Consider the following 121,896-nt stretch of genomic DNA (forward strand, 5'->3'; position numbering starts at 1 on the left):
CATGAAGATCACCCGTCACACAAATCAGATCTGTCACCCATCAGACGAACACCCTATATGGAAACAGCACATGATGTTCTGATTCAACTTGTACTTGGATGGCTGGATTGGCATGATTATTGAACTGGGTGATCATGGTCATGCCACCTTAAACATGGCCCAGATTTCCTAATTCCTACATGTGCGTTACAATGGCATTTCAACGAGTTTCCATGTTATGATCACATGAAACTTGTTTTGGTGATCAGTCATCATGTCAATTAATTATTATAGAGGTGTCATGGTCAATTTTCTGTAATCCAGTGGATGGTTCGAAGGTGGATAAGATATCTTGGGTTAGAGGAAGCCACGAGGCTTATGATTTGGAATAATAGTGATCCCAGTTTCAGCCTCAGGTTCTTCTCTTATCACATTTTCTTCAGTCGATGATCTTATGTCTGCTGATGCGTGGCTGATTTGCAGCCACCTCTTGATGTAGAGCGGGTTGCGGACAGTTTCATGGCCAAGATGGATCAGAAAAGGCCCGGTCGATGACAGAAGTGATCCGGACCATCGGACCTTAGATCGGGCATATCTCGCAATCCGGAATGAGTTATCTGACGTAAAATATATGATTTTGGGGTAGAACGAGCTACTTTAGCCAACCAACCCTGCTATGCTGGGTTGTGCAGCCCAGAATTGCGAAAAACCCCTTGATCGACGGTCGTTTCCCTGTTTTAATTTCGTTTTTACTATAAATAGTAAGTTTTAGTTTGATTATAACTCTTCATCCGTCGGGCTTTAGGAGTTGCGCCCAACATGAAAAGAGCTTAGAATAAGTAGGAGAACGGTTTGGTAAAGCCAAATAGGACACTTACTATTTTTGGCCGAAAACCTTGCGCACTAGTAGACATCACGACCGTCTATAAATAGTAAGTTTACTATTTATAGTAAGTCGCGGATTCTAGGAGTTTGAGTTGTAGTTTGATTATGATTTCTTTCCCATTGCTTGATACCCTTATTTAAAGGGTTGTGAACTTGTTTTTAATTATTCATTAATCAATTTCGAATTTATTAGAATTTATTTCTATTTTCTGCTTTCTTTCCTCGTGGATTCGAGAAGTCTCTGTGAGGAGTCCAGAGAAGTTCCGTGGATTCGGAATAGTTATCCTCTTGAGGAAGATGGTGCTCGACCTCACGTCCTCCTCTGTGTCACCTCTTCAAATGACAGGGAAACAGTGCGAAAGGTTTTACAAGAGCTAACCTTGTTGAGTAGCTGACAATACTAAAGGTGCTTTACTCATATTTTCTATTGTGCAAACTATATGATTTGTAATTTATCTGTGTTAAGTATTTTGTTTTTCTTACACGGGCTATCATTAACAACCTCAAAAATAAACTTTCTACTGACGTGCCCCTCACTTTTATGCAAATAACAATCATCATCTGATTTGAGCTTGCCATCAATTGCAGAGTATGATGCTTGATATGTATGCATTCAAAGCGTGTACATGAGGCATGCATTAACTCGAAATAAACTGATTAAATAAGTGTAGTTTTTGGTTCACGGTGCATGTAAAATGCGACCTTACAATTTGGACTATTTGATTTGAAGTGATTGCATGCCGCATGCAATGTCCAAGTATTTTCAACTAAGTTTTTGGTTCATGATGCATCCACATTCCGAGCCTCATATGTTGCCACATGCAGCCAAACACTATGTGAGAAGGTTGTTGACCATGCCTTCTTTGAAACCTTCCATTTTTATGAATTATGTCTTGAGATGATGGCACATAGTTTGGGTATTTAAGTAAACAATCATTGATGCACTCTTATGATGGAAGTTTAACTGCATTTTGTTTACTTTCAGGCAATAGGAAGAGATGGACAGGATAGAAATTCTTCTAGTGACCAGTCATGCATTCTCTTTTAGACTCTTTTTCCTGCCCTTCGGCATTATGTTGCTAGAAAATCTCTTGGTTTTTTTTTATATTGATTATAAGTTTAGTTTTCCTCTGGCATTTGGAAACCTCTAAGCATCTGAAAGGGCATTTTTTTTCCTAGCACATGTAGTTATAATCTTCATTTTATTGTCACCAACAGATAACGTTCTGGTTTTGCCCTTCATTACAATGGTCCCTTGCATTTGGGTGTGGTCGGCTGAATCACGAAATACTCCAAAGGTTCTTTCTATCTACCAAGGTGTCATCTAGTTGATTATTTTACCAGGTATGGATGTTTTAATGAGTGGGGAATATCATGGTGCAGTGCTTAGAGGGCTTCAAGCATCTATTTACTTTCCTGCTTAGGTGTTGTGATTTTACATTTAAAAAAAAAAAAAAAAACTGAAATTCAAAATCGGAATTGATTTTGATTTCACTATCTATGCCTTGAAATCCATTTTATTTTTGATTTGAGATTTCAATCGATTCCTCTCTCTCTCAGCTGGAAGAAGGAGAGCTGCTAGCTTGGCTAGAAACATCAGATTCTTATCTACTTAGGCATCAGTTGATATGAATTGCCTGGCTTTGCTGCCTAAATTCTTCTCCTTAAATTAATCCCTGTGAGTTATGTTGAGTGAGCTTTGCCCTGAATTAGGCAACTTGCATCAGTTTCCCTACATATAGGCAAATGGATTAAAAATTGGTTTTGACATACGGTATCACTCACCACCAAAACTCATGACAGTTGATATAGGGCCAATATAGAGTGAGCTCTGTTCAGTCCAAATCAGATAGTTAGGTTTTTTAATAACTGTTTTCTTAGAGATATGGTTCATCCTGCAAAAAGATGGTTCTGATGGTTGTATTTAAGTGCCTCATTTGAGATGGATGAATGTCAAACTCCTCTTCCATGTCATTAAGAGGGAGTTTAGGACCACTCGATTGGTGCTAGTTAGAGTTATGTCACTAGTGTGAAAACTAGTGCAGGGATTCAACCATTTCTTTGGCTCATTTAATAGACTTAGCAGTGTGTTTGCAGAGACATCTGAAATAATATACAGTTTTATAGAGAAAGAGAATTGTAGAGTGGTCTACACTACATGGTAATATGCATAGCTTAGAATATTTTGAATGGTTGCAGAGTTTTGTAGTAAATTTTGTTCCTTAGGCCTATTATGCCAAAGTAGAGCATTCAAATGGTTTTTTTTTTTTTACCTATGCATCGCTTTGTTCATTTCATAGGAATCAACACCTTTACATTCGGGCACCCCTTCATAAAATAGGGAGCCTATCATAGGAAAAAAAAAAACTGCACAAGGAAACCATAAGGGATCGCAACATCTTAATCGAACCCAAGCCAACCCAATCAAGAAAGACTGAACCTCTAACCTGTTGTGGAAGCTCAAATTGGTTATCAAACCAGGAATAAGACTGGGAAACGCTTCCTTGCTGGGCCATTAAATCTGCTGGTGCGTTCCCTTCCTTCAGGACATGTATAAAACTAGTTCGACCTCTCATCTTCAGCTGGTTTATCCTGAATATCCACGCCTTCCATTTCCAACCTGGCTTAGCCACCCCATTGAGCATATCTACAACTTGCCTTGAATCCGATTCAATAATGATTTTAGATAGGCCCCGTTGTAAACCAAGGGATAGGCCATCATGCACCGCTCGTAGCTCTGCAACGGTGTTAGAACCTACCCCATAACTAGCAAAAATGAATTCACCCTTCTCTCCTCTACAAATTTCACCCCCACCTGATCTTCCCGGATTTCCTCTGGCCTAACCATCTACATTTATTTTAAACCATCCAAACGGGGGCCTCTCCCATTTAACCACCAAGGCTCAACCGCCGGTTCTATTGTTAAGAGGCGAAACACTGTCAAGTAACAATAAGAGATCAATTCTATTTTCATAATCACCACCTCCACCATTAGCCCTAATATATTGGAACTGATAGTAGGGATGCAGCATGGCATTCATTTTTGAATTTTATAGATGCTTTGTGGAGAGATTTTTTTTTAAAATCTTTGTTTGATCCGTTAATAATGCATGCTTTGCTTTGTGAAATATAGGCAATGCTTAGCCAGCGATCATATGCATACTTTTCAGTTTGCTCAAGTGCAGCCTAGGGGTTCAACTTTCTTAACCCTTGGACTATTGGGACAGATCATGGATGGGTCATTCCTTGTTTTGGCTCTACTAATTTTCATTTGATGCGCTCTTTAAAGAAAGCAGCACGTCAATGGTAGAATTGAATGTAACATAAGTATGTGCACACTAAAGATTTGAGGCAGGGTGAATTATCAATCAGGTCCAACTATCTCTTTTCTGTATATTAGGTGGCAGATTCAAAATACATCAACGCTAATGCTCATCAGGTAACTGGTGTAAATCATTCCTTAACGGAATTGGTGGACATTTATTGGATGGTTAAATGAAGCTGTCCATGAGGCGGGTCCCACCATGTAGATGCCTTGGCCTGAGAATAGGCCGGTCCAATCATCAGGCCAGCTATACTTTCTTTTAGCAATCAGTTGGTTCTTTAAGCCATTTATCTTGTGGTGCGTTATACCTTATGCTTCATGTCTTACTTCAATATATTCCCAGGTTGTGATTTGGAAACAGTTGACGCCACATACTATTAGGTTGGATTATATATTCCTACTTGCTGAAAATTAGTTTTCTAGGCTGTTTTGGTTGATAATCTTGTTCTCGACTTTGCATCGAATTAAACCACATGCTCCATCATTTGTGCAGGCCCCCATCAATTTCTTTGAGTTCCATTCCTGCGAATGTACTCCATAGGCAGATACTTCATTCAGAATTAAACCACATGCGCCATCATTTTTGTTTTGGTTTTCGAGGGGAAACTGCTTCAAGTGTGACCACTTTGGCTAGCTATGTTCTTCTTGCTGTAACTCATTAATGTTTTATGCTTTTTCGATACCTCGCTAAAGAAATTTCTAATATAACATTGATGATAATTTGTGCTTTATTTTCTTTGCAGTCAGCGTAAGTGAAATTGAAGCATTGTATGAGCTTTTTAAGAAGATCAGCAATATTGTATGTTATTCAAAAAATAAGCAGACCTGCTACTCTGTCATTGCAGGAAGAGTTCTAATTGGCCCTGTGCCGTCTAATGTTGCATTCTAGTATTGGGATTTCCCATGTTGCTCTATTTGTCGAAACCCCATCTTTTTTCCCTTGTCACTCCTACGTGAAATAATAAAATGCTATGCTTTAGTTTATTTATATAATGGCTTTGGTGAAATAACAACTGTTCAAGGTCTCCATTAAATATGAACCATTGGTTGTAACTGTCTCATGGCTCATTCCATGATGAGGCCCACCAAATCAATGGCTTTGGTGACCAGAAGGTGTGCGCTTTAGGTATGATTGTGTGATGTGTGGATAGTCTCTTTAGGTATTTCACACCCTTTTTTTGATACAAGTTGAAGGCTTCTCTTCTTTTTAGTATATCTGCGTGTAAGTCTGTCATGTTGATAGTTCATTGATTGCTTGGAATTTCTTATTGCTAGACACTGATTGGCAGTAACTGGAAGAAAGTTTACACATGCTGGAATTTACATTTGAAAGTTGGGAATTGTGATCAGATTGCTAGATTTTTTATTTTTATTTTTGTAAGAACATATGCAAATGTTTATTTGACAATAAGGAGGTTGTCGGAAGGAGGAATATCAAGGTATTCCCAACCCATTGAAATACTTCAAGAAATAAATGTCCAGCCAGGCATTGAAATACCATTTCTAATGGGCTTTTGAATGTCACTCTAATGGAAGATACATTGCTTGGTAAAACTGAATATCAGGTGAAAAAGCTTGGGTTATCAAATTACGCCATGGCTTGGTAAAGCAAAGGGCGGATAGCTGGAGCTCCTCATGTAATATTAATATAAGTTAACCAAATATCTTTTGAGATAAAACTGTTGGGTATGTCTGTCAGATTTTGTGTTATAATAAAAGAGCATAAATGATGGGAGATGCATTTTCTGCATTAGATTTCCAGTTGCTGCAGACCACTTGTGAGAAAAAAGGCTGCATCATGTCTTCTGCGGTTGTATAGGAAGAATCCTGATGTTGTCAATGTAGATGGTAGGTAAGTAGGGATTCTGTATTCTACCTCTAATGGGGCCCTGTTGATTATTTATATATGCTCATCTGACTTTCTGTTTTAGCTACATTTCTTTTTAGGTCAAATCACATGACACAGCTTCTAGATGAGCCAATCTAGGGGTTTTGACACAGTTTCAAATAACCATGAAGCATATTGGAGTAGTCTTCCAAAATGTGTTGAAATTTTAGAGAGGCTTACTAGGAACCAGGATGTTCCACAAGAATACACCTACTGCAGGATCCCATCACCATGGCTTCAGGTTTGAATTCCTTTTGGAAGGCATTTTTTTTAAAAAAATTAAAAAAAATTCTTCCTAATTGTTTACTCAGAAACATGTAAGCATGTAGTAAAAAACCATGATTGGTTTTTTTCACATATTGAGAAGCATGCCATCTTTTCATCCCAGTAAAGATATTCCTCTATTAGAGTTTTGCAGGTTCTAGTTCATGGTTAGACAAATCGAAGGGACAATTGACGTCAAATCAGATCTGTGTGCCTATAAGGTATCAGTAGGGATGTCCTTAAGTTTTTTGTGGACAAGTAATGGTTGAATATGCCAACTCGAATTCTTATAATGCAGTCCTTAATTTCTTTCAGACAGTCCTTAATGGGCAACCAGAGAAGATACTTTCAGATATTTGCTAACAGTCTTCCTTTATCCCATCCAAGCTTTTCCTCTTATTTATTTATTTTTGTCTTCTATTGATGTCAGTTGTAGAATCAGAGTCCACCTCAAGGCTTGGGTGTCTGAATTTCAACTTCCAGTCTCAAATGTCGGACATCTCGGACACTTGAGACTTCAGGTTTTCTGATCTTGATTTCCTCTTTCTACTCTGTCCCTAATTCCTATTTAGGAATTGATATGTACACCCATCTTGGCAATGTGATTTCTTTAGTTTGCGGTTTCTTCTGCTCATGTAAGAGATCAATATGATTCAGAGACCTGAAAATCAGATAGAAGAGGACATTCCCCATAAATGTGCTAATGTGGTACACCTTCAAGATCCAGGTCATTCAACAAGTGGGACGCACTGTTGACATGCCCAAGCCAACAAATCAGGCCCGTTCACTCATCAGGTGGGTCACATTTGAAATTTGGATAGACCGATCGCCATCTCTTTTCTAATCTCTTCTTCTTTGCATATTGGTTGTTTCAGCCTCTATTGTTTGGAAATGCGTTGTTTTAATTATTTTGATAATTGGGGGCTTTTTGTTTTACTATTTGCGTAATGTATGATTTATCAGTGAAGAAGAAGCAAAGAAGAAGATCTATAATGTTTCTTATGATAGATATTTTGGTTTTGGATGTGAGATTGATGAGGAGACCTCAAATAAGCTAGAAGGATGGTATCAAGTGGTTTTAGATTTATGATGAAATTGTTGTCTGGTAAATATTTTCGCTGATTGTACATTAAAAAAATATTTTCCTGATTTTATCCTTCTCTTTACAGGTCTTCTTGGCGTCCTTCTTTTGCTGAGAACAAGGACTATGGAGGTAAGCATTTCAGCATCATGAGAAGATTCAAAAGTTTTCCTACTATCTTACTTTCTCAAAGCAACTTATGACATGAAAGTTCCATCTATGGCATTACATGTCATTGTTATGAGAGTTGCTAATATCTCCATCAATGCAGGTTGAGGTTGCTCTGAGAGATCTTATACTCTCAGATTATGCCAAGAAGAATAATGTAAACACCTCGGCACTGACACAGTCTGAAATTCGTGATATAATACTGGGGGCTGAGATAAATCCACCTTCACAACAGGGCCAACAGATTGCCGAGATTGAGAAGCAGGTGATGTGTTTAATAAAAGTCTATCAAGCTGAGAAGATTCTTTGCTAGTTTCACTTCGCTAATAATCTTTAGCAAATCTTCATGTGCAGGCGAAAGAAGTAAGCCAACATATAATAGTCACAACAAGGACAACAATTGTGCGATGAACTCATTGTCATCACAACAAGCCCCTATGAGCAAGCAGCATTTGGTTCTAAAACTGATTGGCATGTGAGAGCAATCTCAGCGACGAATCTATATCTTAGAGTCAATCATATTTGTGTGAACACCAAGGACATTAAGGTAAATAATTATGGCTATTTTCCATTGTATGCACTTTTTAACTTTCAAGGTTCAGGAAACTGAACTTATGTGAGTAATTCCTGATTACAGGAGACAAACTACACATACATCATGTTCAAGAACATTTTGAAGAAGTTTATTTGCATAACAGATCTTTGGACTCAAATTGCAGGATATTTGTATGGCATAAGCCCCCCAGATAACCCTCAAGTGAAGGAAATCCGATGTATTAGTTATCAATTAACATTAATATTTTTTAGCCAACTCATCAAATTGAAGATGTGTATTGTAAAAAATATTATATTTTTTTAATTGTCTAGTAAGATAAATTTTGTTTAATATTCAGTTTTATTTGTATGGCATCATTTTTATGTTTCAAATATTAAAAAAAATACAGGTTTCGATTGAATTATATACAATAAAAAAATTACTGGCATGCTAGGCCTTGTGAAAACTATCCAAAAAATTTTACCGGCGCTTGTGTAGAAATTTTACGGCCCTTTTTATGAGAAAAGGTGTTCAGAAGCCACTTAGCCGGCGCTCAGTAACTTTTACCAGCGCTTATTCGCGTTGAAAAAATACATTTAGCGGCGCTTAACTCACCTAGCACGCCAATCTTTTTCCGACATACCCATTTGCGGCGCTTGGTTAGCGCCGCTATTACTACTGCCGGCGCTTTAGATCTACCGGCGCCTTAGAACGCTGGTAAAAGCCCTAATTGTTATAGTTACAATTACTTAATCTAAAGGCCGGCTGAGATTTTATCCAAATCTATGCCCTTGGTTCAAAGCTAGGCTGGCCCATTGGCACCCCTAGTCTGATGGGTGGCCCTTTTTTCGAAAATCATACCTTGGGTATTTCGAGCCATTGCTTTTCCTCGCTTCCCTAGAAAGAGAGAAAAGTGTTGGCTCGGATCACCTGTTGTGATTTTTGATGGTGGGACCCATTCCAAACACCTGTGCCACGTAGTGCAAGTATAGAGAGCTAAAATATAGGATGTATAGCTTCGGTGTGGTGGATTCCTGACTGTGGGGCCCACAGTGATGTATTTTACTTACATCCGTGGTGTCCATCCATTTTGAGAGCTCATTTTAAAGCATGATATTAAAATTGAAGTAGATCCAAATCTCAGGTGGACTACACCACATGAAACAGTGATGATTACCATTTAAAAACTTCTTGTGGGCCATGAAAGATTTATATCAGGCCAATATTTGTGTGGTCCCTTCATCCAGATCTTTGTGACCCTATCAACAGGTTGGATGGAAAATAAATATCTCAGTGGCCTCCAGGAAGTTTTAATGGTGGGCATTCAATCACCACTACTTCATGTGGTATGGTCCAGTTGAGATTTGGATAAGTTTCATTTTTTGGATCTTGCACTAAAAACATATTTCAAAACGGATGGATATATGGTGTGAATTTATGTCACATACATCACGGTGGGCCCCATGGTTAGAGATCTATCCAAAACCTAAGCAGATTGAAATCTCCCGTGGACCATAGCATACCATTCGCAAAAGTTATAAATTATAATTAAAAACTTCTGGTCGGCTACAAAAGTTTCGATCAGTTTGATATTTGTATTTACATTCATCCTTATCTGGTTGATCTTACCGAGGAGTCGAATGAAAAATAAACATTAATGATCTTCGTACAACCGGCCCATGTAATTTGTAATGGTGAGCGTTTAATCACCACTGTTTCATGTGATGTGGTCCACATGAGTATTGGATCTAATTAATTTTTGAAATCACCACCTCAAATGAGCTTTAGAAACAGATGGACGGCGTGGATGTAAAAATCATCAAGGTTGACCATACGGTAAGGGTATGGTGACATCTAATCCGTTTCCCCACGTATTCCTCGCTGACTTCATCCGTGAGGTGTTAACGGGGTAACGCCTGATCCAGTCCCCAACGTATTCTTCTGCAGATGACATCATCAATGATGTCATTCCATCCGTTTTATGAATAATCTAACATGCATTAATTTATAAAAGTGGTACCATGTGATGGATGGAAGCAGACTAGGTGGTGTTGATGTGGTGGGCCTGACGTGAAGTACATGTTTTTTATCCACTCCGTCCATCCTATTTTCCATTTCATTTTAGGTCATAAACCCAAAAAATGAAGCAAATCCATAGATCAAGTGGACCACACTATAATAAATAATGGGATAATGACATCGATTGTCGAAACCTATCCGGGCCTCACTGTAATGATTATTATCATCCAACCTGTTAATAATATTACTCAGATCTGAATGAAGGGAAACCACAAATATCAAATTGATCCAAAATTTCTACAAACCCTAAAAAGTTTTTTTAATGATGGACATTTAATCACTACTGGTGTGGTCTATTTGATGTACAGATTTACTTCATTTATTGGTTAGTACCCTAAAATAAGTGGAAAAATGAATGGACGGCATGGATATAAAACATATACATCATGTTGTCCTTTAATATCCAGCACATCAGCAAACCACCATTAGGATTGGTATTCGGCTATTCGCAAGACCACCTTATCCACATCCACGATGGAAGGGGAACGGATTGGCTACTCCCCCTGCCACCAGCCAATGGCTGGTGGTAGGTGCTTTGTGGCCCCCTCTATGATATATGTGTTTCACCCATGCTGTCCACTTATTTTAATACATCATTTTATGGTATGGAACCAAAATTTAGATATATACCAATCTCGATTGGGCCATATTACAGGAAACAGTCTTGAATGAATGTCTACCATTAAAAACTTTTTGGGGGTCATAAAAGTTTTGGAGCAAGCTGATCTTTGTTTTTTTACCTTCATTTTGGTCTGTATGACCTAATCAACATATTAGATGTCAAACAACCAGTGCATTGGGCCTAAGAAGTATTTTAATGATAGATATCCAATCACTATTGTTTTCCAGTGGTGTGGTCCACCTGAGATTTATATTCCTCTCATTTTTGGTACCAAGTACTAAGATGATCTGCAAAAATGGATGAACGGAATAGATGAAACACATACATCATGGTGGAGCCCACAGAGCACCCACCAACAGCCAATGGCTGGTAGTCGGTCATCCATGCCGTCCATATGATTTTAAAGATCATTTTATTATATGAGACCAAAAATTAGGTATATCCCAATCTCAAGTGGAGCACATTACAGGAAATAGTGTTGAATGAGCGTCGACCATTAAAAACCTTTTTGGGGCCATAAAAGTTTTGGATCAAGATGATCTTTGTTTTTTCCCTTCATCTGGTCCTTTATGACCTAATCAACAGATTGGATGTCAAATAAACAGTATAGTGGGCTTTAGGAGGATTTTAATGGTGGATATCCAATCACTATTATTTTCCTTTGGTATATTGTACCTGAGATTTATATCCATCTCAATTTTGGCATAATGCCCTAAAATGATATTTAAAAGTGGGTGAACGGAATGGATGGAACAAATACACCATGGTGGGCCCACAGAGCACCGACCACCAGCCCAGTAGCCCAACTGTTTCCACGGATTAAGTGTTACCTTGGTGCGACCGACTAAGGTGTTATCTTTGATGTGGCCGCATATTATATGTTCCCATACATATGCTTGTCAGATAAAGGTCTGCTCAGCTTATGAAAATTGATGGTCCCACTTTAACTGCTCCTATTGTGCCACGTCACACATTCTACTTTACCAAATAATGCCTCTGGCATTGGAAATGCTCAGAAAATGCTTAGGAAAGGGGTTATTATGGTATTTTTTTGAAAGTGGTAAAGTGGAGAATTGTGAGTCGCACGGGAGTTTTGTATGATATCCAACCCATTATCTTTTATAAGAACAAAAAAATTTGGAGAAATTTTCGACTGAATATCCCACCTTTTACTCACCGTCTTTTCCCACGCTCTCGAACTTTACTTTCCTCAACTAGACCATTCTGTACGGACACTCTATTTTCCGACCCTCGCATTCAGTATGTTTGAGCTTCCATTCTGTACATATATAGCTACGGATTATAACCGTAGCTATTTGTACCGTGGCCATTGCTGTCTAGGGCCTCTGCACAGTGTATTCTGCAAACCTACGCTACCAATAGCTACCTATAGTTCTACAGACTGGACCATCTACAAATAGTGTCTGTATAGAATGGTTTTGTTTGAGAGCAAATGACAGTGGGTAAAAGGTAGGGCTTACAGTCGGAATTTTCTCAAATTTTTGGTTGATTTAAAGATAAGGTGAGTGGAAATCGGATTGTGTACTGAGTTACTCGTTACGCTTTTATTGTACTCGGTAAACTCATTTGAGCCTACTGTGAATGTGTGTGGGTTATCCACACCGTCCATTAGTTTTCCAACTCCTTTTTGTGGTTGAGCCAAAAATTGAAGCATGCCCAAAGCTCAAGTGGACCACACCACAGGAAACAGTGGGAATAATGACTTCCATCATTGAAACCTTACTAGGGCCCACAGTGATGTTTATTTGTCATCCAACCTGTTTATAAGATCAGATGGACATGGATGAAGGGAAAACACAAATAATAGATTGATCCAAAACTTCTGTGGCCCCTAAGAAATTTTCAACAGTAGAATTTCAATTCACACTGTTTCCGGTGGTGAGGTCTACTTGAGATTTGGATATACTTCGTTTTTTGTCTAAAGCCCTCAAATTATCTGTTACAATGTATGGATGGAGTCAATAAAATATGTAAATCAGGGTGGACCCCACAGAGTTTACTCAGTACGCAATCCACGTCTAGGTGGCCCGCACCATGAGAATAATAAAAAACATCAAAATTTACATGCAAGCCCATCTAGTGATCTTATTAGAAAGATTTTTGGTTCATATAATTATCATTGTTGGATGGTTTCGAAGCTTTACATGTGGGCCCTAAAAATTTCTTACTTTATTTATTTTTAAATAAAAATAACATATGAGGGTAGTTTAGTAACTTCACTATGATCAGTTGAGTTCCACTGTAATGTTTATATGCCATCCAACTGTTCATAACACATCAAACGTTCATAAGATCATTCTGAGTTGGACAAATGGAAAGTACACAAATTTTAGTCCGATTCAAAGGTTTTGTGGCTTTATGATTGTTTTAATGGTGGGCGTGCAATCTCCACTGCATTCTATCGTCTGACCCACTTGTGCTCTGTATCTACCTCGTTTTTCAGTCCATGCCTTAAGAGCTCGCAAACATATGAACATTCCGGATTTGGCATGAAATGTCTTAGGCCTAGTAAATGTTTCAACAGTGGGCACTTTATCCCAATAATTCCTCTGTGTGTGGCCTACTTGAGCTTTAAATTTGTCTATTTTTGAGCTATGTCCTAAATTGATTAGGCAAAATAAATGGATACCACGGATTTCTTAGAAATCAACGGTGGCCCAACAAATGTTTCAATGGTGGGTGCTGGATCACTGTCACTTTTTTGGGCTCATCCCCTAAAATAGGAAGCAAAACAATAAATAAGGTCGATTTCTTACTGACATCATCGTGGGCCCCACATAGCTTTCAAACTCAGGACATTTTCTCCGTATCTCTATCTACAGCCTTCATCACCAACCTCCATTTGGCAAATAGGGGTAGGACTATCATTTGGCAAATGTAAAATCATACAAAAAAGTAAATTAGTGATATTTATCATCAACCACGGGTAAGATTGTCTTTTCCATAGTTACGGGCCACTTCCTTTATGGAATAAGTAGGGTGGTTTTAGATAATAATTTAAAATAGCTGCAAGTCCGTGTATGGAATAAGTAGGCTGGTTTTAGATAATAATTTAAAATAAGAGGTTTTTGGTCCATTGCTCAAACAAGCGGGCGGCCATATGGGAAATCCCCCTTTTTAGCCAATGATTCAATTAGAGCTGTACATGAGCAGCAAAAGCTCGGTAACTCACTCGACTTAGCTCGAAAAAGCTTGACTCAACTCGGAACTCACTCGAGTCAAGCCAAGTTCGAGCTGATTTTTGGAGCTCAAAATGAGATCGAGCTTGACCCAGGTCGACTCGGACTCGACTCGTGTATAGGGTATATATATCATTCCCAAACAAAAAAACCCTACCCCTTTTGAAAAGTACCCGCCCATGCGTCCAACCCCTTCCCAAACAAAAAAACCCTACCCCTTTTGAAAAGTACTCCACCCATGCGCCCAACCCCTCTCTCCCAGTCCTCCATCTCTTCCGGCGACCGGCGAGTCGTCCGTCCCCCCCCCCCCCCCCCCCCCCCCTTACTTTCTCCCACATCCAGTCATCCTCACCTACACTCTCTCTCTCTCTACTCTTTCCCTCACCCTCAACCTTTTACCCATACCGCACGGCCTCCCTGTCGGCTATTACCCGCACCGCACGATCACCCCTGTCTGTTGTCGCCCGCCCATGCGGCCCTGCCAGTCCGGTGTTCGGTCGCCTCTGCCAGCTACCACTGCTCAGTCTGGTTACCAGTTGCCGCCAGTCCAGTAAGTGTTCTATTCAATTTCAAACTGAAATCAAAAATCCAAGGGCTGAAATCAGAAATCCGGCATTCTATTCAATTTCAAACTGAAAACTCCAACTCAAAAACTCTGTTCGAACTTGGCTCGAAATATGCTCGAACTCGGACGAGCCGAGCACGAGCTACTATTCCGAGCTCGAAGGCTGAGCCAAGCCGAGCATGAGCTCAGAGTCGAGCACGAGCTGGGCAAAGCTCAGCTCGACTCGACTCGTGTACACCTCTAGATTCAATAGATTTCGTATCAAAATTCAACAAATTTAGTTCAAAATATTTAATGGATTTAGTAAAATTCCATAACATTTTTACAAATTTAGTTCAAGATTTTATCAACCCCTCCTAAAATATTAGGTGTTAATATTGCTCTAAAAAAATCTTTTTAATATTGAAAAGGTCACAAGATTAAATAAATAAATAAACATTTCAGTTGCAAAAGGTTGCCAATAAATAAAATCTTTGATGCAAATATTTTGATATTCCAAGTGGACCCCACAATTCTCTTCTTTGACACTTTACAAAGAAAATTTTGAGATATTTTGATAATTTCAAACCTGGGCTGAGTAATTTTGGACCATGGGAGCATTATTTAGTAAAATATGAATTAGCTAATATTAATATATAAAAATCTTTTTTGAAAAGTGTATATATATATATATATAAACTACCTATTTAATATAGAACGTACATTTTGGTGAATTTAAAAAGAAAATTTATAGAAATTTACCTGCTGTGATGCCTTCTTTTTAGATTTCTTATCCCCAAATGTGTCAACAGTGCCTGCAAAGGGTCAACGGCTTGGGTGGGCGATGTTTATGTGAAATCCACTCGACCATTAGGTGCATCATCCCTTATTGGGACCATGGCCCAAAATCCAGTTCCATCTGTGATTCAGGTGGACTACATTATTAGAAATAGTGTACTACACTGGGAACCTCACCAAAACTATTCCCCTCAGTGTTATCCACATGGATCATGGATGAGCCTATTTTTAGGCTCATGTCTAAATTTTAGTGTGTCATCTAATGGTTGGAGTGGATTTCATATAATCATCACAATGGGCTCAATAAAAATAAAAGCCAAGTTTCTCTTCTAATATTTCCCTTTGGCGTAGCCCACCTGAATTATAGGCCAGCTTGATTTTTTAACCATGTGTCTATCGTAGGATTACACATCTAATGGACGGAGTGGATCTCACGTAAATATCATGATGCGCCCATTAAAAAATCAAGTGTGGGCATCCCATGATTTTTTAAATATATCAACAGCATTTATTGTTTGAGTCCATGTAATGTGTATGTTAAATACACTCTAACCATTAGGCATGTGATGTCACGTTAGGTCCCTTGTCAAAAAATCAAGCCAATCAAGGGGGCCACACCAAACGAATAGTTGGGAAAAAGAGGTTCAAGAAAGAGACATCCACCCTTAATTTTTATATGACCCACCATGATGATTATATAAAAATCACTCCAATTGTTGGATGCCACACCAAAATTTAACCATGGTCCCAAAAATCAAGCCCATCCATGATTCATGTGTGCCATATCAAGGGGAATTATTTAGAGTGTGAGCATTGCTTTGTATCTTGCTTCCAATCGTGTGGTCCATTTGAATTATGGATCCAACTGAGTTTTGAGTGATGCACCTGATGATCAGGGTGGATTCCACATAAGAATTTTGATGGGGCTCACCTGAGCCGCCAAATCCTTTCCTCGCATCGACCTACCTCCTTAACAAATCCAACATTAGAGTTGGGTACAGGACGACTTGACTCGGTAGACTCGACTTGTCCAACTCGTTCCGACCCGCCTTGTTCAAACCCAACTCGACCCAAACCAAGAGGGTGAGTTGGTTCGAATCGAGTAGACTTCATCCAATCCAAACTTAAACTGAGTTGAGTTCAAGTCACTCAGTAATTCAACTCGGCTCGATGCATAACATTAGCATAGTATAAATATAATATATTGTGTATATATATATATATATATATATATATATATATATATATATCATATACAGATTTATATATATAATATTCAAATTTGATGTTTCATATCTAAATTGTCGTGTAGCTGACGAGGAGACTACAATTTTAGTAGGTGCACTTAAGTTCTGAGCCGTGATTTCAACATTTGGATACTTGCCACACCCAATTCGACTTGGTGGTGACTCGGCCTAATTCGGTACTTGTGACCGGGTCGAACTCAATTTGGTTTAGTCCAAGCTAGACCCAGACTCGGATCGGGTGAGACATGCGGGACTCGGTACCGAGTCGGGTCGAGTCCGGGTCAGGTAGATTTCACAACCGGGTTGAGTCAGGTCAGCCCTAAATTAGTCCAACTCGACTCGATGGCCAGCTCTATCCAACAATAATAAGTGAAACTGCAGTTCGTCGTATGGATCATGCAAGTCACCCCGAGGTAGGTCCAATCAGGACAATGCATGGCCAGTGGCCTCCCTCTCACTAACCATTCAAAAAGAATGGAATTGTATCTAAACTGTTGAGGTCAAAATCTAGACTACCCTCCACTCAATGCGGTAAACCTTCGACGGACCCTGGTCCTGCACAAAAGGGTGAGTAAAGGAGACCCTGGCTAAGCTGAGGGATCCTCCGATGCCTAAGTCAGCTAGGGAATCTGGGTCTAAGTAGAGTGTAGAGAGAGGGTGTGAGATATTGCATATTTGTTTCCTCCCCGCAAGATACTATTTATACCCCCTCGCCTGAGATGGGCATGTCCGCATAACTCGGCACATCTTGGGGCATTCACCACTTCCCGCGGGAGATTCAACTACCCAACCGTTGTGTAGTCGTGCTAACGTGGGGGGTTGAGTAACCGTTGCTAATAGTGTGGTAATGGAACATGTCGAGGTCCTACAAGTAGATTCCAATCCGAGTCTCAAACCAACTGCCTCGGCCTCAGATTACTCCGAGCCAACAGCCCCGGTCCCACCTCGTCCACCCAAGGCCTCGGAGTGAAAGCACAACTGATGCCGAGGTAGGAGTCTTTTCCCTCGGCCATTCTCAAGACTCTGGACTTAGTTATGCATCTCGAGTTGACTCTCAATAGCATTGGACCTCGGAATTGAGAAGGCTCGGATCTTCCCATCTCAACCAAAGGTAAAATATTTACACCCAACCACATATCTTGTGGAGAGATGGCTCTACCATGTCCTGGTTATTCCCACTCCACCGTATCATCTCCAACGGCATCTATATACCAGATAAAGGAAATGATCACATACAATTGCTTTGCTTCCTGCCGCCAGTGTGTCACTTGTTTATGACATCTGAGCCGTGCAAATGGTGGTAAACATAATAAAGATCTCCAAAGATGGAAATCAGCACGGTCCATTAGTCATTCGGCCTACACCTAATTAGTAGATTATCCAAAGTTTTTTTAATCCGGTTGATCTTCTTCGTATGGCCCACCATTACCACAGCTCAGATAGGATCTGATGACATGTTCCAATGATCCAAACCATCTGTATCATTGACTAGAATGCTAATTTACCTCTTCTTCTTTGAACATGAGCTGTCTCCATGACTGTTTTTTTTGTGGGCCAGATTAGAAGTCCATGCCATTTGACTAGATTAATGCAACCACCGTTTGTTGCGTGATCAGATGAATGGTCGGATAACCAATACCATTAAACAGATATCGATACCAGATACTTATTTTTTAATTAGCACATGCCAATCACATGCACTAACAGGCTAACCCAGCTGGTGCTTGCAATAATCCAAAGCAAAGGAGAACAAGGACGCGGATTGCGTCCTACCCCCGCCCGGGCAGGGCTCTGTGGGGCCCACCTTGATGTAAGTGTTTTATCCACACCGTTCATAGTTTTTCTAAGATTATTTTAAGAAAGAAAAAAAAAAAAAAGGCAGGTACAGGGCTTACGTGGACCACAACGTGGGGATTGAACGTCCACCATTAAAAACTTCTTGGGAGCTGGAGAAGTTTCGGATGAAGCTGATATTTAGTTTTTTCAATTCATCCACGTCTACATGACCTTATGAATAGGTTGGATAGTTTAAAAAACATCACTGTCGCCCTCAGAAAGGTTTCAACGGTTGGTGTAATTATCTATGCAGCTTCCTTTGGTGTAGTCCAGTGGAGCTGTGGTCCTACTTCATTTTTATAATCATATCTTAAAATGATATGAGAAATGCAACGAACAGCACGGATAAAATACTTACATCACAGTGGACCCACCGAGCCCTGCCGGACGGATTACGGTCCGGGCGGGGGTAGGACGCAATCCGCGTCCGGAGAATAACTTACAATTGACGGTTTACAATTATGGGAGCGGATTGCATACTGAATACTGTAGTGATGTGGCAAAACGCCATTGGTTAAATATGAATGGTATATTTCCTTGGTATAAATGCTACTCTGTTATATCCATTAACGGATCTTTCTCGGTTTCCACCCTGCACCACGAAATTGGATTGTCATACTAAGAAAATTTAGTTGGCCCATCGTAAATTTATTTTATTTATCCCCACCTTTCATCTGTTTTTCCATTTAATTTTAGGCGTTGAGCTCAAAATTGAAGCTTATATAAATCTCAAGTGGACGAATACAGCAGGAAACGGTTGAAACCTTTCCAAGCAGCGATGTTTATTCTTTATCCAAACTGTTCAAAGAGTAAAAAAATATAGATGAATGTAATAAACCAAATATAATCTTGGATCAAAACTTCTGCAGCCCTCAGGAATTTTTCAACCGTATAAATCCAATTTACACTTATTCCTTTGGTGTGGTCGATTTTAGCCTTTTATATGCTTAGATTTTGTGTGGGCGATTTTACCCTTTTATATGCTTAGGTTTTGAGTTAAGGCCCTAAAATTATCTTATAAAATGGGTGGACAAATCGGATAAAATACATAAATCACAGTGGACCCCACGTAGTTTACTCAGTATGCAATCCAATCCGCTTCCCTTCACATACCGATGAACTCCACGTAGGTTGTTTTTACGCAGAATTCCTACGAACTCAGATGGGCCCACTGTGATGTTTTTGAGAAATCCTCACCTTCTATCCGTGTTTTGAGTTCATTTCAGGACATGATGCCAAAACTGAACCATATCCAAAGCTTAAGTAGGCCGTACCGAAGGAAAATGTGGTTAGGGAAATTCCTACCGTTAAAATCTACCTGAGTTCGACAGTGATTTTTACAAGCCATCCATACCGTTAATAACTTCATTCCTACTAGGATGAACTGAAATCACAAATATTAGTATGACTCAAAACTTTTGTGGCCCACGAATATTTAAACTGTGGATGTTCAATTATCACATTTTTGGCCGACTTGGGCTCTCGAAACGGTTCATTTTTGGCTTCATGTCCTGAATTGGACTCAAAAAACGAATGGACGGGTAGGATTTCGCAGGAAATCCGACTTTGGTAGGAAATCCGTGCTCTTTTTTTTCTTAAGATAAACAATTACTGTGCGGCCGAGTGCGTTCACGGCCTAAACGGATCCCGTCCGAAGAGCACTTATTGGAAGGAAACAGCCTATCCACCAATGCCATTTTGCCACGTCACTTCAGTAGCCTTTTGGCTACTTAACTGTTCAGTATCCAATCCGCTCCCACCCGGATCCACCAAGGTAGTTGGGATCCTTGACTGTGGGGCCACCTTGAAAATCCACGCCGTCTAAACGTTTTGAAAGCTCATTTTAGTACATCAACCCAAAAATGAAGCATATTTAAATCTTAGTTGGACCACACCACAGGAAATTGTAGTGATTAAATGGCCACAATTAAAACAGCTTGGGGTTACATAAATGTTTATTTGTCATCCAACCTTTTAATAAGGTCACAAAGACCTGGATAAAGGTTCCAAGCAAATATCAACTTCATCTATAACTTTTGAGGCCCACAAGAAGTTTTTAATCATAAGTCACCACTGTTTCCTGTGGTGTGGTGTGGTCCACCTAAGATTTAAATTTACTTCAATTTTTTGGGATGATGCTCTAAAATGATCTTTCAAAATGGTTGGACGGCGTGGACATAACGTACACGCATCAAGGGGGCCGCACGCCCGAAAAAGGGTCTGTGCCAGAGTATATTGGATCAGATCCGGAAGTGGATTGGATACTAAACACTTCAGCCAGAAGGCTACTAAGTGATGTGGCAAAACACCATTGGTTAGATATCAATGGTATGTTCCCTTGGTATAAATGCTACTCCGTTAGATCCGTTAATGGATCTTTCTCGGTTTCCGCCTTGCACCCACTTGGCCACGAAATTGAATTGTCATACTAAGAAAATTCAATTGGGCCCATTGTGAATTTATGTGATTTATCCACACCTTCCATCTGTTTTTCCATCTAATTTTAAGCATTGAGCCCAAAATCAAAGCTTATAAAAATCTCAAGTGGACGATACCGCAGGAAACAGTGGAAATAATGATTTCCACCATTGAAACCTTTCCAAGCCCCACAGTGATGTTTATTTTTCATCCAAACTGTTCGAAGGATCAAAAAACATGGATGAAGGTAAAAAAAAACAAATACAATATTGAACCAAAACTTAAGTAGAAAATGATTCCCAAAATGTGGCAAATCGAAAACTTAAGTAGATCACACAACCGGAAGCACTGAGGATTGAATGTCCACCATTGAAACCTTCATAGGGCCACAGAATTTATGTATCAAGTTAATATTTTTATTTTCAGTTTATCTCGATAACGTGACTTACGCCCATAGGTAACCGAACCTACATAGAAATAGATGGTCTCATTGAGCCCACTGTGATGTATATATTTTATCCATTGTTATCCATTCATTTTGAAATATCATTTTAAAGAATGAGCTAAAAAATAAGTCATATCAAAAGCTCATATGGACCACAACATAAAAAGTAGTGAAATTGAAAACCTACCATTGAAAACCTTTAGGGGACCATGAATTTTTTGAATGTAACTCATTTTTTAGCCAATGAAGTTAAATTAAATTCTAAATTCAATGGATGGATTAGATTCGACACATAAATCATGACAATACCCTTATAATATGATAACTTCAACCCTTATAATCATGAACTCCACATGTCACATGACAACCACGACCCATGTACATGATAATCACAAACCATATATATAACAAGAAAACTATGACTCATAACAACCACGACCCATATAACATGATAATCGGGACCCATGACAATCACAACCCATATAACATGATGACAACGACCCATATAACATAACGACCATGACCCATATAACATAACAACCACAACCCATAGCCATATAACATGGTAAGGGTTATGGTTGTAATGTAGTAGTGGTCGTGGTTGTTAGGTTGATGTAATTAATAACTTGGTTATTTTTAAATAATAGGAATCGAGGCCCACAATAGGGTGATTCGTTCCATCCACCTTGTCGGCCAGCTCGCTATGAGCCAAAAAAGTCCTAACTTCTAACTTGGGCAGTGTCCAATTCTAACAAACATCACAGTGAGTATAGAAAGTTTCAATAGTGAGTGTCATTGCCACCATTATTTTATATTATGTGGCCCACACAAGCTCTGAATCAGGCTGATATTTGGGGCCTAGCCTTAAAATGACACGGAAAAAAGAATGGCGATGTGGATTATACACATACATCAATATGGGCCCCATGAGTTGGGCCTTGCCCACTCCTAAAAATGCTTCCGTTCATATCACTTTCTCAGCATTAAATACGACGTAACTTCTTATTCACTCAAAAACCGTATAATTATTGAACAGGGATAAGGGCATTTTAGTTCGAAATTTTTTTCAAATGTTGTCCAAAGGCGACCCTCGGAATATTTGGAAGGTGGAACCTCTTTAAAGAATTTGACAATACAACTACGGTCAGAATCCCTAAAAATCCTCATATCAACTTCCACTGCTTCTGCATTTCAAGTCATATCACTAGCTCAAGACAGATACGGACATTGAAAATCAATGGAGAAAGAAAAATAAATTATTAGTTTTGAATTGTTTCTTTGAATACGAATTTCTGTTTTTTTAACTGTTGGTTTGCAGGCCATTGATGGAAAGTTTAGAATCTTACGTTTTGGAGATTTTCTGAGAAGCTACTTTCATCAATGTGTTTTCTTTTTCTAGTCTAATTAACTGTTTGGACCACTGAATATGGCTCCAAATCCAAGGCCATAATCTAATACTATCCTAAAGCTATTCGTAAAATGTACCGTAGCAAACCACAATAGAAAGAGATAGGTATTATTTCGGCCAATTTTGATTTGATTGGTAACAGTCCACCAATTGGACGGATATCTTGTTTGGTGCCATGAGCCGTTGACCAGTCTAGCAACTGAGGGCATCTCTACGTGGGGTTCCTCATAGTACATGGCCACGATCTTTCACTTGCTTTCGTTCATGGCTTTATGATCTGAGTCCCATATGACTCATCTGAGTCTACTTGGATTCTGTAGGTACCCCATCCGGTTCAAAACCTGATGGTGGTAGTGCATGCTCACCCAGGGGCGGCTCAAAAGGGTAGGCGGGTGAGGCAATTGCCTAAGGTCCCCTAATTATGAAAGCCCTATATTATAGCAAAATTAAAATTTCTTAATTATAAAGGTCCTATATTATAGCAAAATTAAAATTAAGAAGACGTAAAAAAAAACCTAAATTTTTTGAAATAAAACTTATTAAAAGGCCTACAAAAGGAACATCTAAAAATTAGTTTACAAATTAGAAATTAAAAATAAAAAACAAATCCTACAAACTAGCACTATCAATGATAATAGTTTAGCTCTATCCTCTCTTTTCAAAATAATAGCATCATTCCCAATAAATTCATCTCCTAAAACCTAAAACCACAACTACCTACTTTTTTGCTAATTAAGTTCTCAAAAAATTAAATTCTAACATCATTTTTTTAAATTAAATTCTAAGCTCATTTTTCTTAAAAAAGCCTTGTTTTAATGACTTGCCTAATGCCCCTAAAAATATTGAGCCGCCCCTGTTCTCACCACAGAACTTGGCCATGTCGCAGGTGCATCAGGCAGTCTACTTCCGGTGTAAATGTATCCAAGAATCTTGCTAACTGCACACGAGTGTACAAGGGAGTCCAATACATGCCATTTCATGTGCCAAAAGTTTCACACGTGCTTGAGATTCAAGCCTTCTATTTAAAAAAAATGCACAAAGTTTCACACGTACGTTGTACAATATGTTTACGTCCATTTGTAAGACAATGAAAAATCAATCCAACTAATTTCAGAGCGTTTACGTCCCGAAAGAAAGTCGACTAACAGTTGACTGTATGATTTTACCATGGCCCACCTGAATATATGTTCATGCGATGATGCAGCTAATGGATGGTTTGGATTTCACACATGTAGTGCATTCTCACTAAATCATTTAATTTCCACTACACACAAATTCGGTAGTGCGGCCCACCTTCATGCATAATAAAGAAAAAAAAAAACTATGAATTCAGATACCGGGCGCTGATTGAAATATGCCAAAACACAACACGCCATGCACAAAGAAGCAGACAGATGAATATATAATACCATCTATAGGCTTTTTTAATGTGTTTTATTTGAGTTTCATAACACATGGTCCCACCTGGCAACAGATTATTAGGCCTGAGCACCACTCCTTTAACGCATTTACTTTGGGCTTTTATTTTATGCCCGTAAGTAAATGATCTCTCCAAATAGATGGTTGGTGCAATACAGCACATACATTATGAAATGGATCCCAGGGCTATCAGAGGAGGTGGCATCTGCAAAGATAACAATGGGAATCTCAACTTCGCTTTTGCCAATGGCTACGGAGAGGGTTCCAACAACAGGGTGGAGGTTCGAGCGTTGCATGATGGTATGGCCCATTGTGTGAACCTCGGGTTAAATAAAATGGTTATCGAGTCAGACTTGAAATTTGTGGTTGATTCCTTCTATGAGCAGTCTAATAGTGCTTGGAAATGAAGGTACTGGCTAACACATGTAAAAGGTCCAAATAGTAGGGGAACCTTTGAGGTCTCCCTGATTGCGAGAGAAGGAAATGGGCCGATGGACGGGTTGACCAAAGAAGGAAGTGATGGTAAGGGTTTCGGCTTTTCAGGAAAGGCCTCTGGCCTTCCTCTCCTCGTCAGGGGCAGGTATTTGTTAGATAAGGTGGGAATTGGATCGATTAGAGAGATTTAGGGGATTTTTTATATAGAAATGATAGGTGGGCCAGCCTTTTCATTGCTGGAATCTGCCCAAATAGGCAGTCTTGTAGTGTTGTTTTTATGATCAATGGAAATAGTTTATATATATATATTAAAAAGAAAAAAAAATACATTATGGTGGGGCTCGCCGGACTCGGTGACATCACTTTAGTTGCAGGTCTCGCTGCTCAACCTATTAGTAACTAATCCGCGTGTCCTACTCCTTTAACCCATTTACTTAAGGGCTCTTATTTTATTCTTGCTATTACTTTTTTATAAGATTTGGTAATTGGAATCTTTTATTACTAATATTAATTAATGTGCATACTAGACATGGTTTCAAACGAGAATGGATAAGCGATAGCCTGACTCATTTACTTTAGTAGAATGAGTCAGCCATAACCTGACTCATTTACTTTAGCAGGCTTTGCTTTCAGAATGAAACGGAAGCACAAGGTAGCACCTTTGCCTAAGTCCGAGTTAGAAGCTGTCCTGAATACCTGGCCCATGGGTTGACCATAGTTGTAGCCCATTGCTAGCCTTAATTTAAGGCTTCATTTAAGCGAGATCTATGCAGAACAAAAAACTTTGGCCTGATAAGCTGAAACAAATCACTTCTTAAAATATCACTTGCCCATAACCTAGAAGAAGAAGAAGAAAAAAGAAAAAGAAAAAAGAAGAAAGAAGAAGAAGAATAAAAAGACTTGACTAGAAACATATATTTATTTTTTTTTGAAAAAAGGAAGAAGACCTAACGTTAAAATGTAGAACATAGGTTCAAAATCATCCAATCCCAGCCCTACTTCTTAAAATATCACTTGCCCATAACCTGGGCTACTGGAATCCCAATGACCTTAAGCCTCGTCGCCCATTGTGATGTCTGTTTCATATCCACTCCATTCATTGTGCCAGCCCACAAGAAATAATGGGGATAGAAATGCCCATGTTGAAACTTTTTTAAGGTTCACCCTATGTTTATATGCCATCCAACCCATTCATAAGTTGATTCCCAATGAGCTGAAGGGAAACATGATGTAGAGCGGGTCGCAGACGCTTTGCAAAGATGGATGAGAGAAGACCTGATCAGAGGTAGAAGTAATCCAGATGGTCGGGACCTTAAATTAGTCGTATCTCACAAACCAAGATGAGCTTTTGGACATATTATATATGATTTTGGGGTAAACCTACTTAAGCCAAGTAACCCTGCTATGCCAGGTAGCCCACACCAAATTTGTGAGATTCTGTCAAATCAACGGTCAAAAGTCCCATTTAGTTTTATTATTATTAGTATTATTATAAACAGTAAGTTTTAATTTGAGTATAACTTTTGATCATTTGAGTTGTAGAAGTTGTGCCCAATATTAAAAAGTTAGGAGAACAATGTGGTTGCGCCAAATTGGACACTTACTATTTTTGGCTAAAAACCATGAAGTCTAGTAGGAATAGAGGTCATATATAAATAGCAAGTTTACTAATTATAGTAAGCCATGCTTTTAGGGTGTTTGAGTGGGAGGCTAAGTATAAAATTTCATCCTAGGTTTGAGCTCCTTATTTAAAGAGTAGTAATTTCATATTTTTTTTTTTATAATCATCAATCAAGTTATTTTAAATTTATTAGGAATTATTTCTGCTTTTATCCATTGGATTCGAGGAAGCTCTGTGAGGAGTCCAGAGAGCTCTGTGGATATGGTGATCGACCTCATCACCTCCCTCCTGCGCCATAACACAATATTAGCCTGATTGAAAACTTCTCTACCCCTAAGAAAGTTTTGATGGTGGTTGTTCAATCACCACTATTCCTTGTGTTGTGGCCCATTTGAGATTTAAATCTACCTGATTTTCAAAATCATCCTAAAATGGGCAAGCACAATAGATAAATGGAGTTGACAGATAGTAGACCTTATAGAACTTTTTTTAAAAAAACAAAAAATTTCATTAGCTATCTCAAAAAATTACATTCAGGCTTCCTCAGGAGAAAAAGGACCTGAGAAACTCCTATCATAACCGACCCGGAAAAGAAGAAAAGAAAAAAAAACATGAGAGACTCTAAGGAAACAGAGGCCAAAGCAACACTCTAAGACTCCCTGATCGCCCCCAGGCCCACCTTATCTAGGAAGAGGAGCCCTCCGACTTGGGGAGGTAGATCAGAAAAATAACCAAAAAACATGAAAGCTTGGTTATCGCTCCCCAAGCGAGCTAAGGCATGCATTGGATCATTACCTTCCCTGAAAATGTGGGCAAACACAATCTGACCTCTCTGTTTAAACCTCTCAATCCTGTTGAGCCAGTAATACCATTTCCAACTCGAAAGAGCGGCCCCATTTAAGACCTTCACCACCAGTTGCGAATCAGACTCGACTACCACCTTGGTGAAGCCTCTTGAGAAGTAGAGGGAAAGCCCATCATGAACTGCATGAAGTTCCGCCAAGCTGTTAGAACCAACATCAAAACCTGCCGAATGCGCATAGGAATTCACCCCTGTCACCTCTACAAACCCCACCGCCACCAAACTTGCCCGGGCTACCTCTGGAGGACCTGTCGACGTTAACATTAGCCCAGCCTCTATCAGGTTTGAACCACTTCACCACCGAGGGGGACCTCTCCCTATCTGTGGGTGTCGCTGACAACAAGAGACTACAGGGGGCCACAACGTCAACAGAGGAGGCAATCTTGGAGCCACTGATGGAAGACATCTACTAGGAGATATGTGCGATCAGAGCCCCTATAGTTGTGGGCTTCCCTTCAAAGATTGCAACATTTCTAGCCTTCCAAACTTCCCATAGCAGCAAGCAGGGGACCGACTTCTAAATTGAGCACAACCTGCTGCCGGTTGGCTGAGAACTCCACCACTGCGAAAATTTGGTATCAACTGAGCACGAAAACATAACATTGATGTTGAAAAACACCCCAAAGTGATTCCAAGCTGCTATAGTCAACTCGCTTTCGAGAAATATGTGCTGGCTTGTCTCCCCTGAATAACCGTGATTAGCACTGGTCCCCACAACAAATGCACTTAGATGCGAGATGAATTCCCTGGGATTGGACAGCTGCATCCACCAGAATAGCTATCTGCAAAACCTTCCAAACAAAAATAGAAATCCTTGGGGGCATCTTCGCATGCCACACCCACCTAGCCCAACCTTTGCAAGGCAAACTCCATCTGTAAGAGGCCCAGTCTGAAGAGACTAAGAAGCTAGCCAAGGGGGTAAAAGGCCATAAAGGGGAATCAGGGCCTTCTGATAAATAGAATCCCTCATGGAAAATGAAATCTATGACTTCCTGGGGGAGGAAACCGAAGACCGCTGAGGGAGGGAGAGGGTCGTTCGTACCCAGAAACTGATGGACCTTCATAGACTGTAGATCGGCTGGAATAGGAGCAAGGGCTAAATGCTGAAGGGGCCCCAGTCCAGTCTATTTGGTGCACCAGAGACTGCAGTTACCATCGGTAAGTTTTCACTGCACCTTGGTCTCCGACAGGCACAAGTTCAGCAGGATTTTCTTCCACAGCGGAGAAGGTAGACCTGTAGAGCGCTCCAAGCCGGAATGGGACAGGTCCTGGGCATATTTGGCAAACATAAAGGATCCCCACAAGCTGTTATCCTCCCTGATTTTGATCACCCATGCCATTTTAAGGCGGAACGCCTTCATAACCTCGAATAGCTTCCTAATGCTGATACCTCTTTCATCTTTAGGAAGAGAAATTGCCTTCCAGCTCTTCCAATGCAGCTTCCTCTTGCCATCTGCCCATCCCCAAAAGAAATTGGCAAATCGTCTTTCCAGCGACAATAAGACCTGAGAAGGGAGATGCGCTGCTGCCATCGCATGAACCGGGATACTCCCTAGGACATGTTTAACCAAAACAACTCTACTAGCCTGAGAAAGGCACCTCGCCTGCCACCCTCTGATTCAGCTCTCTACCTTGTCAATCAGAGGCTAAAAATCGCTCGCTCTGATCCTACTAACTGCCATTGGGACGCCAAGGTAAATGAGGGACACCGAAGACTTGGAGATGCCTAGATATCTCTCGATGGACCTACTTTTGGAGATGGGAAGCTTACGAGAGCTTAAAAAGGAACTCTTGTGGAGATTTATAGTTTGCCCCGAAGTCGCTTGATAGGCGTCTATAAGAGTCTTAGTTGCCCGAAGAGACGCTTTGCCCCCATTGAGGAAGAGTAGGGTATCATCCACATATAGTTGTAACAAAAATACAATTAAAATACTCCATTAAGCATTATCATATACGTAAAATCTGGTAATTACTGGGGTCTGATATGCAATATTTGACCCTGATCATACTCCGCCTGTGTGCCCAACCCCTCTCTCCCAGTCCTCCCTCTCTTTCGGCGGCCAGCGAGTCGTCTGTGATCCCCCTCTCTCTCTACTCTCTCCCTCATCCAGTATCCTCACCTACCCTCTCTCTCTCTCTCTACTCTCTCCCTCACCCTTAGCCTTCTACCCGCACCGTACGGCCGCCCCTATTGGCTGTTACCCGCATTGCACGGCCACCCCTGTTTGCTGTCGCCCGCCCTTGCGACCCTGCCAATTGAGTGTTCGGTCGCCCCTGTTGGCTGCCACTGCTCAGTCCAGTGACCGGTTGCCGCCAGTCCAACAAGTGTTCTATTCAATTTCAAATTGAAATCAGAAATCCAGGGGCTGAAATCAGAAATCCAGCGTTCTATTCAATTTTAAACTGAAGACTCGAACTCGAACTTGACTGGAAAACTCTGTTCAAACTCAGCTGGAAATATGCTCGAACGCGGATGAGCCGAGCATGAGCTACTGTTCCAAGCTCGAAGGCCGAGCCAAGTTGAGCACGAGCTCGGATTTGAGCAGTCCGAGTCGAGCACGAGCTGGGCAAAGCTCAGCTCGACTTGACTCGTGTACACCTCTGGATTCAATAGATTTCGTATCAAAATTCAACAAATTTAGTTCAAAATATTTAATGGATTTAGTAAAATTCCATAACATTTTTACAAATTTACTTCAAGATTTTATCAAACCCTCCTAAAATATTAGGTGTTAATATTGCTCTAAAAAAATCTTTTTAATATTGAAAAGATCACAAGATTAAATAAATAAATAAACATTTCAGTTGCAAAAGGTTACCAATAAATAAAATCTTTGATGCTGATATTTTGATAATTCCAAGTGGACCCCACAATTCTCTTCTTTGACACTTTACAAAGAAAATTTTGAGATATTTTGATAATTTCAAACCTAGGCTGAGTAATTTTGGACCATGGGAGCATTATTTAGTAAAATATGAATTAGCTAATAATCTTGCTGTAAAAAACTTTTTTTTGAAAAGAATATATATATATATATATATATATAAACTACCTATTTAATATAGAATGTACATCCCTTATTGGGACCATGGCCCAAAATCCAATTCCATCCCTGATTCAGGTGGACTACATGATTAGAAATAGTGTACTACACTAGGAACCTCACCCAAACTATTCCCCTCGGTGTTATCCACATGGATCATGGATGAGCCTATTTTTAGGCTCATGTCTAAATTTTAGTGTGTCATCTAATGGTTGAAGTGGATTTCATATAATCATCACGATGGGCTCAATAAAAATAAAAGCCAAGTTTCTCTCCTAATATTTCCCTTTGGCGTAGCCCACTTGAATTATAGGCCAGCTTGATTTTTTAGCCATGTGTCTATCGTAGGATTACACATCTAATGGACGGAGTGGATCTCATGTAAATATCATGATGCGCCCATTAAAAAAATCAAGTGTGGGCATCCCATGATTTTTTAAATATATCAACAGGATTTATTTTTTGAGTCCATGTAATGTGTATGTCAAATACACTCTAACCATTAGGCATGTGATGTCACGTTAGGTCCCTTGTCAAAAAATCAAGCCAATCAAGGGGGCCACACCAAACGAATAGTTGGGAAAAAGAGGTTCGAGAAAGAGACATCCACCCTTAATTTTTATATGACCCACCATGATGATTATATAAAAATCACTCCAATTGTTAGATGCCACACCAAAGTTTAACCATGGTCCCAAAAATCAAGTCCATCCATGATTCATGTGTGCCATATCAAGGGAAATTATTTAGAGTGTGAGCATTGCTCTGTATCTTGCTTCCAATCGTGTGGTCCATTTGAATTATGGATCCAACTGAGTTTTGAGTCCTAGGCTTAATAGGAGGTGATGCACCTGATGATCAGGGTGGATTCCACATAAGAATTTTGATGGGGCTCACCTGAGCCGTCAAATCCTTTCCTCGCATCGGCCTACCTCCTTAACAAATCCAACATTAGAGCTCGCACAGGATGACGTGACTCGGTAGACTCAACTTGTCCAACTTGTTCCAACCCAACTTGTTCAAACCCAACTCGACCCAAACCAAGAGGGTGAGTTGGTTCGAATCGAGTAGACTTCATCCAATCCAAACTTAAATTGAGTTGAGTTCAAGTCACTCAGTAATTCGACTTAGCTCGATTCGAAATCCGACTCGGTAGTGACTCAACTCCATTTGAAACCTAACTTGTGTGTGTGTGTGTGTGTGTGTGTGTGTGTGTGTGTGTGTGTGTGTGTGTGCATTTCAAAATTGACGTTTCATATCTAAAATGCCGTGTAGCTAACGAAGAGACTACAATTTCAGTAGGTGCACTTAAGTTCTGAGCCGTGATTTCAGCATTTGGATACTTGCCACACCCAATTCGACTTGGTGGTGACTCGACTTGATTCGGTACTTGTGACCGGGTCAGACTCAATCTGGTTTAGTCCAAGCTAGACCCAGACTCGGATCGGGTGAGACATGCGGGACTCAGTACCGAGTCGGGTCGAGTCCGGGTCAGGTATATTTCATAACCGGGTTGAGTCAGGTCAGCCCTAAATCAGTCCAACTCGAATCAATGGCCAGCTCTATCCAACACTAATAAGTGAAACTGCTGTTCGCCGTATGGGTCATGCAAGTCACCCCGGGTAGGTCTAGTCAGGACAATCCACGACTAGTGGCCTCCCTCTCACTAACCATTCAAAAAGAATGGAATTGAATCTAAACTGTTGAGGTCAAAATTTAGACTACCGTCCACTCAATGAGGTGAACCTTCGACGGACCCTGGTCCTGCACAAAAGGGTGAGTAAAGGAAACCCTAGCTAAGCCGGGGGACCCTCCGATGCCTAAGTCAGCTAGGGAATCTGGGTCTAAGTAGAGTGTAGAGAGAGGGTGCGAGATATTGTGCACCTGTTTCCTCCTCACGAGATACTATTTATACTCCCTCGCCTGAGATGGGCATGTCCGCATAACTCGGCGCGTCTTGGGACATTCACCACTTCCCGCGGGAGATTTGGCTACCCAACTGTTGTGTGGTCGTGCTAACGTGGGTGGTTGAGTAACCATTGCTAATAGTGCAGTAATGGAACACGTTGAGGTCCTACAAGTAGATTCCGATCCGAGTCTCAAACCAACTACCTCGACCTCAGATTACTCCGAGCCGATAGCCCCGGTCTCAGCTTGTCCACCCAAGGCCTCGGAGTGAAAGCACAACTGATGCCGAGCTAGGAGTCTTTCCCCTCAGCCGTTCTCGTGACTCTGGACTTAGTTATGCATCTCGAGTTGACTCTGAATAGCATCAAACCTCGAAGTTGAGAAGGCTCAGATCTTCCCATCTCAACCGAAGGTAGAATATTTACACCCAACCACATATCTTGAGGAGAGATGGCTCTACCATGTTGTGGTTATTCCCACTCCACCGTATCATATCCCACAGCATCTATATACCAGATAAAGGAAATGATCACATACAATTGCTTTGTTTCCTACCGCCAGTGTGTCACTTGTTTATGACATCTGAGCCGTGCAAATGGTGGTACACATAATAAAGATCTCCAAAGATGGAAATCAGCACGGTCCATTAGTCATTTGGCCTACACCTAATTAGTAGATTATCCAAAGTTTTTTTAATCCTGTTGATCTTCGTCGTATGGCCCACCATTACCACAGCTCAGATAGGATCTGATGACATGTTCCAATGATCCAAACCATCCGTATCATTGACTAGAATGCTAATTTACCTCTTCTTCTTTAAACATGAGCTGTCTCCATGACTGTTTTTTTGTGGGCCATGCCATTTGATTAGAAGTCCATGCCATTTGACTAGATTAATGTAACCACCGTTTGTTGCGTGATCAGATGAATGGTCGGATAACCAATACCATTAAACAGATATCGATACCAGATACCTATTTTTTAATTAGCACACGCCAATCACATGCACTAACAGGCTAACCCAGCTGGTGCTTGCAATAATCCAAAGCAAAGGAGAATAAGGGCGCGGATTGCGTCCTACCCCCACCCGGGCAGGGCTCTGTGGGGCCCACCTTGATGTAAGTGTTTTATCCACACCGTTCATAGTTTTTCTAAGATTATTTTAACGAAGAAAGAAAAAAAAAAGGCAGGTACAGGGCTTAAGTGGACCGCAACGTGGGGATTGAACGTCCACCATTAAAAACTTCTTGGGAGCTGGAGAAGTTTCGGATGAAGCTGATATTTAGTTTTTTCAATTCATCCACCTCTACATGACCCTATGAATAGGTTGGATAGTTTAAAAAAACATCACTGTCGCCCTTAGAAAGGTTTCAACGGTTGGTGTAATTATCTATGCAGCTTCCTTTAGTGTAGTCCAGTGGAGCTGTGGTCGTACTTCATTTTTATAATCATATCTTAAAATGATCTGAGAAATGCAACGAACGGCACGGATAAAATACTTACATCACAGTGGACCCACAGAGCCCTGCCCGGACGGATTACGGTCCGGGCGGGGGTAGGACGCAATCCGCGTCCGCAGAATAACTTACAATTGACCGTTTACAATTATGGGAGCGGATTGCATGGACACTGAAGTGATGTGGCAAAACGCCATTGGTAAAATATCAATGGTACGTTTCCTCGGTATAAATGCTACTCCGCTAAATCCATTAACGGATCTTCCTCGGTTTCCGCCCTGCACCCCGGATTGTCGTACTGAGAAAATTTTGTTGGCCAATTGTAAATTTATGTTATTTATCCCTACCTTCCATCTGTTTTTCCATTTAATTTTAGGCTTTGAGCCAAAAAATGAAGCTTATATAAATCTCAAGTGGGCGAATACATCAGGAAACAGTGGAAATATTGATTTCCACGGTTGAAACCTTTCCAAGCAGCGATGTTTATTCTTTATCCAAACTGTTCAAAGAGTAAAAAAATATAGATGAATGTAATAAACCAAATATAATCTTGGATCAAAACTTCTGCAGCCCTCAGGAATTTTTCAACCGTATAAATCCAATTTACACTTATTCCTTTGGTGTGGTCGATTTTAGCCTTTTATATGCTTAGATTTTGTGTGGGCGATTTTACCCTTTTATATGCTTAGGTTTTGAGTTAAGGCTCTAAAATTATCTTATAAAATGGATGGAAAAATTGGATAAAATACATAAATCACAGTAAACCCCACCCCACGTAGTTTACTCAGTATGCAATCCAATCCACTTCCCTTCACATACCGGTGAACTCCACCTACATTTATTTTACGCGGAATTCCTACGAACTTAGATGGGGCCCATTGTGATGTTTTTGAGAAATCCTCACCTTCCATCCATTTTTTTAGTTCATTTCAGGACATGATGGCAAAACTAAACTGTATCCAAAGCTTAAGTGGGCCGTATTGAAGCAAAATGTGGTTAGGGGAATTCCTACCGTTAAAATCTACCTGAGTTCGACAGTGATTTTTACAAGCCATCCATACCATTAATAACTTCCTTCCTACTAGGATGAACTGAAATCACAAACGTTAGCATGACTCAAAACTTCTGTGGCCCACAAATATTTAAACTATGGACGTTCAATTATCACATTTTTGGCCCACTTGGGCCCTGAAAACAGTTCATTTTTGGCTTCATGTCCTGAATTGGACTCAAAAAACTGATGGACGGGTAGGATTTCTCACAAACATCACAGTGAGCCCACCTGGTTCCCAACGACATCTTTTTTTTCTTAAGATAAACAATTATTGTGCGTGGCCGAGTGCGTTCACGTCCTAAACGGAAAAACATCCGCTAACGGATCCCCGTTTGAAGAGCATCTATTGGAAGGAAACAGCCTATCCACCAATGCCATTTTGCCACGTCACTTCAGTAGCCTTTTGGCTACTGAACCATTCAGTATCCAATCCGCTCCCACCCGGATCCACCAAGGTAGTTGGGATCCTTGACTGTGGGGCCACCTTGAAAATCCACGCCGTCTAAACGTTTTGAAAGCTCATTTTAGTATATCAACCCAAAAATGAAGCATATTTAAATCTTAGTTGGACCACACCACAGGAAATTGTAGTGATTAAATGGCCACAATTAAAACAGCTTGGGGCTACATAAATGTTTATTTGTCATCCAACCTTTTGATAAGGTCACAAAGACCTGGATAAAAGTTCCAAGCAAATATCAACTTCATCTATAACTTTTGAGGCCCACAAGAAGTTTTTAATCATAAGTCACCGTTGTTTCCTGTGGTGTGGTGTGGTCCACCAAAGATTTAAATTTACTTCAATTTTTTGGGATGATGCTCTAAAATGATCTTTCAAAATGGTTCGACGGCGTAGACATAACGTACACGCATCAAGGGGGGCGCACGCCCGAAAAAGGGTCTGTGCCAGAGTATATTGGATCAGATCCGGGAGCGGATTGGATACTGAACACTTCAGTAGCCAGAAGGCTACTAAGTGATGTGGCAAAACACCATTGGTTAGATATCAATGGTACGTTCCCTTGGTAAAAATGCTACTCCGTTAGATCCGTTAATGGATCTTTCTCGGTTTCCGCCATGCACCCACTTGGCCACGAAATTGGATTGTCATACTGAGAAAATTCAATTGGGCCCATTATGAATTTATGTGATTTATCCACACCTTCCATCTATTTTTCCATCTAATTTTAGGCGTTGAGCCCAAAATCAAAGCTTATAAAAATCTCAAGTGGACGATACCGCAGGAAATAGTGGAAATAATGATTTCCACCGTTGAAACCTTTCAAGCCCCACAGTGATTTTTATTTTTCATCCAAACTGTTCGAAGGATCAAAAAACATGGATGAAGGTAAAAAACAAATACAATATTGAACCAAAACTTAAGTAGAAAATGATTCCCAAAATGTGGCAGATCGAAAACTTAAGTAGATCACACAACCGGAAGCACCGAGGATTGAATGTCCACCATTGAAACCTTCATAGGGCCACAGAATTTATGTATCAAGTTAATATTTTTGTTTTCAGTTTATCTCGATAACGTGACTTACGCCCATAGGTAACCGAACCTACATAGAAATAGATGGTCTTATTGAGCCCATTGTGATGTATATATTTTATCCATTGTTGTCCATTCATTTTGAAATATCATTTTAAAGAATGAGCTAAAAAATAAGCCATATCAAAAGCTCATATGGACCACAACATAGAAAGCAGTGAAATTGAAAACCTACCATTGAAAACCTTTTGGGGACCATAAATTTTTTGAATGTAACTCATTTTTTAGCCAATGAAGTTAAATTAAATTCTAAATTCAATGGATGGATTAGATTCGACACATAAATCATGACAATACCCTTATAATATAATAACTTCAACCCTTATAACCATGAACTCCACATGTCACATGACAACCACGACCCATGTACATGATAATCACAAACCATATATATAACAAGAAAACTACGACTCATAACAACCACAACCCATATAACATGATAACCTTGACCCATGACAATCACAACCCATATAACATGACGACCACGACCCATATAACATAACGACTATGACCCATATAACATAACAACCACAACCCATAGCCATATAACATGGTAAGGGTTATGGTTGTAATGTAGTAGTGGTCGTGGTTGTCAGGTTGATGTAATTAATAATTTGATTATTTTTAAATAATAGGAATCGAGGCCCACAATTGGGTGATTCGTTCCATCCACCTTGTTGGCCAGCTCGCTATGAGCCAAAAAAGTCCTAACTTGGGCAATGTCCAATTCTAACAAATATCACAGTGAGTATAAAAAGTTTCAATAGTGAGTATCATTGCCACCATTATTTTATATTATGTGGCCCACACAAGCTCTGAATCAGGCTGATATTTGGGGCCTAGCCTTAAAATGACACGGAAAAAAGAATGGCGACATGGATTATACACATACATCAATGTGGGCCCCACGAGTTGGGCCTTGCCCACTCCTAAAAATGCTTCCGATAATCACTTTCTTAGCATTAAATACGACGTAACTTCTTATTTACTCAGAAACCATATAATTATTGAACAAGGACAAGGGCATTTTAATTCGAAAATTTTTTCGAATCTTATCCAAAGGCGACCCTCGGAATATTTGGAAGGTGGAACCTCTTTAAAGAATTTGACAATACAACTACGGTGAGAATCCCTAAAAATCCTCATATCTACTTCCGATGCTTCTGCATTTCAAGTCATATCACTAGCTCAAGAAAGATACGGACATTGAAAATCAATGGATAAAGAAAAATAAATTATTAGTTTTGAATTGTTTCTTTGAATACGAATTTCTGTTTTTTTAACTGTTGGTTTGCAGGCCATTGATGGAAAGTTTAGATTCTTACGTTTTGGAGATTTTCTAAGAAGCTACTTTCATCAATGTGTTTTCTTTTTCTAGTCTAATTAACTGTTTGGACCACTGTATATGGCTCCAAATCCAAGGGCCATAATCTAATACTATCCTAAGGCTATTCGTAAAATGTACTGTTGCAAACCACAATAGAAAGAGATAGGTATTATTTCGGCCAATTTTGATTTGATTGGTAATAGTCCACCAATTGGAAGGATATCTTGTTTGGTGCCATGAGCCGTTGACCAGTCTAGCAACTGAGGGCATCCCTACGTGGGGTTCCTCATAGTACATGGCCAGGATCTTTCACTTGCTTTCATTCATGGCTTTATGATCTGAGTCCCATATGACTCCTCTGAGTCTACTTGGATTCTGTAGGTACCCCATCTGGTTCAAAACCTGATGGTGGTAGTGCATGCTCACCCAAGGGCGGCTCAAAAGGGTAGGCAGGTGAGGCAATTGCCTAAGGTCCCCTAATTATGAAGGCCCTATATTATAGCAAAATTAAAATTTCTTAATTATAGAGGTCCTATATTATAGCAAAATTAAAATTAAGAAGACGAAAAAAAAACTTAAATTTTTTGAAATAAAACTTATTAAAAGGCCTACAAAAGGAACATCTAAAAATTAGTTTACAAATTTGAAATTGAAAATAAAAAACAAACCCTACAAACTAGCACTATCAATGATAACAGTCTAGCTCTATCCTTTCTTTTCAAAATAATAGCATCATTCCCAATAAATTCATCTCCTAAAACCTAGAACCACAACTACCTACTTTTTTGCTAATTAAGTTCTCAAAAAATTAAATTCTAACATCATTTTTCTAAATTAAATTCTAAGTTCATTTTTCTTAAAAAAGCCTTGTTTTAATGACTTGCCTAATGCCCCTAAAAATATTGAGCCGCCCCTGTTCTCACCACAGAACTTGGCCATGTCGCAGGTGCAACAGGCAGTCTGCTTCCGGTGTAAATGTATCCAAGAATCTTGTTAACTGCACACGAGTGTACAAGGGAGTCCAATACATACCATTTCATGTGCCAAAAGTGTCACACGTGCTTGAGATTCAAGCCTTCTATTTAAAAAAATGCACAAAGTTTCACACGTACGTTGTACAATATGTTTACGTCCATTTGTAAGACAATGAAAAATCAATCCAACTAATTTCAGAGCGTTTACGTCCCTAAAGAAAGTCGACTAACAGTTGACTTTATGATTTTACCATGGCCCACCTGAATATATGTTCATGCGATGATGCAGCTAATGGATGGTTTGGATTTCACACATGTAGTGCATTCTCACTAAATCATTTAATTTCCACTACACACAAATTCGGTAGTGCGGCCGACCTTCATGCATAATAAACGAAAAAAAAAAAAAAACTATGAATTCAGATACTGGGCGCTGATTGAAATATGCCAAAACACAGAAGCAGACAGATGAATATATAATACCATCTATAGGCTTTTTTAATGTGTTTTATTTGAGTTTCATAACACATGGTCCCACCTGGCAACAGATTATTAGGCCTGAGCACCACTCCTTTAACCCATTTACTTAGGGCTTTTATTTTATGCCCTTAAGTAAATGATCTCTCCAAATAGATGGTTGGTGCAATACAGCACATACATTATGAAATGGATCCCAGGGCTATCAGGGGAGGTGGCATCTGCAAAGATAACAATGGGAATCTCATCTTTGCTTTTGCCAATGGCTATGGAGAGGGTTCCAACAACAGGGTGGAGCTTCGAGCGTTGCACGATGGTATGGCCCATTGTGTGAACCTCGGGTTAAATAAAATGGTTATCGAGTCAGACTTGAAGTTTGTGGTTGATTCCTTCTATGAGCGGTCTAATAGTGCTTGGAAATGAAGGTACTGGCTAACACATGTAAAAGGTCCAAATAGTAGGGGAACCTTTGAGGTCTCCCTGATTGTGAGAGAAGGGAATGGGCCGATGGACGGGTTGACCAAAGAAGGAAGTGATGGTCAAGGGTTTCGGCTTGAAGGCCGCTGGCCTTCCTCTCCTCGTCAGCGGCAGGTATTTGTTAGATAAGGTGGGAATTGGATCGATTACAGACATTTAGGGGATTTTTTTATATAGAAATGATAGGTGGGCCAGCCTTTTCATAGCTGGAATGTGCCCAAATAGGCAGAGTCTTGTAGTGTTGTTTTTGTGATCAATGGAAATAGTTTATATATATATATATATATATATATATTAAAAAGAAAAAAACATACATTATGGTGGGGCTCGCCAGACTCGGTGACATCACTTTAGTTGCTGGTCTCGCTGCTCAACCTATTAGTAACTAATCCGCGTGTCCTACTCCTTTAACCCATTTACTTACGGGCTCTTATTTTATTCTTGCTATTACTTTTTTATAAGATTTGGTAATTGGAATCTTTTATTACTAATATTAATTAATGTGCATACTAGACATGGTTTCAAACGAGAATGGATAAGCCATAGCCTGACTCATTTACTTTAGTAGAATGAGTCAGCCATAACCTGACTCATTTACTTCAGCAGGCTTTGCTTTCAGAATGAAACGGAAGCACAAGGTAGCACCTTTGCCTAAGTCCGAGTTAGAAGCTGTCCTGAATACCTGGCCCATGGGTTGACCATAGTTGTAGCCCATTGCTAGCCTTAATTTAAGGCTTCATTTAAGCGAGATCTATGCAGAACAAAAAACTTTGGCCTAATAAGCTGAAACAAATCACTTCTTAAAATATCACTTGCCCATAACCTAGAAGAAGAAGAAAAAAGAAAAAGAAAAAAGAAGAAAGAAGAAGAAGAATAAAAAGACTTGACTAGAAACATATATTTATTTTTTTTTGAAAAAAGGAAGAAGACCTAACGTTAAAATGTAGAACATAGGTTCAAAATCATCCAATCCCAGCCCTACTTCTTAAAATATCACTTGCCCATAACCTGGGGCTACTGGAATCCCAATGACCTTAAGCCTCGTCGCCCATTGTGATGTCTGTTTCATATCCACTCCATTCATTGTGCCAGCCCACAAGGAATAATGGGGATAGAAATGCCCATGTTGAAACTTTTTTAAGGTTCACCCTATGTTTATATGCCATCCAACCCATTCATAAGTTGATTCCCAATGAGCTGAAGGGAAACATGATGTAGAGCGGGTCGCAGACGCTTTGCAAAGATGGATGAGAGAAGACCCGATCAGAGGTAGAATTAATCTGGATGGTCGGGACCTTAAATTAGTCATATCTCACAAACCAAGATGAGCTTTTGGACATATTATATATGATTTTGGGGTAAACCTACTTAAGCCAAGTAACCCTGCTATGCCAGGTAGCCCACACCAAATTTGTGAGATTCTGTCAAATCAACGGTCAAAAGTCCCATTTAGTTTTATTATTATTATTATTATTATAAACAATAAGTTTTAATTTGAGTATAACTTTTGATCATTTGAGTTGTAGAAGTTGTGCCCAATATTAAAAAGTTAGGAGAACAATGTGGTTGCGCCAAATTGGACACTTACTATTTTTGGCTAAAAACCATGAAGTCTAGTAGGAATAGAGGTCATATATAAATAGCAAGTTTACTAATTATAGTAAGCCATGCTTTTAGGGTGTTTGAGTGGGAGGCTAAGTATAAAATTTCATCCTAGGTTTGAGCTCCTTATTTAAAGAGTAGTAATTTCATTTTATTTTATTTTTAATCATCAATCAAGTTATTTCAAATTTATTAGGAATTATTTCTGCTTTTATCCATTGGATTCGAGGAAGCTCTGTGAGGAGTCCAAAGAGCTCTGTGGATACGGTGATCGACCTCATCACCTCCCTCCTACACCATAACACAATATTAGCCTGATTGAAAACTTCTCTGCCCCTAAGAAAGTTTTGATGGTGGTTGTTCAATCACCACTATTCTTTGTGTTGTGGCCCATTTGAGATTTAAATCTACCTGATTTTCAAAATCATCCTAAAATGGGCAAGCACAATAGGTAAATGGAGTTGACAGACAGTAGACCTTATAGAACTTTTTTTTTAAAAACAAAAAATTTCATTAGCTATCTCGAAAAATTACATTCGGGCTTCCTCAGGAGAAAAAGGACCTGAGAAACGCCTATCATAACCGACCCAGAAAAGAAGAAAAGAAGAAAAAACGTGAGAGACTCTAAGGAAACAGAGGCCAAAGCAATACTCTAAGACTCCCTGATCGCCCCCAGGCCCACCTTATCTAGGAAGAGGAGCCCTCTGACTTGGGAAGGTAGATCAGAAAAATGACTAAAAAACATGGAAGCTTGGTTATCGCTCCCCAAGCGAGCTAAGGCATCCACTGGATCATTACCTTCCCTGAAAATGTGGGCAAACACAATCTGACCTCTCTGTTTAAACCTCTCAATCCTGTTGAGCCAGTAATACCATTTCCAACTCGAAAGAGCGGCCCCATTTAAGACCTTCACCACCAGTTGCGAATCAGACTCGACTACCACCTTAGTGAAGCCTCTTGAGAAGCAGAGGAAAAGCCCATCATGAACTGCATGAAGTTCCACCAAGCTGTTAGAACCAACATCAAAACCTTCCGAATGCGCATAGGAATTCACCCCTGTCACCTCAACAAGCCCCACCGCCACCAGACTTGCCCGAGTTACCTCTGGAGGACCTGTCAACGTTAACCTTAGCCCAGCCTCTATAAGGTTTGAACCACTTCACCACCGAGGGGGACCTCTCCCTATCTATGGGTGCCGCTGACAACAACGTCAACAGAGGAGGCAATCTTGGAGCCACTGATGGAAGACATCCACCAGGAGATATGTGTGATCAGAGCCCCTATAGTTGTGGGCTTCCCTTCAAAGATTGCAACAGTTCTAGCCTGCCAAACTTCCGATAGCAGCAAGCAAGGGACCGACTTCTGAATTGAGCACAACCTGCTGCCGGTTGGCTGAGAACTCCACCACTACGAAAATCTGGTATCAACTGAGCATGAAAACATAACATTGATGCTGAAAAACACCCCAAAGTGATTCCAGGCTGCTACAGCCAGCTCACTTTTGAGAAATATGTGCTGGCTTGTCTCCCCTGAATGACCTTGATTAGCACCGGTCCCACAATAAATACACTTAGATGCGAGATGAATTCCCTAGGCTTGGACAGCTGCATCCACCAGAATAGCTTTCTGCAAAACCTTCCAAACAAAAAGAGAAATCCTTGGGGGCATCTTCGCATGCCACACCCACCTAGCCCAACCTTTGCAAGGCAAACTCCATCTGCAAGAGGCCCAGGCTGAAGAGACTGAGAAGCTAGCCAAGGGGGTAAAAGGCCATAAAAGGGAATCAGGGCCTTCTAATAAATAGAATCCCTCATGGAAAATGAAATCTATGACTTCCTGGGGGAGGAAACCGAAGACCGCTGAGAGAGGGAGAGGGTCGTTCGTACCCAAAAACTGATGGACCTTCATAGACTGCAGATCGGCTGGAATAGGAGCAAGGGCTAAATGTTGAAGGGGCCCCAGTCCAGTCTATTTGGTGCACCAGAGACTGCAGTTACCAACGGTAAGTTTTCACTGCACCTTGGTCTCCGACAGGCATAAGTTCAGCAGGATTTTCTTCCACAGCGAAGAAGGTAGACCTGTAGAGCGCTCTAGGCCGGAATGGGACAGGTCCTGGGCATATTTGGCAAACATAAAGGATCCCCACAAGCTGTTATCCTCCCTGATTTTGATCGCCCATGCCATTTTAAGGCGGAACGCCTTCATGACCTCGAATAGCTTCCTAATGCTGATACCTCTTTCATCTTTAGGAAGAGAAATTGCCTTCCAGCTCTTCCAACGCAGCTTCCTCTTGACGTCTGCCCATCCCCAAAAGAAATTGGCAAATCGTCTTTCCAGCGACAATAAGACCTGAGAAGGGAGATGCGCTGCTGCCATCGCATGAACCGGGATACTCCCTAGGACATGTTTAACCAAAACAACTCTACTAGCCTGAGAAAGGCACCTCGCCTGCCACCCTCTGATTCAGCTCTCTACCCTGTCAATCAGAGGCTAAAAATCTGTAACGCCCTGAAATTCGGGGGTCGAGCATAACTCAGCTCCCGAGTTCCAAAACATCACTTATGCAACATAATTAATGAGAGATGTATGTTGACTGTATTAGTGCATAAAACATGGAATAGATTAAGCCAAAACACAGATATGATTCAGGGACAAGTGAATAAAGCAAGCGGAAGACTTATAGTAAAATGTGTACAAATGTAAATCCCTGAATTACATATACAAGCCAGATCGTGTAGAAGTGTTATTTAACAAAATTATAAGTATCAAATTATATCATTTCAGTTCCCAAAAATAATCCTAGAGATCTCGCGCATCAGACCCAGGCTCGCTAGAACCCTTCTGAAAACTGCATATAAGAGAAGGCAGCCTCGTCGTCATCCAGCTCCCGATCTGCCTCAGACGTCGCATCCACATCTGCAACATCAGGGCCTAAGACAGAGTCTGGTGGGTGTGTAACACCGCCCTAGAAACGTGAGAGTGAGTGATCAACTCAGTGGAACAATAAGGCACTGGTTAACATGTTATCAGTTCAATCAAACAGTAGTGATAAAGCAGGATAAGTAAATAAATCCTAAGTACTCTTGTTAATGCAAGGATGTATGCAATATGATGCGTGCCCTCACACGTACACCCTCAGCGTCTTCATCTTACGTTACGCATGACATCGCCTCAAAGTGCGCCACATCTACAAAGCACATGCAAATGCGGTGCATGGATATGATTACCAAGTTGTTATTAGTCCATTTCACACAACAGGATTGGAAAGCTAAGATACCTTTCTCATATCACCATCCAAACAGTAATCCATACTAGGGTTGTCAATCCTAGATATCTCATACGATCATATGTTTGAGGTCGTAGCAAAGGGCTCGTCACCAATCAATGCACGCCTTCCATGCCCTTACTACCACAGATCGGCTCGTCACCTCATTGCGGTATCCAGGTATGCTCGAGGTCACTACAAAGGGTTCGTCACCAATCAATGTAGGCTGACAACACGAATATAGTGTCCCATACCACCATAATCGGCTCACGAGTTTAGTTGCTCATTGGTCACTACGGGGAGGCTCGTCACCCCAGCGTAGGCCGACAGCTCAACCACGGTGTCCCATACCACCATGTCTGGCTCATGAGTCTTAGCGGATCAAGTACCATAGTTAATAGGATTTCACTGGTAAGTTCGGTACCCTAGATTCAAGCAATAGCATCCATACATGGTTAACATACAACGGACAATCGGGTTACTTGACGAACTCGACTAGCATGAGCGCACATTGAATTGAATGACATAGAGTGCGCAAACACTCCGCGTGGCCAAACCACTGCCGACAACTCTAATACGACTCGGGTTCGTCTAATACGTCCTACGTGGCGAAAGCAATCTCAATCACGAATATAGGGTCAATTACCGATTTCCTGGACTAAGGCATAGTCCCAAACATCTTACACTACTACAGATATTTATATGGAATGTAAAACAGTAATGGAACAACAACTCAAATCATGGTACATCAACACTTGAAGAAATATCAACTTAACATAAATGTAAGCATAGGAAATGCTTGAATTTAGATAACTTGGAATGTAACTGCATAAAGGAAATTATGCGCAACAATGGGAGTATTGAGAATCACTTCTCAACGCCCACAATCAGTGTAATAAGTTACACTTTAGATCATTCATGCATTTCTACAAACACTTAGCATACATGGAACAACATACATGACGTATGTTGAAAATACATGCACTTAGACAAATCCTTTTACTAAGGAGTTGCCATACATGCATCTAGCATACACACATGACAAATAATCATGGCAAACATAGGTGCATATTTTATACGTATACGGTACTTTATAAATACACATAGAATACACAAATCTCAATATAGCACATGCATATCGGGAAAGCAATATAAACACAACATTTGGCATGTGAAATCTCATCCATAACAAGAATAAATCACTAACTGGCGTTGAAAGCCTTGAAAACCATAACCTATACACTTAAAGTTTGCACCTTAAGCGAAGAAAGAACCACCGAACTGATTTAGACGAGTTGTCTTCGTCAACGGCGCTAGAATACCCTAAAATAAGGATAGAAATGAGATACAACAACACCAAAACTAATCTAAGCTCTAACACAGGTTAGGGTTAGGTTAACTTACCCCAAAAGAACTCAGAATCGTCAGACTAACGATTCAAAGTGAAGGTTCAAAGGTGAAGAAGAACAAGGAAGAAACCAAGATGATTCACCAAGCAATCTCTCTCACTAACTCTCTCTTTTCCACTCTCTTTCCAAGCTAGGGTTAGAGAAAATCGTATGGAAAAGAGGGCTAGGGTTTAAGGACTATAAATAGGCCTTTTCTTGATGAAAATAACCCTAGGGACAAGGTATACTTAGGTTATAACCAAAGTAAGCCTTACTCGATCCAACGAAACACTTCTGGTGGGCCTATAACCACGAAAGGTCGGACTTAAGCTCATTGACCATGGATCTAGGTCAGGCTGAGTTTTCGTACCGACCGGCTCTTCAGATCAGCCGTGGCGGACCACACTCAATTCAACGATCACGAAATCTCGATCAAGTCCACAAGCACTAGGATATGCCTGGGCCAACCATCCTGATCAGAGGGTGAAATTGGGTCAGAATCCAACGGTCAGATAGCTTAAAATCGTCGCGCAAGCGACACGACTCAGATTCAATAAAAGCTTATTAAATTCCAACCGTTCTCACACTCTTCACTCCGAGCTCAACCAAATCGACTAGAACATCACATGGACTTGATTTTCGAGGTGAAAGTCAAGCCCAACTCAGTGACCGCAACAGCCTAAGATCATCGCCATCGGACTTTCGACGCGCGGTCCAGGTCCGATCCAGATCTTTCAAAAATTCCTTAGAACAACTGGATTTAGCGATGGATCCCAGATTTCAGAGTAATATAGCGCTCACTAGTCTACACGTTTAGAGCCATGCACAATTTAAAGTGATTGATGCGAATTTCACAAGCAATCGAGTAAAGCGCTAATTACCCCAAAACAACTACTTAAGGAAAGATTAGCACAAGAAAATCCAAGGTCGTTACAAAATCGCTCGCTCTGATCCTGCTAACTGCCATCGGGACGCCAAGGTAAATGAGAGACACCGAAGACTTGTAGATGCCTAGATATCTCTCGATGGACCTACTTTTGGAGATGGGAAGCTTACGAGAGCTTAAAAAGGAACTCTTGCGGAGATTTATAGTTTGCCCCGAAGTCGCTTGATAGGCATCTAGAAGAGTCTTAGTTGCCCGAAGCGACACTTTGCCCCCATTGAGGAAGAGTAGGGTATCATCCGCATATAGAAGGTGAGAAACCAAAGGACTCCCTCGCCTGAGCATGAAGGGTTGGCATAGACCCTGCTCCACCAAATTTTTGAGACCCCAACTCAACACTTTAGCTGAAATAATAAATAGACTAGGAGACAGAGGGTCCCCCTGCTGAAGACCTCTAGACGATTTGAAGAAACCACCCGCTTGACCATTAACTAGCAAAGAGAACCAACTGTTAGCCCAACAGTTCTCGACCATGTCAACCCATTGCGAGCTGAACCCAAACCGCTTCAAAACCTACTTGAGGAACCTCCAATCCACCCTATCATAGGCTTTCTCCATATCCAGCTTAAGCATGATGTTCCCGCCCCGAACTTTCCAGTTGATCTCTCTGAACAGCTCCTGAGAGATAACTATGTTCTCTGAGGTAGATCTACCTTAAATGAATGCCCCTTGTTCTGACGAGATTAGCGAAGGGAGCACCTGACTCAGTCTGGATGCAATGATTTTTGATAAAATCTTGTAGAAGCAATTACATTGACTGATTAGGTGGAAATCTGAGAATCTCTTAGGGGTTGCTGATTTAGGAATTAAACAAATTAAATAGGAAGAAACGGCCGTGGAAAGCTTCCTGCCTTAGAAAAGAAAGATAGCCGCCTTATGCAGGTCGGGACTAACTATTTCCCAACAGAAAGAGTAGAAAACTCCTGAGAAATCATTTGGCCCAGGAGCTCCATCAATTGGGATAGACTGGACTGCACATTGAACCTCCAAGAGGGATGGAGGAGCCATAATCATAGCATTATCCTCCATCGAAACTAGCAAAGGGAGCAAGTCTAAGATATCTAGCCCGGATGCACAATCGCCAGGTGAAAATTGATTTACAAAATGGGCCACTGTTGCATCTTTAATCACTTCTAGGTCTTCTACAAACTGACCCGACTCTAGCTCAATGCTTCTGATCTCTGCTCTTCTATGCCTCTCTGTAGCTGAAGCGTGGAAGAACTTGGTGTACCTATCACCCTCTTCCAACCAGTTAATCCTGAATTTCTTCTCCGATAAAATTTCTTGCATGAGCTTTAATTGACTTAGGTTGGCTGAAGCTGTAGAGAAACTGGTCTAAAGATCAATTTCCTAATCAGAATAAGCCGCAGGATTTTGCATTTTCAGCTCTACCTCGACCAATGCTTGTTTAGCCTGCCTCACTTGATTGAAAATATTTTCGAAAATCTCTTTGTTCCAGATCTTCAGCGCCTACTTAACCGATTTTAGCTTAGCTAGAACGTTGTAAATAGGATGGGAAGATTTGACCTGATTCCATGCCGATTTGACAACTTGATGAAACGATTCATGCCGAGTCCACATTCGCTAGAATTTGAATGGCTTTGGCCCCCCAGTCGATTAAGACGGGAACACCAGGAGAATAGGGGCATGGTCCGAGCTGATGAGGGGAAGGTGCTCGACTAGGAAGCCGGGGAACAGGGTGGACCAATTCACGTTGAAGAGGACCCTGTCCAGCCTCGCCCACACTCTGGTCGCACCCGCCTGGTTGTTGTACCACATGAATCGATTCCCAATGAACCCTGCATTGTTGATCGCGTCTGAGAAATCCGAGGAGCTTGTTCTATTTGTATCTCTATGACTTCTTCTCTCTGAGGCTTCTAATATCGCGTTGATTTCAAGACGATTTCAGGATTCCTTTTCTTTACTTCAAATCTTTGATTCTCTTCATTCCTCATTTGGTTTTCTTGGATCTTTGGCATGTGAATTATTCAATGTTGGTCTCCTAAGATCCATCCCTTGCCTTAGTGGTTCTTGAGCATCAAATCCATGTTTTTAGCACCCTTTTCAATTTAAGATCTTAAATTCACCTTGCAACACAAACATGATTAAAATAGAACATTAAGCATTATCATGTTCATAAAACCAAGTAATAAATAGGGGATAATGTGCAATATTTGACCCTCAACACAATCCCCAACTAGCATTTTGCTAGTCCCGAGCAAAGTATGCGAAAAAATATTTTGAGAACCACAGGATAATTTCTATAAGCTCAAGTGATTTTTTAAAAAAATCCAGATAATAGAATTCTAAAATACATCAATGTTGTGCATTACCTTCTCCTAAACTCTAGCACTCGATAAGTTTCGTAATCAAGTTCAAAGCATTAATCCATCAATTAGCAGGAATCAGGTGATATCATAGTCTTGAACCTGAATCCTTTTAATATAAATCGCAAGTACATGCCACTCACACAACTCTTCCTCGAGAATCTATCTTTTGCATAAAATCTGTAAATCCCTGTATTGCCTGAGCCAGCTCTTGTATGGAATTTTAAACCGGTTCCTCTTGAGGTTTCATTTGATTTAGATTTTGATTGAAGAAACCTTGAGGGGTAGCCGTTTGTCCATTCCTCCAACTAAAGTTTGGATGATTTTTCCAACCAGGATTGTACGTATTGGAGTTAGGTCTAGTAAAAGGTCTTTGATAGTTGTTTACGGCATTAGCTTGTTTATTCAACACTCCTCGAAAGGCGGGTATTGTAGGATAATTTTCAGTTGTATGAATGTTGCAATCACAGATGTCGCAAACAATTTCATTAACCTTATCCTTCTTTCCTTCCATGGCCTCAACTTTCCTTATGAGCTTAGTCACTTTACACTTGAGATCATCCTCTTCTTTCAAGAGATATAATCCACCTTTCTCCTTTAATTGAGTCGGCCTAGACGTGGTGTTTGATTTTGGGTAATAGTCCCAAGATTGTGTTTTTTCAGCCAAACTGTCGAGGTAGTCCCATACCTCGTCGACATCTTTATTAATGAACTCTCCATTACACATTGTCTCGACCATTTGGCGCATGGAAGATGTCAGTCCATCGTAGAAAAAATTTGTAATGCGCCACGTTTCAAATCTGTGTTGTGGGCATGAACTGACCAAATCTTTGAACCTTTCCCAACATTGGAAGAATGTTTCATCTTCCTTTTGGGCAAAGTTCGTGATTGCTTTTCTGAGGGTAATCGTTTTATGATGTGGGAAGAATTTTTTTATGAATTTCCTTCACATGTCGTTCCATGTGCCAATGGATCTAGGACGCAATGAATGTAACCACATCTTAGCTTTCTCTTTTAAGGAAAAAGGAAAGAGTTTCAGCCCAATTGTATCCTCAGATACATTAGGAAAACATAATGTAGCTATAATCTCATCGAACTCTTTCAAATGTAAATATGGACTTTCTGATTCAAGTCCATGGAATTTGGGAAGGAGTTGGATAACTCCTGGTTTGATGTCCATTTGTCCTGTGTTTTCAGAAAAAATCATGCATGAGGGCGTACTCACTCCCGTCGGTTGTAGATAATCTCGTAAAGTACGAGGCGGGGGTGCCTGTTGCACCTCATTCTCATCTTGCATCTCCACCCTGGGTGGAAGTAGAGGAGGTTGGTCTTCAGTCATAACTTCAATTAACTCAGGGGATTTCGAGTAGTGTCTAGTCCTACGATGGATAGTCAACCCCTCAACCAATCCTCCTTCAGTCAAGAGACGTCGAGTGTTGTCACGGGCCCACTTGGGCATGAAACACTCGCAGCCCTCAATCAAATTCGAAACGAAAAGAAAATCTAGAAAGAAATATAGAGTTGGAAAGAAATTACCAAATTGAAGTCCCTAAGTTAAAGACCTGCAAAAGAAAACAAACAAGTCAGTTTCTAAAGAGAATGTCTAAAATTAGAAAATCCTTAAAAAGAAATAGGTAAATTAGTTTTTAAAAGAAGAAAAGTCTAACTAGAAAGTAAATTACTAAAAAAGAACTGAAAAATAAAAAGTAGAGAGAAAGCTTACCGAATTAGAAATTTCTACCTTAAAAGCCTACAAATTAGGAAAGTTAGTTTCTAAACAAAAAGTCTACAAATAGAAAATTTCTAAAAAAAAATAATTTAGGAAACAAAGTTAGATTCTAAAAGAGTTAGAATTAGAAAGTTTCTAAAATTCAAACCCTAATTAAAAATAGAAAAAGTAGAGGAATTAAAAAGGGATTACCAATTTAGAAGTTTATGTCGGGGTCCTACAAAACAGGAAAACAGATTAGTTTCTAAAAACAGAAAAAATTATAACTTAAAATTAGAAAATCCTAATCTTAAACTAATCCTAAAACTAGTCAATTTCAGAAAAACGTAACCATCAATCCCCGGCAACGGCGCCAAAAACTTGTTCACTCCCCAAGTATAGGGTTGTGATGTAGTAATAAACTCGGTGAGACTGAGGTCGAATCCTAATGGACTGATACCTGTATGTTACCTGAAACTAGGTAGAAATAGGACTAGCCTAAGACGAAATCTAAATCCAATATAAAGTGATGAATAATGGTGAGAGATTAATCTAAAACTTAAGAAATTCAGAGGAAGAAAACTAGGGATTCAGAGGATCCACTTGTAGAGATCAGGGAGATCTTATGCCTGCATCAAGAATCATGGAAATTAAACTGAACTTACTTGACCTAGTTTTCACGAGATGAAAGGTATATGAATTAGAATGGATTCCATCACCAAACCATGCCCAGGAGACAAAGCAAATAACAGAATTAAACTAATTACCAACCAATTAACAATGCATGAAGGTTAGGAAGGATACCGTCATCCGACCATGTCCATGAGACGATGGTGAACAACAGGGCTTCCTGACGTTATAAACATCAAAAGGAAGGAACATGCTCAAAGCTATCGCAGATCTATTGTAATTTCAGTCACAACAAACCATAAAAAAATTGAAAGTATTCCTTTTAATTTGAACTAAAAATCAACATTAATCAGTCTAAACAAAAGGCACAAGCGAAGTCTCTCCCATCGGACTACAAGCTTCACCTCTTAGCCCTAGCTAAGAGGTTTAGCCAAACATGAATGGGCTGGACCCTTTAAACAAAACAATTAAAAAGAAAAAGAAAAAGAAAAGAGCAAGAAAAAAACAATCCCAAGCTTTTCTCCTCTCTTCCTGACGTGGGTCCCTGCCTTCCAATTGAATCCCCATTCTCTCCTTTTCTTCTCTCCTCTTATAAGCAACCGAAGACGGTGGCTGACTGATTTACGCAGAGAAAATTCAGGCTTTTTCCACAGCTACTTTCACAGCCGTGCGCAAGAATAAGAACCGACACTGCTGCCTGATCTAATCCGTTCAGTCAGCTTGGCATCAATCGGTTGTACCTTGAGAGGTGTTTGGACCGTCTAGGTGAAGGGACCGATCATGCCCATGATCACCGAACGGCCGCAAAGCACGTGCGTGCGTAAACAGGGCCTGCGGACTGAGCTGCGATGTTGGTGGGGCCCACTTCTTGGTGTTTCTTGTAAAATCCACCTCGTCCAACATTTTATTCTTGAAAAACTAGTCAGGGATGGCTGGTTTTGGATTAGATTCGGTGTGGCCCACTCAATTTATCTTACGGCAAAGATTCTGCCATCCAACGCTTTTGCAACTTATTGCTGGTAGTCTTCAGACAAAGAATCACCAGATCTTGGTTAAAATCCTCATACGATTCAAATGGACGGGTCGGATTAAGCTTTTGGACCATGATGATGGCCCACTGACGTTGCTTCCGCACTCCCTGTTTCTGTTTTTACACAGCAGGAAACGGAAATTCTGTTTTTGGTTGGAGTCGTGGGTCAAAGTCGGTTTGACCTGACTTTGACTGCAGTGCACGGCTAGTGCACCAATAGATTATGCACACACTGCTCGGATGGGGTCCACTGCAATGTTTCTAAGAAATCCAATCCATTCATCCCTTTTCTCTGCTAGTTTAAGTGGTTGAGCTAATGTTTGAAGCATATCCAAAGGTCAGGTGGGCCCCAGATCATTGATTTGGCAGGCTGATCTGTCCTTTGGCCCACTTTCAAAGGGATCCAATGGCTAATTTTTGACGTGTACGGTTAATTTATGGTCCTTAAGCCATATATGAAATTTCAAGTCGACAGATGGTGGAAACCTTGTGATCTTGCATTCGGGCTGTCTTTCGGGCCACTTGAGCTTCGGTTTCTCGAATTTCTTGCATCCCTGGCGTGCACATCCGTCGCTCTTGGTCTCCTAGGGTCCGTCGCTTGCCTTGGTGCCTTCAGATCGTTAAATCCATGCTTTTAGTACCCTTTTCCAGTCCAGGCTCGTAACACGTTGAACCTCCAAGAGGGATGGAGGAGCCATAATCATAGGATTATCCTCCATCGAAACTAGCAAAGGGAGCACGTCTAAGATATCTAGCCCGGCTGCACAATCGCTAGCTGAAAATTGATTTACAAAATGGGCCACTGCTGCATCTTTAATCACTTCTAGGTCTTCCACGAACTGACCCGACTCTAGCTCGATGCTTCTAATCTCTGCTCTTCTGTGCCTCTCTGTAGCTGAAGCGTGGAAGAACTTGGTGTTCCTATCACCCTCTTCCAACCAGTTAATCCTGAATTTCTTCTTCGATAAAATTTCTTACATGAGCTTTAATTGACTTAGGTTGGCTGAAGCTGTAGAGAAACTGGTCTAAAGATCGATTTCCTGATCAGAATAAGCCACATGATTTTACATTTTCAGCTCTACCTCGACCAATGCTTGTTCAGCCTGCCTCACTTGATTGAAAATATTTTCGAAAATCTCTTTGTTCCAGATCTTCAGCGCCTACTTAACCGATTTTAGCTTAGCTAGAACATTGTAAATAGGACAGGAAGATTCGACCTAATTCCATGCCGATTTGACAACTTGATGAAACGATTCATGCCGAGTCCACATTCGCTGGAATTTGAATGGCTTTGGCCCCCCAGTCGACTAAGACAGGAACACCAGGATAATAAGGGCATGGTCCGAGCTGATGAGGGGAAGGTGCTCGATTAGGAAGCCGGGGAACAGGGTGGACCAATTCACGTTGAAGAGGACCCTGTCCAGCCTCGCCCACACTCTGGTCGCACCCGCCCGGTTGTTGTACCACATGAATCGATTCCCAATGAACCCTGCATTGTTGATCGCGTCTGAGAAATCCAAGGAGCTTGTTCTATTTGTATCTCTATGACTTCTTCTCTCTGAGGCTTCTAATATCGCGTTGATTTCAAGACGATTTCAGGATTTCTTTTCTTTACTTCAAATCTTTGATTCTCTTCATTCCTCATTTGGTTTTCTTGGATCTTTGGCATGTGAATTATTCAATGTTGGTCTCCTAAGATCCATCCCTTGCCTTAGTGATTCTTGAGCATCAAATCCATGTTTTTAGCACCCTTTTCAATTCAAGATCTTAAATTCACCTTGCAACACAAACATGATTAAAATAGAACATTAAGCATTATCATGTTCATAAAACCAAGCAATAAATGGGGGATAATGTGCAATATTTGACCCTTAACACAATCCCCAACTAGCATTTTGCTAGTCCCGAGCAAAGTATGCAAAAAAATATTTTGAGAACCACAAGATAATTTCTGTAAGCTCAAGTGATTTAAAAAAAAACAATCCAGATAATAGAATTCTAAAATACATCAATATTGTGCATTACCTTCTCCTAAACTCTAGTACTCGATAAGTTTCGTAATCAAGTTCAAAGCATTAATCCATCAATTAGCAAGAATCAGGTGATATCATAGTCTTGAACCTGAATCCTTTTAATATAAACCGCAAGTACATGCCACTCACACAACTCTTCCTCTGAAAGTGATTCTACGGTTCGGTGCATTTTGGTCATACACCATTACCTGGATTTCATGAGTGCTCTAAAGAATTCGCCTAGATTCTCATAGGAAGCGGCCTCCACCTCCATACTCATATAGGTGAATTCCATCAAGTGTATGTAGCAACTGTATACACCACAAAATATATAACTATGGATCCATTAAGAGTTCTAAAAAATATATCCTTCTGTGTTGCTGCTCGCATTGTACACTATAGAAGGGGCTCATATAACTCAGTGCAATCGTCTACCTCGTGTCTTGTTGTTTACCCACTAAACCTATCTCATGGGATCTCCACTTGTATAGGTTGGGTTGCCGACACTGGCAGCTTATATATTAGGCTCAACCCCATTCCCTTCGATGTATCATTGACTAATCTTTTAGATAATCCTTTGATCAAAGGATCTGTCAGATTCTTTTCTGACCTCACAAAGTCAATAGATATGACTCCATTACGCAACATGTGTTTCACTATGTTGTGTCTGAGTCTAATATGTCTGCTTTTTTCATTATATATTTTACTCTTTATTTTTATTATAGCTGCTTGACAATCACAATGAATAGACACGGCCGATACAGGCTTTGGCCACAATGGTATATCGGCTAAGAGATTTCTAAGCCACTCGGCTTCTGATCCACTCTTTTCTAAAGCAATAAACTCAGATTCCATAGTTGACCGAGCGATACATGTCTGTTTGGTAGACTTCCAAGAGACTACTCCTCCACCCGAAGTGAAAACATATCCACTTGTGGATTTTGTCTCATCTGAATCACTGATCCAATTAGCATCACTGTATCCTTCTAATACAGCAGGATAACCATTATAATATAAACCATAGGCCATATTGCCTTTCAGGTATCTTAAAATCCTAAACGAGGCATTCCAATGATCTTTTCCAGAGTTATGTGTATATCTATTTGGTCTTCTTACTGCAAAAGCTATGTCTAGTCTAGTGCAGTTTCTTAGACACATGAGGTTACCAATTATTCTGGAATACTCTAATTAAGATTTACTATTTCTTATATTCTTCATAAGAGTCACATTATAATCATAAGGAGTACTGATAAGTAAACAATCAAAATGGTTAAACTTCCTCAGTAACTTCTCAATGTAATGAAATTATGATAATACAATAATATCATCTTTCCTTGTTACTTCAATACCCAAGATTACACTAGCCTCTTCTAAGTCTTTCATGTCAATTTAGATGACAAGAATTTCTTAATTGTAATAACTAATTTAATATTAGTTCCAAAAATAAGCATGTCATCAACATAAAGGCATATAATAACATAATCATTTCTAAAAATTTTACTATACACACACACACACACACACACATATATATATATATATATATATATATATATATATATATATATATATTATTTATATAATAACTATTTCATTTTAAAATTCCATTAAATTTTTCATGCCACTGTTTAGGAGCTTATTTTAGGTCATATAGTGATTTAATTAATCTACATACTTTATTTTCTTTACCTGATATCTTATAACCCTCAGGTTGTTCCATATATATTTCTTCATCTAAATCTTCATTTAAAAAAAGCCGTCTTAACATCCATCTGGTGTACCACCAGTTTGTATACGGAGGCTATCACTATTAAGACCCTAATAGTTGTAATCCTAGTTATAGAGGAATATATATCAAAGTAATCTAATCGTTCCTTTTGTTTAAAGCCTTTCGCTACCAAACTACCCTTAAACTTATCAATAGTCCTATCTGATTTTAGTTTCTTTCTAAACACCTATTTACAGCCTATTAGTTTGTTTTCAGGTGATAGGTCTACAAGTTCTCAAGTGTTATTAGATATAATAAATTCCAACTTATCATTTATTGCTTCTTTCCAAAAGGTTACATCTGGAGAGTTAATTGCTTCTGTATAGGTTGTAGGATCATCTTTTACCAAGAAGGTGAAAAAACCATTTCCTAGTTAGTTTCTCTTCTAACCCTAGTACTTTTTCTTAGTTATATCTCTTCTATTACTTTCTCATAAACACTTTTACTTGTAAACGCAATATCTGATTCATTAACTTCCTCTATTCCTATAGATTTAAATTTCATAGGGAATACGTTCTCAAAGAACTATGCATCCCTAGCTTCTATAATTATATTAAGATCTAGAATATTATCCTTAGTTTTTAAAACTAGAAACCTGTAGGCTGCACTATTTTATACGTAATCTATAAATACACAATCGGTCGTTTTAGGGCCTAATTTTCTTTTCTTAGTTTCACGTAATCCTACTTTAACAAGATACCCCTACACTTTAACATATGTATAACTAGGAACATGATTCTTCCAAAGTTCGTAAGATGTTTGTTCAGAAGATTTAGAAGGAATTCTATTTAAGATATAACAAACAGACAAAATTGTTTCTCTCTACATATTTAAGGGTAAGCCTGAACTGTTTAACATAGCATTCGTCATCTCCTTAAGAGTTCTATTTTTACGTTCTGCTATTACATTCTGTTTTGGTGTATAAGGAGTTGTAGTTTCGTGAATTATTTCACTCTTTTCATATAATTCTCTAAATTGAGAAGAGTCATATTCACATCTTCTATCTATTCTAAGTCTTTTAATTTTTATATTTAACTGATTTTCAACTTCAATTTTATACTTAAAAAAAGCATCTAAAACTTCATCTTTGTTTCTTAATAGATAGACTCTAATGAACCTAGATTAGTCTTTTACAAAAGTTATATAATATCTTTTTCCACCTTTAGACATGTGATTTCTAAAATTATCTGAGTCACTGTATATTAACTCTAATAGAACAAATGATCATTCTATTCGTTTAAAAGGTTTTCTAATGAATTTTGATTCTACGCATATTTCACATTTATCAAATTCTTCATTAGATATATTAGGTAATAAACTTAATCTTTTCATTTTCTTCAAAGACACTATATTCACATGACCTAATCTATTATAACATAGATAAAAGGGTTCAACGATATAAAAAGAACTAGATGTCTTCTTATTATTATCATTGGATATATTTACAATGAATAAACCATCACTACAGTATCCCTTACCAACAAAAGCTTCATTCTTAATCATTACAAGCTTTTCTAAATCAAATACTAACTTGACACCAGCCTTATTGAGGAACGAACCAGAAACCAAGTTTCTTCTAATACCAGGCACATGTAGGACATCATTCAACATTAGAGTCTTTTCAAAAGTGAGTTTAGAAGTACTTTCCTTTTTCCTACAATTGGAGATGTTCTAGCATTATTCATGAACACCTGTTCGTTATTTTCTGATACTTGGTAGGAGGTAAACATGCTACGACCTTTACACACGTGTCTAGTTACACCAGTGTCTAGTACTCACTCCAAGTTATTTATAAGGAAGACTTCTGACACCACAACTGTTGAGGGTCAAATATTACATATCAAACCCCAGTTATTGCCTGATTTTACGTACATGATAATATTTAACGTCATATTTTAATTGTATTTTTATTGCATGATGTAATCAGGAGCGTGGACTGAAAAATAGCACTAAAAGCATGGATTTGACACTCCGAAGTCACCAGAGCAAGGGACGCACTCCAGAGAACCAAGACTGAAGAATTTACATGCCAGGGATCCAAGAAAATCAAGTCATTCATGTTAAAGAGGCCCGAAATTGGTGAAGAATGCAAGATCACATAGTTTTTGCCATCTGATTAGCTCAAAACTTTATACATGGCCTGAGGGCCATAAATTAACCGTACATATCAAATTTCAGCGCTCGGATCACTATAGAAGCGCCCCGACTAACAGATCAGCCCATAAACCGTTGATTCTGGGCCCACCTGATATCTAGAGCTGCCTCAAATCTGGTCTCAACGCCTTAAATAGGGAGACTAATTGAATGAATGGATTGGATTTTACAAAAACATCACAATGGGCCCCGTATGTACAGCGTGTGTACATTATGTACACACGTGCCGCCGCGCACCGAACCGGGTAAGGCGGGTTAGCAGCGCTGACCCGCGTCTCCTTCTCAATACGGCAACTACTGTTTGGCGCTGTGTAATAGACAGACGTCATCCGTTTTGCAGACGCTAGTGGGCCCCACAGAATGACCGTACGGATGATCCAAGCCGTCCATCGTGTAGAGGGCCACGAATTCATTGAACCTATGCTGACTGTTTGTACCCATGCAAGCACACATGCGCGATATAGAGGCCATAAGTGGACTACCCTGCAACGTTCAAATTGATTTTTTGCATGATTTCTTCTCTAGTCCGAGTCAATGGGCATTCAAAATCATTCATTTCTGACCGAAATTTTGAGGGCAATCTAATGGACGGGGTGGATTTCCATGAAAGCACCTCTGTGGGGCCCACCGATCACGACATCACCGGACGTGCGAAAGGCTTTGCACGTCCGCGAAATTTGATTTTTCAGGCAGTTGTGGCCCATCATCTTTGATCATATGGCAGTCTGAACCGTCCATCGTGTAGGCCAGCCAAAATACTTCCAAGAGATGTTGATATTACAGAAATAATGCAAGGAACGCGAGAGTTATGAAGCTCCGAACTTGGCTACGAAAAGGCTTTCGCTGCGCATGCAATAGCTTTCCAAATCCGATTTCCACCACTCCAGCAGCTATAAAAAGAGTTCCAAAACGTGGAGAAGGGGTGAGCTTGAACAGGAGACGTTAGATAAAGAAAGTGAGGCAGAGAGAAAAGTGTTGGGAATTTTTATATATTTTTTCTTTATTTTTTTTCTTTTTCCTATGAATTATGTTGAGATTTAGTCTGATTATGTTAGGCTAAACCTCTTAGCTAGGGCTAAGAGGTGAAGCTTATGGCATGATGAGACTGACTCTATGCCTTTGATTTATGCTAGACTGACTGATGTTGATTTTAGTTCAATTAAAAGGAATACTTTCAGTTTTTTTAATGGTTTGTTATGACTGAAATTACAATAGATCTGCGATGCATTTGAGTATTTCTTCCTCCTTTTGATGTTTATGACGTCAGGAAGCCCTGTTATTCACCATCGTCTCATGGGCATGGTTGGATGACGGTATCCTTCCTAACTTTCATGTAGTGTTGATTGGTTGGTAATTAGTTTAATTCTGTTGTTTGCTTTGTCTCCTGGGCATGGTTTGATGATGGAATCCATTCTAATTCATATACCTTTCATCTCGTGAAGACTAGATTAAGTAAGTTCAGTTTGATTTCCATGATTCTTGATGCAGGCATAAGATCTCCCTGATCTCTACAAGTGGATCCTTTGAATCCCTAGTTTCCTTCATCTGAATTTCTTAAGTTTTAGATTACTATTTCACTATCATTCATCAATTTATATTTGATTTAGATTTCATCTTAGGCTAGTTCTATTTCTACCTAGTTTCAGGTAACATACAAGTATCAGTCCCTTGGGATTCGACCTCAGTCTCACCGATTTTATTACTACATCACAACCCTATACTTGGGGAGTGAACAACAACTACTACCATGTCAGACTCATTGCCTATTTCTATAAGATTAGTCTGCAATTTATCTTTGTTTTTCTTAAGCCTGCAGGTTTTAATGTGATGCCCAGGCTTTCCACAGTTGTAGCAATTTTCCTTTTTTCTTGATTAATTGTTTGCATTATTCTTTTTGAGCCCGCATTCATTTGTGTAATGTCCAGGTTTGTCATGGTTATGACATTTGCCATTTTTCTTATTATTTTTCCAACTTGATTCCACAAAATTCGTCTTTGAATATATCTCATTTCCATTTTCTTTTTTGGTCCCTAATTCTATTGGTCTCCTTTATTCATATGTGTACGATAGTAGTTTCCAAAGAAACACCATTCTTTTTATATTTAATTATATTCTTATATTCTTTCCAAGAGCGCGGTAGCTTTTTTATTAGCGCTTCTGATAGAAAAGCTTCATCCAACTTAATTCCTTCAGTTGACAGTTCATGAACTAGATTTTGAAAATCATGAATATGATTAGTGACAGGTTTGTAGTCTGTCATTTCATAATGAAAGAAATTAGTGATTACATGTTTTTTAGTGCATGCATCTTCCAATATGTACTTCTTTTCCAAAGCAGTCCATATGCATTTAGCAGGTTCGTAAGAAGCATATACGTCATATAGTTCGTTGGACAAAGAGTTTAGAATATAATTTTTACAATTATTTTCATCTGCTACTTCGGTTTGATTTGCTGGATCTATAGTAAATGATTCATATAGTATGTATTAAACTTTAAAGGTGGTCAGTGTAAACGTCAGTTTCTGTTTCCACCGTTTAAAGCATTGTCCAACGAACAGTTCGATTTTGTCTAACTCAGCAGAAGCATTTACTGTTAGGTAGTCATAGTCTATGTAATTCAACAAATTCGATTTCAAGATTGATGGAATATATGTTGAATTAAATAAACTATATAGAAAATTGAGAACCAAAAAAGAAATAAAATCTAAGAAAGAAGACTTATTGAACTGAGTTGAGGCGTGATATGAGTCATTCGACTTGAAATCGAATTTGCTCCCCTTGGAAAGCGTCCCAAGTGCAACAGGTTTCCAGAGCAATCAACCTCCAGGATATAACGACTATGAATCGGTCCCAGCGGTGCACTGACTGTACACGGGCTCAAACCACTTGCAGTTTAACCAGAAAGTGCTGAGTTGACTCAGCAAAATTTCTTAAACCAGAACTAGAATAACAGAAAAAGTCTTTAGAAGAGGAGAATAAAATGATTTTTGTTACTTTAGAAACAGGAACGAAAGCCCTTATATAGACTCCGAAGTGGTGCATTAGGCACCCTTTTAAAAGGGTTAGGTCCATTAGGTTTAAACCCAACAGGTGCGACCAATCGGAACAGACACAATTCTCTGGTTTAAAATGAAAAGGTGTAAGTGCGAGTACACTCTCGTAAATAAAGTCCCACGAGTACCCATACACACACACACACACGCACGTGAGTACACTCGCACCCGCGCCCATGCCCAGCCCAGTCCATCCCGTCCTGTCGCGCACATGGACTCAGAGTCTGCTCGGTGCACGCGTGTGTGTGGTCAATGGCATAGATTAAAGCTATTTTGCCCCCCCCCTGAAGGACCAAATTCACATGCCCCCTTAATGGGGCTCAAGCCCCAAGGCAAAAAGCCTATCGTATATACAAGATGTTTTTCTTTGTCAAATCCGATGTGGGATAAAATCCACAACTCAAAAGCACAAAAAATTTCAAATGTGGAGGGAAACCAAAAATTTTGAAAATCAAACTTTAATGTATATTTTGAAACAAAATACAACACTCTTTATAAACTCAAGTCCTTCGATCTGTCTGCAAATAATATAAGCGGATCGATACCTCTAGAAAATAGGGAATCTTGTCAATTTAAATGAGCTATTCTTATCTATTAACTACCTAGATGGTTCCATTCCTTCCACTTTAGGAAATCTAAGAAAACTTGAGATCTTGCGTGTGAGCCGAAATCAAATCTCGGGCTCCATTCCTCCACAAATCGGGTATCTACAAGATCTAGTTGGGATATCGTTGTACCAAAACAATCTAAATGGTTTGATCCCTCAAACTTTAGGTAATTTGAGCAAACTTACAATTTTGTTTCTCAATGACAATCAAGTTTCTGGTTCAATTCCACCTGAAATAGGGAATCTGCTTAATCTTAAGGAACTAGACATGACTAGTAACCTTCTAACAGGTTCTATCCCTTCGACTTTAGGAAATTTGACCAAGATTACTTTTTTGTCCCTTTATGAGTGTCAATTATCTGGTTACTTGCATCAAGAAATGAAAAACATGACAAATCTTTCTAAACTCTACTTGAGTGACAACAACTTCTCTGGCTATTTACCTCAGTTATGCCATGGTGGATCTCTTGAAGCATTCTCTGTAGTAAACAACCATTTCACTGGTGAGATCCCCAGAAGCCTCAGAAACTGCACTAGCTTAACAAGAGTGCGACTCAATGGCAACCGACTTTTTGCAAATGTATCGGAAGCCTTTGGTGTATATCCACATCTTACATTCATGGATGTCAGCAACAACATTTTGTTTGGGGAACTCTCACCAAACTGGGGTGAATGCCGAAACTTGACAAAGCTACAAATCTCTGGGAACATGATCACTGGCAGAATTCCTCCTGAGATTGGGAAACTTACAGAGCTACGAGTGCTTGGTCTTTCTTCGAACCATCTAGTAGGAGAGATTCCAAAGGAATTTGGGAAGTTGACTTCTTTGCTCAACTTGAATTTAAATGATAACCAACTTTCTGGTTAGCTACCACAAGAGTTTGGAAAACTATCCAATTTGGAGGTTCTTGACTTGTCAATGAATCACCTAAGTGGTCCAATACCACCTCAATTAGGGGATTGCTCCAAACTCCAGTATTTGAAATTGAGCAAAAATGTTTTGAATGGAAGCATTCCTTTTCAGATTGATAACCTAGTATACCTACAGGTCTTACTAGATCTAAGTCATAACTCCCTCAAAGGAGAGATGTCACCACAACTCGGGAAATTGATTAGGCTTGAAAAGTTAAACCTCTCCCATAACATTCTATCAGGCTCCATTCTGCATTCTTTTAAAGGGATGTTTAGCTTGTAATCTATTGACTTTTCATACAATGCTTTGGAAGGTCCTCTTCCGAACAACAAAGCCTTTCAGAAGGCTCCTGCAGAGGCATTCATAAAAAATAAAGGCCTATGTGGTAAAGTGCAAGGTTTGCGACCTTACAATGCCTCTTCAATACGTCATGGTGATGTGGGGAAAGGCCATAGAGTTGTGATCCTCATTATTCTTACTCTCTTAGTGGCCTTGTTTCTTTTTTTTTGTAATCGTTGACTTTTCTTCCATTTATTATCAATGAAGAAGAAATATGGAGAATGTGGTTCTTGAAAGGAGCATCGGAAATCCATTTGCAATATGGAATTATGATGGGATTGTTGTGTTCAAAGACATCGTGGAGGCAACAGAGGGTTTTGACGACAAATACTGCATTGGAACTGGAGGATATGGAAAAGTTTACAAAGCAAATCTACCAACTGGCCAAGTAGTAGCTGTGAAGAAACTTCACCCACTTGAAGGTGGTGATCAATCTGATCAAAGAAGTTTTAGAAATGAGATACGAACATTAACAGAAGTCCACCATCGCAATATTGTGAAGATTTATGGCTTCTGTTACCATGCTCGATGCTCATTTCTAGTGTATGAGTATATGAAAAAGGGAAGCTTGGCAAGTATCCTAAGCAATGATAAAGGAGCTGCACAGTTGGATTGGACTCTAAGAGTGAAGGTTATTAAAGGTGTGGCCAATGCTCTATCTTATATGCACCATGATTGTACCCTGCCCATTGTCCATCGAGACCTATCAAGCAACAATGTTATGTTGAATTTGAAACTTGAGGCTAGTGTCTCTGATTTTGGCACTGCACGATTACTGATACCCGATTCATCTAATTGGACCATGCTCACAGGCACTTATGGGTACATCGCTCCTAGTTAGTTGCTAGTTCATTCTCCGTGCTTTAATAGTTCAATTAGTGATTGGTTTTTATTTTCTTAAGCTTTTTTTTTTATTGGCAATTATATACTCTAAAGTTTGTGCATTAGTTATATATTGTTGCTGAAGTGACAATTTAGGCCTGACCCGAACTCGATCCGACTCAATGTCGAGTCCAACATGCCTAACTCGATCCAAGTTCGGTCTGGCCTGGACTGATCTAGACCGAGTCCGATCCGGTCAGAAGTACCGAGTCAGGTCGAGTTGGCGCTGAGTCAGATTAAGAGATGAGGGAGGGAGGGAGTGAAGAGGAGAGAGAAGAGGAGGAGGGTGATTGCCAGGCTTGGAAGAGGAGGATGAGGGAGAGAGAGAGAGAGAGAGAGAGAGAGAGAGAGAGAGAGAGAGGTTGGGATCGGGTCGGGGTAGGGTTAGAGAGTCGGATCAAGCCGGGTTTTGGATCAAATCAAGTCTAACCAGATCGAGTTTCAGGTCAAGTTACTGGGTAACTCGAACTCGACTCGGTTTGAGTTCAGATTGGACGAAGCTTATTCGGTTCGGACCGACTCACCCATTTAGATTAGGTCAAGTCAGATTGGAACGAGCGGACGAGTCGAGTAAGCCGGATCGAGTCGTCCCGTGCCCACCTCTAGTTCATAATGCCCACCTTATATCTTTTTTCTTTTAAAAGTGGAAAAGTCAAGAATTATGGGCCCTTATGGTATTTTTATGATATCTAACCGATCTAATAGATGTAGCCTTGCGACATGATGTTTAGAGTAGTAAAAAAATTGATCAATCAAAATGTATAGTAGGCCGCATCATAAAAATCATATACACACTTTAAAACATCAAAATTCACTTGTAACCCATTTGATGATTACATTAGAAAGATTTTTAGTTCGTGTAATTATCATAGTGGGTGCATGTGTAGAATAAGTTGGAAGTCACATTGCCCTGAAATTTTCAAACTTTATTACTTTTTAAATAAAAATAATATATAAGAGTACTTCGATAACCTTGTTGGACAGGAACTAAAGAATGGTAAATTTAGAATTTATGAAGAAATTTCTCATAAAAATTCATTTTTTAAAGCAATAATAATATCCTTTTTATGATGAATTATGGAAAATCAAGATGGGTTCTTAAGATATTCAGGCCTGTTCAATATATATGTATTATGGACTGCCTTTTCAAACTCATTTTTTGAATTGCATCATTATTTTTTTAGTCTATTATTCAATAAATTTGGTTTCAAAATTCAACAAATTTAGTTCCAAATATTCAATGAATTTCATAAATTTCCAACACACTCTTATAATTCATCAAATTTAATATTACGAGATTGTAGAACCGTAATTAAATTTTGTGATTTGTGATTAGATCGCGAGCATTGCATAGTACATTATTTTCAATTGTGTGGTCAACCTGAATTGTGATAGAGTTGAGTTTTGGGCCTTAGGTTTAAAGGGGCGACACACCTGATAGTAGGGGCGCTTTCATGAAAGTGTCATGGTGGGCCTGCTTGAGCTGTCGGGCGCTGTGCTCACATGTGGGCGGAGAATATTAATAAATTAAGGGGAAGGTATGCCATTGACAATTATTTACATATTAGGTGGCTTGTGTTTGTTTTTTCTTTTAAGGGACCTGAACCTAAATTCCATATTAATTGCGTTGGGTGTGTTTTTAAATATGCTAAGAGGGTGAGTTTGTCTTTTGCCTTATCTTGTTCGCTTACAAAATCGTGTAGTCCTCGGGTCACTGGGCTGTAACTGCGGTTAGCCAGTGGGTCATGCAGGTCACGCGGGGCCGCTTCAAGAAGTAGGAAACGGATTGGCTACTCCCCTGCCATCAGCCAATGGCTGGTGGTCGGTGCTTTGTGGGCCCCACCATGATGTATATATTTAATACATGCCGTCCATCTATTTTTCTAGATCATTTTATAGTATGAGACCAAAAATAAAGTATATCCTAATATCAAGTGGACCACATTACAGGAAACAGTGTTGAATGAACGTGGACCATTGAAAACTTTTCAGAGGCCATACAAGTTTTGGATCAAGCTGATCTTTGTTTTTTCCCTTCATCTGGGACTCTATAACTCTTTCTTACCTTTGACCAGGTGTTGAAACTCCTAAGAGTCTACCACCGGAGCAAGAGCAAGGACCACACCTAATCAACATATTGGATGTGAAATAAACAGTACAACGGGCCTTAGGAGGATTTTAATGGTGCATATCAAGCCCTACAATGATTGGTAAAAATGGATGAACGGAGTGGATGAAACACATACATCATGGTGGGGCCCACAGAGCACCGACCACCAGCTTCCGGGCTGGTGGCAGGGGGGGAGTAGCCAATCCGTTTCCCAGGAAGTAGGGCCCACTAAGGACACTCTATGGACAGTGGCCTCCCTCTGCCTAACCATTCAAAAATGGAAATGAATCCAAACCATTCAATGAGCCAAGTACATGGGCTCACTAAAAACAATCCTAACCATTCAAAAATAAAATTGAATTAAACCATTGAGGGTTACACGATTTAATCTGTCCATAAATTGAATCATACTTTTACCTATAGCCAGCCATGGCGGGACCCATCTCTTTAATAGTTCCAACCATCCATGCGCATGGACGCCGATTCTGTACTTACCCCACTAGCACCGACATTGGTGCTGTATCTGCCATATGGATGTGTTTTGAGGCAAAAAAATAAAAAATAAAAATGAGGCAGATTCAAGCTCAGTTGGACCACAGTATAGAAACAGTGGTGATTGAATGAGGACCATTAAAAACATCTTGGAGGCCACAAAAACTTTAAATGAAGCTGATTTTTGTGTTTTTCTTAATCAATATGTTAGATAGAAAATAAACATCATAGTGGGCATATGAAGTTTTTAATGGTGGGCGTTCAATTACCGATGTTTCCAATGATGTGGTCCACTTGAGATTTAGATTTACCTCATTTCTAGGCTTATGCCCTTAAATGAGCTTAACAAGCTGAGGTGGATAAAAAATATATATCATGATAGGGCCCGCAAAGATTTTTCGGCACCCGCTTGGGTATTGGAGGACTTGAATTTAGTAGTGACCCCGAGCATCAAGCTAAGAACTTGCGGTGCCAGAAAAAGCTATGCAGCCCGACCATGATGAATGTGTTTTATGGATACCGTCCATCCATTTTTTCAGATTATTTCATTACACGAGCCAAAAAATGAGGAAAATCTAAATATCAGGTGGACTACACCATAAGAAAAAGCAGTGATTAAATGCCCACCACTAAAATTTTCTCGGGGCCACAAAAGTTTTGGATCAAGCTCATATTTGTGTTTTCCTTTTCAAGTTAACATGACCTAATCAACGGGTGGAACGACAAATAAACATTACAGTGGGTGCCAGGAAGTTTTTAATGGTGGGCGTTCAATCAGTATTGTTTCCGATCATGTGGTACATGTGAGATTTAGATCCATTTACCACCAATCAATTAAGGCCATATCAAATAGTTCGAAGGACGCCACGTACAACCATACTACTAATGTGGTGTGGCTGAACTTTAAAGTGAGTACTTAGAGACATGTATATGCAGGAGCATTAATTTATAGAATTCGAAAAAATGAACTCTCTGCAAAGCAAGTTTCCCATCAAAAGTATATTTCTCTACAGTTATTAAATACTAGAGTTATGTCAAAAGCAACTCCTTCTAAAGTTTGAGTCTCATCAAAGCAAGTCTCCGATAAAGCTTCCTACATAAGAGTCCGTAAAAACTCCAACAATACTTCCAACACGCATTGTAAGATCGAAATGGTAATAGGCGTGTGCAATCTTTTATACACAGTGGTATATAATGGACTACGCTTATCTAGAGAATCAAATAGATTCATACGGCTAACTATCCAAATCTCTCACATTGAGAAAACTTATGTGTGACCACTGCCTCTCTGAATACTATAAAAGCAAAACTCACCAAAGAGCTCCAGGCACCAAACCCAGCTCTATGTCACCTCATCTATCCATCTGCCATAGACACTTATTTCCTTGTTTTGTTTTCAATTAGCTCTCAATCACTACTTATGGCACAAAGCCCTAGTTTTTATCATTAGCTCATTCCTGAACCCTTCATCCATGACATCCCACTAATGGTAAGAAAAATTCCTTAATTTCGACAGAAGACTATGAGGTTTTTCTACTATAAGCTAGGCAATTTCGTTGGCCATCTCACCATGAAGCTTGGTTTACACTAGACGATGAACAAATAGTCAAATTTTGATCGCATTGCCATGTACTCAGTTCCAACTAAGTCCATGAACATACTATTATCCTACCCACCATCTCACTACGAAGTTTAATTTTTTATCAATGAACAAACAAATAGTCTAAGATTCACCGTCCATCAGTTGTCTTGCTATGAAGCCTAGTTTTCGATCAAATAATGAACATTTGACCATCCCATACATCACGACCATTCTATTATGAAGCTCAATTCACATTGGGCGACGAATGGATCATCGTCTCTCGAGCAAATCATGAGTATTAATATTGTAAAAAATCATTAATAAAATATTTGTGGCTCTTTTTTTTTCCATTCTATTATTTTATTGTTGAATGACAGTTGCAATCGCGTGAATATTGAAATCTGTTCAGCCTAAAGGCAAGAAAAAAATCTCATTCAAAAGGACCGACCCTCTCCTTTCAAATCACCAGATTGCTGCAAACATTGGTGGCTTGACAATCTGGTCAACCTTCATAGACTAAATCCTACAGCTGATTTAGTGTATGAGGTTACAAGTGTTCAATCAAATGGGATGTAGAATTAGTACCACAAGCCAAGAAAGAGTGGATCATTAAGGACCCTTGTCTAACATTTTCCTACAATATAACCCACCTTTGCATTGGATCAACTTGGATTTTAGGCTCACACACTAAATGGGATTACAAAAATGGTAGACTATTTAGATTTATCACAAGCATAGTGAAAGTAAGTTGCATGACAACAAGGCTTGTGTGTCATGTCTCTTTGACTTATCATAATGCGATGAAGATGGCTTATGTGATTGTGGATGGATGGCATGGATAAAAATATGCATCAATGTGGGGCCCACTGGTATAGGGGATTTCAAAATCCATAGAAATCGGGGATGGTACCAAATGCAATTCCATGGGACCAAATGCAATTCCATCCAACATAACTCCAACCTTTCCTCCCCAAATGAAATGTTTGATAGAATTTGTACGGGACCAAATGCAATTCTATCCCACCTAATCCCATCTAATACCCTGTGCCAAATGCCCCCTAAAATGAGACAAAAAAAAAATAATGGACTGGTTTGATTTGTCACAAATATTACAAAAGTAGACCATATAAAGTTTCCTGACTTTATGCAAAGGTCTTTTCACGTAAAAGGGAGATGGTTAAATTGATAAATAGAAAAATATTTAGGTCAAAACATACTAAACCCATGTTTATAGGTGAGCCATTTTGGATTAATGATGAAATTATTAAGTGATTTTGGATAAATAATTTAAGAATAATGGATTTTTTCATCCATATGCCAAAGTAGAGGCAACCTAGAGAAAAACCTCTAAAAGTAATGACAAATAATTAAAATAAATTGGCTTTTTAATTATTTTCAGAAAATGTCTAAAATTTTTAAAGAATAATAATAAGAAGAAGAAGAAGAAAACACCAAATCAAAATGAAATGGCACAATATTTGATTAATTTAATGTTACGTAAGAAAATAATTTAACCACATGCAGGAAATCTCTAAAATTCTAATAAAAATGAGCTTTGAAAATGGACGGATGATATGACACATTCATTTGGTGGGCCCATAAAGCTTTTCCAACACCGACAATAGGGGTAGTAGCCCACGACCTAGGGTGTTGAAATCTAGGCATAGTCAACAAGGTCTGAACATCTTCCTAAGACAATCATTTCTCAGGTGCCCTAGCCAAACCAAATCTTATTATTTTCATTTTTTTTTTTGGGTGAGAGAGCTCCATGGATATGAGCGTCGAATTCGAGGAACTAGAAACGATTAGAGTGTGGACATACGTTAAGGTTAAGATGGCTTCATCGTGTGATTTTCTGGGCGAGGTATAATGTTCACTCACCAAGTATAGGGTTGTGATGTAGTAATAAACTCGGTGAGACCGAGGTCGAATCCCAAGGGACTAGAACCTGTACGTAATCTGAAACTAAATAGAACTAGAACTAGACTAAGATGAAATCTAAATCGAATGTAATTGAGGGAATAATGATGAAATATTTGACTAAAACTTAGAGAATTCAGAGAAAGGAAATTAGGGATTCAGAGGATCCACTTGTAGAGATCAGGGAGATCTTATGCCTGCCTCAATAACTTAACTAGACTTAGAGTTCCATCTTCATCTAGTTGAAGAGTGTAATCATGAAAATCGAACTGAACTTTCTTTGATATAGTTTTCAAGAGATGAAAGGTATATGAATTAGAATGGATTCCATCACCAAACCATGCCCAGGAGACAAAGTAAACAATAGAAATAAACTAATTAACAACCAATCATAAGGTATATGAGGGTCAGGAAGGGTACCATCATCCGACCATGCCCAGGAGACGATGGTGAACAACAGGACTTCCTGACGTCATAATCATCAAAGGAAAGGAACATGATCAAAGCTATCGCAGACCTATTGTAATTTTAGTCACAACAGACCATTAAAAACTGAAAACATTCCCTTAATTATACTAACATCAACATCAATTCAGTCTATACAAAAGGCACAAGTAAAAAGTCTCCCATCGCATTATAAAGTCTCACCTCTTAGCCCTACCTAAGAGGTTTAGCCTAGCATAGACATGATTAGGCTAACCTCAATAATTATATATATATATATATAAATAGTAAATAAGGAAACAGAAATTTCTAAATTCTCTTGTGCAGACGTCCAGGCTTGAATCTCCCAGTTACCGAATGAATTTTCTCTTTCTTCTCCTCTCTCTTTTATATTTGTCAGGAGGTCGGCTATTACGCAACAGCAGGCAGTAACTTAGGCAACCACAATGCCACGTGCGTCACTTACGAGAGAATCTGACCTTTGCACACAAGTGCGTTTTTGTGACCAGACAGCATCCCTATGAATGGTTTTTAGCTGCCTTTCACATGAACAGTTCAGGTGGTTAAGAAGAGTCATCCGTGATGGTCCTTTCAGATCAACGGTTTGGATGTTCAAGAACGGTTCAGATCCAACGATTTGGCTGCCTTTCAGATGAATGGTTCGGATGTTCAAGAACGTCAGTTCCGATTGTGAAACAGGGCTCTCACAACAGAACCTGCGCAAGAATGCGCTGTGACGTTGGGGGGGCCATGAGCAATATTTTTTGTTAAATCCACACCGTCCATTAGATTCAAATCGAAAAATCCATTGGGAATGGACGGTTCTTGACTGATTTCGTTGTGGCCCACAAACTCTTTCACTCTGCCGTCTGACTTACGTTTGGACGATTGAAAATCTTTCTTTGATGGCTTCATGGAATCTGTCACTTAGGCTGTGATAATACGACCCTTTAAGATCTGATGGACGGTCCGGATCGGACCGTTAAACGTGGTGGTGGCCCATAAGAAAAGACCGCAGCCTCTGTTTGCGAATCGCAGATAGTTGAGGAAGAGAGCTCGGTCAATGGCCTGCTGACCAAGCTCCTTGGCGCGGTGCACTACGGGTGCTCTTGTGCTGTGCACATGCACTCACATCAGTGGGCCCCATATTGGTTTTTATGAGAGATCCATTCCATTCATCTGCTTTTCCACCCCCTTTAAGGGGTTGAGACCAAACATGTAGCATACCAGGTATCAAGTGAGCCCCAAATCAGAGATTTGGTGGGCTGATCTAACCATTGGACCACTTTCACAGGGATCTGAGGCTTGAAATTTGACATGTACGGTTAATTTATGATCTTCAGGCCCTGTATGAAGTTTCGAGCTGAACGGATGGTGGAAACCTTATGATCTTGCATTCTGGACGTCTTTCAGGCCGCTTGAGCTTCAATTTCATGATTTTCTCAAATCTCTGCCATTTAAATCCATCAATCTTGGTCCCCTAGGGTCTGTCTCTTGCCTTTGGTGTCTTCAGAGCGTTAAATTCATGCTTTAAGCACCCTATTTCGGTCCAAGCTCGTAAATACACCTTGCATCACAAACACGATTAAATTGAACTGTTAAACAGTACCATATTCGTAAATTCAGGTAATAACTGAGGTCTAATATACACTATTTGACCCTTAACATATAAAGCAAAAACCTAATGAAATTTCTTGCCACCACCTCGCTTGGGCTCATCCCAACAGTTGTATGGCAAGTCCATTCCTATGCTCCACGTAGGCTCCCCCATCCCTAATTAGGGTCCTTCAAAGAATTGGAGTTTGCTTGCCTCCCATCGAAGTAGTCAATGGGGAAAATCAAAGAGACAAGCAAATTGGAGCATCATCATATGCAAAATGCTCTTGACTAGTCCCGGGCATCTCACGCGCTCGGCTACATTTGACATTGCCCCTATCTTTCCAAGAGTGATAATAACTGACGTTTTGGCCGTAGATTGGTGAGGCTCCCTTGTACAGAAGTTGGAACCTCAACTACCTTAGGACCAAGTCATCAATGCAACCAGATATACCTCTTCCGCGCATCTTTCTCACGGTGGGAACAAAACAACAGGGAAAGACCCGACCGACCTGGCCAGGGCTGCAGAGTCAAGATTGAAAAAAGCGCTTTAAGAGGTTCTTTTACGAAAGGTCAAAATGCCTAATCGAATTTTTTGAAACACTAAGGGACTAAGAACCAACGCAATCTCAATTTAAAACGATCAAACAACTCAACTGAATACTTCGACTTCAATACTAGGCACTTACGACCAATGAGAGTAACTACCGAAGCCAAGTCTAGCAGGAAAGGAAGCCATTGCGTTTACCACCAACCTCAATGTGTGTAGATGTGGCCAGCCCCATCGTGGTATACGTATTATATCTAGCTCCACCATGATGTATGTGTTATATCTACACTGTTCATTTATTTTGCAAGGTCATTTTAGGCGATGAGCCCAAAAATGAGACATATCCAAAGCTTGATCAGACCACACCATTTAAAACTGAGGGTATTAAACGACTACCATTGGAAACAAGCCACATAAGTAATGGATCAAACTTATATTTGCCTTTTCGCATCATCCAAGGACATGTGACCTTATAAACAAGCTAAGAACATCATGGCAGAACTAACGAAGGTTTCAGCAGTAGGCGTAATCATCCACTAGTTTCTGTGGTGTGGCCCACTTAAACTTTGAAATCTTCCCGAAGCTGAACATAATATTTATAAGCCATTCAAACCGTTCATAAAATTATTATTATTATTCAAATAAACTGTAGTAACAAATATTATCATGAAACTATCTTTTATAACCGTCCACTAATACTTTATTGGATCTTAACAAGATGTTTATATGCCATTCAAACTGTTGATGGGGTTATTACAACTCAGATAAACTGTAGAAATATTATCCGGTGGTTCAACCCCCATTATTTCGTGTGGTATGCCACGTGTTTTTAATTATTATTATTATTTTTATTGTTTGGCATGGATATCTCCACCCGGCATAGGAATATCTTGTACTTGGGTCATAGGAGTATGCTTGTGCCCGGAGCAAATAGGGCCCAAAGAGATTTATGTGATGAATCCACTCCGTTTATCTGTTTTGAAAGACTATGAAAGAACAATATTAAAAAAACTCAGGCAGATCAAATACTCTTGTGAGCTACACCAAGGAAATAGTGGGAAACGAAACATCCACCGTTGAAACCATTTCAAGAGCTGAACATATTTATATGCCATCCAAACTGTTCATGGGATTATTACCACTAAGAAAAACTTTAGAAACAAATATCATCCTCCTACAAAACTTCTGTCACTGATAGGCATTCAATCCCCGCTGTTTCATGTGGTATGGCCTAATTGATTTTTCGATCTTCCTAATTTTTAGAATCCTATCCTTTTGTGGTCTTTAAAAACCGATGGACGGAATGGATTTATCACCAACATCTCTTTGGACCCCACACAGCCCCGGGCACATGAATATCTCGGTGCCCCGGGTCACATGCAATCCGCTCCCAATTAGCGGAGGATGGACATACTTCAGTAGTCCGCGGTCTACAACATCGACGTTGCCTATATAAATTCTCACCCACCGCCGCGTCAGTTCTCCCGCGCGCGCTCTCTCTCTCTCTCTCTCTCTCTCTCTCGTAGTAACAGGGAAAATGGCAAGCTCTCAGTGCTGTGAAAATCCTCCAACGTTGAACCCTACATGCGGACAGGGGTGCGTAGAAGACATCGGTGGCCTCAAGGCCTACATCACCGGTCCTTCCGATTCCAAGCTTGCTGTTTTCCTCCTCTCCGATATTTTCGGTACATGCCGATTTCTCCTCCTTTCACGTGCTATGCAGATTTCTACCAGTTTTAGTTCTGTTTTTTCGTTTGTGTTTTGGGAATTTGATGTGTTTGATGATTTGTATGTGTGAATTCGATATTGGTTTGTTGAAATATCGATGTTTTTTCTTCGTTTTCTATTGATGTGGATCGTATTTTTGATTCTTTCATGTAGTTTGCTGTTCGTTGTTGTTTTTTTCTCTGGGAATATTTTCACATGTGGGTGTTTTTTATTTTTAAAAATTTTGATGCTTGACTTGAGGGTGTTTGATATTGGGTTTTGGGATTACTTGGTGGGTTGCTAGTATATATATATATTTTTGGAATATTCTTTCATGTAGTGTACTGTACTCTGTTTGGTGTTATTTTTTTAAGTGTCGTCTGGCGGCGTGGATTTAAAATCCATTCGGTGGATTTTGAAATATGTGGAATCGACAAGATTTTGCAGATCAGCCTTGAGGTGGGAATGCAAAAAGGCTCTTTGGAGGGATTTTGGAGCAATCCAAATCCTCGGAAATCCTTCCTACTAAAGTCCCAAAAAACTGGAATCCCCACAAATCCCTCGGAATCCAAGCTACCGATGACCCCTAAGTGGCTTTTCACATGTGGCTTTTGGTTGTTTCACTTTTGATGCATGGCATGAGAGTATTTGATCTTGAATTGTGGAAATATTGGTGGTTTTTTTAATATATATTTTTCTTTAGATTTTATTTTTTTTTCAATAAATTTCTTTCATGTAGTATGTTGTTCTTCGTCTGAGTGTTATATTTTTAGTGGATTTCACATGTGGGTTTTGATTGTTTCTCACTTTTGATGCTTGGCATGAGAACATTTGATCTTTGGTTTGTGGAAATATTGGTGGCTTTCTATTTTTTTCTTTTGATTTTGTATTTTTATTTTTAATTTTCTTTGATGTAGTATGCTGTTTTTTTTTGTTTGGGTTTCTTCTTTAAGTGGGTTTCACATGTGGCTGTGGGTTTTTCTTTTCTTTTATTTTCTTTTCTTTTCAATTTTTTATGCTTGGCATGAGAGTATTTGATCTTTGTTTGTGGCAATATTGGTGGGCTTTTAAAAAAAAAAAAAAATAATTTATTGGAAGATGATACAGTGAGGTGGATGAATTGGAATATCATAGAACCATCTCTCTGCAGTACATGCTGCAGGATGAAGTATTGAAACTATCGATCAAGTTCAGCCATCTAATTTCCTGTATTGTGGATCGCAATTTATTCAAAATTTGCATCCATCAGATGATGCTAGACATCTGATCAGTGGCCTCATTGCTCGAAAGTAAAGAAATCTGATCAATACGATTCGTCCGGCATGTCTGATTTTTCATTTTTGATAAGTAGGCCATCTATGATAGTTATCGCTAAATGTAAGGCTTCGTTTGATTCAGATCACCCTGCGAGTTTACTGTAGAGAGTGCTCTACCATATCCAGGTTCTTGTGGGCTTTGCTCTAATTGTCCTTTTCCATATTAATGGTCTTTTTATTTTTCATTCATGCAATATATGGGCTTTTGTCTACATGTTGTTTGATGGTGGAATTTTGGATATTTGTCATTTTGTGCTTACAACCAGTGTTCATATTATCGGCGAAAAATCGATAATATCGCCGATATTACCGGTGTCACCGGAGTTGCGACCCCAAAACTCACTTTTTTCGTTTCTCTTCCTAATATCGGCGAATATTTGGCGATTTTATCGATTTTTCATGTAAAATACAGTTGTCGGCCAAAAATCGCGGCCCTGTCAAGGGATAACTGTAGCTAACAACTCCTTTTCGACGATAATATCAGGGGCTACGTAAATACCCAAAAAAAAAAAAAAAAATCAGAAAAAATGGGGAAAAAGAAACTTTTAGTACTTGTGGAATAGGATCATTGATCGGAAGTAACAGTGGGCCAATCGATTTATTAGTGTGCCTTTCTTAACTAAGTGTCTAAAAATCTCTAATTTATATTTTGTTTTTCTTCAAATAGATCACAAATTTCAAATCAAATGATGATTTTAGCGAAGAATATGCGAAATCTCAGGAAATTTTTGAGATTTTTCGGCATTTTAGGGTTCCCTTCTGGAACCTCTTCTACAGGCTTTTTTCTGGAGAGTGCTTTTCAGGAGTTTAGGGTTTTGAAACCCTTTTACAGGGAGCGGAAGTGGATTAGGTGTTACGTGTGTTGGTTTGGAGCGTGCGACCTCGATGGCGTGGATGTCACCAAGTTCATTGGACCCCACCATGATGTATGTGTTATATCCACATGGTCCATCCATTTGGAGAGATCATTTTAGGTCATGAGCCAAAAAATGAGACAAATCCAAAGCTTGGGTGGACCACACCACAGAAAGCAGTGGGGACAATGATTCCTATGGTTGAAAACTTCCTTGGCCCATAGTAATGTTTATTTGTCATTCAAGCTATCCATAAGATCACATAGTCATTGACGAAGGAAAAAAACAAAAATTACACGGATCCAAAACTTTTATGGCCCCTAAGAAATTTTCAACGATAGACATTCAATTCATACTATTCACTGCGGTGTGGTCCACTTGATCATTGGATATGCTTCATCTTTGGAATCAAGCCCTATTATTATATGGTAAAATGGATGGACGAAGTGGATAAAGTATATAAATCACAGTGGGCCCCACAAAGTTGACTCGGTCCACTCGGCGTAATAATTTACCTGGTGTGCAATCAACTTCCCACATCCAACTTGTTTGGGTCTCCAGGGTAGGTGGCTTAGTGCTTTGTGGGGTCCATCATGATTTGATATATTTTATCAATGCCATTCATATATTTTGCCAGATAATTTTAGGGTATGAGCCCAAAAATGTGGCAGATCCGCATCTCAGGTGGACCACACCAAAGGAAGCAGTGGTGATTAAATGCCCACCATTAAAAACTTCCTAAGGCCATTGTAATGTTTTTTTGCCATCCAACGTCTCAGGTGGTCCACTTGATCATTGGATATGCTTCATCATGATTAAATCGAAAACACAATTATCAGCTTAATTGAAAACTTTTTGTGACACTTTAGAAACTTTTAATGGTGGGATTCAATCACTATTGTTTCCTTTGGTGTGGTCCACTTGACATTTGGATCTACCTCATTTTTCGGACCATGTACTAAAATGATATGCTAAAACGAATGAATGGGGTGGATTTTGACATATATCATGGTGGGCCCATGGAACACTGTCCAGTAGCCACCTCCTTATTGGCAACATGATAAAACACATGCCTTACGCCAGGACATGAATTGGCTAGTGACGTTGCCACTAGCCAGATGGCTAGTGGTTGGTGCTGTGTGGGCCTAATCTTGATGTATTTATTTGATCCACGCCGTCCATCCATTTTTTCAGATCATTTTAGATCTTGATCCAAAACATCAAGCATATATAAATTTCAGGTGGACCACGCCACAGGAAATAGTAGCGATTGAATGTCCCACCATTAAAAACATCTCAGGGTTCATTGTAATGTTTATTTGACATCCAACTTGTTGATTAGGTCATACGGACCAGTTTGATCCAAAACTTGTGGCCCTTAAGAAGTTTTTAATGGTGGGCGTTCAATCAACACCGTTTCCTATGATGTTGTCCACTTGAGATTTGGATGTACCTATTTTTTGGGCTTATACCATAAAATGATTGGAAAACTGGATGGATGCGTCAGTATGTCAGACAAGTGCCATATCCAAGCCATCCATCCCCAAGTACACAACTATATAGATTATACTTTTTTAGTTCATTAACTTTTACATGTCTTAATTATTATATGCTAGCTGCATTTGTATTATACGAACTCATTTTTGTTACAATTCGAGTGATTTCTTACAATAACGCATGCTTTTTGGGCACCATGAAATGAAAACTTATTATTTCATGTATTCTTTTTGTACTTTTTTTCCTAAATTTGCAAATATGTGTATTTAGGCATGCCCTGAAGTTTCACTGAAAAATTCCATCACTTTCCCCATGTTTCATCATTTTTCTTCACATTTCCGGTTATCGGCGATAAAGATATTATATATTTATCTCCAGTCAGCGAAACTTGTAGCAATACTGACAACTCGAACACTACTTACAACTACCCTTTTTGGTACAAACACTTTTTCCTACTTTAAGCAGTGAGAAGTAGACCTGGGCATGGGACGAGTTGACTCGTCCGACTCGTTCAAACCCGACTTGACCTGAACAGAGTGGATGAGTTAATCCAAACTTAGTAGACTTCGTCCAATCTGAACTCAAACCGAGTCAAGTTCGGGTCACCCAATAACTCAACTCGACTCGACCTGAAATTCGACTCAGTACTGACTCGATTCAATCTGAAACTCGACTCGTACATTAAAAAAACCTAAATCTAATGGTTGGGGTAATGTAGGGTTCTTAAAATAATAATAAAAAAAACTAAATCTAATGGTTGGGTTAACGCGAGGTTCGTGGAAGCGACAATTGTTGTAGATGGATTCTGCCAGGGGAAAGGACAGATCTGGCGATGGACAAGTGGGAAGATGCAAATGCAAGAAGAATGGTAAATGGGTTTTACAGTTGGGCACAGAGAAGATGGGGCTGATGGTTGCAGAACAGTTGGGTCCAAAGAAGATGATTGTGCCGTGATCAAAATGGATTTTTCTTGCACAAAACATAGATGAAGCTGATGCTTACAAATCTAGATGGGATACGGGTCCTCCAAATGTTGATTCTGAGGTAGTGGGTTGCAGCAAGGCATACACCCAGATTTGACATTTTAGATCTAAGATCCCGTGTAGTTGATGGAGAGGCTGCAATTTCGCCAGGTGCACCTAGGTTCCGAGCTGTGATTTCAGCCCGTGGATACCCGCCGCACCTGACCCAAATCGTTGCTAACTCAACCTGACTCGATACCTGTGACCGGGTCAGACTCGGTCTGGGTTAGTCTAGGAAAGACCCGGACTCAGATCGGGTCAGGCATGCTGGACTCAGTACCGAGTTGGGTCAAGTTCGGGTCAGGTCTATTTCAAAACTGGGTCGAGTCGGTCAGCCCTAACTCGATCTGACTTGAATCGATGCCCAAGTCTTGTGAGAAGGGTGTTTGTTGTTGTTGCCGGTCTTGTTTTTGTTCTCGCTGTAGTTTCTCATGCTTTCTATGAAATTTGAATGTGTGACATGCTTGATTGCCTGTTGTGATAATATTAGTAGGATTTTGATATCTTCCTTTTGGATTTTTTTTCTCTATAAATTCTTTTTGTTTGAAGTGGGCATATGTATTTATAGTGAATTATCTTTCGAAAAAAAGTATTTATAGTGAATTGGTGTTGTCATCGTTGTGGCTGTTGCAACTTGCAGCCACCATCACTTCCATCCTCGTCCTCGTTTTGTTGGTGTCATCGTCATTTGACTCACTTGTTTGACTATAACCTTTTCTGCTTGCTTCCAACTTTTTTAACTAGGTTCCTATGATAGTTCACCACCATTTTGAAAATGGTGGTGACTCACCTTCCTCACATGTGGCACTGTGTGTGGCTGTCTGCACCTTCCAAAACTTTTGGAGGGGGGCATTGTGGTTGGAGCATATATGTAAATTCACATTGGTAAAAGAAGTCTCATCTATCCAATGATTGCCATCAAATGGATGGTTAAAAGTAAAACATTGAGCAGTCCAAATTCAATGGGAAAAATATTATCTTCTTAGTGTAAATTTTGGTTGTGCTCCATCCACAATTTGGTCAGTTCGGGGCCAATATGCAGGTTTTTATTAGTTCACTAGTTTTTAATAGACATTCTATAAGTAGGAGTGTGCTTCAGTATTAACTGCAATAACTTCCTACGGTAACAGTACAACACACTATAGTACCTGCTATAGCACTACTACAGTGTGCTAGTAGGAAGCGGATTGCGTCCGACCCTCGCCCGGACAATAATCCGTCCATATAGGGGCTCCCGTGGGACCCACCATGATGTATCTGTTTATCCACGTCATCCATCCATTTTCTCAAGTCATTTTAAGGTATGAGCCCAAAAATGAGGCACCTCCAATGCTCAAGTGAACCACACCAGAGATGACTCTTGCATTTAATGGTTTGTGCATTTAATGCAACCCAAGCTCACTATTTGGTGTGGTCCACTTGAGGGTCGGACCTTCCTCTTTTTGGGCTCGTATCGTAAAATGTTATGAGAAAAAGGATGGACAGTGTGGATAACTCTATGGACGGATTGTTGTCCGGGCCGGGTCGGATGCAATCCGCTTCCATGCTAGTAACGGTACAACATGCTCTACAGTACCCGCTACAGTATGCTACTTTATACAATCCTACGAAATAAATCTTTTTCTATTGAATTGTGTGAAAGGAATGTGATTTAATTTCTTCTTTTCTTTGTCCTACAATCTGAAATCCATCCGCCTTCCATCAAGTTGGTATCAGAGTAAGTTCCACCCATGGATAAATGGCTACTGAAGAAATATGCTGTAGTAATTAATAAGGAGATGTAACCAATTGGAGGGAAGTCAAAGAGATTTAAAGATGATTGGATAAGTTGACACTGTTTACACAAGATCAAGGAGAGGCTCCTCGTCCGCGAGGAGATGTTAGCACTATGTAATTGTATATTGGTGATTACAACAGTACTGTTCTAGTCCGTCATCCTCATGATAGACGAGATGACCGATTGGAGAATCATGATTCGTGACTGCAAATATGGTGTAAGATTTGAGATGCCCGGGTCCAGCGAAGAGCCTAAGAATTTCAGAAATTACAAATCCAAGACTCATATTAGAATAAGTATCCAACAATTACATCACAAACAAAGATGATGAAGACGCTTGGTCAATGGGTGGATCGCAGATGGATCAACGGAGAGATTGGCAGAACTTGATGAGGTGTATTTTGAAGCATGTATAACACATTAATCATTCCACAGAGATCAAAATAGGCAATTCAAGATTCAAGAGTGAGATGGAGGGCACGACATTGAATTATTCCATGAAGGATGGTGAAGACAACAACGCACGATAACATGGGGTGCCTCAAAGATCATGGCAACTCGAGGGGTGGGCCTACATCATAAGTTTCTAGCAAAGCTGAAAGTGCACCTTTACAATGGCGGGTCCTGTTTGGTGATGCATGCAAAAATCGAAAGTGCACAGATTGGCAGAACTTGATGAGGTGTTTTTTAAAGCACATATGACACATTAATCATTTCACAAAGATCAAAATAGGCAATTCAAGATTCAAGAGTGAGATGGGAGGAGACGCACCATATTTGGTCCACGAAACTACGAGGAAAGCAACAATGCCCAATGATATGGGGTGCCTCAACTTGACAGGTGGGCCTACATCATAAGTTTCTAGCAAAGTTGAAAGTGCACCTTTACAATGGTGGGTCCTGTTTCTAGCAAATCTGAAAGTGTACCATTACAATGGTGGGTCCTGTCTGGGAATAAAACAGGGGGCTGCCAGTTATTTGCATGCATCGAGTCTAGTTTTTGTGTTTTTAGTAGTTTTTAATAGAGTTTCTACAAATAATAATGTGCTAGAAAACTCGCTACAATACTTAATACCATACTGCATTATAGTAAATGCTACATCATGCCTTGCAGTACTGCAGCTGAGATTTATCAGAGTTTGAAACTAAGTTCAGGGTTGGAGATCTTTCTAGAAATGCATGGTTTTGTAGATGACATATGACTTGGAATATCATGCAAGGAAAAGTAGGTTGTTTTATAGAAGAGTCTTTTGTAGTGGAGAAAACCCAGAAAATCAATGTTTTCTAATGGGATTGTGTGAAAAGTGTGTGATTTAATCCCTGTCAATTCTTCTTTTCTGCTTCCTACAATATCGCTGCACCACAAGGATTTTTTGTTTCTTGAATTTTATTTATTATTATTATTATTTTATTTATTGCTGCCATGGCTTCCAAGATTATAATCATATTGTTGTCATATTTGCCATTGTAATCATTTTCATATGCGGCACCTGCTTACTTATGAGTTATGTCTTACATGTTTGACTTGAACATTTTACAGGATATGAAGCACCGAATTTGAGGTATGGCCATCTATGTTCTTGACCTAATTGTTTAATTTTATGACTGGTATCATGATATGATAGACACCGTTTCCTTGTATTTCTCTTATGGTTATACATATTAGAGTTCATAGGTCCAGTTGTTAGTGTTTTGGTGAAAATTTCGGGATTTAAATTTTTGCACTAAACAAGTTTGTGGACCAAGTGATCTAAAATCATATTATTTGTCTTTTTTATTTTTATTGTAAAGCTGTGCTACATGTGTGTTCACAAACGCTTGTGTGATTTCAATCAGCACATTCGATATAGCTCTCTTCGATTATTAACATGTTTTCTTGCTCCATTTTATCTATAGAAAGTAGACCTTTTTTTTTTCTGATTATAGAAAAGTAAGTAGACCTTTCTTCTGACTATAGAAAGCTGACCTCTCTAAAGCCTTTGACTTATAAATGGTGAGGAAACTCTGGGGGTTTCTTCTTTAAGTTACTCAACATCCATGGTCATTACAAAGTAGATTTTGGATCTTTTAAATGGTGGATTGTAGGGTCCTTCCAATTAAGTTGGTGAGTTGTATGGAGGTTTCCCTTTAGCTTGTATGTGGGGAATATGGAAAGAACGAAGTAGGTGAGCTTTCTTGTAATATCTTGTCATTGATATTTGTACTGAAGGAAAGAATTGAACACTTCATCATAAGTTACGACTAGTACTGAAGCTTTTAAGGTACCAATGCCTCAATATTGGGTGGTGGTTGGAACTTGGTCATTTTTAATTATGTCAAGCACTGGGAGAAGATTGACCTGTAGGTGCCTAGGCTTGTGAAAATTGAATATGGAAGTTCAAGGGGGAATCTTGGTGGCTTGGTAGTTGGGGGTGTGTCATTAGAGAAGAAGCTTGTTGGGTTGGTGTAGCTTGTTTTCCTAACCCTTTCGAATTGGTGAATCCAATTCTATAGAATTGAGGGCTATAACGAAGGACTGCATCGGGCTATAACGAAGAACTACAACTTTTCTTCAATTCTCTAAATGGCCCCATTATGGTGGAAATAAACTTGAAGACGAACTTCTCGTGTCACTAGTTTGTAGTAATATCCTGTTCTCTGGAAAGGCCTGTCTATTCTAAATGAGATTAAAGATATGGTTGGTTGTTAGAAAATTTCCTTGAGGTAGGTGTCTAGGGGGTGAACTCCTTAAGGCCTGTCTAGATTGTGAAAAGCATGAAAGAGGAAATATTGTTTCTTAGGAAACCTTATCTCCAGAAAATTGTGGTAAAGGAAACCTTGTTTCCCCACTTGCTTTTTGTTAGACTTAGCCTGAAAGACCCAACAATTATCAACAATATGTCTGTATCTACTACAGTGAGTGTGCACTGACTATCCATACCACGATCACAACCAATACTACAACCATGACCTCAGCCAGCATTAATATACATGCATCAAAATTTCTGAATCCTGTCAATAGGCCAGATTTCTCAACCGCAGTTGGTCCAAGCTATTCAACGTTTGTCATCTAGTAAAAGCAAGGTATATACACTGGTAAGTGAAGGTAAAGAAGGAGAATTAGGAATCTTAGCTCGAACATGCCCAAACTTAGGATTTAAACATGCCAACATTTCAAATGCCATTTCCTTCTCAACACTTCTTTTAATGCCTTTGTATCTGTAGAGCAAACAAATTGAAGATCATCCAGGAAAGACAATTCCTGCCACAAAGCATGCATCTTGCTTTAATAATTAGACACTAATCTCTCCTCATCTCAAATGACTAATCCCTTGATAAATATTGTAAATGCGGATTATATTATTCTGATCAACATATAATTCGTAAGTAGTCAATTAAATCTCATGCGCAATGGACAAATGAAAAGTTAAAACTTTTGGTTCCCTAGAATTCAGGAGCCAAGACATAACTAACAAGTTGTTTGATTTCACTCCCCATATTAGGATCAATCATAGGAGGTTCTGATATACTGCCATCGATATATCTCAACTTCTGTTTTCCTCCAACAATCATCTTAACAGTTTTTTACCATTGAAGATAATTGCTGGACGTAAAGTTTAGGAGTTATAATCTGCAACTCAAGATTCTCATAATGAACAATCAACGTCTCCATCTTGGAGTTTATGGGATCAACTATCTTAGATATTAGTGATGAAGCCATATTTTAACCTTTTAAAAAAAAAAAAAAAAAAAAAGGAGTACTAAATATCAAGATTTCACTCCAACTGATACCCCAAAAAAAAAGAAAAAAAAGAAAATAAGAACTACTATAACCAGCTATAGCTTGTGGCAGTCTAAAAGAAGACCCAAAGAATTTTGTTTGAAAAGAGGGCTCCAATCCTCATAGCTTCAAACCAAACCACCAGAAAGGAGAAGGGGATCATATGGCTCAAGTCATTAAATATCAACAAATCTTGATAATCTTCAAAAAGGAAAACAAGTCTTAAATGCTTGATTGTTGGCCACAAAAGAATCGCTGTAAATCAGGATGGAAAGAACTAAAAAAAGTCCAAACGAAAATATCTAGCAAATCTTTCAATCGCTAGACTAGAAACTGCCACTAGATCCCCTGTTAATCACTTTCAATCGCTGACTAGGTTGCAATGATTCTCAGACCGAGAAAAATCTGAGAAGAAAAAAAAGAAGAGAAAAGAAGAAAGAGGAGAGAGAGGGAGATCAACAAGGGAGGCAGAGCACTCAACAACCAAGCTTATGCTCAAATTGCTTGCTTATTTGGGTCCTTACTCTTACTCCAGTGGTAGGAGTTTCAAAACCTGGTTGAGGGTTCGAGTACCCATAGTTGGTGAAATCCCACCATGGCGTGAGTGTGTGGCGGTGTGTGTGCATGTGTAAAAATAAAAATTAAAAAAAATTAAAAAAATGTCAAAGATGAAAAAAGCCTTTGGGAGAAAAAAAAAACTCTAACTGGGGCTGGATGACCAACATCTTTTTTTTAAATTATCAAGTGACGTCCCAAGTTACATAAAATATCCTTGAAACCAAGGGCAAAATAGGAAAACATCAAAAAAATAATAAGAAAAATAACAAGAGAATAAGAGACAACCCATGGTCCAGAGAGAGAAGGCCCATGGTCCAGGGAGAGGGCCCACTGTCCGGAAATATCTACATTTTTCAACGAGATCTTCCTAGAAAATGTGGGCACATTTCCGAAGTTGTTATTTGACAAAACAAAATTTTATGGGGAAAATTTTCCTGGTAGTTACTAACATGCCCAGGATTAAAACATGTAACACATGTGGGATGCTTGAGGATGGATGGTAGCACATGTAGCATACAAGGCACGTTGGCACATGTGGCACTTGAAGTTGGATGTTGGCACATGTGGCACAAGTGATGCATTGACACATTTGCCCTGTTAGGTGCTTGAAACTAGATGGTGGGATATGTGCACGTCAACACGTAGACACACGTTGTGGCACATGTGGGATGCTTTGCATGTGGGGGGCAAGCGAGAATGGACTGTGGCACATGTGGCAAATTGTCACATGTAGCATAGTGGTACATGTTGGGCACAAGGGAAGATTTATAGTGTCTCATGCGGCAACATGTGAGAGGATTGAAGATGGATGGTGGCACATGCAGGTTTAACTAGTGAGAAACCCATTTTCCTACCAGCAACATGAGGAAGTGGGTAACCTCATTTGCCACTTACAAAGGCTTTACAAACAGTGTAAAGTTAGTTTCATGGGACACAGTGTTTCCTTTCCACAAATCCAAACAGACCCTTAGTGAATTCTCTTGCAGAGGAAGGCATCTATCCATTCTCTATGTATCGGAACCTCTTATCCATTGCCTTAATGGTTGATAGGTTCCTCTCATCTTCTTATCAATTAAATTATTGTCATTGATCCAAAAAAATAAGAAGAAGCAACTCCTTGAATAGTATAAAAATATGGTATTAATCGGGCCCCCTGTTTTGTAGGACCTTGAATCAGGCCCACCATTTTGTAGGACCTCGAATCAGGAGCTCATAACTTGGAATTTGACTCTCACTCGAGGAACCCTAAAAAATAATGTTATTGGATCCAACCATTTGTTTTTATTCATTCTGAAACTGATGTTTTCATGTAATAATTTTTTTTCTTTTCTAAAGTTAACACCCAATTTTACTGAGCCAGAAAATGCACTAGAATAGGAAAAGGGAGCATTCCCAGGAGTGAAACAGAAAGAGTGACCCTGTCATCACTTGAAAAGGCCAACTCACCAGCAATTCATGAAAGAGTGGTATTTCCACTAGGAAAAAGGGTGCATTCCCAGGAGCGAATCAGAAAGAGTGACCCTGTCATCACTTGAAAGGCCACCTCGCGAGCAATTCATGAAAAGAGTTGAATTTCAATATAGAAGGGTGATCAACTGTCATACAATGATTATAGGTTATATAATAGGGCACATAATAAATTATATTGGCAATGTTGAATTTCCATATAAAAGCTCCCTTGATAATGGTAAGATCCTAAAAACCTATGGTAAATATAGTTATAAAAACATATGCTTAATATTGACCTTACATTGTAGCTATGTGCAGTTTAGAGAAAAAACTTAGAAAAGAAACCAATCCAGGAATGTCTCACCCACTTCCATGGAGCATTGGAGTGTGACATGCGCACAGCACCCTTTTAGAAGAATGTGCACAATAAAGGTGGTGACGGTCACTTGTCCTACTTTGTGAAACCAATAATAATAATGGTATATATAATCCAATCTATGTTTATATTTACTCTCCCACTCTACGTCCTAGTTCAAAGATTCTTTCAGTTTCTCTTAGATGCCATCTCTTGGCAATGAAAATCTTCTGATGGTTGTGGACGGATCATAACACTCTGGACTCCAAACATGAGAGGAATCTGCAGGAAAAGTATTAGTTTTGCAGAAAATCACTGTTTTCCACAAAGGAATCCTCAATTCCAATTCCACTGCATTTACTGTGGTTTGGAAATCATGATTACCTTTTCCCTCACCTTCATTGTTTCCCACTGTTTGGATTGCAAGAAACGGTGGGGAACCTTCTCTAGAATTTATTGTGGATTTCTTTTGGAAGAGAAACCATGATTACCTTTTCATCAAAACAACTATTTTCTGTTGTTTGTATTGCAAGAATACAATTTCCCTATTTTTATTGTGATTTGAAAATCATGATTCCAATTTTCCACATCCTCACCTTGCATTCCTCCTATCCAAATAGGCCCAATGGAATGCTAGGCCCAGTGTATGTAAGAAACTTTTTTTTTTTAGTAATTTTTTAAAGCTAATATTACCTACATTTTACTATAAAGGAAGCTCGCAGACAAAATTACAGTGGCTGGTTTCTATGTGGTGGTTCCTGACTTCTTATACAGAGATCCGTACAATCCCAATGATCCTAAGAGACCAATTATGGAGTGGCTAAAAGATCATGGAACGGTTGGTTTCTGATCTCTCTCTCTCTCTCTCTCTCTCTCTCTCTCTCTCTCTCTCTCTCTCTCTCGTATCTTTGTTTAAAGTTTATTATTGATTTTTTGAATCGAAAGGTCTCTTATTGATGATTGATTATAACGAGCATTATGCTTTTTTTTCTTCTTTTCATTTGAAAAGTATTTATTTAGGTTAACAAAGCACACATAGTATGCATACACACATGCATCATGACTGTATGGTTATTTTTGGATGCATGTCTCTTTATGTTAGGTTAGGGAAGCATTCATGAATGTATGGTTCATGCCTGCATGCATGATTGCATGGTTGTGTGTATGGTATGTATGCTTATGTAGGTTAACAAAGCATACTTGCACGTATATCTTCATGTGTGCATGCATTGTTGCATGATTGTTTGTGCATTATGTGGATGAAGAGATTCTTGCACTGATACAAGCAAACTCACCTAACTTTGCTTCTGTATGGATGGGCTCATTCAACCGAAATGGAATGCTTTTGCCTTTTGGTGCTCAGCATTCAACTGAAAAAGGTCCAGGCATGGTGGCTAGGATCTTGCAACCTGGGTTACTTCTGAGGCATGGTCCAATGAAGTTGGGATGTAACAAACCAGTTGTCTGATTGCTGAACCATGAGCCCACTTTTTAGAATTGAAGATCCATGTATATTGTGCAAAGTTGAGGGTGGTGTTCCATATGGTTCGTCTAATAAAACCGGCAAACATTATCTAGGGAAAAGGTCACATAATTATCTAGGGAAAAGGTCACATACATGGATTGGTGCACCTGGTACCATTTACCTAACATCTCCCACTATCCTGTTAGCAGGGGAATCCCTACACATCTGCCCCCAGCTTCGCAAAATTTTGGCCAGAAATGTGCATCAGGTGTGATGAGCATGTGTGGTGATTGGGACTGTTGATCGGGTGGGCCACCTGGTGGATCAACTAGTGGCAATTATTGCAGTAATGGGGCAATAATAACCATTAAGTTTTGTGAGTTTTTCCATTGCATGTGGACCATTTCTCCATTTTGAATGACTTGCCCCCTTTCCCAAGCCTCTCATTAGATGGGCCATCAAGCCATGGTCAACCAAACCTACAGTCCTGATCACTGTTCAAAACTGTTGCATGTATGGCAGGGATGTCTCAGTGTGCATATCCTGAACTCATGATGTCCATATGTCATAGTAGTATTCACTTTTGTTACCCTTTAATGCATCAGATATGCAAAGCTTTTCTTTCTAAAAGTGCCAGTGTTGGACATGAAGTAATCCAAATGGTCCCTTGATTTTTCTCATGCTGATATTGGTTGCTATTTGAAGACGTTGCTATAGCATTCTTCCAGGCATGTTTTGGAGTTCGTTCTTGGTTCAAGGCGCATTCAAGTGGTAGCACTGGGGGGTGGGTGGGTTTAAGAGTCATTTATTTGTTAACCTAGAGGCATTTTGCTTTTCATGTCAGTAACTTGAGCAATAAACCTATCATGGCACAGCTATCTGTATTCATTCCTTCAATGATGCATCCTTTTGCTATGATTAATTGCAATATTATGATAAGAATTCAGCATCCAATACCTTATAACATTCTTACAGGATAAAGGAACTGAAGATGCGAAAGCAGTTGTTGCAGCTTTGAAAAGTAAAGGAGTATCTGCAATTGGGGCTGCGGGCTTTTGCTGGGGTGGTGAGATTTTCTTGTCCTCTTTCATTGAGATAAGCTTCCTTCTATGGAGTATTTTAGCCCATCAGCGAGCTACAGTGCCCCATTAAAAATACTATTATTATTTTATTTGTTAAGTATTACTGTTAGTCATGGCTAACATTCAACTTCCTACGTCTTTTTTTCAGCGAAGGTAGTGGTGGAATTAGGGAAGCACAGTCTCGTCAATGCTGCAGTGCTTTGTCATCCTGCCTGGGTCACTGTTGATGATATTAAAGGCAAGTGTCTAGTTGCTCAAACACTTTCGAATCAGAGGAATCATATGATCATGGTTGTTGTACATTTTGCATCTTGAGGCTGTGCCCGTGGGGCCTATGATTAGATCACTGATCTGATGGGCCTGGGAGATTTTTGGTACGTGGTTTGTGTGGCCTGTCAGATAATTGTCGGGATCACCAGACGATGGGCCCCACTTGTAGAAACTCATTACCTGAGGATAGTATTCATATTCTGGTACTTCAAAGGATTTGTAAATTTCATTGAGCTCCTGTGCTTCTGTTGAATCCCAATTCACTTGAGGTTTTCCTTTTCTTTTAATCTGTTACCATTTATATCTTATAAATAATGATTTATTCATTTTCAGAGGTTAAAACTCACACTGCCATACTTGGAGCCGAGACTGACCACCTTTCTCCACCAGAGCTGGTGAAACAGTTTGAGGAGGCTTTATCTGCGAAAGCTGAGGTAAGGGATCTCCAAGTTTTTAGAACTACAATTGCAGGCTAGGCATTTTTTCCCCCTTATGCATGATCATGTGTTTTGGTGAAATGTCGTGGATATCACTCAGCCCCTTCATATAGACTGGAACCATTTCCAATCTCAAATACAGATGAATGGAAGTTGGCATGCTATATCATCTACTTTGAGCACTCAGCATGCTATATCATCTGCCATCAGTTCAGAAACAATCACACAAATTCCACGTCTCACATGAAAATCCAAACATACAATTAAAAAAAGGGAAATCTATGCGGGTCCAAGCCGACACAGGCTAGGACTGGACGAATAAAAATTATAAACCAAACGATGTCAAAGGGAAATAAAATCAACTACTCATGCATAAAAATCAGTCCTTAATCCAAGGGATTCCCTAATTTCAATTCAAGGAACCCTAAGGTGATAAAAATGGGCAAATCAATTAGGGATCATGTAATCTAGGGTTAGGATTCATGAAAAACGGCTATGAGAGGATAAAAGAGGATAAAAATCTGAGCCAAAAGATGATCCCGCGTGTGGATAGCAACAATGGCCCAGACGGACGTGCGTGTGATCCCGGCCGCATGTGTGTGGGGCCCACTATTCAGAAAAAGGCCACCTTGGCCCTGGTCGGCCAGGGATGGACTCCAAAACCCCCAAATCTCAGCTCGATCCGATGTACGGTTTGTGCATGGTGCTTCGCCGAAGTTTCAGCCCTCCTGTAGGGCCAGATTCTGAAATTTTGATGTGATGCAACAAAAGGACAAATTCGAAGTACGGATGGTGGGGGAAGAAGGAAAAGAAGATAATAGAAGATGGGGGTGAATTAGGATCGATGTGGCTTCGCACCACGGTAGTTAGCCCTTCGAAAAGGGAGGGCTTCGCACCCACTTTTGAATTCTTCCACAACTCACGAAGAGAGCAGAAAAATAAAGTAGGAATTTTTTATTAACTTCAATGAATGAAAAGAACTACAAGGGGTGCCTATTTATAGGGAGAACCCTATACCCAAAAACTCGCACCATGTGCGACACCTATTACTTGGCGATGAAGTAAACTAAAATAAAAACCAAACAAGAAAATCTAAAGCGTTCACGATATTCTAAATAATAACAATAAGCAAAACCTAAAATATAAAACCAATCTGATGAGTGGGCCACGATCATGAGATCCCATGGTGGACTTTTCTTGACTATCGGGCCACTTTTCTAAACCAAAACTTGACTTCTAGCTAGGAGGCCCTCCCTGGACATCGTCATCGAGCCAGATCGATGGTGGGGTCCTCCTTCTACATACATACGTGTGTAGGGGGCGGCGTGAGTACGTGTGTACGCGTGATATCCCCATCAATTCTCCCCAGCTGCAAAGATTTCGTCACTGGCGAAATAAAACTCCTGAACCGCTCCAGGATGTCAGGATCAAGTCTCTGAAGCTCCTCCTCAGTGAGTCACGTGCTGTCTGAAGCCGGGCGTGACTTCCATTTAACCACGTACTTCTGAAACCTGCCGTCTGACATTGAAACTATCTGATGGTCCAGGATATCCTCTATTTCCTTTTAGGGTGTGTGAAGGTTAGGTATGAGAGATAGAGGCTGAAAAAATGAGTCTGGAATGATAGGTATGAGAGGTAGAGGCTGAGAAGATGGGTCGGGACGGATAGGTATGAGAGGTAGAGGCTGGGAACATGGGTCGGAACGGGTAGGTATGGGATGTAGAGGCTGAAAACATGGGTTGAGAAGGGTAGATATGGGAGGTAGAGGCCGAGAAAATGGGTCAAAAATGGTAGGTATGGGAGGTAGAGGCTAAGAAGAAAGGTTAGGAAAAGTAGATATGGGAGGTAGAGGCTGGAAAAATGGGTTGGGAAAAGTAGATATGGGAGGTAGAGGTCGGGAAAATGGGTTGGGAAGGGGTCATGGTTCAAGGGATAAATATGGGGAATCAGGATGGGTGGGCGAAGGCCGGACAAAGTATCAGTGGTCCCCTGAAAAATAACTGAATCCTCCACATCGGATGTGAAAATAATTCCCATGGAAGGTGGAAGATCTACCTCATACACATTGAGACCGTTTCGTTTTATAATTTTGATGGGTCCAACGCTACACACGTGTAACTTACAAACGACCATCGAAGGATACCGCTCGGGCCTAATGCGGACCATCACGAGTCCCCAATATTGAATCCTTTGAAACATTTATATTGGTCTCTGTAGAAAATATGCAATGTTCATTATTAGTCATGATCTTCGCGATTTCTTAATGCCATGAATGAATGTGATGCACAAAAGACTCTGCAGACTCTGACGGCCTATGGGACAGTGACATAGGGACAAGATCAATAATTTTTCTAGGTTTATAATCACTAACGACTTCACAAGGACTTAGACCTGTGGACTTATCGACAAAATTATTCAACGTAAAATCGGTTGTAGGTATTACGGTGTCCCATGTTCTGGTGTGCTCTATATCCCTCCTAGGGGACTCATCCAGTAGATCATCAGGACAAACATCACGAAACTCATCCACTACCGGAATGACCTCAATGGGTAACTCTACACTAACATCAGGTGCACTCTCTCCAGTGACAAGGCTGCACATGTTGTACTCCTCAAAATAGTGGTCTTGATGTCCCTCATGGGGTGGGTACACGGGTGCACGCCCATAACTGATTCTTTAGCCAACTTCATTTATTGGTCTATCCTTCAGGCCACCTGCCTGAGATTGGACATCTACCCCAATGGTGGGGTTTGTCCTGGCGATGGTCTTTAGTCGGACAATGCGTTCATCAAGTTGTTCAAAGCATTGGTCCATTTCCAAGCACTTAATCATAAACTCCAACTTCTGGGACAACTTATTTAGTGACTCTTGCAATTGTTCCATGTTTAGTGTAGGGTGTCAACCAAAATTCAGTGATATAGTTATCAAAATATAAGAGATTTTTTTTTATTTTTTTTAAAGAATCGACCTAGTTTCTAAAAAACGAAAAAGGAAAGTTTCTAAAGAAACAAATTAGGAAAGCTTCTAAAATAATTTTTAAAAAAACAAATTAGAAAAGTTTCTAAAAAAAACAACCTAGTTTCTAAAAAAAAAAACAACCTAGTTTCTAAAGAAAAAGAAAAAAGGAAAGTTGCTAAAAATAGAAAGCAAGTTAGTTTCTAAAAAAGAAAAAAGGAAAGAAAATTAGTTTCTAAAAACAGATTAAGAAAGTTTCTAAAAAATTAGTTTATAAAAAAACAGAAAAGGAAAGTTTCTAAACCTAGAAATAGAAAACTAAGTTAATTTCTAAAATAATTCAAATAAGGGGATAACAGAAAATTTCAGCAGCTTATTTCAGGGTTTATGGACCTCTAAACAACCTTATATGATGAGAATTGATGTGTAATGGATATAAACAACCAAACCCTAAACATGTAATGAATTCCCCTACAAGAACCCTAGGCTCTGATACCAAATTTGATGCAGGACATGGAAAATTAAATATGATATGCAAGATTTCAGGCTTAGATCCTACCAATTCAGAAACAATCACACAAATTCCACGTCCCACATGAAAATCCAAACATTCAATTAAAAAGGGGAATCTATGCGGGTCCAAGCCGACACAGGCTAGGACTGGACCAATAAAAATTATAAACCAAACGATGTCAAAGGTAAATAAAATCAACTACTCATGCATAAAAATCAGTCCTTAATCCAAGGGATTCCCTAATTTCAATTGCAAGGAACTCTAAGGTGATAAAAAGGGGCAAATCAATTAGGGATCATGTAATTTAAGGTTAGGATTCATGAAAAGGGCTATGAGAGGATAAAAACCTAAGCCAAAAGATGATCCCGCGTATGGACAGCAACAATGGCCCAGACGCACATGCGTGTGATCCCAGCCACACATGTGTGGCGCCCACTATTTAGAAAAAAGGCCACCTTGGCCCTTGTCGGGTAGGGGTGGACTCCAAAACTCTCAAATCTCAACTCAATCGGATGAGCGGTTTGTGCATGGTCTCCGCCGAAGTTTCAGCTCGCCTGCGGGCCGAAATCTGGAAAACTGTTGTAATGAAGAAATACGATGTAACAAAAGGACAAATTCAAAGTAAGGATGGTGGGGGAAGATGGAAAAAAAGATAATGGAAGATAGGAGTGAATTGGGATCGATGTAGCTTCGCACCACGGTAGTTAGCCCTTCGAAAAGGGAGGGCTTCGCACCCACTTTTGAATTCTTCCACAACTCACGAAGAGAGCAGAAAAATAAAGCAGAATTTTTTTTATTAACTTCAATAAATGAAAAGAACTACAAGGGGTGCCTATTTATAGGGAGAACCTTATACACAAAAACTCGCTCCATGTGGGACACCAATTACTTGCGATGAAGTAAACTAAAATAAAAACCAAATAAGAAAATCTAAAGCGTTCACGATATTCTAAATAATAACAATAAGCAAAACCTAAAATATAAAACCAATCCGACGAGTGGGCCACGATCATGAGAGTCCATGGTGGGCTTTTCTTGACTATTGGGCCACTTTTCTGAACTAAGTGGTGCACCACTGATGTCCGCATCACTCAGCCCCTTCATATAGACTGGAACCATTTCCAATCTCAAATACAGATGAATGGAAGTTGGCATGCTATATCATCTACTTTGAGCACTCAGCATGCTATATCATCTGCCATCAGTATATTTTGTCTAGTTTACTCTTGTATGGGTGCGTTGTATGACTCTAGTTGTCAAACTCACTCAATACGTCAGAGAATGTTGACACATCTATGTATGTATTACTAAAATATTTATAACATATTTTTATTAAGTTCTAAATATATAATCATTTACTATTTTTCGACATAAAATATTGGTTACTGCCAAGCTGCATCTGACATTTATTCTGTACCAAATATCCATTTCTCTTCATCTCTAAACATTGCTTTGATGGATTTGAAGAATCCAAGTGCTGCAGTATTTGTAACAACTGTCTGATTATCTGCTAAAATGAATGCTAAACCAAAGCCCTGGAACTGCTGAGCTTCTATACCACATGGATCCCATGTTGTGTCCCATGACTCACATCTGACACTGGTGCTTTGATTTTTCATAGGTCCTGTGGAAATGAAAATACTATCTAGTATTCCCTTTTTTTATGAATTTCCCAAAAAAACACATTTCCCTAAAAAGAAAATCTGGGCCCACAACATTGCAGACCTCTCCCATTCAGACTTTTACCCATTTAGCCACATAAGGAACTTGATCAAAAGCAGTGTTGCCTCAACAGCCAAATACCCAACATTTTCCCTTCTGAATTTTGTAATCCTCATTGTAGGTCGTTTTCAATCCGGATTGCTATTGTTTGCAACCTGAAATTATGGATCTCTAAGTTTTTTATTAAGATCAAACCTAAATTTCCCGCCCTGGGCACCACCGCCCACCCGATCTCCATCCCCCTCCAGCTCGACATCACCGCCCTCACGATCTCCCTCACTCTCCAACTAGACACCAGTGTCCTACATCCCCTTCCCACCCTCCCGTTCATCCCCCTTAGTCCCCTAGATTCCAGCCACGAAGGAACAGAGGCAGACCCCCTTCTAGAGATTTATCCCAAGGTTGGGAGAGGGTGGGTGGAGATCGTCAGAGGGTCAGATCCAACCCCTCCCGTCCCTCCCAAACTCATTATAGGGCCAAGCTCCCCGACAACCACCCTAGAGGGGTTTTGAGACCAGGCGGGTTTTCTGTTTTTATCAGAAATATCCCGTTTGATTGCTCTCAGGAAGACTTACGTATCATCTTTGGGAGATATGGGAAGGTGATGGAGGTTCACCAACCCACATTCCCAGGTTCGCTCAAACCGAGAGGTTATGCTTTTGTCCTCTTCCTTTTTGAAGATGAAGCTAGAGCTACAATTTGAGTTCTAAATGGGAAATGGATTGACGGTCGAGTGGTCTCTGTCCAAGCAACCATCCCTAAACCCCCTCCCCCTAGATATTCCAAGCAAACCCGTCCTCATCCCCATGTTCCAACCGCCCAAAAGCCTAACTCGTACTTGGATATCCTCAGAAAAAATCCCCCACTCAATGCCCCTAATCCAGCAGATACAGACTCCTTCAATGTTGTGGCAGACAGAGCAACGGTGGAAATGAGAAGTCGTAGCCTGGCATTGTCCCTGGTAGGTTACACAAATCATCCACACACTCCCATCATCCAGCTCATTAGAACCCTTAGGAACTCCAGATTTGCAGCTTCGGCAATGGATGTTGTCAGATTGGCCCTGCAAGCCTTTCTCCTCAAATTCAAATCGGAAGAAGAACTCAGAGGCTACTCCTCAGACTTAGCCCTTCACTTGACCATGGGGCTAAACAGTATTGAACCCTGGCACCCTGAAGCAGTTCTAGGCCGCGGAGGATCGTGGGTTAGGTTGTATGGCATTCCCTCCCATGCCTGGTTCGAATCGATTGTCGTCGACATAGGACAGCACTTCGGCAAGGTAATCCAAATTGATTCAGTTTCCAGATATGGCATCTTCCAGGTTTTTGCTAGAGTGAAGATGCTCCTCAAGCTTGGAAGGGATTTCTTCAAGATAGTCGACCTCAAGGTGGGACGAGACTCCTATCTAATATTTGCAGTAATAGAAGATCCAATAGGGGAACTCAGGAACTTCTCTCACTCCCACCCCACCTCCAAACCTCCGCCTATGAAGGAACAGGACACCTAGCAATGGGTGGTTCCTACCTTCTTTCAAAGCAGGGGTGGGCATTCAGACAGCCTAACCCCAGTTCGACAAAATGCCTCACAGAACCAGATAGTAGCGGACCCTCCGGGATATCTTCGCATTAGACTCCTAACCGATACTAATCCTCAGGGCTCTTCCATTCCGACCACACCTCATTCTCCTCAGAGCTCCTTCATCCCTACCACACCGTTCTCCCCTCGACCTCTAGCCACTGCCTCCCTAGCTCATGTTCTTGAACACTCGAGGGCATCCCACCCACCAATCCAGTTCAACCCACCTATGCAGGAAATGGTATCCCTCCCAGCAAATGCTCATCCACCTCCAATATTCCCAACATTCCAGTCCCTTCATAAACACCAGACTGCCACCCCGCCGTCAGAGCACACCACCCCGGATCCAAGGCAAGACCAAGATGATTCAGGGGCCAACATCAGCAATGCCCAACACTAATCCCTCAAGCAGAATGTAGAAAATGGGTGTTGGCCCAATGACAACAAGACCATCCACTATCATAGAAGACCCCGCTCTCAATCCGAGGGTGCCAAGCCAATAAATACTCAGGCCATCTTCAAAGCATCAGGAGGCTCTTTTCCCTCTCTTGTCAATATGGGGTCCAAGAACAACGATAGCACGGGTAACATCGGGCAACTCCATGTCGACCTTTCTCCATTCTTCCTCCCTTCTCCAATCCATTGCCATCACCAAAATCCACAGGATCAGCCTTCCAATGCCTCTCAAGTATCAGATTCAGCTTCAGCATCAGATGATGAACAGTCAGCAGGGGAACAAGCAGATTCGATCCAACCCCCTACAGCAGTCATAAGAATCAACAGGGAAAGGTTCTTTAACCCGAACGACAACCTAACCAGCTACATCAAGTCTTGGACAGGTCAACAGCGAAGCAAGAGCAATAGGGCCATTAACTCGGGTAGTGTTTCAGATGGATAGTATTCTTCTTTGGAATGTGAGGAGAATTGGTAATTCTCCCTCGGTCAGAAATGTGAAACGTCTCATCAAATCCTTCAAGCCAACGATAGTGATTATTATCGAGCCCGTGATTGCTGACTCTTGGAGAGTTAGAATAGGGTTGAAACTGGGTTTTCACTGCTCCATCTCCAATGCTGCAGCAGGAGGCAAGATATGGGTGTTCCATCATTCAGCAATTTCCATGGACTCCTTATCATCTTCAGATCAATTCCTTGCCTTCAGGGCCACTTTCCCGAACATCAAAATCCCCCTCAATTTCACTTGTGTCTATGCCAAATGCTCCTATTTGTGCAGGAGGCTCTTATGGGCTGACCTGGCAAGTCACGCAACTGCCAATGTTGGGCCTTGGGTTGTGTGTGGGGATTTCAATGCGGTCACGTCCCAATCAGAGAGAATTGTGGGAAACTCATTGGTGGGGCGTAGCTCAACCGAATGTTCTGATGCAATTAACCAATCCAATCTGATAGATGCAAGTTTCACAGGGAGTACCTTTACTTGGTGTAACAATCGTTTGGGGAGCAACAGGAAATGGGCTAGACTCGACAGAGCCCTTTGTTCCTCTGCCTGGCTTCATCGCTTCCCGTCCTTTACCGATCGGCACCTGTCCCGCATCACTCGCCCCTCTTACTATCCTCCCCTCCAGCCCCTCTCCCCTCCCCGAGGCCTTTTCAATTTCAAAGGATGTGGACCCTCCACGAGGGATTCCAGGCTATTGTTTCCAACGCTTGGAAATCTGAGGTCTTCATTAACCCAATGATCCACCTCCTGTGCAAATTAAAGAACACAAAAGCTACTTTGAAAATCTGGAATAGAGACGAGTTCGGCAATATCTTCAGTCAGATCAAGGCTACAACAGCGAAAATTGATCAGCTTGAACTGGCATCGACTCTCAGCCCTTCTCCCCACATCCTTTCCAGCCTGGGTTCGGAAAAAGATCTCCTCGTTCGTCTGGAGAACCGGGAAGAACTCCTTTGGAAATAGAAATCCAGAAACAGGTGGCTCAAAGAAGGGGATAGAAACTCCAAGTTCTTCCACACATCTGCAATCAACCACATTAGAAGAGCCCATATAAGAGAAATTCAGCTGCAAGATGGGACCAAAATAGGCAACCAGTCTTGCATAAAGGCAGAAGCGGCCGTTTTCTTCATGAACCTGTTCACGGCAGAAGAGGTGGCCCCGGTTGGCAACTTCATCAACTCAATCCCATCCCTGCTCTCCCCAGAAGACAATGACCTCCTCATGGCTATTCCGTCTATGGATGAAGTGAAGGTAGCAATTTCGGCCCTGCCATCAGATGGTGCGCCTGGGCCTGATGGGTTCTCTGGTGCTTTTTTCTCGACATGCTGGGAAATCGTTGGGACGGATCTCCATCGGGCCATCAAATTCCTCTTCTGGGGAGGTACGATTCCTAGAGCATTCTCAGCCTCGCTGCTATGCTTAATCCCAAAAAGTTCGGCTCCTAAATCCTTTGTTGATTTCCGTCCTATAAGTCTTTATAATTGTGTATACAAGGTATTTTCTAAGGTGATTGCAGCTAGGTTGAATTCCATCCTTCCTAAGCTAATCTCAGAAGAACAAATGGCTTTTGTCTAAGGGAGATCGATTGCGGATAGCATATCCTTGGCGCAAGAGCTCTTTCAGGGACAGACAAAAGAGACCGTGGTAGCAACATCATCTTCAAGATAGATCTCGAAAAGGCGTATGATAGAGTGAATTGGTCCTTTCTTAAGGCGGTGCTCCAGAGGTTCGGTTTCAACCAATCATGGATTGACTTGGCTGAAAAATGCTAGTCATGGACCTGGTTTTCAGTTCTCCTCAATGTTGACAGCTCGGGCTCCTTCAAGACAGAAAGAGGGATCCGTCAGGGTGATCCGCTTTCTCCCAGCCTCTTCATTTTGGTCATGGAAGCCCTCATCAGGGGCCTCAAATCCCTGTTCAATTCTAATATTTGTCAGGCCTTCAAAACCAACAAGGGGAGCCTGACGATCTCCCACCTCTTCTTCACAGACGACACCACCATTTTTATCAATGGTAACAGCACATCGGTCAGAAATATGATGTCTTTTCTCCATACCTTCAAAGAAGTATCAGGCCTCAAAATTAATTCAGCCAAAAGCAGATTGTTTGTTTCCTCCAAGATGTCAGAAGGTAGAGTTCGTTGTCTTAAGAGAATCGCGGGCATCAGGAGAGCGGCATCTCCTCTCATCTACCTAGGTGTTCCGCTGGTAAAAGGCAGAATCATATCTATCTCCTTTCAGCCGCTTGTAGATAAAATCATATCCCGCATTTCAGGTTGGAAAGCCCGCCTCCTCAATCAGGCTGCTAGGGTTACTCTTATCAAACACATGCTTGCTAGCATTCCTATTCACACTCTTGTAGCAATAGATATCCCGAGAAAGATGTTGTCTTCCCTGGAAATAGGTTTTGTGGACTTCTTTTGGGGTTGGTCAAAAGGGAGAAAGAAGCTTCATTGGGTCAACTGGAAGTCTATATCAGCCCCTTCCATGGGAGGTGGGCTGGGAATCAAAGGCTTATGGGAGGTTGCGGATGCCCTGAGAATTAAGAGGGCCTGGACTATTTCTTTGCCTATGAAAACAGCCTATGGGCAAGATTCATGAGATCCAAATATGCCATCAATCAATCGAGGGGCTCCTCTAATCAGCGCCGGTCCGACTCCCCTCCATGGAAGAAAATTGGGGATCTTCTTCAGCTTGTGGAAGACAATTCCCGCTTGTTACTAGGGGATGGTAATAGCAGCTTTTGGCATGTCAACTGGGCAGGACTTGGCCCTCTCAAGGATTTGCTCCCAGAAAATGTTCCTCCCCACCCCATCAATCTGAGGATCAAAGACATAATTGACCCCGATGGCCTTCTTCAGCACGCCATTTTCCCTGTCTCGCTCCCACAATCAGTTCGTCATCACGTGCGAGCTGAGGGACTGTCCCTTAATCAAGGTGAAGATTGCTTCATTTGGGCTAAGGAGAAGTCAGGGAAATTCTCCAGTCTACTTTGGGACAGAAAATTAACTTGAGCAAGAGCCGTTTTCTTTGTGATGATAAGTTGAGCAAGGGAGAGTGAGAGCTATCCAACGCCACCTGGGTATCTCAAAGGCATCCTCTGGGATTACATACCTGGGAGCTCCTGTTTCTAAAGGTAGGTTGAAGCAGGTTAATTTCAGACCGCTCCTTGACAAGGTAGAAGGCCGCATTAGCGGGTGGAGTGCCAGAATCTTATCTCAAGTGGGTAGGTTGACGTTGATCAAGAACGTCCTCGGTAGCATTCCAATTCATACATTGGCAGCAGTGAACGTCCCGGCTCAGGTTATCGCTGAATTGGAACAAAAGTTCGCCAGATTCTTCTGGGGTTGGGCTGACAGCAAGAAGAAATTACAGTGGATCGCTTGGAAGAAAATCACTTCCCCGGTGGAAGGAGGACTGGGGGTCAGGAAATTGAAGGAAGTTATGACTGCCCTGCATCTCAAGTTGGCCTGGGCAGCGAAACACGGTACCACAGTCAGGCCATGGGTCCATTTTACTCACAGCAGGTATGTCAATGACCTTCTCCTGCCTGACGGAAGTGGTTGTTGCAGAAATGTCTCTCCTCTTTGGAAGAAGTTCAGGACCCATTTCACATTCATCGACGAGAACGCGTAGTGGGAAGTTGGAGATGGCGAGCAGAATCTTTGGGAGGTTAATTGGATAGGTAAGGGGCCCCTCCACCGCCTGGCCTCCGATCCCATTCCAACTAATCTGCGCATGCTGAAAATCAGAGATTTCTTAGGCCCGGCTGGCCCTCTTCCGTCGTCCGCTGTCTGTTTGTATCTGCTGCATCAGATTTTCGATCAGATAGTCCATACTGGGTTTGCCACTTCTTCAGGTCCTGCTTCATGTTTTTGGCCTCACAACCCCTCTGGTTCCTTTTCCATCAAGTCAGCCTGGTTTGTCTCGAGGTCCCGGGGTCTTCCGCTGGCTGGTCAACTTGGTTTTGGCACAAGTTAATGCCTCCCAAGATGTCCATATTTGTTTGGAGGCTCTTTCAAGGTGCTCTTCCAGTTGATGAAAGAATCCAAAGAAGAGGGATCCAGCTCGCTTCCTGCTGCAACTATTGCGTCTTGGGATCCTCCCAGCATCTAGTTCAGTAATCGATCCGCTACCTATTCCTTGAGGGGTGGCAGGCTTCGATGGCGTGGCATTTCTTCAGCTCCTGTTGTGGTATTCCCTTCCTCAACCACCAGTCATTAGAGGGAAGACTTCTCCAATGGCATAGGGCCCACGCTCCGGGTTCCACCCCGGCTCTCATTCGTAAACTTCTCCCCATCACCATCCTCTAGGAAGTCTGGAAAGCGTGAAATGCGGCCCACTTTGACAACATCCCGATGAAGGATCTCTCCATTAGGTCTCGTATCAAATTTTTATTGGAAAAACTTCTTGGCTTCCCCTTGGAGGGTGCCCTGCCGAGTTTCCCTCCCCGAGGTGTATTGGGGATCCCTCACTCTCCCTCCCATTCTGGTATTATTAGATGGTCCAGACCTCCCCTGGAGTGGATCAAGATGAATGTGGATGGGTCTTCGAGAGGGAATCCGGGCCTCTTGTGTGGTGAAGGGGTGGGGCAAGACTCCGCCGGCAACCTCATCTTCGCCTTCTCTCATGGCTTTGGTGTGGGCTCCAACATCGGAGCTGAACTCCGTGCAATTTATGACGACATCCAGTTATGTATGAAAGTGGGGCTGACCAAGGCCATTGTAGAATCAGATTTTAAGGTTGTCATTGACGGTATATCTGGTAAATCTCTTATCTTGAGGCGATGGAAACCTTGGGTCGATCGGATTGCTAACTTAATAAGACAAGGCATCTTCTCCTATTCGTACATTACTAAGGAAGGTAATGGACCGATTGATGGTTTGGATAGAGAAGGTAACAATCACCAAGCTGAGAAGGAATTTCATCATGTCCAGGATCTTCCCCCTCAGGTCCGAGGGCTGCTTTTTCTTGATAAGGTGGGCTTGGGTTATCTCGGGCCTATCCGCGGTCTCCCTCACTAAGCTCATCGATCCGGTCCTGAGGGTGGCATCTCTACCGTCCATCTCATCGGCAGGCTTGCTCACTTTGTTCTGGGCCTTGTTTGGCAACTCCCCTCCCTTTCGATTCTTAGGGGTTTGTTTATTCATGTATAGACACGATAGGCGGGATGTTTAGAATTTTGGTGCCTTTCTCCCGCTCAAATCCCTTTTAGGTTGTATCTTTCTCTTCTTTCAATGGATTGACGGACCTGTAGATCTTAGGCTTCGCCTTTAAAAAAAAAAAAAAAAAGTCGGGGAAATTCTCCACAAGATCCACATGGCGCCTTATCCGGCCCATGGGCCATATGCGCACCTAGGCCAAATGGACATGGCATCCTCATCTTCCTCCTAAAATTGCTCTATTTACCTAAAAGATCCTTAATAACGCAATCCCTATCGATATCAGTGTGAAAAGGAAAGGGATCCAGTTGGCCTCCTCCTGCGTGTGCTGCAAGAATCTTGACCGGAAGGAAGAATCCCTCAACCACCTCTTCGTTGAAGGGGTGATTTCTTCCTCCATCTGGTCCCACTTCTCGGCCATCCTTTCTATTTCCTTTATTCCAAACCAGTCTACAGGGTGTAGAGCCTCGCAATGGTGGTCTATGTCGAATAAATCGTCCACTATGGAGATGCTTAGAGGGGTCATCCTGGCCCTCATTCTCTAGGAAATATGGAAGGCTAGGAACGAGCGGCACTTTGAAGATTCTCCCTTCAGGGCAAATCTCTCCATCTACAATGTCCAGACTTGGCTCTTCCATCTGTCCAGCGCCTTCCCCCTCCCACCTCCTAAATCCCATCTGTCCAGCGCCTTCCCCCTCCCACCTCCTAAATCCCAGACTGATAGAGATGTCGTGGCTTATTTTGGGCTTGTTCCAGGGAAAAGCCGTCCTCTCTCACTGTTAGTTGTGAAGTGGAAAAGACCTCCCAGAGGTTGGGTGAAACTGAATGTTGATGGCTCGTCCAGGGGCAACCCAAGTCCATCCGGGAGCGGAGGCGTTTGCAGAGACGAGAAGGGAGATTTCTCATTTGCATTCTCCATAGGCTACGGCGTGGGTTCGAGCTTCCTGGCTGAAGTGAAGGCAGTCATTGACGGCCTCAAATTGTGCAGGGACATAGGTTTTTCCAACATCGAGGTCGAGAGCAATTCCCTTTCAGTTGTTGGCCTTTTCTCTTCAGTAAGAAACACCCCATGGATTGCGCATTCTTGGAAAAATCAGCTCGATTCCACCAGGGCCTCTGTTTCTATTGCAATCAATCACATCCCCAGATAGGCCAATTTAATGGCCGATAGCCTTGCTCACTGGGGCAGTGCTAATCAGTAGGTCAATTTCTTTCAATCTGTCGCTAGCCTCCCTCTCATCTCCAAAGGGGAACTCGTCCTAGACAGGGCAGGTTTAGGGGCGGTGCGTTTTTCTTAATCTTTCTTCTTCCTCCATACAATAGGAGTGCCCAATGGGGTGGGCCTCCCGAAGGTGTCTCCCTTGTATAGCAGGGGGCCTTGGGCCTTTTTTGTCCCGTTCCCCCTGTTCCTCTTGTAAGCAATCCTTTAAATCAATGAAAATGGAGATTTCTTTTGAAAAAAAGAAAAAAAGAAAAAAAAAAAAGATCAAACCTAAATTTATATTTAGAGTGTAGAGATTTGTAATTTGATTTATGCAATAGCCAATAAGATAAAAGTATGCATGCCGGATCTATAATAATAACATTATTTCATATGTAGATTGCTGTATTGCATATACTTCTAGGTCCTTACTCTTGCCCCGGTGGTAGACTCACAAGAGTTTCAACACCAGGTCAAGGGTTCGAGTACCCATAGGTGGCGAAATCCCACTACGGCGTGAGTGTGTGGGTGTGGTTCCGCCCTAGCATACAACGTGTTAGAGGAAGTAGCATACCCTCTGCCAGTTTCCATATCTTATACTGGAGTGACCTGCAATCAAATAACCTTGATCGGGTGTGGTTCCGAACAAGTCCCAAATACAGAGATGTAAAAGCAGATCTTTACACATGCACAATTGGTCACTATTAACTTCATTGTGTTCTCCATAAAACTGAAACATATGTCTTTGTGATAAGTTTTACTAGGACCAACCAGGCTTTTGTTCAAGGCTGGAAGTGGTGCAGATTGGCTGATCTGTTGATAAATCCAGACCAACGATTTGATCTGCCACCTTATTGGGGCTGCAACTTGGGTTTGGGTTGAACCAACTGACCCAACTTGAGTCTGGGTCTTGTTGGGTCAGGTTGTGATGGTTCGGGTTGAACCAACTGACCCAACTTGGAAAATTCCAACCGAGTTTGAAATTTGGTTGGGTGGTTTAAGGTCTAGTATAGAGGAATTCAGGTCAGGTCAGATTGCAAGATGGGTCCACTTGAGGTTGGTTCCGGCTCGGGTTGACCCTCAACCTGACCCAACTGGCCTGAGTTGCTCCCCCTGTACCTTATGGATGGGACACAGGTCATTCTGTCTACATATTCTTTCCCCAGTCTTTGCTCTGAACATTTTTTAATCTTTCAGAAGACTGTTCATGGATCAGACAGTTATGAACTTCCAAAGGCAGATTTTGGTCTAAAGGTTTATACAAGAGATGGCCATTGATTGTCTGTCTTAGTTCCATCACCATGCACACAAATTTGCTTGTTGGTACGATCAGTACTCAGTACCTTCTACAAAATGTACCATATGTGCACCTAAGCCTTAGATGCTGATTTCTTTCCTCTTTAACTAGTTTTGAAGAATTCTCGTACAAAACAGCTCCATATGTGCAAAATCAATCTATCCCCTTGCCTTAAATCTCAATTTGCTTGAATACCATTAGTCTATATGAGCTTTGCTAAGTCCACATGAGTGTCCAAGTCAGCACATGCAACCAGATGTGCCAGCAAGGCAGATGTGAAATATCCAAGCCATTCATCAGGTGGAACTCACCGTGTAGATGTTACCACCTAATGATAAAGATGCTTCACTCAGTAGGTATGCCATGATACTAAAAATAAGTGGATGGGTTAGGAAAATTCAGCTGGTTTTTAACAATCATGCTTTTTTTTTCAGTTAAACATGGCCTACCTGACTAGTGTCCCGACCTGATCTTGAAATAGTGAATCTACATATGTAGTGTTAGCTTGATATCAATCACTGCATTCACGGCATTCTATCACTTCCAGAAATTGCATTCATACGATTCTACTGATCAATGGCTGAAAACTGCTGGCCTTTCCACAGGTGGATTCTTTTGTGAAGATCTTCCCGGGGGTGGAACATGGATGGACAACGAGGTATGACGTTGATGATGAAACAGCTGTGAAGAAGGCAGAAGAAGCGCATCAGGACTTGTTGGCCTGGTTCACTAAGTATGTCAAGTAAGAGAAGATACTTTGTATATGATTAAAAACAACATTTGATAGTGCAAGCTTGAGTTGTATTTGTAACCTGCTTCTCTCTGTGTTATTAGTGGGATTCAGTGAGTGAAGTATGAGTTATATGTATAACCTACTTCCCTCTGTGTTATTAGTGGGACTCTCAGTCAGTGATTCCTATGAGTCTGCGGATGCCATTATTAAGTTGATTGTTTGTGGGTTTTGGATATTACTTGCCAAATATCTATTATTACTAGTCTGGATCTGCCTGAAGAAAAGAAGGAACTGCTGCATTTGGGTCTTGATAACATATTTGAAGACCTGGACCCAAATCCAGTCAGGTTTAGGTTGTTCTGGGCTGGGTTGGGTTGTGTTTGTCTGGATCGGGGCATCCACCCGGTTGGACCCATGGTGTGTAGATGGGTCTTCTTACACCATTGTGGCCTAATAAACGACATTCAATCGCTAGAACACGTTAATGCACGTCATTCAATCAGTCACTGGGAAGTACCGATTCTCCCAGTGACTCGACTTGAAAGTTGGCTGACACTACTGATATTTTACTGGGGCCAACATGGTTGATCCAAATTAAAGAAAAGGTTCAGAAATTGGACTTGGACTAGTTTAAATCTATTTGGCTAAGTCAAGTACCTGCCGATCTGGGTAGACTGTCCTAATAAGTTGGATGCGGCCTGTTATTTTCTCGTTGGATTTTGTAGAGAATGTGTGTTTTATATTGAATGTTGAGTGCATGCTTCTTCTTTTTTTTTCTTTTTTTTTTTTAAATTATTTATTTATACACACACACACACACAGACATGCTTACACACGCACGTTGTGGGATTTCACCACTGGTGGGTGTAAGAACTCTATTTAGTAGGCCTCACTGATCAACGGTCTGGATTGTCATACAGTTGGACTGGATGATTGAGTAGACCAGTGGGCCCCAATTCAGGTGATGCGCTGCGCAGTCTATCTGCGTAGCTCTGCATACTAGGGCTGGAATGCTATAGCTGTCTTAAGCAAACAGCAATCTGAGTTGCACTAGGATGCTATGGAGCGTGGGGGATAGAGTTCTGATGGGTTTCAAACTCTCTCTCCACAGATTCTATAAAAGAGAGCTGGGTCCCCGATCCTACACCATAGCAGAAATTCGAGTCCCATCTTGTGAATTGCAGAAAGGGTGGAAGGAGAGGAAGATCCTAACCTCTATAGGTATTCTGGTATTCTTATCCAGCTTCCATGGCGACGTCTCAGCTAGGTAAGCTATCCGACCCCTGATCGTCATGTCCCATGCACAGACAGATCCGTGAGCATATTCCGCATATAGATTAAGTCCCACAGTTGGTATCAGAGCTAACTGTGCATAGGCATGGATGATCAGATTCATCTATTTTCGATTCATCCCCTAGGGATTCAAATCCCAAATCAGACTTTCAAATTCCTAAATCAGGTAAATTGGGATTTCGAATTTCGAATCCGATTAGGGATTTTCATCCTCACTACCAGTATTAGGGGTTTCGAATTTAAATCCCCAAATCTATATGTTAATTAGGGATTTTTCGAACCCCAAATCCAATTAATTTGGGGATTTCAGTCCTATACCCCATTTCCAGTTGGAATTGGGGATTTCAGATTTGAAATTGGGGATTTTGGATTTGAATCCCCAAAATCAAGAATTAGGGATTTCCATCCCCAAATTAGCAATCAGGGATCTCAGATTCCAATTTCCAAAATATAGCCGATTAGGGATCTTCGCATCCCTGAATCCAGTTGTATCAATGTTAGGGATTTAAAATCCCAAATCTTGTATAAATCGGGGATTTCAATCCCATTAGGGCTTACCAGTCATGCCGTTTCTCCATCGTCTGGGCCGGCAGCCATTGCTAACCGTTGGATCAACAAACGAAGGTCATGATCACCGTTCCCTATCTTCCCTGCTTCAGGAGCCATTGATGGCATTTTCAGGACCCACCTTCATTGCCAGCAACCATAGAAACTGTTTCCGCTGCTTCTCTGTCCGTTTTTTGGTGTTAGGACTGCCGGAGAACAAGACGGGATCGTGGAAGCTGTTGGTGGCCGATCTTCTTGGCTGTCTGCTCGTACAGCTGCGGTAGCTAGAGATTTCATCTCCCTCTCTTCAGCTGCTGTGTGCGGCAGATAGAAAAAGGCCGAAATTTTTCTTTCTTCTTTTCCCTCTTGCGGCAGACGATAGGTCATGAATCGACCTATATTATATCGGATCAACAGACCAGATTACAGTCCATTCGAATCTGGACCCGCAAACAATAAGTCTGACCGATTCTCCTTTGCTGGGCCTGATGAATTGATGGGCCCAATCTGGGCCCACTCCCCTGTTTTTGGGCCTAGTCTTCTATAAGATTTATGGGGCCGATTTTCATTACCATTGATGGACTACACACGTATATGGTTGGCATTGGTATTTACACTCTAACCATTGATTAATTGATCTAAACCATCCATGATGTATTCTGTAGGCATATCATATAAAGTATTCACTAGGTGGGGATCAAGGGTGTGTATACACTATCGTCGAATAAAACGGATTGTTGATTATTACCATCCATCTTATGATATTCTAATTATGAGTGCCTTAAGGATGATGTATAGATCATTCAGATTAAATTCTGATGAAGCCCCTATTTAGGCCCATTACCCATCCTTGATAGTCTTACATAGACTATTGGATCATAGAAAGTGAAACATATCTGACGGTTTCTCTCTGTAATTCATCTATTTTCCAATGATCAAAACCGATCATCTTGTGGGCCACATCAGAATAATTTAGATATAATCCATTGAGAGGCAGGATTATAATAGCAATCCTAAAGTCTATATTTGTATTTTTGGATTCGGTTGTGTTAGCCACCATAGTGACCTCAATCGATGAAAACTTTACAAGTACATACTTATAACATTGGGAAAATTGTTCACTCTCCAAGTATAGGGTTGTGATGTAGTAATAAACTCGGTGAGACCGAGGTCGAATCCCAATGGACTGAAACCTGTGCGTAATCTAAAACTCACTAGAACTAGAACTAGATTAAGATGAAATCTAAATCGAATGAAATTGAGGGAATAATGATGAAATAATTATCAAAAATTTAAAGAATTCAGGAAAAAGACACTAAGGATTCAGAGGATCCACTTGTAGAGATCAGGGAGATCTTATGCCTGCATCAAAAACTCAACTGAACTTAGAGTCCATCTTCATCCAGTTGAAAGGTGTAACCATGGAAATTAAACTGAACTTCCTTTAATATAGTTTTAAAGAGATGAAAGGTATATGAATTAGAATGGATTCCATCACCAAACCATGCCCAGGAGACAAAGTAAACAACAGAATTAAACTAATTACCAACCAATCAACAATGTATGAAGGTTAGGAAGGGTACCGTCATCTGACTATGCCTAGGAGACGATGGTGAACAACAGGGCTTCTTGACGCCATAAACATAAAAAGAAAAGGAACATACTCAAAGCTATCGCAGGCCCATTGTAATTTTAGTCACAACAGACCATTAAAAACTAAAAACATTCCCTTAATTAAACTAAAATCAACATAAGTTCAATCTAAACAAAAGACACAAGCAAAAAGTCTCCCATCACGCTACAAGCTTAGCCAGACATGATCAAGCTAAACTTGAAGGAAAGCATAAAAAGAGAAAAAAAATCAGAAGAAGGAAGGAGGAGAACGAAGCTGGCATCTCCACACGTTGAAGGATGCCTCCACGGCTGCCCACGTCCAAAGGATCCTCATTCCCTCTCTCTCTCACCCTTTATAGGCGCTGAAGACGGTGGATGTATGTAGAGCACCGCCCTGCCTTTTGCAGGTTGTTTGTAATAGGGTCGGACCCTGAATCACGCAACAATGAGGGTTCCTGCGTAATGATGATTGGTGGGGCCCACTTTATCTCTCATTTGAGAGATCCATGCCGTCCATCAGCTTCTCCTCAAAATTTCGACCGGACATGGTCTGTTTTGATCGTCCGTTGATGCTGCCTAAGGAAGAATTCCTGCTGCAACGGTATTTGAATGGTCCTTTTGTGATCGTTGTAGCGAACATGTATGCGTGTATGGCTGAAAACGGTCAGAATGGTTCTGACAATATTGAGTCCCTCTACATGATGGACGATTCGGATTGATCTTTTGAACTAATATGGAGGCCCACCAGCAATCGACGACGCCCTTGCTTGCGAACAGAGTCGGTGTACGTCGACGCTGTGATGGCTGGTGTCCCACTGATTGACGCCAATAAGGAAATCCATTCCGTACTTTGGAATATACTCGAAAAACCATTCTGGAAGGGATGTTTTTGAAGATAAATCGGTGTGATCCACACGATATTCTACTCCGCCATCCATACTGTGTTCAACGACTAGGATTTTTCCATAGATTACATGGTGTCAAAAGATCACCTAGGTGAGGTTAATACCCCTCCTCTGTACACAATGTACGGTCCAAATTGATTATTTGGATGAGGTGTGGGCCCCACTGCACGAAAACGGCAGACATGCGTAAGGACACTGTTTCCTTTTTTGAATTGGAGAAGAGAGAGTCGGTCAGCATGCGCTGACCGACTTTGAGAAATTTAGTGCTCGGCTGGTGCACTTGTGCACCGTACATACGTGATGTACATGAGGTCCTATGGAGATGTTTGTGAGAAATCCGCTCTATCCATTTGATGTGTCACTCCATTTAAGGCGTTAAGAACCAAATTAAAGCATTTTCAGATACCAGGCGGGCCCCAAATCATTGATTTATGGGCTGATTTGTCCGTTGGGCAGCTTCCAGAGGGATCCAATAGCTGAAATTTGACGTGTACGGTTCATTTATGGTCCTCAGGCCACACATAGAGTCTCGAGCTGAACGGATGGTGGAAACCTTGAGATTTTGCATTCTGAACCATTTTCGGACCTTTTTAATGTGAACGGCTTGATTTCCTCGGATCCCTAGCGTGTAAATTCGTTGATCTTAGTCCTCTGGACTCTGTTCCTTCCTCTGATGACTTCGGAGCATTAAATCCATGCTTTTAATACTCTTTTTCAATCAAAGCTCCTTATTACATCCTGCAACAAAAACACGATTAAATTATAATATTAGGTATTATCGTGTATGTAAAATCAGACAGTAATCAGGGTCTGATATGCAATATTTGACCCTCAACAATAATGAGGATTGCATACAGTTGCGTTCACTTTTTCAGGCGTATGGTAATGAAAACACAAACGATTACCATTTGGCAGTCAAGTGAACGAGTGAAGTAAATGGTGCTGGTAATATAAAACTGAAAGACTCATCTCACCCACAGGTGTTGAGTGTCTCAGATTTACATGACTTACATCACTTAGCTTCATGTTTAGGAGAATCACTAACATGTTGTTATTACCTCCTACAGGAAGAATGATGATGATGTAACAGATTCTCACCAAGATGAGATGGTTGGGCCCATCGTCATCCTAGATGATTCAGTTGATGCCTCCCTTAGCAACTGAATTGATTAACTTTGCCTGATAATTTTGTTTATATTCACGAAATTGATTTGTGAAACTATGAACTAATGTGAGTATATATGTATCTCCTTTATTTTAGTCTCAATTCCAACCAATAAGAATCAAGTCCCCGCCCTTAATGGATCTAATTACGCTCAATGGAAGAACGCCATCAAAGTTGTACTGGGCTGTCTTCAATTAGATCTTGCCCTGATAACACCAGAACCGCCAAAGCTATCTAATAATGCCACTGAAGTTGAATATAATCGATGGGTTGCATGGTTTAGATCAAATGATACATGCCTGAAAGTCATTAAGTATTCAGTTTCTGAATCGATGAAGGGTGTCATGCCTGAAACAAACAAGGCCAAAGTTTTCCTGACTGAAATGGGAAAACAATTCAAGAAATCTTATAAATCTGAAGTGGGCATTCTTCTGAATAAATTGACAAGCTCGTCCTACGATGGAAAAGGCAACATCCGTGAATACATTATAGAGCAGATCGAAGTTGTTTCTAAGATTCATGCTCTAGGGCTTGTACTCACTGATGATCAACTGGTTCATTTGATCATGAACAACCTACCTCCCCAATTCGGTACGTTCCTAGTAAACTATAACACTCTGAAGGATATATGGACATTGGATGAACTCATCACTCAGTGCGTCTAAGAAGAAGACAGGATCAGACAGATGATAAAAGTTTAAAATGTTAATATGGTGACTTCAGGACAAGGGCATAGGCAAGGGAATAAAGGTAAAATGAAGATGAAACAAGGTTCTAATACTGGATTTTCTGGTCCTCCATCTGGAAACTATGAGAATCAATCTGGAAATGGATCTAAACGCAAACGGGTTAAAGGCAAACTGTGCTTCTTTTGTAAAAAGACGGGTCATCTAAAGAAAGACTGCGAAGGTTTTAAGGATTGGCTCATAAAGAAAGGTAATCATTCTGTTCTTGTCTGTTTTGAATCTAATTTGACCGATGTGTCAACAGATTCCTGGTGGATAGATTCAGGAACTACTATTCACATATGCACTTCTATGTAGGAATTACTACAGGCCAGGCCACCAACTGATGCAGAGCGCTCAGTATACGTAGGCAATGGCGTCAAAGTTGACGTGGAGGCAATAGGAGTCTATAGGCTTAAGTTGAAGTCTGGTCATTTTTTAAATTTAGTAAATACATTGTGTGCCATCTATAAGGCGCAATTTAGTTTCAATTTCCTGTTTAGACAAGTTGTGATATTCGTTCCACTTTGGAAATAAAAGTTTTAGTATTTACTTTAATTCGATTAAAGTTGGAACCGGCTCTTTATTAAACAACTTATACCAGTTAGACTTGATTGCCTCTCACGTCTATAATATTAATACCTTTCATAGAAATGTAATGGGATCCAATCGAAGACTAGACTATGAGAATTTCTCTATGTTGTGGCACAGGCGGTTATGCCATATATCTCGTGAGAGATTAAACAGGCTTGTGCGAGAATGAATTTTACATTCTCTAGACTTTTCTGACTATAAAGTATGCATTGATTGCATAAAAGGGAAACAGACTATAACGAAAAAGAAAGGTGCAACCAGGACTGTAGATCTGTTAGAATTTTACATTCTCTAGACTTCTCTGACTATAAAGTATGCATTGATTGCATAAAAGGGAAACAGACTAGAACGAGAAAGAAAGGTGCAATCAGGAGTGTAGATCAGTTAGAGGTTATACATGCAGATATCTGTGGACCATTTCCTACAGCCTCATGGAGTGGCTACAAATATTTCATTACCTTTATAGATGACTACTCTCACTTTGGGTACCTATACCTTATCAGTGAGAAATTAGATGCCCTGGATGCTATTAAAATCTATAAGGCTGATGTTGAAAATCAACTCGATAAGAGAATTAAAGTTGTCAGATCTGACCGTGGTGGTGAATACTATGGAAGATATGACGAATCAGGACGCAATCCAGGGCCACTCGCTAAATACCTGCAGGATTGTGGCATTGTTGCTCAGTACACTATGCCTGGTACTCCAAAGCATAATGGAGTTGCTGAGAGACGTAATCGCACCCTTATGGATATGGTGTGAAGTATGGTCAGCAATTCAACATTGCCAGAATCTCTGTGGGGTGATGCTGCAGTTGATATATTAAACAGGGTTCCCAGCAAAGCAGTAAGCAAAACTCCTTTTGAGTTGTGGAATGGGAGAAAACCAAGTCTCCAATATCTACATGTTTAGGGTTGTTCTGCTGAGGCTAAAATTTATAACCCGCATGAAAAGAAGCTTGATCCTAGAACCATAAGTTGTTTCTTCATTGGATACCCAGAAAGATCAAACGGCTATCGATTCTACTGTCCTTCCCACTCCATCAGGATTGTTGAGATTGAGAATGCTAGATTCATTGAGGACACTGAAAACAGTGGGAGCACGAACATAAGAAATTTTATATTTGAGGAACAAAGGACTGCGACTCCTGTCATAGTCAATCCAGATCACGTGGACATTAATGATGCAGTCGATTCTGCAGTCACTGCAGAGCACCACGTAGAACCTCATATACAAACCACTGATGAGAAAAATCAAGATCAGACCCAACAAGCTGAACCATTAAGAAGATCTGAAAGAGAGAGAAGGCTTGTAAATCGAGACGATTACATCGTATACTTACAAGAACACGACTTCGACATAGGGGTGGAAAAAGATCATGAATCCTTTACACATGTTAAACAAAGTGCTGATCCTTCTCGTTGGTTTAATGCCATGAAAGATGATTTGAAATCCATGCAGGACAATAAAGTATGGGATCTTGTAGAGTTACCCACTAGAATAAGGCCGATTGGTTGTAAATAAATATTTAAAACCAAACGGGACTCCAAAGGTAATGTCGAACGATATAAAGCTAGACTTGTTGCTAAGGGTTTTAACCAATATGAGGGCATTGACTTTAAGGAGACTTTCTCACCAGTATCTAAGAAAGACTCATTCAGGATCATAATGACTCTTGTAGCTCATATGGATTTAGAGTTACATCAGATGGATGTAAAGACTACATTTCTTAATGGGGATCTAAATGAGAATGTGTACATGTTGCAGCCCGAAGGTTTTATAGCTACTGGCTCAGAACATTTGGTTTGCAAACTTAAGAAGTCCATCTATGGGTTGAAACAGGCATCGCGACAGTGGTACCTTAAGTTTCATGAAGTAATTTCTTCACATGACTTTGTAGAAAACACTGCAGATGAATGCATCTACATTAAAACCAGTGGGAGTAAGTTCGTTATGATGATTTTGTATGTTGATGACATTCTGTTAGCTAGCAGTGAACCAGGATGTTGAGCGACACCAAGAAATTCTTATCTCAAAGGTTTGAAATGAAAGGCCTTGGTGAAGCTTCTTACGTCATCGGCATTGAGATTCGTCGTGACAGAACACTTGGACTGCTCAGCTTGTCACAAAGGGCCTATATTACTAGGGTACTCGAAACGTATGGCATGCAAAATTATGCTTCAGGAAAGTCGCCCATTGTGAAGGGTGACAAATTTGGTTTATTTCAGTGTCCAAAGAATGATTTAAAAAAGAATTGAATGAAAGAATTTCCGTACGCATCAGTAGTAAGGAACATCATGTATGCTCAAGTCTGTACCCGACCGGACATTGCCTTTGTCACTGAAATGTTAGGAAGATATCTATCTAATCCAAGAATGCAACATTGGATAGCTGCAAAGAAAGTATTACGGTATCTTTATAGAACGAAAGACTTTAGACCCACATACAGAAGGTCTGATCAGTTGGAGTTGATCGGATATTTAGATGCAGACTTTGCAGGTTGCGTTGATACTAAGAAGTCTACTTCAGGATACATCTTCATGATGGTAGGAGGAGCTGTGTCATGGAAAAGCGTGAAATAATCTACCACAGCCTCATCCACTATGGAAGCTGAATTTATTGCCTGCCATGAGGCATCTAATTAGGCACTATGGTTACAAAGTTTCTTCTTAGGTTTGCGAGTACTGGAGCATATCCCGAAACCATTGAGAATATTTTATGATAATTCGGCTGTTATTTTCTTCTCTAGTAATAACAAGCATTCGTCAAGGTCGAGGCATATCGACATCAAGTATCTTGTTGTAAAGGAAAGGGTTCAGAATCATCAAGTGTCCGTGGAATTCATTGGCACTAAGCAGATAATTGCAGATCCGCTCACTAAAGGGCTCCCTATCACGCCATTTCAGGAGCATGTAACATCCATGGGAGTCATTGATCTCACAGATGTTTTCAGTTAGTGGGAGTTGAGCGTACTTTGATTTTCACAGACACTTAAAGATCTCATTTTATGTAGTTTGTTTGGATGATTTTGATATAAAAATTTATTTCTGCTTCTCTATATATATGCGCAAATTTTGAGTAAGTAGAACTACAGTCGTGTCTCGTTGGAGACATGTAAAAGTTTCAGGACCTCTTAAGGATAGACACATAACATCACACTAAAGCGTGTTATCCTTATACCACATTTCCTAGTTCGTGATCTATATTATTAAGATTGAAAGTATTTGTGATCGTGCTTAGACTCACTTCACCTAAATGTTGTGATGACTACCGCGTTTCGATACTGACTGTCTTGATGGACCAGATTGAATAGCATTACTCATACTGTCCAACTATTTTCATTGGTTAACCATTTGGATATTTTCTTAAAAGATCAAAACTTATTTTCTAAATAATTCTATATGACTATCATTAACGTTGCTCAATGAAGCCCAAGTGGGAAAATGTAAGAACTCTATTTAGTGGGCTTCACTGATCAACGGTCTAGATTGTCATACAGTTGGACTGGATGATTGAGTAGACCAGTAGGCCCCACATCAGGTGATGCGCTGCGCAGTTTATCTGCGTAGCTTTGCGTACTAGGGCTGGAATGCTATAGCTGTCTTACGCAGACAGCAATTTCAGTTGCACTAGGATGCTACAATGTGGAGCGTGGGAGAGAGAGTTGTGATGGGTTTCAAACTCTCTCCACATATTCTATAAAAGAGAGTTGGGTCCCCGATCCTACACCATAGCAGAAATTCGAGTCTCATGCATCTTGTGAATTGCAGAAAGGGTGTGAAGGAGAGGAAGATCCTAAGCTCTACAGGTATTCTAGTATTCTTATCCGGCTTCCATGGTGGCGTCTCAGCTAGGTAAGTTATCCGACCCCTGATCGCCATGTCCCATGCACAGACAGATCCGTGGGCATATTCCCCATATAGATTAAGTCCCACAATGGGTACTCGAACCCTTGACCCGGTGTTGAAACTCCCGGGAGTCATGTGGAAGCCATGGATCTATATTCTGCTTCTGCTGAGGAGCGAGAAACTGTTGTTCGTTTCTTAGTTTTTCAAGAAATGGGAGATTCCCCATGAAGAATGCAATAGCCGATGGCCGAACGTCGAGTATCCCTGCAATGTGCCCAATCTGCATCACAGTAGGCATGTAGTTGAATCTCACTAGAGGTTGAGAGGAGGATCCCTTGTCCCGATGATTGCTTAAGATATCGAAGAACTTTATGAGCGGCATCTAGGTGAGGAATTCGTGGCTTATCCATAAACTGACTCAACACGTGTATGGCATATTATAGATCTGGTCTTGTAATTGTCAAATAGATTAGCCTTCCCACTAGCCGTCTATATGATGAAGGGTCCTGAATGAGTTCTCCATCACTTTCACTAACCGCAATATTTTGCTCCATAGGAAAGTTTCCAGGTTTTGCTCCAAGAAAGCCCGTATATTCTAGTATCTCAAGTGCATATTTCCTCTGTAATAAGAATATGCCATTTGATGAGCGTGCTACTTCGATTCCCAAGAAATACTTCAGAATTCCCAGATCTTTTAGTTTAAAACAGTCACTCAATATTTCTTGAGATTATTAATTTGTTCCAATCCTACAATAATGATATCATCCACATATACCAAAATAGCAGTGAAAGTGCCCTTGTATGATCGGACGAAAAGTGAGTAGTCTGCCTTAGATTGCTTTGTATCCTGCATTAATGAGAGTTGATGAAAGTTTAGCACACCATTGCCTCGAAGCTTGTTTGAGGCCATACAAGGATTTAGTGAGTTTGCAAACTCTGGTCTCCCCCTTTCGTCCGAAGCCTGGTGGAATTTGCATGTAGACTTCTTCATCGAGGTCTCCATGAAGGAAAGCATTGTTGACATCAAGTTGATGAAGGTGTCAATTTTGTGTAGAGGCAAGGACGAGAAGGGTATGAACAGTAACCATCTTGGCAACGAGAGCAAAGGTTTCAGTGTAGTCAATACCTTCATTTTGGTTGTAGCCCTTAGCGACCAAGCGAGCTTTGTAATGCTCGATAGAACCATTAGGATGATATTTGATCTTGTAGACCCATTTACAGCCAATGGGTTGCTTTCCAGGAGGTAGCATTGTGAGAGTCCAAGTGTGATTGAGTTCGAGGGCATCAATCTCAACGCGCATGGCATCGCGCCATCTAGGGTCTTCCATGGAAGTGGGTTCTTGTGCAAGAAAGATCGTGGTAGTGAAGGCACGGTGAGCAGGGGATAATGGTGTATATGAAAGAAAATTGGAAAGAGGGTAGAGATTACCTGAAGAACGAACCATTGCAGAATCAGAAGATTGAGCGGGGCGAGACGGTAAGGCTTGTCCAACATGAAAGTCTCGTAAGTATGTCGGTGGTTGAGTGGGACGAGTGGGGTATCAAGGCACAAGTGGTGGCGAAGAAGGTGATGAGGGGTGTGAGGCATCAATGGAAACAGGAGGAGCAGGATTGGAATTGTCGGTGGGAAGTATGGGACAGGGCAGGACAGGGTTCATGGAAGTGTTTGGAGATAAGGCAAAAGGGAATTGTTCCTCATAGAAGATGACATCACGAGAAATAAAAGTTTTGTGAGTGGCAAAGTCATAAAGGCGATACCCTTTTTGTTGAAAATGATAGCCGAGGAAAAGTTAGCGAGATGTTCGAGGGTCAAACTTGGACAGATTTTGTGAGTGAGTGGATGCATAGCACAAGCAAGCAGCCAAACACACGTAAATGGTGATATGTGGGTGGTACACCATGTAGTTTCTCATAAGGAGTGACACCATTTAGAACAGAAGAAGGGGTGCTGTTAATCAGATAGGCAGTGGTAAGGATGGCATCCCCCCAGAATTGTTTAGGCATTTGGGCTTGGAAAAGCAATACTCGGGCAACGTTGAGAAGATGACGATGTTTACGTTCAGCCACTCCATTTTGTTGAGGAGTGGAAACGCAACTAGTTTGATGCAAAATGCCTTTGGTGGCATAGAAAGAGAACATGTCAAATTCAGAACCATTGTCACTGCGAATGATTTTTACTATGGTGGAGAAGTGATTTTCAATGTATTGAATGAAAGATTGCAAAAAAGAACGCGCTTCAGATTTATGACGGATTAAATAAAGCCAAGTACACCAAGTGAATTCATCCACTATGCTAAGAAAATATTGGGCGCCATGGATAGAAGGTACCCGGTACCCGATATCCTCCCTGAATGTCAACATGTAAGAGTTGGAAAGGAGCATGAGAAGATATGGAACTAGTGGAAAAGGGAAGACGAGTCTGTTTAGCTAGTGGACAGACAAAACATGGTTTTGAATTTGTATTATGAATTTCAGAAACATTATGAGAAAGAGATGACAAATTTTTATTAGAAGGATGACCAAGGCGACGGTGCCATAGTTGAGAAGTAGTGTGTGGCATCTGACAACGAGCACTTCGGGTGTTAGTGAAGTAGTATAGACCATCACACTCAGTCCCCAGTCCAATCATCTTCATCAAGCATAGGTCCTGAATAAAACAGAAGTCAGCAGAAAAAGTGAGAAGGCAATGGAGAGTCTTACATAATTGATGCACAGATATCAAATTGAAATGAAAGATGGGGACACAAAGAACATTTTTGAGGATGAGGTTGGGAGAAAAGATGACAAAACCAATGTGTGTGACAGTGGCATAAGACCCATCTGGTAATTAAACATTGCGACCATATACTGGAGTAGAATGGGTTAAGGCAATGGTTGTGCAGACCATATGGTCTATGGCTCCACTATCAAGAATCCATAAGAGATCAGTGGAAATTTTACCTGTCAGGGAAAACTCAGTGCTACCTACATGGTGAACCATGGATTGGGGCTGAGAAGTATTGTTGAGAATCTCGAGAAGTTGTTGGCAATACTCGGGAGTAAAAGGTAGGTTGCTGGTGGATGGGATAGGGGAACTAGAGGCCTAATAAGCATTGTGCTTGGGACCCGTCCTCGGCTTTGTATTGCGAGGGCCTAGTGGATATCCACGGATGCAGTAACAACGATCTACAGTGTGACCGCTTTCCCACAGTGGGTGCACTTGAGAGACTTCTTAGGCAGACTGGATCAACCATCTTTCCGTGGTGGATAGTTGGTGGTAGCCAAAGCAAGGCCTTCAATGGGCGGTGGAGACGAAGTGTTGCGATGGCGTTCTTCCTGCATGACAAGGGCATAAGTACGGCTGACATTCGAAAGTGGATCCATCAATAGTATCTGTCCACGAGTTGCAGCATAAGATTCGTTGAGCCCCATAAGAAATGTCAGGACATTGTCGGATTCTTACTGTACCAATTTTCTTTGCGGGCACCACAAGTGCAAGTAGGCGGGGATTGGATTTCCGACAACTCATCTCATAAGCCTTTCAATTTTGCAAAATATGTTGTGATGGATAAAGAGCCTTGAACAAGATTACTAATATCTTGTTTAAGTTTATAAAGGCGCAGGCCATTGACTTGAGAATACCGATCTTTCAAATCATCCCAAATGGCATGAGTAGATTTACAATATATCACACTGTTAGAAATTTCTTTAGAAATAGAATTGAGTATCCAGGATATTACCATGACATTGCATCGCTTCCATTGTCGAGCCTCAGAGGAGGAACCAGAGGCCGGTGGAGGAACTGTACCGTCGATGAAGCCAAGTTTATTTTTGGCTTCAAGAGCGAGAAGCATCGCTCGACTCCATGAGTAATAATTGTCTTCACTGAGCAGGTGGGATATCAATACCATACTAGGATGATCGGAAGGATGGAGGTGTAGATGATGGGTAGGATCATCATATTTTTCTACTTCTTCAGCCATGTAAAAAAAAATGCAATCTTTGTTTTGTGACAATCAAAATAGATATGCAAAATATATTTAAGAAAGAAGTTAACCCTCAAGATGTGAACTTCTCTCTGATACTATGTCAAACAACCATTTACTCCAAAAGCTTAAGCTGTCAGAGTGTGGTGTATCAATGTATATCAAGAGACTTTATCACTTTAACACCCCCCCGCACGTGCGGGGTGGGAATTCTACACGGAACATACTGAAGAGGGTGGAGGGACACTCAAACCATAAATAGGCCGGGCTTAATTTCCCGGTCCCTGGGTCGGACAATATTCCTGACCCCCGGTGGGAGAATAATATATTAGCGAGGCATATTTGTTGCTCTCGAGAGTCAAACATAGAACCTTCCGCTCTGATACCATGATAAAAACAGAGAGAAAAATCAAGAGAGAGAAAGAGAGATATAAGATAAATGTGTTTTCATTTCTGTGTGTATTGTTAGGGTCTATACGGTGCTATTTATACATGTATTGGTGAGACAAAGCATTGAATGAGATTGATAAACATATTGAATGGAGCGTAGGAGAACGTTGTCAATTTCGATCATTCTACAGTTGGTGAATCCCTAAATGAACGCCCGTTTGTCCCTTGCTTGATTATTGCCATGAATCACGATGGTCTTTCTTAACACAGCATGCATGATTAGAGGCGTCTTCAGCCAGCACAATAACAATAGGAAGAAAGAGCAAGTAATCAACTATTCGTGCATGAGGTTCACCAACTACAAGACATGATATTCGCAAATCGAGAAGCATACCTCGCCCTCGTATGGGCCACCCAGTGTCACTTCCAGTAAATGATTAATTACCTATCCGATCCTCCTACTCGCTCATATAAATCCACAAAAGTATATTTTTGAAAAGCTGGCATTGATGGAAAGAATAGGCAACTTCTACTTTTTGAAT

The 121,896-nt window shown here is 40.5% G+C and overlaps 3 protein-coding genes and 1 non-coding gene across 5 annotated transcripts; all 4 read left to right on the plus strand.

Moving 5' to 3' along the window:
• Window positions 1-6,984: 6,984 nt before the first annotated feature.
• On the plus strand, window positions 6,985-8,132 carry LOC131225523 (pre-mRNA-processing-splicing factor 8A-like). 2 transcript variants are annotated; one of them, XM_058221062.1, is made up of 4 exons: window positions 6,985-7,136; window positions 7,305-7,554; window positions 7,694-7,855; window positions 7,945-8,132. In XM_058221062.1, the coding sequence occupies exons 2-4, from the start codon at window positions 7,549-7,551 to the stop codon at window positions 7,999-8,001; spliced, it is 225 nt and encodes a 74-aa protein (XP_058077045.1). In that variant the 5' UTR covers window positions 6,985-7,136; window positions 7,305-7,548; the 3' UTR covers window positions 8,002-8,132. The 2 variants fall into 2 exon arrangements, with proteins under 2 accessions (XP_058077045.1, XP_058077044.1); XM_058221061.1 differs by having other exon boundaries at window positions 7,511-7,554.
• A 41,522-nt stretch (window positions 8,133-49,654) lies between these two features.
• LOC131226327 (small nucleolar RNA R71) lies at window positions 49,655-49,761 on the plus strand. Its single transcript, XR_009161720.1, has one exon. It is a non-coding gene; the product is annotated as a small nucleolar RNA R71 (small nucleolar RNA).
• Window positions 49,762-62,086: 12,325 nt separating this feature from the next.
• Window positions 62,087-63,911, plus strand: LOC131225008 (MDIS1-interacting receptor like kinase 2-like). Its single transcript, XM_058220436.1, has 3 exons — window positions 62,087-62,681; window positions 63,045-63,225; window positions 63,278-63,911. The coding sequence occupies exons 1-3, from the start codon at window positions 62,087-62,089 to the stop codon at window positions 63,909-63,911; spliced, it is 1,410 nt and encodes a 469-aa protein (XP_058076419.1).
• A 10,230-nt stretch (window positions 63,912-74,141) lies between these two features.
• Window positions 74,142-106,547, plus strand: LOC131226131 (endo-1,3;1,4-beta-D-glucanase-like). The gene is made up of 7 exons (XM_058221843.1): window positions 74,142-74,331; window positions 82,360-82,381; window positions 87,653-87,779; window positions 89,382-89,472; window positions 89,637-89,726; window positions 90,092-90,192; window positions 106,182-106,547. The coding sequence occupies exons 1-7, from the start codon at window positions 74,184-74,186 to the stop codon at window positions 106,320-106,322; spliced, it is 720 nt and encodes a 239-aa protein (XP_058077826.1). The 5' UTR covers window positions 74,142-74,183; the 3' UTR covers window positions 106,323-106,547.
• Window positions 106,548-121,896: the final 15,349 nt, after the last annotated feature.

This window comes from Magnolia sinica, chromosome 14, assembly GCF_029962835.1.
Source record: "Magnolia sinica isolate HGM2019 chromosome 14, MsV1, whole genome shotgun sequence".
In the NCBI taxonomy this organism is placed as follows: domain Eukaryota; kingdom Viridiplantae; phylum Streptophyta; class Magnoliopsida; order Magnoliales; family Magnoliaceae; genus Magnolia; species Magnolia sinica.

Bases quoted from the DNA above. Each gene is read 5' to 3' on its own strand.
- LOC131225008 (XM_058220436.1), top strand. From the start codon at position 62,087: ATGACTAGTAACCTTCTAACAGGTTCTATCCCTTCGACTTTAGGAAAT. The intron at 62,682-63,044 runs GTTAGCTACCAC...ATGCTTTGGAAG, and splicing joins AAATGATAACCAACTTTCTG to GTCCTCTTCCGAACAACAAA. The intron at 63,226-63,277 runs GTTTCTTTTTTT...TTATCAATGAAG, and splicing joins CTTACTCTCTTAGTGGCCTT to AAGAAATATGGAGAATGTGG.
- LOC131225523 (XM_058221062.1), top strand. The intron at 7,856-7,944 runs GTGATGTGTTTA...CTTCATGTGCAG, and splicing joins TTGCCGAGATTGAGAAGCAG to GCGAAAGAAGTAAGCCAACA.
- LOC131226131 (XM_058221843.1), top strand. From the start codon at position 74,184: ATGGCAAGCTCTCAGTGCTGTGAAAATCCTCCAACGTTGAACCCTACA. The intron at 82,382-87,652 runs GTATGGCCATCT...TTTACTATAAAG, and splicing joins TATGAAGCACCGAATTTGAG to GAAGCTCGCAGACAAAATTA. The intron at 89,473-89,636 runs GTGAGATTTTCT...TCTTTTTTTCAG, and splicing joins TGCGGGCTTTTGCTGGGGTG to CGAAGGTAGTGGTGGAATTA.